General features: G+C 37.7%; 4 protein-coding genes, 1 long non-coding RNA gene and 1 pseudogene across 5 annotated transcripts; 4 read left to right on the forward strand and 2 right to left on the reverse strand.

The window, feature by feature from the left end:
* Positions 1-11,087: 11,087 nt before the first annotated feature.
* Positions 11,088-40,425, forward strand: LOC100377515 (cleavage and polyadenylation specificity factor subunit 5-like). The gene is made up of 7 exons (XM_002732964.4): positions 11,088-11,230; positions 17,650-17,850; positions 23,973-24,036; positions 24,154-24,243; positions 27,298-27,373; positions 28,336-28,450; positions 40,239-40,425. Exons 1-7 carry the CDS (start codon positions 11,118-11,120, stop codon positions 40,258-40,260), a joined length of 681 nt encoding a protein of 226 aa, XP_002733010.3. The 5' UTR covers positions 11,088-11,117; the 3' UTR covers positions 40,261-40,425.
* A 19,652-nt stretch (positions 40,426-60,077) lies between these two features.
* On the forward strand, positions 60,078-63,851 carry LOC100313726 (scratch-like transcription factor). Its single transcript, NM_001168180.1, is given in 2 exon segments — positions 60,078-60,258; positions 60,527-63,851. Coding segments are annotated over 2 exon segments (897 nt in total). The 5' UTR covers positions 60,078-60,125; the 3' UTR covers positions 61,291-63,851.
* A 26,848-nt stretch (positions 63,852-90,699) lies between these two features.
* Positions 90,700-105,772, reverse strand: LOC102804623 (cathepsin Z-like). Its single transcript, XM_085500805.1, has 7 exons — positions 105,532-105,772; positions 103,238-103,401; positions 102,423-102,602; positions 101,842-101,992; positions 95,186-95,261; positions 92,729-92,818; positions 90,700-91,857 (listed from the first exon to the last, which is right to left on the reverse strand). Exons 1-7 carry the CDS (start codon positions 105,696-105,698, stop codon positions 91,744-91,746), a joined length of 942 nt encoding a protein of 313 aa, XP_085356931.1. The 5' UTR covers positions 105,699-105,772; the 3' UTR covers positions 90,700-91,743.
* Positions 105,773-111,017: 5,245 nt separating this feature from the next.
* LOC146742162 (uncharacterized) lies at positions 111,018-113,402 on the forward strand. The gene is made up of 2 exons (XR_014929814.1): positions 111,018-111,063; positions 113,273-113,402. It is a non-coding gene; the product is annotated as an uncharacterized LOC146742162 (long non-coding RNA).
* A 9,065-nt stretch (positions 113,403-122,467) lies between these two features.
* LOC100377368 (solute carrier family 52, riboflavin transporter, member 3-B-like) lies at positions 122,468-127,785 on the forward strand. Its single transcript, XM_078007750.2, has 3 exons — positions 122,468-122,674; positions 125,377-126,562; positions 127,050-127,785. Exons 2-3 carry the CDS (start codon positions 125,405-125,407, stop codon positions 127,257-127,259), a joined length of 1,368 nt encoding a protein of 455 aa, XP_077863876.2. The 5' UTR covers positions 122,468-122,674; positions 125,377-125,404; the 3' UTR covers positions 127,260-127,785.
* Positions 127,664-134,298, reverse strand: LOC100377221 (solute carrier family 52, riboflavin transporter, member 3-A pseudogene; annotated as a pseudogene).
* Between the last annotated feature and the right edge of the window lie 3,811 nt (positions 134,299-138,109).

The following is a 138,109-nucleotide window of genomic DNA, read 5'->3' on the forward strand; positions in this document are numbered from 1 at the left end:
TTAAAAAATATGTTAATGACCTGAAATGAGATCTTTACGCGATCTTCTATATTCGTACCCATTTTCATTCCATCGATAACTTTTCTCTCATTCCCCTTCCCTGTTAAAATAATTACTTCGGAATTTCCCATTCCACAAAGCAATAGCATCAACATACATCAAGCGACGGACGCCCATCCTTCTCTGCTGGCGCAGTGCGTCGACATGGCAACGCGGCTCACTCTGATTGGATGACGCTGATAACTTGACAGGAAGGCGAAGACATACCACAGTGACACTATCAATTAACCAACCAACGAATCATGCAGTAAATAACCTGTTGCTCGTCACATTCCATACCGAAAAAGGAGAAAGCATCTGCCCCATCCTACCAGCCACCGCTGTGATTGTGCCTCTGTTTTGTTTTCCGTTTGCTCGCTGGTTCTTCCCAGCCGAACGTTGGCAGATGTATATACGTCGGGTCCAAGAGAATAAAATTGGCTCACATCTCTCTTTGTAACTTTCTTGTGAATATCAATACTATGTTTTGGGGGAAGTGGGGCCACCGTGGCTGAGAGGTAATCTTTCCTGGCATAATTGTTGCCCTATGATTATCAGTATGAACATACTTCCGGCGTGACCTTTGACTTCATTAAATGTCTCGAGAAGTATCGAATAACAGTTGACCTCCGTGGAGTATGATAAATACGCCATATGTCTCTAATTCATAAAATACCAACACTTTATTATGAAATACGTCATTTTGAGTGAAGATGATGGCTGGTCAAGCATCAGGTGGTTGCCCGGCAACAGGTGATGTTGGCATCATTGGTAAAAAAAAAGTGTGTTAGAACTGATTTCGGAAGTTTGAAATGTAGGTTTCCCCGTTGACCGTATTCCCACGGGCAACTAGCAAAATGTGGAATAAACCGAAGATGGACATTATACGAGCTGTGCTTTGAAAACCGTGTGTTTATTATTAGACATGGATATCGTGTTTCGATCTTTTTTTTTTTTTTTTAGACTCTGGGCCTCAGCGTAAAATATTGATATGAAGTGGAGTATATGAAGACGATATTGTACTATGGGTTGTTCCGGGGTATAGTTGGGTAAAAGATGGAGCTCTATTTTCATCTCCATGTGAATAACAATGAGATAGGAAGTGGGTACACACACATGTCATGTTAAATAAATCGTATTCGCCGAATTGAAATGGTGTACAATTCCCACAATTGTTCCTTGAAGTACCGGGGGAAAAACAACAACACTGAGAAAGTATAGTACTGACTTATTCCAGACACTGGAATATGGAACGGGAAATCCCGGTTAGTTTATATTAAAAGACTATCGTGAATATCTCCGTAGCTATGCGAGAAAGTGTTGACAGTGTGCTCGTGGTAGGAATAAAGTGGTGGAGCGACCGTCCTCCGCGTTATCGGGCATGAAACATCACTTCCAACACCCCATATTGGAGTCGCAGGGCGATACCCGTATTAAACCGGCGTGTAATGCATTCTTTCGTTTTTTTCAATCAGAAGGCGAGCGTTGGCACGGCATGTGGTAAATAATTATGTTTGGAAATAAAACTCGCAAATCTGAATGATGAGAAGCGGAGGTCCCCCGTGGTCGGGGTACATGTTACTGTCCAGGTGTTTGCAGGGGACGCCGGAAGCCGACTATCTTGGCGTGAAACAACACGAATGCCATCTGGAGAAACACACCACCCCACTGGTGATTTAGAGAGATTTCAAATTATTCTTTGTTATTCCTTAGTCGCGTCGACTTTTTGTGGGGAAAAAAAGACAAAACAAAACGTACCCCCTTCCTCTTCCAAATAAACATACTAGTTAGCTTATAGTTCCGTGGTTTCATTTAGTGGATCGCAATCGGATAAAGGAGCAACTCTATAACCGACACAATCACCCAACTTTCTCGAATAAAATAAAATAAAATAAAATAGAATAGAATTGCTATATCGTAAGCAGTATAGAAAATCGACATTGTTGATGGTTCAGTGAAGCTAAAACTCAATATATAGCCACACATATTTAACATAAGAAAGAAAAAACAAATGTGCAGCAACATTATTCTGGAAACTAGTCCCACTCAAAAGTAAGCGAATCAAATCATTAATTTGCCCATTTTTTGTTATTCCTATAACTTTTTCTCTCATGGGTTATAATGGTCATGACCCCTTAATATGGGTTGTCTCAACTACTTGTGACTGTGTGATTAAAAGGATTGTCTGTCCTGAAGAGACTTGTCAGACCCACACCCTTAATACCAGATTAAACGCGGACACACAATGTGTGAAAAACTAGCTACTTACCGCTCATCTGAGCCGTATAACCTACTTCCTGTCTGTATGATTGACAGACGACCAGCTAACTGGTGTCATTGTTATTGTTGCCGAGACTTTGTAAGACTGAGAATGTTGACGCTAAAAAAAATACATTCTACGTGCATGGCAGATTTTAACTTTACCGACCGCGACTACGAGTACTCTAACCACTAAACTTATGATCTTAGATGAGTAGTAGGCCTGACATTTTCCCTTTTATTACTACTTTACAGCATGGATCGTGCTAAAAAAAGTTTAATACATGGTCGTGACATTTATTCTTAAAATTACTTTAGTATAACTCATAACAGAAATACGTGGAACTTTCATGAGAACATCTGAGTAGGCTAAACTAAAAAAACCGGGCTAGTCAAGGTCATGGCCAGTGTCCACATGTCCACCCAAACAAGTACACCATATGGAACTTGTCTTTGTCACTATCTAATAGGATTTCCGCCTGGTGCAGTCAAGCCCTTCAGATTGTCCACGTATGTTTTGTATTTATTGTTACAGTGTTTGTCTGTAAACATTGGCTGTTTGTATTGATGTAATCACTAAAGCGGACCAAGAGGTGTGTTTACACACTGAAGGCAATCCAAGTTCCCTCTTTTCTTTCGTCCCTACTCTTTATTTACATGGTCAATAATTCAACCTGGAGCCGACACACACTGTTTTGATTGTCTTGTTTTTAGCGAAATACAAGTTGCACATGGGATTTAATTTATCCAATAAAAAACAAACATAACTACTCCAATATCAAACAACACTTGTAGTATTAATAAGCGAATTTAATTCATCATCGCCGTAGAGTACAAACGAATATTTCTGATCGGGTAACGAGACTGTAGAATTCGAGTGATCTCGGGCGTTGTCGAAACCGGCTTTGTTTGCCATATGTCCATCACCGCGCCCGTAAACTAGAGTCGGTACTCGGGAATACACGTATGTCATCGTAAAACAACTACACGCTCACTTATTTACTCTAACAGTGAATCAAATCGTATACTAATATTTCCTTCCGATGACGGGTTACTGTCCATATGCGAGAATTTTCCGTTAGAGGTGTTTGGTTAGAACGGTGCTGAGAAGCAGCTGTAGCAAATTGAATGTGCGTTCTTTTAAAGAAATTACGTAATAGGTCTGTAAAAATGTTATGGGCGTACATAATATAAATATTTTGGTATATGATGTTTATTATTAAAATATGCAAGAAATAATTTTACGCAGAGGTTTGTTTACAGTTATGTATTGAAACTTGCGTATTTTATTAATGCGTCATAATTATGTTCAGAGTTAAATGTTGTTTTTTTCAATTCTGGGTTTGGTAATTGTTTAAAAATTGTTTGGAATAACTCAAATAGTTCCATTTTTTATTTTCAAGCTATTATATTGTCAGTATTTTATTTTGTATTTGCGTTCCATGTATCTATTGTTTTTAATGTTTCTGGCAATGACTTAAATTTTATTTATTAATTTTAAATTAAAATTTTATTTTATTTATAATTTTTTTTTCGCCAGATCTCCTGTATATTTCAATAAATTTCTGAATTACAATGTGCATGTTGTGGTTGAAGAGCATTTGGTAAATGTCACTTCTGTATTTGCCAAAACATTAGATACAAAATAAATACATCTGGTGGTCTTCTCTGACTAGCATAGAGATCAGTCGGAAAAATAACATGTCGGCTCCCGCTAGGTTTCTATCCTGTACATATTTATTATATATATATTTTAGTCTGATGTTACATTTTAGACGCTTTCTGGGTGAATTCAATATTTGGGTTTTTGCATAGATCCTGACCGCAAAAGAACTTGTAACCCCACTGGGCCCCACTTAAAGCGCCCTCAGCGACGGGTGAACAATTTACAATTTCTACTGTACTAGTATATGATCCTTATACCACAGTCCCTCAAGTGTGGAGGGACTGTGCTTATTCTCGGGGCGGACATCCGGGCATTTTCTACCGCCTGGCAACCCTCGCGGTGAAAACAAAGACCAAAAACTCGCAGAAAACGGTACTTTGCGATGGTTGTTGAGAGTCCCCTGAACAGTGTAACAAGATTAGCCCTACGTGTGTAACATATATGAATTTGGTTGTTCAGAATTACTTCAAAGTTGAGTTTGTGTTGTTTTCTCGAGTTTTCACCGGCTCCACCGGCGTTCCACAGCAGCGCGCACAAAGCCCATAGGAATACGTGGTACAGTGGTGCGCGTCTTAGCAACGTAGAACGTCCGTGACGTAGCTCCGCCCCGAGGATACCCACAGTAGAGTGTAACAAGTTGTATCTAACACCGTTCAAATTTGCTTAATGTCCCGAGTTTCGACCACATCAGAAAATTGCCAGCTGGTACAGCTATGTCAGTGGTTATGAGAAGTTCAGTTTATGCTAATGAGTGCACGCCTTACGTCACCAGTTCAGATCGCAGAGTCCGGACGACTTTAGCAGCCATATTAGAATCACTAGCACAGCTTTGCGAGAAAACGGTTACTAAAACTCACCGCAGTCAGCCTGAGACAAATTTATGAACAAGACACATACCCCGAAATATCATTCAGGTTAATGCACAACTAATAAATCTTCAAGTTTATCCAGGATAACAAATCCCGGATAACAAAATATAAACAAGAATGACAAAAAATGCTGCTCAAATATTCATTTAAATTGTTAAAGACCACTAGTAGCCACGAGGACCACTGGTGTAAGTATTTGCATGTGGTCGCCCCTGAAATCGAACTGAAACCTTTTGTCACCAGCAAAATGTGCCCCTCAAAATGCAGGAAATAGCGTTAAAGAGAGTCTAGATTAAAACAAATTTTAAGGGGGCATGCCCTCGGACCCCCTAGTGAGGAGACCATGTCTCGCCCCCCAACATTTCGTTCCGCGGCTTCTGTCAACTAAAATCGTGACGTTTCCCATGCAGATCACAGTTTTGACAGGAGCAGGTGTCGCCGTCTGTGCACTACTAAATACGGCACGTCAACTTTAAATCGGTCTGTCGTACTTTCTTGTCAAGACTACTTACCCACAGGGACACTATTGTGATATTAAAAGCAACCCTCAACGTCAAGTGTACTTCAACAGAGTCACCTTGCACTTGACCCGATGTATAGCGTCTTTGTTGTCTTATGGGGGAATTATTCAATCAGTTGCCAATTAAAATGCCATCCATAGCGCACTGGACTGATACTACCAATAGTAGTCGAGCGTGACGCCCTCTGAGTGATTCAATTCTTAGACTAGCTCTTACACTTAAATTATTCAATGTTTTCATTATTTAACGCATTTTTTTAATAAGCACCCTCTCCATTTGACTATGCAGGAAATGTACTCACTGATACTTCAATGTCCCCTTTCACAATATTTTGCGGGAAAACGTATATCCCATAACAGGCTGGTGTCGTTGGTTAAGTGTAACACCTTTTCTTTGTTGAAATATCAATTTTTGAAGCTCGAACAATTGTTTTTGGTGGTTGTTAATACTGTTACAAGTAATGACGGATGGCGAATTTAAACCCAAGTCAATACTGGATGCTGACGGTGTATTCATTTTAAGACCACGTGACTCAAAATGGATTCCACTCACTTTTCCACACATTCATAATTTATCAGGTTTAATATGAGTACCCCTTCCCGATGGTCTTTTCAAGTAACGGTGCGGTTTACACGCACAAGTCAACCTGCCGCTACCAAAACGTATAGACTCAACAGGATTATGTACCTATGGCAACGAAGTAAGATAACTTTCGGCCAGGCCAACAAATAAGCGGATTTGCCGCTTATCAAATTTTTAAATGATTCTTGGGGTGACACTTGTATGGTGGATGGTCCCGCTGTCAAAATTTCTTGTTTTTATTAATTAGCCAAGTGACGATAAACGGAAACACAAACATACATCAAAGTACTCATCCAAGTCTCCTGAAAATGTAGCTCTAGTGTTACTTGATAACAAGATTGAACAAGAAAACTACTTAACAATTATGAAAAACAATGAACTTCGCAAATCCTTAACAAAATTTAGACTTGGCAACCACTGTCTGAAAATTGAAACAGGCCGGCATATAGGTTTGGATTTTAAAGACAGAGTCTGCAATATGTGCGACAATGACCATGTTGAAGATGAACAACATTTTGTCATAAATTGTCCTCATTACAACGAAATAAGATCAACACTTTACATTGTAGCTAATAAATGTATACCAAATTTTGACAAATTTAGTAATGAAAATAAATTCATATCATTACTAAGTAACGAGAAAATGTCAATTCCTTTAGCACAATATTTAAAAAACTGTTTTAATACAAGACAGCAGCATCTAAATAAACTAAGTCAGTAACACATTCCTCGTATACAAATTTATCTTTCTTTTTTTAATGCTTTTTTGTTCCCTTACTTTTTATATAGTTATTTTTCTTTTACTAATATTTGATTTGTAACCCTTTTTATCCCCTCCGGGGGATGTTGTGTGTTAATAAATAAATAAATAAACTCGAAACCGAATCCCAATCCGACGCCAATTTCGGCTTACATACATACAATGTATAAGAGGTCAACATGCCTGACCGTGTCAGTGAGTTCAACACCACGAGGGTGTACGTTGAAAACGCTCGCATTATATGAAAATTTATTAAAAAACGAATTGATAATGACGACATTCAAAGCGTGATATGAATTTTGATCAAATGTAGCAATTATTATAGCCAACCGAATAAATACTAGTAATCAGGTAAAAAAAAACGACGATCTTATGACCCATGTTGAATTTGTTTTTGACAATTCTCATGCATAATTTAATGTTATACTATTTAACTTTGAAAATCTTTTCTTGGTGAAGAGATGTAACACCAGACCTCGTCTATTTTATATAACTATAATTAATTGCGTCAGCGGTCTAGTAATGTCAAAACACGGTTTCAAATCGAAACACGTTATGCTTCATTAAAGCGGGGGAGTAGTCACCTGCGCATGCGTCAGATGGCCATAGCGTGTCATTGTTTAAAAAAACAAGCGTCTACCCATGAGCCTTTGCGTTTTTATTCCTCAGCTCCTGAGAGCGAGGTTATTTGTAGATATGTTGGCGATCGCCGCTGTGTCTGCGGAAGTACTATGGGAGATTGCATGATGGGAGTGAAAAGTCCTTTGATCAGTAAAATAATTTTAGAAAAGTGAAAACAAAAGTGACTGTGAAATAAAGGTTTGTTTTAAATATTAAATATCATGACATTTGGATGTAATAATGAAAGGAAATTGAACTGGTATGAAAGGGCAGTACATGTAGCCAGAACGCAAGGTCAGAATCCGGGTCAAAATACGTCACAATACATCCATCAAGGCGGTTGCAAAGTGTCAACAACTATGGATTAGGTAAAAGACTTCGTTTGCAGTTTGCGTGAATGGCCGGGAGAAAAATTCATGCAAATTCTGTGCTTCAGTATCAGTATTTACTTCTTCTTTTTTGTGTGCAATGGAAATTAATACAAGAAATGCTGTCAATAAACATGTCCTTCTAGTACACAAAACAACCCTGGGACGTTTATCTTGAGAAATTGAGAAGACGAAAATCCCCTGGGACATTCGTTGTGAAACAATAGACATGCTTCGCCAGGGTATCAAGTTTATTTTGAAGGGTGACTCGCTAGAAGTATTCGCCGTGACTCCAGACTTCTCATTTGGGTTCTGTCACCAAACTGTACGTTTTGACGACTCGTATGCACTTCTGGGACTTGTAATAATTTTCTGGAAACTGCATAGCAAATCACATATTTTCCTTATTAACTGTTTATAGTTTTTATTTTCAGTATTATTGTTCATAATTATTTACAGTAATAACATATTTTTCTGATTGTGTGCATGACAGCTTTGCCCACACACAATAAGACAGGATGATATGTACGGATATGTGTGAGTATGTTTCATGGATTAATAGGTTACTCCTTTGCTTCAATTCCAACTACATCTCTGGAAATATCACTTGCTGTTTATCATCCATAGTTTGCTATCTCACAATGTGTCGATTGCGTATCTGGAAATTCTAACTACTATTTCGCAGAATTTGACCAGCCTTGCTTTTACCAGTCATTTAAGTCAACTCCCATATTTTCCTTCACAGTGAAGGTTAATGCAGATATATTGTAAATTACACAGAGGTAACATTACAATACATTTCCCTTCACATTCCCTTGTATTACATAACAATCTTTGAGCTGAGGCAGTTATGGTTCTACAACCATTACCAGTTCTCTTGTATGTTGTTATCGTCGCTTCACAGGGAGCCCAGGAACTATGATCAACTGTACGCACTCCCTATGAGCGTCACCGATATCTACAGAATAAATCAAGAAAACTACAGAAATTGACTCCATTTAGGAATTCCTAACGGTTTGCCCGACGGCACAGTTGGAGGCGTGGCCTGTTCAGCATTTGTCAACAACCAATCACAAGACTGGTTACGAACCACATCGAGGTCACGACTCGGTTAGCCTTGCTCAACTGGTTCGGTAAAATGTAGGTAAGGCTTTGCCGAAATTCGAAGGAGCAACTAATATTCTTCAACCTAGTATTTTTTTTAGATTTTATTTTTTATTTTTTTCGTCTGTTTTTTCGAGTTTAAAAAATGTGAGCTGGCTGGAGCCTTCATCCCTTGTCTATTTCTTACACTAGATACCAGCCGATACCCCCCCCCCCCCTGCTCACAGAGACTGTGTATTACAGTTGATTATAGTTCCTGGGTTCCCTGTGGTCGCTTGGGACTCCCGTGCATGCTTTATCCAGCAAATTATCGTGATAAATCAGCGTCAGCGGTCCAGTAATGTCAAAACACGGTTTCAAATCGAAACATGTTGTACTTAAAGCGGGCGGGTCGTCACCTGCGAAGAGGGAAATTCTCTGTTACATTTTAAAATTCCTCATTCAGTCAGATATTTATAGATGTTATTTAATAAAAATATACAATCCTCTGTACCCCTTTAATATAATTGACTACCATTGAAACAAATGATCAAATTTCATTGACTTTTACAAGATAATATGCTTTTATTTTAGCTGAAAAATAAAATAATATTTTTTTATCCATACAGTCGCACACTAGAAATTTGTTTTCATGATTCAACATTTTTGTTGTCAGGTAAACAAAATAGACTGATAAAATTACTTTTTGCTCTTGACAACCTATCTAATGAAGAACCCAAACACATTAATATTAAATTCCAAAGTAGTCTTTGGTCTGTGGACCACTTTTAAAAATGCAGTCTATGTTTATAGGGCAGTTCATTTGTTTACCTATTATTTGAGGGTATTCACATGCTTCAAAATTGTGAACGTGCCTGGCAATGCATTAATTAATCATCAGAACCACGGTAGATTTCAATGATATGATATGATGATATGATACTCATTGGTTATGTAAAATATAGTACAATAACTGATTATGTGTATTACATTTAATAATGGAACCAACATGGAAAGTTTTCAAAAGGGATTATTCTTGGCATTCAATTTACAGTTCTTTTTTTCTAAAACACAATTTTTTTTTCTTCACCTATTTTTCCCAGCAAATGTTTTTGCAAATTTGTTTTTTCCCAAAATGTTAATTTTGATTTTCTAATGGTCCATCTTTCAAAATCATGAAAGTATAGTGTAATTCAACATACAGTGTCAATTAAACACAAATAAACACTGACAAGTCCTCGTCCATTTTTGCATTTGTATCTTATGTGATTCCAGAACTGGATGTGTAACCTTCTCAATTTCAGCACAGTTACTAACCGTGATTTCAGCAAAGGGTAAATAACGCATTGACCTCGTTAGCGGGTGTGAGATCAAGACCCAAAAGACACCAATGCGTTGTGTCGTCACCGGAAGCGCTGTCCCAGCACAAACCTCGTTGTGTCGTCACCGGAAGCGCTGTCCCAGCACAAATCTGTGTCATATCGTCATATTACTACCTTACTAGCCGATTTTGACTAAAATTCCGCTCCGCCGCCTCTTTACAACAGTGTTTATAACGCGGAACTTGATATTGCTTTTTACAATTTGGGTTGCCTTTGAATCACATATTTTAGTGAAATATTGTTTATAGAGTGAAATATTATTGTCATACATAATTCAATCTTTTGAAACAACAGAAACTAACACATAATAACGATAAACAAATTTGTGTTTGAAGTTCAAAAGTAGTTGCGTATTTTTCCGGTTTCAACTAGCTCGAAAATAGAACGTCCTTGAGCGCAATAAAATCACGCGTAGAATTCCATCCGAACCAGACTCTAGCAGCGTAAACTTATTGCAATTTGCGCAATTTGGGCCCAGTTTGTTCTTACAAGTTTTCTAAGTTTCATTTATCATTATTTAGTAAACAGGTCTCTGAAACGATTTAATATATCTGTAAAATACGTGGCAATCGACTTCGAAACGTTCGAAATTTCGAACAAACTCCCGGCACACCTAGCGCGATATGCGTCAGATCGGTGTAGAAGACGCCGAACTGCAGCGTCAATGTAGAAGACGCCGAACTGCAGCGTCAATGACACCGATGGTCATGGGGAGTCGGAAGGCCAGTCGAACGTTACTATGGCAGCCTTTGTTAACAATTTTTACTTACAATTCAGACTCCCATAATATAACCTGATTTACTCTAAGCTCATATTGAATCTATTAATTAATTAATCAATTAATTAATTAATTAAACACATTGATTTAATTTTATAAATGAAATTAGGACGCAATTACCCAGAAATCAAAATGAATATCAGAAGTGTCACTAGAAGGTAACCTATGGAGTCATCTTAACAAGACAAAATGGCGACTACCGGAAGACCACAGGGCGGCGCTGGCTGGCCAAAAGGGGTCACCTATAACCAAAGATACGCAACTGCGGGGAGCACAATGAATGCTGAAAGGGCGATAAGCCTGTGAGTATTACGTAGAACGCGAAATATACGTCGATCTTACTCTGCTGATTGAGTAAAACGGGTAGCGTCTCTTTGGTACTCGCGACATGTGTCACCGCGCGATCGGCGTGGTGTATGCTTTTGTTTTGCTCGCGCTTGAAAATCCCGTTGAAAATCCACCTTCCAAATAACGTTTTTGTTTGTGTGTTCATTATTAACGGGTATAAAGTATTCGAACACAGGCGTTGCTATACACTGACCCCGAGACTTCGTGTGTTATGAATATTTTGCCCAACACAACAACAAGAACCTGAGCTTAGCTTTGTCATGTACCGGTCATTTGCAATCCAGGTCAAGGTACCCCCAAATATTATAACTCGTGGGTTTTCTAGAAAAAAAAAAAACTGCAAGAGGGAGCACTGCAATTTAACGGCGCCACCAAGTAGGGGAGATAGGGTTCTCCCTACCAGGGTGTGGAGTTTTTGATAATTCTAATTTAAAATAGAGCATTCTATATCTTCCGTGGGGCCAAAATTACTATCAGACAGGTTAAAGTTGAAGACTGTGGTCACATGTGATCCCTGGTCAATCAGAATTTTATGGTTGCCAGAGGATCTACTCTCCAGGGTAAGGGGGCGCATGGCCATGGCATGAGTGCTGTGCTCCTGTTTCCTTGTTTAAAAAAATCACAGATAACTTATACTTTGTATTGCAACAGTGTGTTCCCATTGGTCAACAGTACCACATGCTGCCAGTTATCAGACGTTAACTGGATAGTGCTGCAACATAATTAAAATATTTTCAACATTTTGGGGCATTATAATTGAATTAAAGCACTCTGCCCTCCCATTATTTTGTGAGACACAGTCCCTATCAGTGTGCCCTCTAACTAAGCCATTTTGACAAAGCACTGACACAATCTCAGAAAAAAAAATTTACTTTCTCTAAAAAAAAAGGTTTGGTAACATTATGAATTTATTGATTCACTTGTACATAAATGGCACCAATTAAGGTAGAGATGCATGTTTGTGGGCACTTGGGAGTGAAATTTTTTTTTGGGCTTTTTATTATCCAAACAGTCTTCGCTATAGACTGTTAAAATTTTGTTGAATTGTGATTACTGGAACATACTCAAAAAAACGATTTTAAAATATAGATAACAGGTGCAAACATTCTCTCTTTTGAATTTTTAGCAAGATTTAGCAAGGCTGTAAATAAATAATAAAAAAGAAATATGTTGAAAAAAAGAAATGATGGGATCTCCATATTATGCACTATATTTAACTTTTAACAAAACGATAATACATTTAAATTTGAAACTGTTACAGCCATTTTAATTATGAGCATTAGCAAACTTCTTACTGAGTGAATTGTTATGCAAATTAGCAATTATCTCCGCTTCTTTTTAGTGCACATCCCAGAACTTTAAAAAAAACAAAACTCCTAGACGCTTTGACCTTTTGTTTTGAAATTTTCACAGATGATTGACAATGTGTTTATCTTCAAAACGCCGTCGGGGCATTGTTTTTGGTTGAACAGTGTTACAACAATCGTACAGACAACTACCCTGAGTGTTAATTTATGCATAAACTTGAAGTAGTGAAATTTGAGCTGCTCCCCTGCAAAATTGACAACTGGTAGACAGTTTTCAAGACGGCGCTTTCTTCATAGTAAACAGATGTACCCACAAACCAATTTTGACAGGAAACAGAAGCATGGTTTAGGAGCTATTTTTTTTTAAATCACTTTTGACCAAAAAAGCACATTTTTGTGCATATTTCAAACTACAGTGTCCATAAAAAAAAATACTAAAAAAAATTTAAAATTCATACAATAAGTTTTCCGAAAGTATATAGTTTTGTGGACAAGGGAGGTCATCTTGGTTTCCTAATTAACTAATTAAAATACCTGTCAGGTAAACTGCATCTCTACCTTAAAGTGCCTGTGAAATGGCTTCTATTTTCACGCCTAAAATTATCAATTGATACATAAATATTATTAATTTTTATGTTTCTAAGCATGAATTATTATTTTTTAAGTGAAAAAATGTATTTTAAATTCAGTCTACCGCAACTTTATGTTTGTGTATTTTAAAACGAGGCTCCTCATTAGCTTCTCATTTGCATACAGACGTCAGAAGGGGAAGTCGCATGGCAGCTTGCATTGCCGATACGTGTAAATAAGGCAAATTTCTTGTGCAGTTTTCTCGTCTTTGACTATATTGTCACTTATGTACTTGTTCGTCGAGGAAGAATGGACCATAATGAACACATAGTATCAATTTTTGTTGCATGGGGTTGAGTTAGATGCGAAATATGTCCGTTCTGGTGTAGCTGGTCACCGGGATCGTCACCGACACCGGCGCACGTTTGTACACTGTTGCTGGACAAAATAGAATTTGACGTCGGAATTATCTCGTTATTTAGCAGGTTACTAGGCATGTCACCACACTGTTTTATTTCATCGATCGTCTGAGTAAAACTTTCAAAATCAAAATAAAAGAGAACATATTTTGACATTCTAAACATTAGACTATAGTGATCACTATAAAATAATTAAAAAAAACGACAAATCACAGTTACTAAATAAATGACAGCCGCGTGGAAATAAATCGACATTTTGTTGAAATAGATGAACGCGTCGCGGGCAAGTGCGTTAAAAGCGGCGTTTAATTGGATAACAAAAATAATCGAGATCGACACACATACAGAAAAATTGAGTGGATTCGAGTTAGCTTGATCCATGGCGTGATTGTCATAATTATAACATCGTATTAAAACTTTATTTGGTGGAAACACATTGACCAAGCCCGGATTCTTATTTCATAAATTATTACGCAGATCAAGCTGCAAGCATGGAGGTAAAAAAGAACAGAGGTGTGAATTCGACATTCAACACCAATCACCAAACAATTCAGAAACTTTTAGCCTTCGAAAATGAAAACAGTTAGCAGTGTGTAAGGGCTGTGTAATTTCCTGTTTGTCCGACGCTTCGTTTTCGTGTCACTGTCAAAATTATTGCTATCTTTTACTTAACAGGGGCTAAATGGTCTCTATAAAACGATTATCAGGATCGCAAAAAATTCAACTGATTTGAAACACTTGCCGGACGTCTCTCTCTCTTCTGAAATCCGCCTCGGTGATCATGGGCTGGTCCGGAATCTATTTCTTTCAAAAGTGTTGCGCCAGGTTCACGTTGTCGGCGTTTCTCTTTAAACCTAGTCGTTTTTTTGTTTTTTATGGACGGGGACAGTTGAATGAATCTAAGGTTAAGTGATGTCGCACCTTCGGATCGATTAGAAACGTGTGAATACATACACTATGGCTATATGTTTCACTGCAACTGCCCACAACACAACATCTAAAAACTCTCTCTCTCAAAAAAAAAAAAAATAGACAAAAAAAAAGAAAAAACACCGACCGAAAAATGTATATCGTTTAAAAGTATACTGAACGACCAGTGTTATTACGGCTCAGGGGGATGACTTCCTCTCACATTTTGTCATTTGGTGGCGCACTTTCGGCGAGAGTCGGAAATCCGGAAACAGTCGACCGTTTCACGATAGGTGGGCGTGGCTACAACACGAGAAATATCCCAAATTTACTTGGATACGAGTAATCATTTTCAGCAAAAAAATCAATAACTACCCTTTTCAGTGGGACACAGATCTAAAATGGAAACGTGAGGGTGGGCATTGCACAGGCACTTTAATTGGTAACTGACGAAAACGGTGACCCTCAACTATTGTTCTCTTCTTCCACGCTCGGCAAATCAAATGCGGTATGTTGCAGCAATGTGTAAGGCTGTTTTTTTTTTGTGTGTTTTTTAATTTTTAAAAAATCATCAAAATCATTCATTTCTTCCATTCAATTTCACAATACATTCTGTTCTTTCGCCATTTTTATGATATTCTTGGCTGATTGCAATCACATTTTACAGCGACATTGCACTTCATCTGATACTTCTTATTTACTATGCATTTGTTTCAAGTTCTGATTCGAAATGGCCAACTGGTGGCCATTTTGTTTGAATTAATGCTGTTTCAGTCAGAGCAATATCTCCCAATATGGACAAGTACTCGTTTAATGATCAGATACAAGATGATTGAATGTCAATCATTTTAATGTTAAAAAAAATCATAATAATCAAGCATTAGCTTCTGGACTTGTATCTCTGACATGTTATATTCACAGTGTTCTCACCAGATTCTGTTTTTGTGGGGCCATAAAGGCCCATCGTTTGAAAAAAGCAGAGCCATAAATTATAAAATAGGGCCGGGGGTAAATGTGTTTAGGGAAATGTCCACCTACCTCTCAAAGGATGAAAATTTCCATGATGTAACCATTAATTGGTAAATAAAATTGGATCAAGGTAAAATTGCAGCCCTTATTGAGTTAACATTTATAAATAATCATAAAGTCATCACACACATTAGTTTAACATATGTTTATTCCATTACTATTAGTTTTTAAATTATTACTTCCCCGTGTCATAGCAGTATTATTTTTTGAGAATACACACCAACTACAGTACATCAAATTTTCATCATCCGAGTATTTCAGCCGTGGATGAGTTCAGTGTTCTCCACAATCCAAAATAGCTGGTGGGTGGCCTTATTAGCATAAATTTGCATATTAATTTGCATGTCATTTACATACATCTTTCTAGCATTTATGTCATGAAATGCAATACACACTAAGTTATTTACTATTCTCTTTTTAATTTAATTGAAACATGTTACAATTTTTTGAAATACAAACAGTTTGGTCACTATTAATATTTACGAAATGCAAAAAGTTTGAAATCGGTGATTTATACGTTCGCAAATTATTCTGCGTTCAAGAAATGCAATTCGAGTAACCAAGAGCAAGTACGAGTTATAATGTAGAAAATATACGAGGTGATTTGTTCCCGACGCCAAAACGGACGATTTGTCAAAATAAAACTCATAACATTTTTTATTTGTGGCATCAGTACTCACCCGTGCCGACGGACGGTAAGATGCATTTACGCATGTACGGTCACGATACGTTGCGTTTTCACACGTTGTTTTGGGATTCAAAAAAAATGCTAGCAATCGGCAAAATAAAAGAATCTGCTATGTTCTCGAAAGATTAGACATAAAAAATGGATAAATGAAAAAAAGTACGTGGTAAACTAATCTGGCAGCCATGTTTGATGTTTATTACCGCTTTCCGAATTCAGTACACGAACACCCAGAATGCGCTGCTCCCCTATGCAACTTAGATACTAAATCGTTACAGCGCCAACACTGGTGAATGGCTGACGGTCGTTGAATGGGGTAGGCCAAAAGGTCACCAGTTTGCCTTCTCCATGCTGTTTTCACGATTAAAATCGAGCGAACGTTGTAAATACAGCTAGAATTTTAATTTTTGTTCGAGTTTACATGCAATATGCTAATATATTTGTTTATTTTCTGTGCATATACATTTTGTTCGTATTTAATTCTTTCTTTCGTGATTGGAAGACGATTATTAAAAATACAGCTGTAAATTGAAACCACTGTAGTTGCGTATCGTGAGCAATAAGTGGCAACAATGTCGGGCAACGATGAATTCAGGCGATTGACACATTGCCATGAATACACTTGATAACTGCTTGCAGACTTCCAGTGGTCATTGTTTATGTTTGGACTCATGAAACAATAGCAAAATAAAGGGTTGGGCAACTACTCTTTTGTTTAGGCTTGGGAAGAACAATGCAAGCTTTTTACAAATAATTTCAGCTGGATGTACGTTGGTGGACGCGTGTTGAGTGTTACTAGGCGGCCGTAAAACTTGATGGGCGGGCCGCCCACCTAAAACCCCTTGTGGAGAACACTGGAGTTGTTAATCAACTTCGCTGAAATCGTCGATGTTCCTTGGCTTCATTATTAGTGACACTCCCCACAGTCACCGCTATGCTACCAGACTCAATACCATCGGCATTTTGCGTGTCTGCTGGAACATTTTCTAAAGGTACTGATTCTGTCGCTGGGGTTTTCAGTCCATCGCTGATACTTTGAGCATCATGTACCGAATCAGGGTTTCGGCAAATTCCAAAATTCAATAAAGTCTGTGGCGTTTGGCTTGCTCATGGCGCCCATTCCATGAGGCTTGAAATGAGTTGCGTATATTGCAAGACATTGCTCAATTGTGGGACCCCCTCTAGGGAATAAATTACTACGTTGATAGCGCCACCATACTCAAAATGGGAAAGCCGTTTGAACGCATTTTTTTTTCTGCGCCAAATGTGGCCCGATTTAATTGAAATTTTGCGCCAAATTTTGAAATATTTCACAAATGGCGCAAGGGCGCAGCCTGGTGAGAACACTGTATTCAAACTATATTATTGTATATCTTAAATTTGATAACTAACAAGGACTCGCTGCGTTGAGAACATGATTTAACAATAAGAGTTTATCATTTTAATTCTTGTAGGTATCCTCTTACAAACTACACATTTGGTACGAAGGATCCTCTTTATGAGAAAGATGCATCAGTGGCCGCACGGTTTCAACGAATGAGAGAAGAGTTTGATAAGATGGGCACTCGCCGTACTGTTGAAGGCGTTCTCATTGTGCATGAGCATGGACTTCCTCATGTCTTATTACTGCAACTTGGAACTACTTTTTTCAAATTGTAAGTATATGGGTATATCCTACCTTGATTAAACACCAATAAAAGGGTTTACCCCTATCCTGGGTGAGTGTGCCACAGACTTGGATCAGAGCAGATCCACTGGCCAAGATTCATTTGCTAATGAATGTGACTTTGGGGGAACTTTGGTTAAGGTGTCTGTTTGCCATGGCTGGTGGACACTATGGTAGTGCATTATACCGCTATACCACTTCACTAGGAACATCATGTACAGTGACTTGTCTAGGTTATTTCACTTTGGATATCTGGATCACTTTTCAAAGTGTGCCACATGTGTTTTCCCCATATTCTATAGTACCACTATACAAGAAACAACAGGGACTATGTCATCATCATGTGCAGTAACTTCTCTAGCTTATTTTACCTCAGATAACTGATCAAGGTGTTCTGCTGTTATGTAAATGTCATATCAAATCTGTATTATGTCTGTTATCAGGTCCATGCGCTTATGTAAATGTCATAGCTCAGTATTAGATCAAATGTAGCATGCGTTCAGTTGCCCACTAACCCACTGTTTTTTTTTCGTATCTCAATTGTATTTATCTGAAAATGGCAGATCAAATCTTCATACAATAACCTAGGCCAGGAAAAAAAAAATGTCTTTTTTTAGTTCTGTCTATCAGTCATAAAAACATGCACCTGTGGAAAATTGTCTAGGTAAAAATACCAAATTAGTGTCAGTTTATGGGTCGTCACCAATGGCAACAAGTTAAGCATAATCTAGAGTGAAAATACCTCTCATTTCAGTATTCGTCTTAATTTCATTGTCTTACTCAAGCAATATAAAAAACAAAACAAACAAAAAACACCTTACTAATTCATTCCAATGTTACAAGGAAGGAAATGATTTTGTTGCTAGGGTTACATATTCATACTTTTTTTAGTACCAAAATGTACAACATGAGTCAATTTTAAAATGACCATAGTGCTACAAAATTACATTGGGTTTGTAAAAAGAAATTTGCTACTGAGCTTGGAAAGACTTTTGCATGTCAAAACACATTTAGTGGTACCGAACCTGATAGCAAGCAAATGTTCGATAATTGAAAGGTAGTGGTACATAAAAATGTTTTCAATTTTACGGTCATATCTGGATATGTGTACATAGCTTAGCTGAATTCTGCTCAAATTTTGTCATAATAATTAGGGACAACATCAAAAGTTCCATGTTGAAAAAAAATAAATTAAAAAAATGATTATCTTCACAGTTATGATGATTTAAATATGAGAAACCATAAACCTGCAAAGGACTTCTGTTTGCGCCATCTTGCCATAAAAAACGTCAGGTCAACAGGTAAGGTAACAAAGCATGATGACGAAATAGTATCTGATTAAATATAAACAACTTAGGGAGCCATAGTTGGCTGGACTAGTTCGTAGGTGGAAACATTTTCGTCCATGTATTCACGGGGCTGCACTGGCAAATCATGGGACAATTGTCACAGGTACACCAAGCAGATTGTTCACAGACTTCCGTGTAATTTGAAATAAAACTATCATTCGAGCAAGGGGCATCGTCAATGATATACTCTCATCACTCACACTGGACTGACCTGAATCTTCACAGTATACCGTACTTCACGATTATAAGCCCGGAGGCATGAACACGTGTGACAATTGTCCCATGATTTGCCAGTGCAGCCCTGTGAATACATGGACGAAAATGTTTCCACCTACGAACTAGTCGAGCCAACTATGGCTCCCTAAGTTGTTTATATTTAATCAGATACCATTTCGTCATCATGCTTTGTTACCTTTCCTGTTTATACCTCATGAGGGCGTTTTTTTACGACAAGATGGCGCAAACGGAAGTCCTTCGCAGGTTTATGGTTTCTCATATTTAAATCATCATAACTCTGAAGATAATCATTTTTTTAAATTTTTTTTTCAAATTTATAATTAAATACAAACACCAAATTGGGCTCTATTTAGTTCCCCTTTAATTGATAAATACTGATCATGGCATCAGACTACATTCACCATTAAATACAAATTGATAATCAGACAGTAGTATGGCATAGCAGTTGGTTGTCGGATGGGCGTAAACTAGGTCCATGCCCTGAAATTGACCTCATTTGATGCACATATTTAACACTCGGACCAAACCATTTTTTCGTCTTGAATTTTTATTTTTTTCATTTTCTGTTATTTTTGTCCATGATTGGATAGAAAAAAAAAACGAACTACAAATACTCCAAGATTTTTTTGACTTCATTAAAAAATAAAATCGTTTTTGTAGGATTGAAACTTTTTGAGGTCAAAAACCCCCACCCCCAAACTAAAGCAAATAAGTTTTTTATCTGACATTATAATCTTTTGACGTCGTCCTATAGGTGATTTCACATTGATTTTCATAAAAAGTCAATCGAATTTTTAGTATTGGCATTTGTCAACTTTAAAGATGATTCCATGTTCATGAAAATTTTTGTTCTACTGTACTTCCTGTTAGGGAATGAGACCATTGTTAGGAGAAAATGTTACTTCAGTGCTTTGACAAATGAGGACGTAATTTCGTCATATGCCAACTAGATTCCCTTCTTGATATAAACACAGTGTTATTAATCCCTACACAAGCATCGAAGATTACCTTTATCTCGATCCAAATTAAGTTTGCCAGTGAGAACACGGCTATGAAGGTCACACATCCTAATCAAATTTACCATGAAAAATAAAACGCTGAAATCACAATACTTTGATCACCTGATTTTACCTGAGAACATTTTTGACTCCCGTGTGCGAAGCACAAAAAGGGAGTCTTTGCAGTTAGTGTGTCTGTCTGTGTGTCTCTCTGTGTCTGTGTGTGTGTGTGTGTGTGTGTCTGTTCCATCGATATCTCAAGAACCAATATTCGGATTTCAATGAAACTTGGTATATAGCTTGTCTGGGGCAATGCGCAGATTTGATTAGTTTTGGGTTGACATGGGCATATTAATGAGCTCGTCTGCATAATAATGTGTGAATTTTAAGCTATTTCAGTTATATCTCAAGAAGCATTAAAACGATTTTTATGTAACTTGGTAAGAATGTTACTAATGATTGGCTGCTGCAATTCATTGTTGTATTTTACATTTTAATTAAAATTTAGCATTTTTATGTATTTTTTTATTATTTTTTTAAAAAGTTTTTCATGCCCAATTGCATGAATACAACTAATAGGAATCGATGAGTGGACTAATTTGCATAATGATGCGCATGCGTATTCTATTTTTTATGACCAGCAATTTATGATGGTGTCGGCCATTTTGTTATTTCCAGTGTGTTGTACAAAATCGAAGCAAGCGCTCGGGAGATGAAATGTATCAGTTTACATTATGAAAAGATCTAAAAAATTACATGTATGATTTTTTATTATTGTATAAGTAAATAAATAAGTAATTGAACAAATGTATAACCTCAATGACTGTGAAACGAATTACTGTGCAAGCTAGTTTACATTCACGTGTGGTGTACAATTACATTCAAGCCACAGAACATTGAACCCTGTGTGAGCCCAGTCAAGAAAATAATGAATGTGAGATTCATCATCGCCAAAACCATGGCAGTGTTGAAGATATGAAAATGGTTGGTAGGTTCGATAAAATGTTGTGTAAATTCATTGTACTTGTAAATCCTGATTTATCACCGTATTATTGAACGCGAGAACAAATATGGTGACCTCCAGCATCTATGTAGTTGTATCAAGTCGCTGCCGTAAGGAGATATTTCTTTTGTATCGCTTACCAACATTGTATTGTACTTCTTTCCTTTATTTTCCTTTACACATTTGGAAACTTGCATGGTGCACTTTCACCCCCACCTTCCCCCAAATTACGAAGCTATCAAGTCGATTAGTAGGTATAGGATGTCTATGTGTGTTGATGACTACTGCGTTGTGTAAGGGCTTCTCGTACGTAAAATGGGGCACATTCCCAGTAAAAATATCTATTTACACAGAGCTGATAAAATTCGCCTACATGTGTAAATACATGTTGGGATTTGGAGAGAAAAAACTCGTAAAACATATCGAATTTACTGTGACAGGAGTTATCAATTTTGGTGCCGATTGTTGGTGGGCTGATCAGCATGTCGGATTATTTCTGAGAACGTTCTTCGTGTGGGGAATCACAAAATCATTAGTACTAAGTAAGCTGGTTTACCTTATTTTTGTGTCAGAGTACCCTGTACAAATGACATGAATCGACATGCGATGATTACCAAAACAATTTGACAATCTGTGTCTCATTTGTTCACCACCCCCTCAACACGGTGATTTGTTATGAGGGGTATTTTTTCCCGGCTCTTTTCGCCGGAAATTACGAATTCATTGGCTCTAATATATTTTAGTTTACTTTAGTTGTTTCATCCGATTATTCTGTACATTGATTTTACCTAGCAAAGGAAACAATCGGTGTCTGGCTTTGTTATATTTACACTATTGCAACACCTTATGTGGGCCCCCAGCGTGAGCCTCGTGTTTCACTATTTTTTTCATTGAATCACAGTCACTCTACTAGTAGAGTGACTGTGATTGAATATTACACGGCACGATATCCCTCAAATCGGAAGGCATATTTATTGCTAGAAAATATGGTTAAGCTGAATACCATGCTTCATGTGGAATGTATAGACCGTGATGTCGGCATTAACTACTGGATGCACAGTGGAAACCACTGGGGCAACGCCACGCTGACCGGCGTCTCCTGCCTGGTAAAAAAAAACATGCGGGGCGGGCTGCAGGGTTTTAAGCCGTCGTAGATGTTTTCGAAACGAAAATTAGCGAATAGGTTTTGTTTCGAGCCACTTAAAATGTCCTGTGTGTATTTTTGGTTGGTACTCATCGCGTGCGACGTGCCCCAGATAGTGTAAATTTATACGCAGTAACAAATGAGACGCGTTGGGGATTACTTTAAATTTTACGTACCGAGAAGTACGTCTGCCGTAAATTATTAGTATTTGTTATGGTACTGAGCTGTACGATGGTTGTAATTTTACCATGTCGATTTTCGGGATTTACAAACCAATCTAAAAGATTGGTGATGCCTTCCTTATTAATATACGTAACTGAAAATTAATAAATATAATATTTATTGACACACATATTGATAATAAGATAGTGGTTTGAATTTTAGATATTTAGATTGTGATTGTTTGTCAGAAATTTATATAGTTGTTCTTGCTACTTTACGTTTTCCGTGTTAACTAAATTTCTAAAATATTTTATTTTGGGCATTTATTTGTTTACTATTTTCGTTGCATTTCATTTTCCCTAATGTTTTATGAATTATTTCAGTTTTCTTTTTAATGTTTCAATTTTGTGTAAACTTTTTATGCATATTTTTAAGTAGGCTTATTGTAGGTATACGATGTCTATGTGTGTAGATGACTACTGGTGGCTCCTTATTTAATAGATTATTCATAATTTGTCTATCATTTTCAAATATTCCCGAATATTACATCATGATCCCTATTCCCTCAGCACACGGGAGTTCTTTCTAAGCTTTCTTTGATTTACAATTGTTTGAAAGGTTGCTAAAAATGGGATCCTTTTCCATATCTTGATGTGTTTGTATGGGTAGCGAGTTCAGATCCAATCTGTCATGGTAACTGTCTGTGATCAGCTGATTTTAGGGGGGGGGGTTATGTTGCATTTCGTGCTTGATGAAGGAGCTGAGTGCGTTTTCTGAAAAATCTCACTTGATACTGTGACCTGTTTCTGAAAAATATACACAGCGTTAATATTAAACAATGATTGCTGAAAGAATAATGAGACTTCTGTGTTAAGGGAAACAAACATTGAATGTTGCTTCATCAAAATGAAACTTGATTTGTTTATTACTTGTTTGTTTTGATGGAGACTAATGTGTGCGTGAGTGAATCATATTTGTTGCTATGTATCGAACACGTGTGGGGTAGCTGTAACTCTTCATCTGTACTCTCGCTTAGGCCTTAGACCGAAATGTTCAGGAGCAAACTGCAATAATTGGAGACATGTGATTATCTGTCGTCAATCTCATCTGTCATCAATGTATGACGAATTAGTATCATATTATTAGTGTCTATTAATCTGTAAAATATGCTGAAATGAAGTGTTCATAATTTGCATTTCTTTCTCTTTTTCTTTCCAGGCCAGGCGGAGAACTAGCTCCTGGTGAGGATGAAGTAGATGGTCTTAAAAGACTCTTAACAGAGGTTTGTCTGATATCGTCTGTGATCTCAGTGAGAGATTCTCTTCATATTCAAAAGATTATTCAAAAGTTTTTGTCTTCCTTTTTTTTTTCGACTAAAAAAGATTTTGTTTGTTTCTAGATTTTAGGGAGACAAGATGGAATCCAACAAGACTGGATGACGGAGGATGTAATCGGTAATTGGTACAGACCAAATTTTGAACCACCACAGGTTAACAACATTAATTTGTTCACAACAGTAAATTAGAAATGTTCATACTTCCCTTGGTACATGCATAGAATAAATCCAACAATGTGCTGGCTAGAAAAACAATACCGTTTTTAGTACGAAAACAAAGCTGACAAGATCATCAATATATGTAAAATGACATTGATGTGCTTAGTGAAATATTTAAATGCTTGGGTAATGTACATGGATGAGAAAAATAATCATCCATTGGAATAATCATATGTAACGCTTTCAACGGCAACTTCAATTATTGTCGCCTTTCACGAAATACACCCATGATTTTTTCAACAATTTTGATCAAGGGTTGTAACCAATGAGAAAGCTTGTCCTTTTTCTTCTTCTTTATGAATGTGAGGATGCATCTGACCATATGTATGGTAGTGTGATTTGCATACTCAAATCTAGTTGCCATCTTTCTTTTCATACACCGAAAGCTGCCGTTTTAGTAGTGTTCAGCATACATATCGCTTCTGTTATCAATTGGTTCATAAAAACGCACCATCAGCATTATTGTTGTCAAAGACATTGCAGTGTTTATTCGCAAGTTGTTAAAAAATGCAACACCTCTTCTTATTTCCAGTCTGAAACAAATGCAATCGTCCATTATGTTTTTCTTTAAGTTGGTCCAAATACAAAATAGAATGCCAATAACGTTGTGTATAATCTAATTTTGATGTCAGAGTGGGAACATAGTCATTCAGTTCTAAAATGAACATCACAAAATAGTTTTACGTCCTCCAAAAATGAATTACGGTAAACAGTATTTACATGCGATAAATAAAAAAAAAAGCTCTGCAATTAAATGAAATAATGATCTTTAATGAGTGTAAACACACGTTACCTAGTACTAGATCTGGTCAGTATCAAATAACTAACTTACAAAATGGCAACAGGAAAGATTGATATGTTTCACTATTCTTGGCCATAAACTACTTTACAATTTTTGTCCAGGTGTCCCTCTACACATCATACAGTACAATTGAACTACAATAAAAAATGCATTTAGTTTATTTATTTTGAAATGAACGGTTACACAATGTAGACATTATTTAATATTACCGTATTTATCCGGGTATAAGCCCAGGGTCTTGAACATGGAAAATTGCCAAAGAGAAGGGGTGGGCGTTTGCCAGAAGATCCCCGGCAAAAAAACAAAATTCACGAAAATTGGCAACACGCAGTTCGATCAAACTGTGGCAGGGAATAGAACGGCAAATGAAAACATGCAACGGAAATAAATGAACAATATGCAAAACTAGAAGTAGAACAAAAATAATGTATTGCTTATAATGTGACAAAAAACCAGAAATAATAAAAATCGACAGTGAGGAATTATTTGAATTAGGATTTTCCCGCCGACAAACACGCGTGAACTCAAAATTAATTAAAATGTCAGGGGTTAAACTGCGTAAAATGATTTCCGGTCTCGACAAATTACGAATCAACCGTCATACAAGATCAATAATAATTTACAAATTTACACAGTAAAAATTATAAAAATTCATAGCTGTTTGAAAAAAACTTTTCAGATCTTTATTTGTACGTTCATTGCCATCTTCGTCAAACTCAAAACCCTCAAATGTCCAAGTCGGCGTCACTGTAGCCGTCGAACAAAATCCCTACAACTTATTCCTGAAGTTCGTCGATATCGTCCCACACAATTTGGACCTAGCACTTTTAATCCACGGATTTCGCAGTCTGTCAGCTTGGCACTTTTCATTCATGTCTAATCATAATAAAGAGACAAGAAAAATGGGGTCGCTCTGCTGCGATGGCACACGATGCTTTTGTTTACAGTCTAGCAATCATCTTTGACCTTTATGCATCTGCTTTACTGATTGGCTAATAATAACATCACTACTCGTATTTCATCATAAAGGTCAAATCGTGACATTGCTTTTTTATCAGACTCAACGCTTATTAATCACGGTGAAAGTTATCATTCAGCAAGTTCCGGCGGTTGGAATGTCTCACTATATGGATATCGCGGTGGACTTGAAATAGGAAGGTTTTTTTTATCGACAGAAGAATGTTACTAAGGAAGCACAAACCAAACGACCGGCCATTTTTAGGGCCACGACATATTTTAAAAGAGAACTATCGTTTCTGCTTTAATATATATTTTTATAGACTTGCTGACTGTTATGATTCAGAACGCGCTGCCCTGAAGGCAGAAAGCTGTCACAGCTATTTTGCGTTCACCCCTTGTTTTACGCAATTAACATTTTTTATAAGTATCACAACAGTCTTCAAGAAAGTCAACTGTTAATACAACCACAGTCAACGAATAGAAAATAGTTTTTTTTTGTGTAGAAAAAGACCCCCTGGGCGTGTGCCCCGGATATGACCTCAACTCCTTTATTGTGTCAAAAGTGGGGGGTGGGCGTTTGCCCAGGCATGGGCTCTTACCCAGATAAGTACGGTAATATATATATACGTAGATAGCAGCAAGTTATGCAACATAGGGTGGCGGCTGCTTCTACCCAATTTACGGTCACATTTTAATGTGGCTTATCTATTAATAGATTTACAGTTGACAATACCTTTGTCTATTTATCCTCGTTGTTACCTTAAATATGTAAACTAAGCCTGTGTCAGAGATACTGTAGAATACTTTATTTTCGCTTGTAATTTATTTTCGCTATTTTCGCTGAAGGGATGTTTCCGTGAAAATAAAATCCAGTGAATATCGTTTTTTCCTATATTTCACAATAAACTCATCAAAAATCAGTGAAAATAAATTCCACACAAAACGCCCAAAAAGCCTTTTTAAGCGAAATTAATTCCAGCGAAAATAAAGTATTCCACAGTTTTTGCAGCATGAATGTAACACCAGTCATATCTGTACCTGTGTGTTCAGGAGCTCTAGAAATGCATGCAATTCAGTTTGCCTAGACATTATGTAATTCGGGAGATTAACTCTTGTCACTTTCCCGACTTGCTTGTAGTAATCCATGCCATAGACTGTGGCATAGACAGTGATTACAATATGTACTACTATATTTATCATAATTATCATTATCTTTTCTTTGTTAGTACCCGTATGTTCCAGCACACATAACTAAACCAAAAGAACATAAAAGACTTTATTTAGTACAGCTTGGGGAAAAAGGTAGGAATTTATAGTGTTAATAATATTCACTGTGAACTCACTGTTTTCAAGACCCAAGTAAATGTGATTCCCCCAGTAAAATATTCTATATTTTTTTCTGAATTGCAAATTTTACAAAAGAATCGGAAGTTCAAAGTTAGCAGTAGCGGAAGACACACAGACTAACAACTCCTGTCCTAGGACTACCGTATTATAAACATGCTATTCCTCCTGCACTACTAGGAATTTACAAAATCATGGCGATGAATTTTTACATTCACCATTTTTTTTCTCAAAGTTTGGTGTTCTGTATACTGAGCAATATGTGCCTACCGTACCTGATCCGACTGCCCAACCTAGCAATGATACAAACAACTCTCAGAACTTCCAAGGCTTCCAAGAAACCTTGTTAGTTTTAAACCCCGTATGTATGGATTTGCTGAACGTTTGGTAGAAATGTTGATGTTTGTGGATTTTATATAAATTATTGTAATTTTCATATTAGTTGAGTGATAAGCTGATTTTAAATGTGTTTTCGTAGCTGTCATCAAGATTTCATATCATAAGTAACATCAATTGATCCACTATCTTCAATTACATATGAACTGCAAGGGGTTTTCTAGAAAAAGAAACTGCAAGAGGGTGCACTGCAATTCAGCGGCGCCACCTAGTGGGGGAGATAGAGTTCTCCCTACCAGGGTGTAGAGTTTTTGATAATTCTAAGTTAGAATGGAGCATTCTATGGCTTCCTTGGGGCCAAAATTACTATCAGACAGGTCACAGTTGAAGACTGTGGCCACAGGAAGTACAGAATTTTATGGTAGCCAGAGAATCTGCTCTCGAGGGTAATGGGGCGCATGGCCATGGCATGAGCGCGCTGCGCCCTTGTTCTCTTGTTTAAAAAAAATCCCTGAACTGCATTTACTCTTTATTGCTAGTATTAAATTAACTGATTCATCCTTGTTTTTATTTATTTTGATTAGCATTGTTTGCAGTACCGAGGAATTATAAATTAGTAGCGGCCCCTTTGTTTGAATTGTACGACAATGCACCAGGATATGGACCAATCATATCAAGTTTACCTCAGTTACTCAGCAGGTAGGTCAAAATTCAAATTTGTTTGGGAATAAATATATTTACATTTTCCGTGACTTCATAAATTGTAAGAACTTGACCAAGTGACGAGTCCCCCCCCCCCTCATTTCAACATCAGTTTTATTTTGCATCGCTATGAGTTTTGTTATAGCGTCCTCATCATCATATTACATATATGATGATGAGGGCGCTATAACAAAACTCTTAATACTGTTGTTAGTATGCCCTCAAGTGGTGAATATTGGTTCATATTCAGAATCTTGTTTAGTAGTTGATATTTTCACAGAGTCATCTCTTCCATAAATGAAAGTACAAAAACTAAATTCTATAGAGTTGTCATGTCAATAAAATTACAGTGGAAATTATTAAAAACAAAAACAAAACTGATGTGCAAAAACTTCTTTTAACATTTTTATTCACAAACATTGAAATGTAACATATTGGTCAGTAGTAAACACCCCCAGCCTTCCCACACCCTGGGCGAATGCCCCACAGACTCAATCTCAATGGGGAGACCAAAGCCACAGTACTCTGGGTGAGTGTACCATACACTGTAAAATCTGTATTAGGAGCCACATCACTAATAGAAGTCATACTTATTCTTTTTGAACAATTGAGAACCAACAATGCATCATTTCTCATATGTGTAGATGCTCTAATAGAAGCGCATTCCTTCTGTTGCGTTGTACTATTTAAATAGAATCTGTGGCTGCTAATACAGATACAGGGCAAAACCACAGTACCCTAGATGAGTGTGCCACAGGCGCAATGGGGAGGTCATAACCACTGTATCCAGGGTCGGTGTGCTGGTGATCATTACTGGTTCATGATGGAGAGCATCCAGTACTGGACCAGAATGATTATGCTTAGTACTTGATCGATAAAATCCGTCTCCAGTAGCAATCCAAAATATGGTCTAGTACTGAACTGTTATTTCAAGAATAAGTGTTATTAATTTTCCCTTCAATAACTTTTACTAAACAGCTGTGACATTATTAAATCCATCTATAACTTAACTTTTGCATTGTGGGTTATGGCGCTATTGTGTTAATTCTGGTCCAGAGCTGGTCCAGTACTGCACTGGATCTTAGCAGATGCTTTCCAGTGACAGTGACGGACCAGTTAACGATGGTCGACTATGGAGAGGAGCCTGATTTTTATCCATAACTGGTCCAGTATTGAAGAATTCATGCGTATGAAATGTGGTGTTCAGTACATTTGCAACTAAAATACGGTAATTTAAGAAACCACTGAGTCAAATACAATATCAGCATTGTCGTTAAGTTGCTTTATAAAATACCAGTAATAAACTGAACACCTTTTTTGTCCCTGTTCAAACGTAGTCTGAAAACGGATATTTATAATTTCACCTCTGTGTGCTCATCCGTCCACACCTGTATCTCAGACATGCGTAGGTTGATTTTATTCAAACTTCACACACACATCATATCATACATATGCATGTGTTTCATGATCCAATTCAAGATGACCTATTGATGGCCATTTTAGTGCTTATAATTCAAGCATTTTTGCCGTTCCGGAACCAGATCTCAGTCATGTATTGACATATACTTCATTCAAACTTGGTATGTCCATTGAACATAATGGGTTCTTGATGCACATCAGTTTTTTAGCTCCGCTGTCGAGCGGTGCTTATCATATTCTTGTCAACTTTTCACTTTTTCGACTTCTTCTTGAAAACTACAAGCCTGAATGCTTTGATACTTGGTGTACATGTTCCTTGGGTGGACCTCTCTTAGATTTGTTCATTTCATGATTATCTCTTCAATTCTCTAATTTTGGTGAATATTTTTGTCATTTTTGGTAAAAAGTGATATTTTCGACCTCTTGTAAAAAAACACAAGTTTGATTGCTTTGATTTTACATATATAGGTACTACATGTGGACCTCTCTCAGATTTGTTTATTTCGTTATGATATCTTTAATTCTCTAATTTTGGTAAATATTTTTGTCATTTTTGGTAAAAAGTGATATTTTCGACTTCTTGTTAAAAACGACAGGTCCAATTGCTTTGATATTACATATATAGATACTACATATGGACCACTCTCAAATTTGTTCATTTCATGATGATATCTTCAATTCTCTAATTTTGATGAATATTTTTGTCATTTTTTGGTAAAAAGTGATATTTTCTTCTTGTTAAAAACCACAATCATTTATGGTTAAAAATTATAATTTTGAATTCTTGTTGAAAACAGCAAGTCCCATTGCATTGATGCTATGCATATTGTTCATTTTCTAATGATATCTTCTGTTCTTTAATTGAAATATGCATTGCTAGCAGCGGAGCAATCTCAGCCGAGAGGCTGCTTGTTTTTTTTAGATCAGATTGAAAATGGCTGACTGGTGGCCATTTTGTTTTCAACAAATACTGTTTTTGGAGCCATTTTACTAATATGGCTGTACTGACACATTTGCACATGCATTTGTTTCAGAATCTGATTCAAAATGGCGATCGTCATTTTCATGTTAGAAATGCATTATGAATGTTATGGACCTAAAAAAGCTGCCTCCACTTTGTCACACAAGTGTAAATAATTATTTGTCTTTTATATTGACAGTCACTGAAAACTGAACTGGGACATGTCGCTGACAATGACTTGTTTCTCAATAAACGGAACACTTTCTCAATAAACAGAATAATGTTGTCAATATTCTCTATAGTTTTAATTTTTTAACAAAAAATATTGCTATCATTCGGAAATGTTTATCTGTAAATAGCATTGCATGTTATGTGTCTGTACTGTTATTCCCTTACCTAATCATGCCTCCAGAGGGCAGTGTATTCATCTACCAGTCATAGAAAAAAAAATCTATGCTTGGAACAGTTGAGCACCTGATGCGTCAGGCTTGATAAGCAGCGCCCTCAAACAACCAATATCAGAAAAATGATCAGCACTGTCAATCAATGTAATTGAAATTGACATGGTTCTTTGAAACTATCTGAAATGTTAATGAACTGAATTTAATCTATTAGGGGTTTCCACGTTAGATAATAGATTCGAAAGCTGAGCAAATCGCCTTTACAATTATGTCAATAGAGTATGTCATATCCCAACACTGCCAGAATTGCGCACTATAATTCAACCTCACATGAAAGTATAAATGCCAGTGTCAAAATTTTATTAGAATTAGTGTGTGACCACCTGTCTATAGTTTAAACTTGTAAATAGTCGACTATTATGCACAAATTTTGCGTGATATTGATCAGTTTAAGAGCGTGGCCCTGTATTTTAATTATTAAGAAGTGGATGAGGAAAAATAATTAATGGCCTATTGTCTTAATGTAAAGGGAATGCTGTAAAATAAAATCAATGTCCATTAGTGTGTCTGATTTTATTAATCTATTAAAGGGAGTTTATTAATTTTAACTGTTGGCCACATGTGGTCTAGTTTCCATGGTCTAATGTGCTGTTGTGTTGCTTGTGTGTGTGTGTGTGCGTGTGTATGAACGGTTGATTGAATGGCATCTGATTTGCTCTGTGTGTGTTTTTCTCCCAATGATTTTGTTACTCAATAAGGATTGTATCCAGCCAATTAAGTGACAAAATATAAGCAGTGTTTATTTTTTTTTTTTTGTATGGAAGTAAAGATCTGAAGAATGATGGTACTTTGAAAGTCATTTTGAAGTCAGTATTGTCTGGTTTGTGGGTTTTCAAAAGGAACATGGAAATTACTTCTGGTTTGGTTATTAGGTTTTAGCGTCATTAATGACATAATATATTGCTGATGAAAAAAAAAAATGCGTCAGTGCCTTACTTGTTTTCAGACTCGTTTTCTTGAGTATTGAATTGATTCATAAAATTGACTCATATTTTTTTTTAAGATTTCTATATATTAATATATATTTTTAGACAATAACAATAAAGTTGGTTTTCCAAAGTATAATCTTCTCGTATTAACCTACTATTGAATGGAGAGCCACGTGATAGTAAAATATTTGATGGGTTTTTTTTTCTGCTACGCATTCATTTCCTTAATCATGCTTAAACTCCACACTGGGGGCATGTCCGTATCCTCACTTAACTCATTCCTTGGGAATAGGGAACATTGTAACAATAGCGCGCATTATCTGCAATGTAAACGTACATTCCGGCATGTCATATCGTGGCGTAGATTGCTGCCATTGTTGGCAGTCCCTGAAAGCGCACTAAATGGAAACATTTGATTCATCCAGGAATTACTGTGGACATGTTGCTCGCTACTCTCGTGACTCATTATGTCAACTCTAGTTGCACCTGCTCTTGCCGAGGAGGGGAAGCCGTCCATCGTTAGAAAATTAGCGTGTAATTCACACTTAAGTCGTCAAGAAAAAAAAAAAGCTTCACGTGTTTAGTTGTAGAAAGCATAAATTGAGTTCAAAGTTTGCTTACGTTTCAGAATCTCAGAAAAACAAATTACCTAGTTCGGTTTTGAGTGCAGGTGTTATTGTGCTATAGAGTATCTTTTCTTTTTTCAAATTTATTTTCCTACTTACTAACCACTCTGATTATTTACCGTTTACCGGCAACAGTGTCTTTCCTACGTTTTGGCTTTTAGCTTTTCATCAGCTACCTAACGTACATTTCATAGATTATTTTTCACCCGATTTCAGCAGAAACAAATTTAATATTTTCAATATCCCATGTGTCTTATAATGACTAATGCGGTATAATTGTTTCCTTGCGAAATTATCCATCTATCGTACAGTGAGTGCCCCGAGCCAGTGATTGACAGCTGTTGTCTCTTTCAGCTGACTAAAATAATAAGTGTACTCCTCTTTCAGCTTATCCTTTTCTATCGCGCTTCCTGACATAGAAGCGATCTGCAGGCCAATGGACCACTTTGATCAACTGTTCTCGTTTGATTATATTTATGAAATAAACATGTTCAACTTTGATGATACGAGCCGTTCTTGTGCATGACGTACTGTCTAGGAATGTGCTGCGTTATTGTAGCGAGAGGAACAGTTGAGGATGTTTATTTAGGGGAGAGGGGATGAGGGTTAAATCAAAATCTCTAAATCAAACTAGCGCTAAACTGAATTTTTCATTGAGGTCTAACTCACTCCACCTTCTGTCAAAGTATGCCAAATCTAGCTTAACCTTTGACCCTCAGGATATCGCGTAAGTGGATCATGATTTTTAAGAATGTTAGATTTGTTAGCTTTGTAAGCTTTGTATGTGTACTATACGAGAGTGATTTTCTATGCGTCTATTCTCGCATATACCGCCCTACTGATTTGTACTGTGACCTATGCAAATGTTTTCTCTTTATGCCAATCAAAATCAGTTTGTATTTTTTTGTAACAATTTTGTAAATTTCGCAAGTAGTCCACTTAGTTAGTAAATTATAGTGGTGGGAGAAGAGATTGTTAGGGCTTGAATCAAATGAAAATTGTCGATATAAAAGAATCAATTGTGTGAAATTTTTATTTTTTTTTTTTTTATTTATAATTTTTTGTTGGCATGCAATTCAAAGATTATTCACTGGATTCTCATTATTAATTAATAAAAGAATAGTTTACTGTGAGAAGAAGGGGAAATCCCCGTAGGATGCACACAAATTGAGAAGACACTAAATTTTACACCACTTATTTTTCAGCCCCTTCGGGAAATTGACATTGATTACTGGACCAAGTGCAAGTGTAAATGTGGAAGGATTTCCTTTTCTCTCGGCCTTTCCTAATTAGTGTAGGGTACATCACCATAATGTGCTTGCAGTGTTTTGTTTGTATGATTGGGTTAAAATTTCATTAAGCTGATTGGCTGGTTTGACTGGAGATAACAACAGTCAGTTGACATCCAAATGCACGCTGATGTGAGATTTGCGATTGGAATCAATTACTCAAATTGTAAGCCATTTATTGACAGTTTTTTTTTTTTTTTTTTTTTTTTTTATTGAAAAAAAAAAATGAAATTAATTTACTTGATGGAGTTTGTGTATAATTGTCACATTGGGGTGTGATAGAATACCCTTAATTTTGTGTATTGTTTTTTTTATTGAAAAGGGCTCCCAATTAACTCTTGCTTAATATATGCAATTGAGATGCAAAACTGAAAAATAAAATAAACAATTGTTCATTTCCTATTCGAAATTGACAACAGTTTTGGCAAGTAGTCTCCATTTATTAAATTAGTCATGCAAATCCAGGGGGAGGTGTAAGGGGTGACGTGTGATTCGACTAATCCAAGTGGCTGTTGCTTCTAATCCTGTCTAATTATAGTGCGTCTGAGAGTAAAGCCAATTTGATTACGACCCAATCATGACGAATCGATGTCATTTTTTTCATATCAGTAATTTAGGAGTTTTAGTTTAGACCGGTAAATCCTCCTATCAAATCTCAATACCATTACTGTCGTGTCCCGTAGGAATTCACGCTAAAAGCTGTTGCGTTCTGTGTCCCATATCAAGCATGATCACTAGGTGGTGTTCCTCATGCGTTAAATTCTGTAATCAAACTATATTCCCTAATAAAATCGAAACTGTTTTTTTATGCTTCATATTTGGAGTGGGGGGGGGGGGATTTCTCCCCAAAGAGTGAAACTAGCGGTTATGCTAGTTTTAGTTTTATTTTCAGAAATGAGTCCCCAGTATAAAAGGTTTAGAGGTATTGAAAAATACGTCTCAGTTTGTTTATCACCAAAGGGAGCACAGACTTATCCTCGCAAATGACGGCCCCTCAATTAAAACATCACGGCCGTGGCCCTGCATCATGTCAGTAAAATACATTGTTTGTTTACACTAAATTCGAACACGTGCTCAGCGGCGACTGTTGCGTTTTAATAACCAGTATGCAGAGTGACGGTTAACGCGGGTCCTAATTATACGTACAGATATACGTCGTAAATTTATTTGCAAATGCTCCGGCTTACTCACAGTTACTATGCACTTAGGAACTGTATTTATGTTGTATTTAAATTAATACAATCTTGTAAAATATGAGTCACCCATGAGAAGGGAAGCCTGATGGTATGTTACGAGTCAAGAAAGGGAGATTATTAGATTTTTTCGTCTCACTGTAGGGAAAATAGAAATAAAATGAAAATGTTTTGAAGAATGCTTCACTTGCGTCATAAATCATCCCGATTTCTCAACGGCGCGTCTGTGCGAGTGCGTAAAATTAAATTCATTTTTTTCCCGTTATGATTTATTTATTGTTGAGTATTTTCATACTGTTATAAATATGTGAATATTTTGAATATAGATTTCTTGCCACATCTACACAAGGGACTTTCCTCAAATTTCCATAAATTATTCGATTTTAAATATTGGCTGAAATCTCCATGTTGAATTATTCATTTTCTGATTTGTTTAAAAAACAGAAAATATATATTCCTGCATTATTTCTTCTCTCATTAAGCCTTCTACCCCCCCTACTTTTCTCCCTCTCCCATCATTCTGCGATATATTCTCAACGTCTGTTCCACCGCAATGATATATGTATTTCAGTTCCGTAAGATTAAAACCGCTCCACGGTGAGTGATTTACCTTACATGTTGCAAACAATAAAAGCATAAAAGTTCCCCGCCGAAACAATAAAACTTTATTTTAGAACTGTTAACCATAATTCTGTAATCCCTTCTTCTCTCTATCGTATCATTTAATTTTCGCCGCATCCTCGTCGCCGTGCCAACACATCAAGTAAAAACGCAATACCAGTCTTTTTGCATAACGTTGAATAGCCTAAAAAAAAAAAAGTGGTAAAATCAATTTTCCGAAGTTATAGGACAGAAGTAGGGTGTTGTCAGAAAACAAAGCAAACATCTGCGGTGGAAACAGCATGGATCCACACACACAGAGAAATACCCTCTTGCAGTTATTCTCTTATCGCACTATGTGATGCTTGTGGTCCCTCCTTAAAGGGCATTTCTTTACCAGTGTACAATCACATTTGTCATCGGAACCCAAGTGTATTGAAAAGTGTTCATTCAAAATTGGCACAACAAACACTACATGAAGTACAAGGTGTTTTGTATCACAAGAGCACTTCAGAATATCAAGCTAATCAAAGGATTTTCCTTTCTTCAAATTTTGTTGTTTGTTTCTTTATTCACGTTTGTACCTCACATTAATTCTTTTTTATATTAATACATACAATTTTATTTTCGTACTAAAAAATTTTGGTAAAAAAAAAAATTCTGAAAATAAGATCTTTCGATAATTGCATAAAAACTACTTCTGAAATGCGCTGTTTAGTGTGCAGGACGTATTTTTTTAATGGCAAATATTCAAATTTGTAAAAAAAACAAAAAAAAAAAAACTGCATCTTTCTCTCCCATATAATAACCCATATATAATAAACCCTTTCAATTTTCAATATTTGTGCAATATTTTTTCATGTATTTTTTTTCTGTAATAAGTTTGTCCCACGTAAATTCCTATTGTCTACCAGGTCTTCCTAGATCCAAATTTTCCATAAAAAAAATTCTTGTTTGTTTACAACTTTGAAAGGTCACTGTCGAATTGAGAGACATGCGCAGGCAACTGTTAACCTCAAAGAAAAGATTTTTTTGTCTAGAGTGTTACTTTACAATTAATTGTCCCTCATTGTGGTAGGATTGATTTCAGTACTTCAATGTCTGCTTTATTCATTAAAAATCATCGAATAGTTTAGAAATATCCTTATAAATGTGTGTGTGTGTGTGCGCGGGTGGCTTTGGAGAGTATTTCTGTACAGAGTGTATTACAAACATTTATCTATGATGTGTGCTAACTTGTATCCTTTTTCAGCCATATGTATCTCTGTAGTACATGCTGTATCATTGTTCCATCTCCCTTTGTGCTGACCATCTCATCCTTGTATAATCCACCCTGCTCACTCTCCATAATTGTTTGCAGTACACGCGCATCTGAAACAATGGCCTGTCGTTGTACAATCAATGCTGGTACTAGACTACGCTACGCTATGGCTGGTATCGTTGCTAAAAAGCCATATATTTTTTTTTTTATTGATGGTAAAATTTAAAGTGATACTTCCATCAAAATCATGTGACTTGGGTTCATAGGTCAACACAAGTCTGAGCAATTCACCAGGAAACAGTGTGTAATTTTCACACCTCACTTCCCTGATGCTTACATTGATTTTCCTTCCCAGGTATATTTTCAAGGTTTTTTGCCTCAAAACTGTTAATTCCCTCGTTTCTTTCCTCCCCCTTCTCCTTGAGGGTGTTTGCCAATGTCACAGAGCATCGTTGTCCTATATTCAAAAAAATAAAATATTGAAAAGGATTTTAGTCCCCCAGGTGGCAGAACCTCATTCTGACAGGGGCCGAAATGCCATGAATTGCCCAATGCTATTCCGGTGGGGCGAGTGGAAATAACAGCATCTTTGTACAAACTCCTTTGGGACTCAGCTAGCAGATAAAAGTGCAATTCCAGAGGGATAGATAGCACTGGTTCCACGGTGTAAAAGTCCACATGGCAGAAACATCAACATGACAGATAGGAGCGTTTGCATCGGCAATATGAATCATACCGATGCTGTTGATTTCTGCAAAATGAACACAAAATTGTTCTATTGAGCATGAAATCTGACATGCGATGCTCATGTTAGGAAATCAACTCAAAACTTCTGATCCTTGCGCTGTGCGAGGAAATGCATCCCTTTTTAGGCATCGCACCGATTACTCGCACACCGACTTCCTGTACTTCTCACTGACTTTTATTGATTGTTTTTCCTCTCATTTCGTGTAAGGTTCACTGTTTTTTATGATTCATCGTGATTATTTCCTGTGACTGCTATATAAACCAAGGATCACTCTAAAATGAAAGTTTTTTTTTTTTAGCTGAGCTGATGCTAGTTGTAACTACTAATTATAAAACTGGAGTCTCTCATCAAAGGTTATTGTACGCATTTACACTGATGCTACTATGAGTGACTAGAAATTCACACATGGTAAAACAAAGAGAGCTGATATAACAGTGTTTCTGATTGGGTTGTTCTTCAACCAAATTAATTTTACAACCATTGGGATTGATTGTAACAGAAAATTACATAATCAATGTTTATTTTAATAGTATCAACTCAATAATATATCCCAAATGATTGACTGCCAATTTTTAATCAGTCGGCAAGCAGAGTTTTGTATTGCCACAGCCAATTTTTTTTTTTTTTTTTTTTTTTTGAGAATTATGGAATATTGAGATATCGCCATCAAAAGGAACTTTCCTTTCAACTTCACAAATAAATAGAGCAATAAATAATCTGTCAAATGCAGTTTTTTTTGTTGTTTTTTTATTTACACTACTGTATAAAGTTTGCATTGACAATGGTCTTACGAGACAATAAAATATTTTTTTTTTCGTTAAAAGAAATCTATATGTGAGAGATTTTGTCAGTATTGATTAATATTCCAGTGTACTACTACTGATTGGTTCCCTGATAATGTATCCATGGAAAAGACGAGAAACGGAGATTGAGTCAGTGGAACAGATGTCTTTGGCAATTTCCGCTGCAAATCAACTTTCTGTTGCTTCCAAACCTATCTTTTTCATCTCTGTTTTGGTATCAATGTGAATTATACAGATAAAGTTATTGTTAATGTAAAAATGCCATTTTATTTCTCATTATTATTAACCATCCAAAAATTTTAAAATATCGTATTTTTGAATATGGAATTAAGCGATGAAAAAGATTAGTGGGTTGATATTGTGCTGTTATTGAATTAGCTTCATCACCAGACCCCCACCTCACCCCTCCAACACCAGACCCCCACCTCACCCCTCCAACACCAGACCCCCACCTCACCCCTCCAACGCCAGACCCCCACCTCACCCCTCCAACACCAGACCCCCACCTCACCCCTCCAACACCAGACCCCCACCTCACCCCTCCAACACCAGACCCCCACCTCACCCCTCCAACACCAGACCCCCACCTTACCCCTCCAACACCAGACCCCCACCTTACCCCTCCAACACCAGACCCCCACCTTACCCCTCCAACAGCTAACTCAGTGTCAATGCAAATATATTTTATTTTTCTCAAGTTTGTTCATAATTTGTGAACAAAATGGACAAAATTGGTCATTTTTTATTCATAATTTTTGAAAAAAGAAAGGTGAAACATAGGTGAGAAAAGTCAACATGTCTGAATCATGTACTTTTGAAATCAACGACTCAATGTTGACATTCTTGGTTCATTTCAACGTAATTTATAAATTTATCACGCTTGTACCAAACAACAATTTTATGATTCAAACTACAAGTGTAAGGGGTTGGAGGGACAGGGACTTTCTTATAACACTGCTCAATAGTTATTCAACTATTCTGTTACCGTGTGATGATAATTATTTCATGCGATACACTTCTGGTCCCCCAAGAAGTTCAACAGTGTGCGAAGTTTGAAGTAACCGTTATGTAAATTACATATCGTTGGTTGGGTACTGGCTTGCATAATAAATGAATCAATATCTGTAAACTTAATAAAAAAAAAAAAAAGACTTCTCATGTACAAGGAAAGCTATTTATTTGTATCTTAGGTGTGCCAGGAAAAGCTGTTGCAAACGTGATTAGAATGAAAAAAACAAACAAACTTACTACAAAAAATGTACACAGAAAGTTGGGTGGTTTCATTCCATCTGCAGCAGCCGTTTTAATGATTATGACACTAATTTGTAACGTTGCTAGGGCCAGATATCATAAGATTATGCTGTTCTTGTGCGTTAAAGGATTACCAAACATTCTTCGTCATGACAGGAAGTGACTCCTTCCTTCAACGACGATTCACTAATATAATTATAACATTTAAAGAATAATCTTCTTTCCTGGTATTATTTCATTACAGATTCAATTTCATCTACAATTGAACTTCAGTAATTAATGCATCTGTCCATTTTTGTTGGCTGAAGATTGCCATAGCGATGAATGGTGACATCATCAACGTCAAAGTCAAGTACATCAGTGAGACAGTAAATCTGATCAGCTGTCTGTTTTATAAGAATAAACTTTCTGAAAATGAAAAAAAAAAAAAATAGGAATTAGTAATTTTAGAAACATCTTATTTCTGTTTTATGTTCTCTCTTTCTTTGTTTCTTCTTATTTAGATGTTCTTTTGTTTTTTTATAACGTAAATTGATCTTTGACCTTGTTATTTGTTAATGGTATGGTCTCTTTAAGTCACGGTTAATTTAATTCTTACTTTGTAATTTAATTGTACCAGTCGCACTCCTTTGGGGACCGAGACTCATTTTGTATCAAATATATTTAAAAAAAAATCAATTTTTGTTTACATTCCCTCAAGAAAATTACACTGCTCTTGTATATTTCAAGTGAGTTTTGTGCTCATTTCAAAATGACATTTTTGAAGATTCTAATTTGTTCTTTTGATCATGACAGTTGTTCTTTTATACTATCGGGGTAATGACGCATTAAGTAATTATAGGTGACTTTTATAGCAGATAACGACCAGCCCACTGCGATTAATGTCGTTTCATCTTGTCTCTCTATTAGAGTGTCGGTAGCGAGGGGAAGCGCTTCCTTCGAATTGCCATGTGGGTTATGTTGCTTGTGGACTTTTTAATAGCTAGTTGCTGTTATATTAGCCAGTCATCGGTTTTGACTTTGTGTCAATTTCGCCACCGATTTGCCTATGAAGGCCGCTCATTATTACGGCTACAAGACTTTAGTCCATTAAAACAAAGCATTATGGGTAATGTGTTGTACAACCAATCTGTTGGAACGAATGCTTTCCTTTGCTCACATGCGCTGAATTATAATCATTTTTTATTGGACGTAATCGATTTCTCATTTTGCTCTTCATTACTCAGTCTGCTTGTCACATCTTGGCGGTTGTCGCGTTTCTGCGTCATTCGTGATACGTTTGTAACAGTTGCTAAATATCTCTACTTGCCGAAAGTTAACCTTTACTTGAACTTGAAAAAAAATAATTCATAAAAATACTAGATTAATTGTGAAAGGAAATCTTTTGTATTGAATTTCCATGCAAACATAAGTGTTATGCATGACAAATCCATATTATAGCGACACTGATATGACATCACCTGTCTTTCTTTTTTTTTTATGATTAATGACTGAATCACAGTTATCGTGTACTTCTCAGCAAACAACCGATTATTCATCAATCCTTGCTGGGTCTGTATTATTAGTTGTAAATCTATACATATTGAATCTTGTTTATCATAGTGGTGCACCACCATGTTTTATTGACAGGCTCAGTTATTGTGGATATTTGTCATAAACCTATGTGCTGATAATGAAATTGCAATCAGCAAGGGTAGGAGGTGGCGAGGACTCAGGTTTACTGTATTGTTTTCACCATCTGCTATTATTCATCAATATATTGTTTTTTTGTTGTTGTCGTCGTATTTTTTTTTAGAAAAGTTATTAAATATTTAACACCTGTGCCACAGGGCTGTGTGTTTCTCAACTTAGAACTCACAGGGTAACATTTGTGTGGTGTCCAATGCGTTAAATATACCTCTATAAGTTCACTTATGTAAAGGTCGGGGAGAATTTGTGTCAGTTGCCAGATATAATAACCATGTGACCATTGTCATTTTCGGTTTGAAAACAAAACAAGACGTTTTAAACGAAGAGTGATAATCGATATTGATTTCCAATATCACATGATTGACTATAGCTTGATTAGCGTCAAAGTTCCCACACTGCAGTGTATTCAATTGTTATGTGTTGTGTCCAAATTGTATAAAAAAAACGTTTACACAATATTTAAATGTACTGTGTGTGACGAATGAGGCACTTTTATCCAATAGTCAACTTGCATGCATTTGTTATTCTGACTTAAAGGGCAGTGGTCGTCGCACCCTGTTCAAAGCGAAGTAGGCAATGCATGTGAATTGCATTGTTTGTTTACACAACCACCGCTCTTTAAGATGTTACAGAGAAGCCCTGTTTCTTATTTCATTTTTCAATCGTTACTCGTTGCATCTACTTGGAGTCTATGAAAGGTGTCATCTTTTTTTCTTTTTTTTAAATAAAAACATTTATGTAGTCTGTTATTATTTTTTTTTTGCTTAATAAAAGTTTAATGAGATTACGTAGGTGTTAATGGTTTAATGTATTGAGTATTTGATTAATAGATGGGTAATTTGCATAACATGCTTTTGTTGTTTGTGCAAGAAACAAAGAATTCCTTCTTTTTTACCGTAATCCTTGAGCGAGTACATTGGGCCATAGTTTAATGCAAAAGTCCTCTTCAAACCAGACGCGCAAGTACACAAAAATTAATTATTCAACAAAATGAAGATATAAAAACTGATAAGAAGAAAAGACAATGGCGGTTTTACAATTCTTGTAATTTCAGTTCAACTTCAATTATAATATAATGAACTTGTTTTTAAATGACATTAACTTTTTCAACAAAAAACGCATTTCCGCCAAACCTACTATGCATACAATACATGACTTCGCAGCCAGCCAGCCACCAAATCAGCGCGACGGTGTTAAGTTCTCCAGGTGTTCGTAATTGTTTCCGATCACAACTATAGTGTTAATCACGACGACTGTGGTTGTATTCAAATAATTCGTGCTTACTTCAGGGGGATCGTTCCTTATAATCAATGAGTGGGTCGATATAACCTCAAGTAAAATGCAAGGATCTTTACGAAAAGTTCAATTGAAGTGACTATGAGAAAATCTATAGGCAACAAACGCTAGGAAGTTGTTTACACACGCGCTTCATTGGATGAAAAATATATACACTAATCTACACCTCAGACAACTAATATTAGAGTTGTCTGCGTCTACACGTAGGACGACTACTTGCAATAATCAAAAGGAGTTTCCTAAATAAATATCACTCGAAGTAAAAATAGAGGAGAATGAATTGCAAATATTTATGAAAATAACATTGACTGCGATCATAATCCAATATTAAATGCGTTAAATATACCTCTATAAGTTTACGTGAAGTTCAATGCCGAGAGTAAAATACCATCTTGGTTGTAAGATATTTGCGTAGATATATCATGTAATTGTATCTGTGAAAACAAATGTGTAATCACATTGTTAACGAAATGACTTAACAGTTACGAGTACCAAGGGCATTCCTTGAAATTTCATAGTATTTTCAATTTGATCGACTAATTATGTTTCTTGTTCTTTGTGTAAAGTACCAATAACTTAGAATGAGCCAAAGAAAACAATGGGACACCGAACTCGTTTTCATGAAAATTATATTTATTTACTGGTCTGTATAACCTTGTAGCTTCATAAAGCCTATAAATGGCGGCCATTTTGAATAAAAATTGGCAAAATCGAATTTGTAGAACTCCAGTTATTAATTACCACCCTTTACTTAATTATGTTTGGAATTTTTCAAAACATTGTCAAAGTGTAAATCTGCTAATTTTTGTACAAACTCCACAACTTGAAATCAAGATTATGGAACACCTGTGACAAGTAACCACAAAGTGGTGTTATCGCCAGGCTTGGCGATAAGCACTGTCAGAGATTATATACTACGACATTATTCAATCAGCGTCAGCAACATTAATTATACAAAATATTCAAATACAGTATATTCCGTTATTTAGCGAACGGACGCATGATTTCGCCGCGAGTGAAGAACATAATACTGCCATTGAGATTACTAGCAGAGATACACTATCCAACAGTTGTGATAGATGAAAGATCAGGCGAAAAATAAACATGTGCAATTTAATCTGCTCCTCAACTGCAAGTAGAACATAACCGTGATTGATTTCAGTATGGCCGTAAGCATTCAAAATAACCCCCTCTCCTCCTTCCTCTTCCTCCCACGCACGCGTATCTCATCACAAAGACCAAAAGGCATCCACTTCAGTCGTCCATATTTTCTCTCTTTTTATTCCGCGCAACAGACTGACTTTGAGTTATTCAATTATAATTCAGACAATAAAGTAGGGTTTGTCAAACGTACTTACATTCCAAACTAGAACGATAAAAGCCGATAGGCGTCATGATTTGACATGATTCACTCTACTTCAACTTCGTTATCTAGTTAGTAACGTAGTCTGCTCTGTTGAGAGGTGTTTTTTTTCTCTTAAATACAGTATTGTGCAAAGCAATGAATAAGAAATAGGCTGGAACAAAGCTCTTTGCTAAGATCCAATATAAGAAATCTAACGCTATCATAGTTAGTGGGATTTATAATAAAATGTTACAACTTCCGCTCCCTTGTTTTCTCTCTCCGCTCTTAGCACGTCTATATTTTCCGATTGTAATTTTATCTAAAATTGTTATAGATCTATTTACGCAGCGCCTAATAGAATTGCATTCATTTCCCGTGAGAATTAAATACGAATCACGATTAAAATAGAATAACGCTGTGTTTTTGATCACAGTATCACCGTTTCTCTGTCTATTGTTGTTTGGGCAAACTGTTCTTTGTATGTTCTTCTCGAAAACGTTTAGAGTCATAATTTAAACCAACGTCGCAGCGCATTTCGTTGTATGCGTAATTCACACTGATTTATCCTAAACCCAGTAGTAACCATGGCAACCCAACCACGCCCAATTCATGCACTCTGTATGTTAATAACACGTTTTTGTTTTTTCTCCTCGCAAAAAAACTGTTGAACGTGAGCCTTTTTTTATGTGTTCATTATACTTTGACAATTTGAGGCAAGTTTTGTGATGTATATAAAGTGTATATTGTTAACTATGGCCGATGATATTTCAGAATTGTTGTCATGACGAAACATTCACGCATTACGTAATCGATACGAACGTGGTTAATATTGGCAGTATGTGATGATAAGGCAGAACGTGACTCGCTTTACTGAAAAAATGAACGAGGTCATATTAAGTGGAGACGCCATGCCTTGAGTGAGTCTGTATAAACAATAAATAAATACAGAATGTTGGAAAATTAACTTATTTTCGGGCGTCTGTCGTGACACGACGCGACACCTAGTGTCGAATCTTAATAGGCCCTTCGTCGCAATTACCAGCCGTGTTAAAATAACAACAAAAAACCCTTAATAAAAAAATGAAATGCTATTGTGGAGTTATAATTGCGGTTTGGTTTTTATCATGTTTTGAACAGGGGGCATGCTTTCATACTCTGTACTGCTCACTTACGCAATGAAAAGAAACCCAGAAAAATACGAGTAACATTTTTAGTAACGATGATAGTGTAACAACCATACAAATTAAAGCAAAAAGGCAATTTGATTAGACATTCCGTGCAAAATCTAACTCATTAGTCAAAAATTGTACACGACAAGGCATTCCATCATAATATCGGTGAAATCTTTTGATTTTTTTTTAGTTCAAAAAGTAATTGTAACGGACAAGAGTCGTATAGATCAGGCACACGTTTGTATTATCCCGTGCAATATACTTAACACCATTGTGGTTCATTCAATTGGGTTTATTTTCCTTTGATCACATTCAGTTCAGAAAATGCGAGTATTTGAAAAGTGGGTGTAATTCCATAAAAAAGATGCATCATAAGAAATTACATTAAATGGCGATTTTTTTTCTCTCCCTCTCTCACTATTCGCAAGTCGGATTTCGTTTTGATTTCGGATTAAATCATGCGACGTTGAAATCCCCTATAAATATAGTCTTGGTAGTTGGTAGTAATCCCTCGTTGTGAACACATCCCAGCCTCATCATAAATTCTTTACTCAGCAAACACTAATGGCTAACGACGACGATGCACGCATCCATACAACTTTTCTGCATCGATTCGTTTTGAGACGCTGATTTAATATGTGTACTGGAGAATAAAAAACACACACACACATACAGTCGCCTGTAAGCAATACGCACATGCGTGTGCTTATACACAAACACGTTGAATTATTCTTATACGGTTTCTTGGATCAACGACGCGCTGTCATGTCTTATCCACAAAACAATACTTGTATATCTTTTTTCCTCGCGGTGTCTAGGTTATTTCTATTAGATATTAATAATTTCGCTAACTATTTTTTCGCTGGGTCCAGGTGCGTCGGGTTGACAGGGTTAATTACATCATAATGGAAACGCGCTAGAAATGTCTTTTGGCAAGAAAGCGTCCAAATTCAGTTTGCACTGCAGATGGAAATATGCTTCCGCTGTTGCCGCACTGATTTAGTTAAAGGCGAATAAATGACAGTGGAATAACGCCTCCAGATACATCCTGGAATTTGAATAAATTTTCTACTGATTCATCCCGGTGTTTATTTCATACCAGAATAGTACATTTCAGTTAATAAGTGTATGATTTTTATTGTTGGTCCAAGTTTCGTTTTTTACGTGCGAACATTAATCAAAAGACGGTTAGCTTGTTCAAACCTAATCCGCGCCTAGCTCCTTTAAGTGTATTGGTCGGTTCCGCGTGGCTGCATCAGATATTGCAATATCATAAACCCCATTGCAAATTGCGCTTCTGGGACAACGTGTGCATTAACTACAGTAACACCTAAAAGCCGGGTAAATAAAGCAGACATCGCCTTATATGTGCACTCTAACGGCTAGTCCGCTCCCAAGATAGATGTAATTGGCTAAATTGTATATGCTTTGCCTGCTATTACCACATGGATACTGTTACCGAACGTGCCTGAAAACGCTACCATTATACAGTTAGTGTTCGCTACATCCCTGTCCACCATTGGAAACGTACAATCGGTTGTGCATTTCACACTCTCGCGCGACCCACGCACGCTGTTGCAGGCGGGAGTTGAGATAATACTCGATTCCGTTCCTCTCTCTCCCCATCCCCGATGAAGAAATCAACGTGTGTAATAATGAAATAAACAGCGATGTTTCTTTCAGAGTTAATGGGCTCCGTTTGTTTGTGATAAAATACCGCCTTTATAACAGGAATATGATAATTCATGTTTCGCTTTCCGAAATATTGATTTTGGATATATTCGACATCGGCGTAAACAGAAAAAAAATGAAGAGAAAATTAACCTTGCAATTTTGTTTTGTGAATCCGAATGCCCTACAACTCTCAACCGATCCAATTAGATTTTGCCGCGAATTCATTAATTGGTCGAACATCTGTTGTGGAATTTAGATCCCCATCTCGCGATCGGCTTTCTTCGATCCACTTATCTGGCGACCCACGCATGCGCCGATGACGTCACGCTGTTGGCCATCTCTTTGTTTGCCGCAACAGGAGACTACCTGTAGGAAACAAAGGCAACACGGGGAGGACAAAGGAACTGGGGGGAAAAAAACGAAAGATGAAGATATGGTTATTTGTATCAGTATCAGAGAGATAGCTGATGAAGTTAGACGAACGAAAAGATAAAAAAAAACGATAAACTATCGCAGGTTTCATCTGGAGCATAAATAAATGAAAGTTTTTTTTTTATCGAACGCCTAGCTTGTACCTAGTTTATACAGTGTCGCCGTAAATCGCCGTATACAGTGTTGACTTTGAATAGTATATAGGCAATTTTAAGATTTTTTCATATGTTTTTAAAGATATATATTTTATGTTTGTATTTATCGTCCTATTATCACGGCTGTCTTTAAAAAAAATATTGTGTTTTCATGGCGCGTGCTCATAGCAGTGCCGATGGCGTGCTACAAAAACAGGAAAATTCCGACACTTAAATGAAGAAGAAAAAAACAACGACGCATGCTTTTATCCAGCAAACACACCGATATTTCTAGTGATTTGAAATTGGTTAAAATGAGGTCAAAAAATTCGTACTTGCAAATCACTGTAATCATGCTGCCAAATGAGGTAAATGGTAGTGACGTGGTGAATATTAAAGATTCATAGCAGTCGAAATCACGTCAATACGTATTACATCACTTTCGTGTCTCGGATTTCACCCCGGAATGACCTGAGCAAGTCACGCGGCTTTCGAAGCATTCTTCTCTGAGCGATGATAACGAAAACAAAACAAAACCGTTCGAGTCGGTGGCTTGGTTTCAGTACTCGCCCTAATGAATCAGATGAACGTGACTGTCGTTTGTTTTGCGCTTTATTAAATCAGATTATTCCTTGAGTTTTGACAAAAAATATTAGAAATAAAGCTAAGTGGCAAACGATGTAATCCCACTTCAAGTTCGGAGTTTATCGCTAAAAGTTGGCTCAGCGCGGATTTGTCTTCCATTGAATTTGCTATAATTAGGAACTTTTAGTGATTGTTTAAAATAAATGTTAGATTTTTTGTGTTAGTTTCTCTAAATTCACTAAGTATGACATCACTGCTATTCTAATTCTTGGACGTAATCATCATCCTCTCCGTCGGTCGGTACTTGAGAGAAGTCATATATAGGTCTGTACTGCGGCCCAGGGGGTTAGAAACAAACACATAGGAAATCCATACGTGGTCTGTACCTTACACGCACAGGGCAAACTTTGGTTGTATGGAACCTACTGTCGCTCTTTAGTGTTGGAATGACATCGCGTGCCAATGTCATTATGTTTGTATAATCTCTGTGTAAAATATCATTGTTTCATATTTCAAAAAAGTCGCGTGGCGTGATTTACATTCATTTAACGATCCATCCATCCATCCATCCATCCATCCATCCATCCATTCTTTCATTTAATACATCCATCCCTCCCTCCATCCATCCTTTCATTCATTCATTCATTCATTCATTCATTCATTCATTCATTCATTCATTCATTCATTCATTCATTCGTTTATCTTAAAACCCCGGGCGCCACGTCGCCCCAGCGATAACATCGATATTCATCTTCATCAAAGTTTACCCGTCGCAGCCAGTCAATGTATCACTAGCATCTGAAATACTGGCCCGCTTAATATACAAATATTCCTCGGTGTTATTTTAATTTCGGACGATCTCCTTCAAAAATGCTTACAATTTGCCAGAATGAGAACAAGTATCTTTTTATTTGGCGAGAATAAAGGCACTTACTCTTTGACGACTATTGTCGATTTCACGTATTTTCTAATGCACGTGGAGAGTACGACGTGGTTATTTTCGTCCTTGAATTTGACTTTTAAATTGGGCTCGGGAAAGATAACCCATCATCCACATTTTGATTCATCCAACGCACGTTTGCATGACAAGTACTGTTCTACTCCAACCTCGTCATTCATTTGTCGATTAAAATTGCTCATCAAGACGGGTCACCATGGCAACAGAAGTAGACTTGAAATCCCCCATTCTGTGATATGAAAAGGATCTTAACGGCGTTGGTTTTTGGTGATGGAATTAAGAGAATGGTGCGTGTCTGACTATGAGAGGGATGTCGGGTCTGTGCGTTTTTATTTGTGTGTATTTTTTTTAAATAAATCGAGAGATGACCGTGACGAGAATGATGGCGATAAGTAATTGAAAACTGATTCAGGGGTTGTGTAATTTTGCAGCGAAGGCAGTGACAGGAACTCCGCAAGATACGTGTACTGAGATATCATAGACAACAAAAGAAACAAGCCAATATACGGTGAATGAACGACTCTTAGTGAATGTAATTTTTTTTTAAAAAAACGTTAACATTTTGTGAGTATATAATGAGTTGAACTGTGCTGGTTAATGGCACAGTGCTTCGAGTCATCGTCGATAATATCACGTCACGACAAAAACAAAAGATAACATGACAACTTTGTGACATCACGCGCGCACTGTCTTTTATGCATTCAATAATGAATGTCGAATTTTTGGAAGAGTTTTCAATTTTTAATTCTGCGGAGATGTGCTACACTACATCCCAACACCAAGCACATTGTGATTATAGAGAAATAAACACAAAAATCTTTGTCCACAATTCGTGCTTAAATCGCGGCTTGGTCATCATGTATATTTCATGATGGCATCCACGACAACGCTCCGCCGAATATCCGTGCTGGAGAACGCTCCTATTTGCGATGCAAAGCAGCGTTATTCCCCTGGGGCGAGTGGCGCATCGCCATGGAAGTCAAATACACTAAAACTACACACGTGAATGATGTGCGTAAGTACATACGGGGAATTTCAGACTCTGAAGCCACAGATGGCTGCAGTTGTTGCATATCCCCAATTTAGTAGTCATTAAAATTCACAAATGGTAGCGAACTGAATCTGTTTAATACGAGGAAATGTCTCGACATTCAGTCAAAAACCCTTCACAGAGCGTAGAATAATATTCAGTCAACGGGAAATAAAAAAAAATCGTTATACATATGTACATTGAAATCAGTGTTACCAGAAAATATATATAAATATAACTGGGAAAAAATGTTTCAAATTCCTCGAAATTGAGTGATGTGGAGAAGCATTTGTACGTGTTGGGAAGGCCCGCGCGTGCTTCCACGCAGAAATAAAATAACGGTAGTTACATTGTTTGATGGGCTTGGCACTGCTGAAACTGACATCACCATGGTGACGAAGACACTTGAGGGACCCGCCATGTCACAATTATCCCCAAATCATTAAGTCGACTTGTCTTGAAACAACATGAAACAGGAAATACGACGATTTTTATCCGATATAGGACTTGAAAAAGACAATGGATTTGTAGATTTACTTATCCAGTACCGATATGTTGTTTTCGATGATGGATGTTTATCTGATAATTCAGAAGCACACGTAATATTTTTCGATTTCAGCGCTAATATTACTTGTATATAATATATTTTGTTCTAGTTATTGGAAACAGCGGTTTGCATGGCAACACTAGCGGGGATACAAGATGTTACTCGTGGTTTCAGTTAATACATATTCCGCGCACTTTCATTTACAATGTATCTGATTTGTTTGTAATATCTGCGCAAATAAATGATTTTATTTTCCAAAGACCCTTTCATTCATTCGAGAAAGGCACCGTCAAATAGCAAGCTGCGTCATCATGTGTTCGATCGCAACATTGCCGATATTGCTCAGGCAATCGACGGAACCCCCTAACTCGTCAATTAAAAAAAAAAAAAACAGCTTTCGTTAGCTGCTTCAGATTCTCATTCACCTTAACCCGGCGGAAAATAATCACTTGATTTTTTATGCAGGTTTTCCATTTTAAACTAAACATTTACTTCCATTGAAAGCAGATGATGAATTTCTCTGTTACAGTTGGACAACTACAGACGCCCATACTTGTTTGCTATAGCGTTACTCGTTATATACGAGATATGTGTGTGTATAACATTCCTGTCATCCACTGTGCGCCCTGGGGCAGCGCGGCGTTGTTAGTATTTCAAAACTTATGAGTACTACTTGTGACGGACTCGAATCAGGATCTCTGACGCTAATCCAGAACTGCCTCAAATCAAACAAGAATATTCGTGATTTATCCTAGGCAAAGATATGTTATTCAACAAACCTGACAGTGTCAATATGTGACAATGTCTACGTTTTTCTAAAGAACTATACAGTGTCTCAATATTTCTATTTTCTATTTTTTTCTCTTATCCTATTTTTGCGTGATTGTAATTGAAATGGACATGCCATCATACAGTAACGTGACACAGCCCACCGCTGTGTCGATTTTCATCATTCCGGGCTAAAGAAAAAAGAAAATGAAATTTTACTGCGAGCTTGTCTTATTAAAATTTATGCGATTTGTTCGGAGGTAAACAAAAGGGAATGATGTTCTTCGGGATTTGATTTGCAAGGCATGACATCATCCCACGGGGGAAACGTGTATAGCTTTTGAAAGATTTATGTCGGGCTCACGTGTCAATGAGATATTACAGTCTCCCCTTTATATACAACTTGTGGTGTTTCCTCGTGAGAGCTAAGACCTGTACTGACCCGTTAAAATGCCGACGTGTAAAATGCCAGATTCACTATTTTTTGGTCACTTCAGTTTAAGGTTTTCCCCCCCAGTTCGCGAGATTTGTTCTCGTCTCGTCAGTGCATGCGTCGATGTATAATAAGCAAACCAGTTTGTTTCCAAGCAATGTACCGCTAACAACTGCGACAGAAACCGGGATAGAAGCTAATCTTTCCATAATGCATGCGCACGCGAAGTAGAAATTGTTTAGGAACGCAAGAATCTTAAAGCACGATCTCAAAAATACGGGATTTAGGCATGCACGCAAAAAAAAAAAAAAAAAAAAAAGCGATGGCAATAAGAACAATACAAGAACACAGACAAAGGCAGTTATAACACATCATCGTACGTTAAACAAATGGCTGAATATCCCGGGGTCACGGGGTCACGAGGTTGAGACAAGCTTGTGGTGGATGACGGATTCTGGGACTCTACAAAATAACAGTTTTGATACCAATTACTGATCACAAACTCTGGATTTGTTTTCCATCACCAGAGGTGTGGATAAACAAGACAGTATTAGGTTAAATAATGACCACATTTACGGAAATAATAATAATAATGATGTTGATGATGATGATGATACAAACACGGATTTGTTGAGAGCAACAAGAATTATATCCTTCGCTGATATGAAATACGGTGTTTTTTAGCCTGGAACTGTCGTGCATTTCACTAAGTGGACGCCACAGATAGTACTCGTTTGATGGTTCGTTTGGGAAAATTCGATTTATGACAGGTGGTTCTTGTTAAAATTCGCCAGAGTTATAGGAAATTCTCTTAATCTTACAATTTGTCCGTTCGATATATCGATTTATCTTGCAACCTCTGAATTTAGGGTTCTCTTATATTTTGGGTTCCTTGAGAAGGTGGCTAAGGATTCTCCGTGAAGATACCATGGCTGTGATCTGGTGTTCTCTAAGTGGAGATACCATAGCTGTGACCTGGTGTTCTCTAAGTGGAGAAACCATGGCTGTGGCTTTATGCAGACTGGGCCAATGTGGTGTGTGGCTAAGCATTCTCTAAGTGGAGATACCATGGCTGTGGCCTGGTGTTCTCCAAGTGGGGAAACCGTGGCTATGGCTTTATGCAGGCTGGGCTAATGTGGTGTGTGGCTAAGCATTCTCCAAGTGGGGAAACCATGGCTGTTGCTTTATGTAAACTTGACCAGTGTGGTGTGTGGCGAAGCCTTCTCCAAGTGGAGATACCATGAATGTGGCCTTATGCAGATTGGACCAGTGTGGTATGTGGCTAAGCATTCTCTAAGTGGAGATACCATGGCTGTGACCTGGTGTTCTCCAAGTGGGGAAACCATGGCTATGGCTTTATGCAGGCTGGGCTAATGTGGTGTGTGGCTAAGCATTCTCCAAGTGAGGAAACCATGGCTGTTGCTTTATGTAAACTTGACCAGTGTGGTGTGTGGCGAAGCCTTCTCCAAGTGGAGATACCATGAATGTGGCCTTATGCAGATTGGACCAGTGTGGTATGTGGCTAAGCATTCTCTAAGTGGAGATACCATGGCTGTGACCTGGTGTTTCCCAAGTGGAGAAACCATGGCTGTGGCTTTATGTAGACTTGACCAGTGTGGTGTGTGGCTAAGCATTCTCCAAATGGTGTGACCTGGTGTTCTCCAAGTGGAGAAACCATGGCTGTGGCTTTATGTAGATTTGCCAGTGTGGTGTGTGGCTAGGCATTCTCAAAGTGGAGATACCATGGTTGTGGCCTGGTGTTCTCTAAGTGGAGAAACCATGGCTGTAGCTTTATGTAGACTTGACCAGTGTAGTGTGTGGCTAAGCATTCTCTAAGTGGAGATACCATAGCTGTGACCTGGTGTTCTCTAAGTGGGGAAACCATGGCTGTAGCTTTATGTGGACTTGACCAGTGTAGTGTGTGGCTAAGCGTTCTCTAAGTGGAGATACCATGGCTGTGATCTGGTGTTCTCTAAGTGGAGATACCATAGCTGTGACCTGGTGTTCTCTAAGTGGAGAAACCATGGCTGTGGCTTTATGCAGACTGGGCCAATGTGGTGTGTGGCTAAGCATTCTCTAAGTGGAGATACCATGGCTGTGGCCTGGTGTTCTCCAAGTGGGGAAACCATGGCTATGGCTTTATGCAGGCTGGGCTAATGTGGTGTGTGGCTAAGCATTCTCCAAGTGGGGAAACCATGGCTGTTGCTTTATGTAAACTTGACCAGTGTGGTGTGTGGCGAAGCCTTCTCCAAGTGGAGATACCATGAATGTGGCCTTATGCAGATTGGACCAGTGTGGTATGTGGCTAAGCATTCTCTAAGTGGAGATACCATGGCTGTGACCTGGTGTTCTCCAAGTGGGGAAACCATGGCTATGGCTTTATGCAGGCTGGGCTAATGTGGTGTGTGGCTAAGCATTCTCCAAGTGAGGAAACCATGGCTGTTGCTTTATGTAAACTTGACCAGTGTGGTGTGTGGCGAAGCCTTCTCCAAGTGGAGATACCATGAATGTGGCCTTATGCAGATTGGACCAGTGTGGTATGTGGCTAAGCATTCTCTAAGTGGAGATACCATGGCTGTGACCTGGTGTTTCCCAAGTGGAGAAACCATGGCTGTGGCTTTATGTAGACTTGACCAGTGTGGTGTGTGGCTAAGCATTCTCCAAATGGTGTGACCTGGTGTTCTCCAAGTGGAGAAACCATGGCTGTGGCTTTATGTAGATTTGCCAGTGTGGTGTGTGGCTAGGCATTCTCAAAGTGGAGATACCATGGTTGTGGCCTGGTGTTCTCTAAGTGGAGAAACCATGGCTGTAGCTTTATGTAGACTTGACCAGTGTAGTGTGTGGCTAAGCATTCTCTAAGTGGAGATACCATAGCTGTGACCTGGTGTTCTCTAAGTGGGGAAACCATGGCTGTAGCTTTATGTGGACTTGACCAGTGTAGTGTGTGGCTAAGCGTTCTCTAAGTGGAGATACCATAGCTGTGACCTGGTGTTCTCTAAGTGGGGAAACCATGGCTGTAGCTTTATGTAGACTTGACCAGTGTGGTGTGTGGCTAAGCATTCTTCAAGTGCAGATACCATAGTTGTGACCTGGTGTTCCCCATGTGGAGAATGTGGAGAAACCATGGCTGTGGCTTCATGTAGACTAGTACAGTGTGGTGTGTGGCTAAGCATTTAAAAGGTTAAAATACCATGGCCACGACTAGTGTAATACATACTAAACATTAACAGCACCATATGATCCCGGTCATAACCTGTTGGCTGGGCCAGTGTGGTACATACTAAACATTGTTAGGACGGGGTTGCTATTCCCAGACTGACAAGGTGTCAAATGGACCAGTGGTGGCGCATACAAATCGTCGATAGGGTAGGGATGTTATGCCTGGGACCTGGTATATAACTGTTTCACACATCCGATGCATGTATATGTTCAATTAATTTAATCTGTAATCGTATGGGCGAGATGAACACGTGTCTTTGTTTGGGGTGAACTAAATGTCCTACGCGTATATAACGGGCGCAAATCCATGTTGAGGTTTGGCATCGACCAATGGACCACTGCGAACAAGCGATACTCCAGCATTAGTTATACATGTAATATCAAAGTTCGATTCGGTATCAGCAGACTCGGTTGTTGGCTTTCGGGTGTATAATATATTTAGTGTAATATATTTTAACGAATGCTGAAAGGTGTGCGTGTGTTTTGAAAAAGACGATATTATTATATATTATAGCCACGCGCCATCGCAATTAAGTACTATTACAATCCATTAGCATGCAGAAACGGCATTGTCTTATCGTGCCACCATCTCTATGTTAAGTCCTTCGGACATGTTTCAATGTAGTTAATGTATTTGTAACGAATTGTGTTTAACGTAATTATTAGTTACAAAATTCGACTAGAATATAATATAATATAATATAAAATAATTTCTAATATAATATAATATAATATAATATAAAATAATTTAATATAATATAAAATAATTTCTAATATAATATAATATAATATAATATAATATAATATAATATAATATAATATAATATAATATAATATAATATAATATAATATAATATAATATAATATAATATAATATAACCAACGAAATACTAGTACGTCACTCACTGGAAGGAAAAAAAACAATTGTCGTAAGGTGACGGAAATTTACAACTGGGCTACTCGGGGTCAGTAGTGACCTCAAGCGTTTCTGAAATTGACATGCTTTGATTAATAAAAACGCATGCTGGCGTGCTTTGAGAAGCTTCTTTCTTTCCATCACAGATCCAGGAAAAAAAATCCCACCCAATGCCATCGAGGGAAGCTTCCATTAATAATTGTTCATCTGAATATGAACGAATTGAAGATTGTTCATCTGAATATAAATGGTATTTGGACTTTCCTCTCTTGATAGTTGCACCGGGACAGGTTGCCTATTGTTTCCTTTGTCAGCATTGATTAATGGTATACATATACGTGTATTGTATGGCTTTGTTTTCTCAGGGTAACCTTGGCTTTTCTTTTTATAACATCTATTCATACAACTGTGCCCTTTGTGGAAAAACAAAACAAAAAAGCGATTTCATCTTCACTTCAATTTGCCTCCACCTTTTTGGCTGTCATTGTTACTTAGGCGGTTCCGATGTTTGTGTCTTTTACTTGTTTTGTTGTAAGCCTCTCAAAGCGGTACTAATGTACACAAAGTGTCGCGTGCGGTATTCTTTTAACGTGAACTTCGCCGCTGTCTGTCAATTAAGGAAGGTGATATGGGACAGAGGAGGGTGCGTGCGTAAACCGGTATTGTGTCCGCTAGTTTTCTTTTTTAGTACGTATCCCAAAGGCGTAATACTGAAGATGGCACGTCCATGGGGGGGGGGGCTCTTCCCTGGACCGATATCGATATTTTTTAAAGCTTTTCATATTATTTATTCGCATTTCCTCTATCTGTCTGATAGATTGACCGTGGTATAATCATCGTCACAGGTAAAACATGTACGCGGCTAGTATTACGATGTACAAAGCGACATTTGAGAAATCTGAAAAATAACCAAACTGTTCATTTCATAGTTTAACATCATGTACATGTATTTTGTTGATGTTGTTCAAATAATATGATTTGTAAAAGCGCAGTTGACATTATACTTCAAAAATAAAACAAAACCATAACAATCTAAAAAAAAAAAAATCACGAAGAGCGGCATTTATAAAAAAAAAATGGCATTATAGTGTGCCTTTGTGCATTTACACTAAGATTTGTTAACCAAACTGTCACCGTACCACTGTAATTCATTGCTCTCGTAAAAAGTTGTCGCCTGCATCGATCATATATTGGGCTTAGAGCGGCGTGCTGTTTAGTTCACTTGCGGCGTAATGAACAAACCGTTACCATTCCGTCAACATCCTGATTAGGGAAACCAGAAAAAAAGAAATTGATTAGATATTTGTCCACAGAGTATTATGTAAGTGAGCCATTCCGGAAACGCGACAAAGTGGCCGCCCATTGTTTACGTAATTGTGCGCTGCGCTTAGGATGTTCGCCGGTGAATTGAAGAAATGAGCATCGATAAATTGGGCGCAAAGTCAAAACAACAGAAAATGAAGCCGCGTGTATGATAATCGACAATGAACAATTTAAACATAGAAGCGACATGGGACAGGAAACGCGAAATGTGGTTGAATTTTATTACGGTTGCGATCATGAACAATCTTTTGGAAATTTTCTTTTTCTATTACAAACTACTTCGTGGGGGGGGGGGGGTAATAGATCCGAAAACCGAGCCAGCTGGCAAAAACAACATTGCGCAAAATGAAGCAAATCCTTGAAGTTTCGGGAAAACCACCCTTTGTTCGTTTGAAACCAAATAAATGTTACAATTCCCTGAAAGTTAGTTAATCGGTACGTGGTCTGCAGTGCAGTGGCACGAAACATACCATTTCTATAATATCCACAGGCAAATCAATCATTGGCGACGGGTGAAAAAAAAAATTGGGATACGCGTAATGGTGTATGTTATCTTTGTCTGACCCCAACCGATGTACCTCATGCGTTGTTTTATCGCGTCGCAGTTGACTCGGTGGGACCCATACCATTAACATCATATTGTATCATGTTTACCCCATGCAGTCTTCAGTGAATCGATTATAATGACGGAGAGACTCCAAACCAATGTACGACTGACAGTTCGATTCGTCATCTCTAGTCAGCTCACCTCCTACCATGCAAAAAAAAGTGGGATAGGGAAACAGTAAGGAAGAGAGCATGAGAATTGAGACAGGCAGCGTAAGAGGGGCGAATATCGAACGGAAACTGAAGAAGCCGTGATACACGATAACTGTAAATGGGTTTACATCGATGCGGTACACGTATTGTCACAATGCGTCTATTGAGAAAAAAAATGTCACGCACACATACCAGTTAATGTACATTACAAAATACATGTACATTATTGAGAGTCTATTGAATATCGTAAAGACATTCTATGACTCAGAGTGGATTTCTGATATCTCGGGTTGCGCGCCTCATCACCATCAGTGTGAATCACTCTATTCTGCTACAAGTCGATGCATTCAGTATATTTTGAGTGAAGCTTACGGTATATATAAGATATACTAAACGAGAGAAGAAAAAAAAACGCCTCCTTACCAAACATTAGCGAAAAGAAAAACAAACTTCAAATCCCTAATCCGATCGGGCGAGCGATGACATAGAAAGAAAACTGACACAGACACATACGTCAAAATATTAATTTCCCGGGCGTTTACACAGTGATATGTAATTTGTAATTTTACTCCATTTGGATATTAGTAGGCATTTGTACAGAACATTGGTTTATGTACGCTGCAATTTTATTTTTAGTGCCGACCAACAGGTGTTCGAGTCTAATTCAACTGGTTGATACACGAGTGCTAACGAGAAAACCCAGACATAGAACGGGAAACGAAGCTGAATGAAAAGGAAGAAATTTCGAATTATTGCATGTCAAACCAGTCTGTTTAGAAATGAATAACACCTGAGCGTTTTCCTGTTAAACTCGCTTACAGTAAAATATTTAATATTCCATATTAGAGAGAAAGCTGCAGGAAGTCATGTAAATGGGCAACACAAAGCCAGGCCTCAGAGTCAGCCAAACACAGCGGATTTCACTAGCGACTGGCAACTCGGTGTGCGCCCGGATAAAAACAAAATAACGACACCAGTAGCAGTATGAACGTGTAAACTGCGTAATTTTATTTATCTGTTTGCTTAAGCAGCTGTAGTCAGTGTGCTAGATGCAGTTAGGATTGTTTTTTATACTCACGAATCAATGTGCATGCAGGCGATTCCATCCTATATCGATCGAGGGGAGAGTAATGCACAGATCGACCTAATTAGAATACTGTGATTCAGTTGTAAATGAATGTGTACTACTACGTGGGCACCAACAATACGGAACAAAAGAAGACAGGGAAAGTGATTGTTATCTCGGGTAACTATAAAGAGGAGAGACGTCTCTTGCTCCTCAGTCTCTGTCGAGTCTATCCATCGAACGTCACCGCGCTGTCATTCTGCGTAACCATTCGGCATACACACCGTGTCACGCGTGTTCCCTGAATACCGTGCACTCCGAGTTGCATCTTTCAACCTCACCTCGGAAAGTCAGAACACCATACGTCCGATTCGAATGACTTAGGCTCACCGCACGCACGCACACACGCACTCAAACAACGAGTCGGGCCGCATCTACTAATTTCACCGCTGTTTGCCGAAGCATCTACGTGTAATCATTTGGCTTGCTTAACCTCTCCGTGAATAACAGTCGCTGACAGCTACCGTTACCTGGGGTTTTAATTCGACTTGAAATTCGTATTAGAGCGTGCAAACTCTGCGTTTTTGTTCGCTAATTTCCATGAAGATCTCGTGGGGCCACTGATGGATTAGGCTTAAGTATTTCCATTTACCAACACCACCTGATCACAGTTACTCCACTTCGACTATAAAACAAACAACCAACAAACCTACATCGACACTCGGTAACGAATCACTGTGTTGCTTACACTCGCGTCCACGTTGTTCTCCAAGCACTCACTAACCATGCCGCGATCGTTTCTTGTGAAGATAACCAAATCGGAAGATGCGTCGTCGCACGTCGAATCCAGGACACAGACTCAGCCATTAGCGATGAGCAACCGATACCTGAACAGTATTAGTGTCCGTCTAAACAACGGTAAGTTTTTTCCCCGTTTTTTTTTTTTTTTTTTTTTTTTTTTTTTTTTTACGTCAAATCTATGTACGAATATATGAAAGAAGGCCCGGCGATTCACTGAACACGTTTATGCTGTTGCTTCCCGCCGTATAACTCTTTTCCATAGCTATTTGTTTTTACCGTTTATTCGAGGATGTAAGCTCTTCACATGTAAGTGCTCATCGCTTCGTTGTTGACACTGCTCTTAGTATTTCTCTTTTTTTTTCTTCATAATTTTTTATACAAACAGGATATATTCACGACCTGATACCCGTCAGTGATATACAGAACAATAACGATGTATCCGACCTGAGCATCAAGGGGGAATCTGACGATAAAATAGAAGAATTTAAAAAGAATAATTTCAATGGAGAGCAGACGGTGGTTGCGTACGATGCGCTTCTCATAACTGACGGTCGTTCACGGAAAGGTCTTAGAGCAGCTCTTGTCGGCAGCGACGAGCAGAACCGACAACGGTATAAATGCAACGAATGTGGCAAGCACTATGCGACGTCGTCGAATTTATCAAGGCATAAGCAAACGCACAGAAGTTTGGACAGTAAACTGGCTAAGAAGTGCCCAACGTGCGACAAAGTGTACGTCAGTATGCCTGCCCTGGCAATGCACGTGCTCACACACAACCTGAAGCATCGGTGCAGCATTTGCACGAAGTCGTTCAGCCGGCCATGGCTTCTACAAGGACACATGCGTTCGCACACAGGTGAGAAGCCGTTCGGTTGTGCACATTGTGGAAAGGCGTTCGCCGATAGATCCAACCTGCGGGCACACATGCAAACACACTCGGCGTACAAAAACTACGAATGCAAGAGATGTAACAAGTCGTTTGCTCTAAAATCATACCTGAACAAACATTACGAATCTGCGTGTTTCAAAGGTATGCAACCCCCGTTGTCGCCATCATCGTCCACTTCTTCATTGGACGGTGATTCCGGACCTTTCTCACCAATGGAACTCACCCCCATCAAAGAAGAAATAGCGACGTATGCGATATAGTTAATGATAACGTACAATATATATATATATATATACTAAAAAGGCTTTCGAAGATTTTGTCGGTTCTGAGCAGACACTGTAGTCTACGCTACACTCATTACAACTGACGTTAGCCGGATCACGATATCGTACCTATGCACTGCCCAGCCACTAGGATGAAGATTGCGTTGGATTATCATTCATTGTGGCTGATTTGAAATGAAAAATAATAATAATAACAATTTTAACGATGTGAAAACCCATATTAATAAGCTGTGACAAGACTGTTGTCGTTAAACGGAAATGCGACTTGAGACTAGCGCATGTGTGCGTGGAAATACGAAGCCTATGCATATATGAAAAACAGCACACATACAAAGCACCTTTGAACTAAGGAAGACTGCTACAGAAAACCGCGTCTCCGTCACCTTAAAATGATGTACGCATTCATTCGAGTAAGTCTACCTCGGACATCATTATCATTTTGACTCTCGGTAATGAAGGCAACTGAGCGGTGAAGTCGAGCGAGAGAAAGCTAGTGATTCCGCAGACTAGATTGTCTCACTTTCTCTTCACGCAATAATCTACTCGTTCTTACGTAAAGCGCAGCCTGACTCCTTATAACCAAGCACATTGAAAACCCGGAAGAATTGACGTGGAAGACATGGTGTAAACATCCCAATATGCCGAAACGAATGCTCCATTTTTTTCACTTACAACGCGAAAGAAAGAGAAAATACTGAACGCTGCCTCAATTAGTAATAATATTCTTTCAACTCAAACGTTTAGGTTTTGATAGTCGGGTAACGGAAAAGGAAGACGAAAATTTGGTGCAATTTGATGCAATTTGTGAACGACGAGAGCATTATGCGTCCCACCCCTGACTGTGACGGGAAAGACGTGAAATAGGGGGGATAAAGGGGCGAGTCATTTTCATTATTAAGAAGCAAACACATTACCTCTCATATGTATTGTGTTCACTAATGGGACAGAGTTTCCGATAACTAAGACCAATCCACACAGACCTCCATTTAATAACATTTGCAATAACTTCAATTATTTGAACCCCAACTGTTGTCTTTTATTCGTAGATAACGTGTGATATTTCTCAATTTCAGAAACAACAAAAATCATTAATATAACTAAGACGAGAACTAGTTTAGATTCATCACGATTTGTTATTATAACAGCGCAGTGGCGGCGAAGCCTTGAGTAGGGTTGTATACCGCCGCACTACCATGAAGCAACAGATATGAAGTCAGCCATTTGTAAGCACCGAGTTAAATGTTGACATTTGACACGCGAAAAAAAATATGAAAACCCCCACGAAAAGCTTTGTTACTGTGTTTCATTGTGTGCGTCAAAGAATTAAACTCACGACGGATCTATAAGTAAGGCTTGGTGTAATTTGAATCTAACACAGTGCCGCCGCATAATTTTCGCCAGTGCAGAACGTCGACGTACAACAACAACAACGTTACAATGAAATCAACAACTAGTTGCTTCAATGGATGTTGCAATATCTTCTTTGAATGAACGTACTAATTATTAGGAAACGACAAGTAATGTGATGTCAGAAACATTGTTTTTGTTATTTTAATTTTAACTGATGCAATTATATCCGTTTGGCGATGGAGAGACGAATACGAAAACGAAAAGCCGTGACAGACGGGCAGGGAAGGCGCATATTGGCATGCGTACAGTTGACGTTGATATTTTTAAAAGAAGTAGCCTAAGTTGTGAAACCGCCTCCGTCTCATTTAACCGATCGGCAGTATTATGGGTGACGCGTGCCGATTACAATGCGCTAACAATATCTATGAACAGTCAATCCATTATAAAACGGAGGGGAGAAAGCGATGCGACAGAGAGGGGCGTTCAAACGACAAAAAAAGCAATACTCCGCATTTTAGCATGTCTTTCAATGCAGGTGTCTGACTCTTATTATGCACGGGAAAATAGTACTATATTTTTGTAAAAATTACTATAAACAAACGGGTTGGGTGGTTTCCAGAAGCTTGGTTTTCGATGCAACTTTTACGCCCCTCCGTGGTGAGAGAGCTTCTCCTTTGTAGTGTTCTGTGATGGTGCGGATACCGAGTACTAATAAACCACGTAATTTGTATATACATATGATTTATGTGGTTCAAGTTCAACTGTAATTTTTGTTGTCTTATTACATATACAAACGATGGTGTTTTTGTTCATTTGTTTGTTACTTGCAATTTTCCATGTAGAAGTGTTGTAATATTTTTTGAATGTAAATAGTGTTTATTTATATACAACAAATTAATTTATTAACACGATAACATATATATATATCCTGCCTGAATATAACCTAAACCACCATTCCCCTCACAATGAGGCTCATTTCCCAGGATGGCTGACAAACTCGGGGAAAAAATGACAATAAATTAATCAACGGTGATTTCCAGTTTCGGTCGTGGTCATAATTTGGCAGGATATATTATTTTACGTCGAAGACATTAACCTTAAGTTATGTAACTTGTTTTAAAAATACAAAAGACTTATTATAATGAATTACAGAGAAACACGACTTTGTAAAAAAAAAAAAAAAAAAACCTCTTATGTGCAATAAAAACCCACGGTGATTATAAAGAATAACAATTCTCCATGGTACAGAGTTGAAATACCTTATCTTATCTCACGGTGCTTGGTTGCAACTGTCGTTTGAAATACAAATGAGATCGCCGTGATCGAGAGAAGAATTTATGATGATGTCGCTTACGTTTATGACCCCAGCAGACGAGGCCTTTTAATAATACTTCTCCCCAAAACGGATAGACTTCTATTTTTTATTACAAATATTATTTTTTAAAGAATCATTTCTCACAGCTGTTTATTGAAATCTTCCCCTTTTTTCTTCTTATTTGCCAAACCAACCGAAATCGTGAATAATACATGGTGTTTATTTGCAAACGGTGTATACGTATTTATCGCCACAGCCCCTAGTTGAATTATCTAATTGTGGATGCGATGGACCCTGGGGGCCTGGATTCATCAATAAACCTATTGCAGGGTCGTGTTCGATTGATTATGTTAAGACCAACCAATCGCTTCGGTCGTTCTGCCTTATTTTCAATGAAAACATGCTGCCGTCTTTCTCCGAGAAGGCAGCCATGGCCAACTCGTTTTTTGGTTCACTTAATCTACATCAGCAGAGCACTAAATTCAAAAGCTTTTTATACATATTTATACGAATTTCAATAAAATTAATCATCACAAGTGACGTCCTGGCATATGTAATAGAAGCTGACGGCGTTTTGAAATAGTAGAAAATACCCCCAATGAAAGATGGCGTCTGGCAGAAGTAACAAGTTGGAAATGAACACAACAGATTGTGTTGTCAGCATAGCTACGTCACTAAATTGATATGTTAGCGTCAATCCGCGGCAGCCAGCCAAAACTAAGACTATATGACGTACGTGCGGACAGGGAAAGCGCCATGTGCCCAGCTTCTTCCATTACGTACTTAATGATACTTGCATGCCGTATTACACCGATAGCGAATAGAGCATTTATGATCTGATGGTACTTTTACGTGGAATGCACGGGCGTGCGACTGCCATTAGTGGAAGGGGGGTGTACACCGGCTATAATTACGCCTTGTTTAATAAGCTCGCAATTTATTTATCGAACTGTGTCGACCGACGATACTAATATTCTTCGTCCGATATATCGATTTCAGACGAGACCAGCGCGTTTATTTGGGAAAGTCGCATTCGTCAAATTTCCGGCTACAAGTCTTCGTTAAAAAGATACTGAACTTGAATTGACGTTTTCCATCCTATATTTTATTTTTTTTTGTTTAAAACCCTAATATTAGCGATACATGTACTGACCACGTCATGTAAATAGTGGCTGTGTATTATACTAATCGCCGTACAAACGATAATTTCGGGAAAGACTAGTGAACCAAGCCCTTTTTACTTTTAAGTGGTTTGCCGTATTAATTGCAAGCAATCAGACAGCAATAGATACACGTTCGAGTTTTACCGTGACGTCGATGTAGAAGCAACTCAAAATAACCGCACGGCTGTCACTTCATGGCAGTCGGAATTTCAAGACGGTTTAAGACATTTTGGAGTTTATAAGCGAAAAATTACCATTGTTAAAATATTGAATTTACGACGAGCAAGGTCAGTATCACGATGCAATGAATGGTACTATCTTATATTCTAAAAGAGGGTCAAACATTTCCAAATTCTATTTCTATCTAAATGAGCCTAACACCAAATTGTCTTTTCTATTGACTCCACTCTGACTGACAGGGAAATTAACCGGTGACAAATTTCACCAATTTCCCACTGACAGTTTTACCCATTTTCTCGCTTTCCCTTCTGTATATGCCCGGTAACGACGCATCATGGTACAGCGTAATCGCTCACAATAAACCAGTTTTCATGAGCACTGTTATTTCGCCTGGGAGAACGCTTTATTTGATTGGAAATCTGACTCATAACACTAAATTGTATTTTCTTGTAATTAATTGCCGCGCCGAGAAGCAAAATACTTTGAGGGGGGACGATAAGAATAGCCGGAGACTTTAGAAAATGTGTGAGCTAAAACTTTAACCTCCCTGTACGGAAGTGAACTTCATGAGTGGGCCTAAATCCCATCTTAACTCGCCGTGTCACCCAGATTGAACTATACTCAGACCACATTACCTCAGTCCCTATATACGAAAATGCGGATTACGAACGATTTAAATCAGATCTATAGTGTCGAGGCGGTAAAGACACAGGAAAAATTGCCGTGCCTGGACACATCGTCGCACCACAATTACAATCAAATGATTTTTACCACCATCATCATCATCATCATGGAAATGCCAAGATTTCCCTTGGAGTAGTAACAGTATACGATGAATTAGCACGAACAAAGAAAGGCGATTACGATAAATTCCGTTAATAATATGTAGCTTGATTAGAAACCCTAAATCTGGGATTAATCCGACAACGCTGCGAGTGAATTACGTGACAAACATCTACATTTCACCCGGTCTATTTACAAACGTCACCTTCCAACTTGCTCCGTCGTCATCATCCCCGACCAACGACGACGCTTGAAATGCGTACAGAGAACCGCTATCAGTTGGCGCATCTACTAAGCTTAGCCCGCAGTTGACATCGTAACGGCAAATCGCCAATTCGTCATGCCGTCAAAGTAAGTTGCTACGTGCACGCAAGCTCATCGGTCTACGCGAGACTTGATGCCTTGGAACGTCATTAGCAAATGACGACTACGTCACACCATGGAAGACACATAAACGTTACGTCAAGACTTACAATGAAACAGGCGCACACGGAGATAGAAAGAATCAAAAGCATACCCCACTGTTACATTTCCAATTTCTAATGCATGTTAATAGCCACTGTGGCCAATTCCTCGATTCGCTGGGGATGAATTCCGCTTAACAAATATTTATGAAACTTACAAAACCGGGTATTCTCTGAAAGCAATACATTTTTAAGCAGTGTCGAGGAAATTGACAATTTAGACATGTTTATTTCTAGTACGTCGACTGAGGGTACGATACCTCGATAGCTCAAATGCCCAATCCTCAGTAAGCCAGGAGGGCAGATTATATTAAAAATAAAATAGCGTTGAAGAACTTGATGGGTTGATTGCACTGCGAGTAACAAGTTTCAACAATCACGATCAAATTAAATGTCAACGAATAGCATCTAGTATTAATCATGCGCACTAGTAGTTCGAAGTCGAAACTCGGATGTAGACGAAGGTAAACAAACGCCGCGTCAATCAAATCAACGATTAAATACGGATTCAATGCTTGGCCAAATCTAGGTCATATAATGTTCTCCCAGTTGCCAGTCAAAAGAACTCGATTCGTTTTAGTTAATTCACCTAAGCACTTTTTAAAATGTTCAAAAAAAAAGAGATAAAAAAATCGAATCGGCAATATATCTTGTTGCCTTAGATTATTATTTGACTTCTATTTATAGCTCAGCGGATTGAATATGATTTCTACTCATTACGTATTTGAATATCTATACATTAAAAAAACGTGAATTTACCCATTGGAGTATAAAGAGAAAAGTAGCTTGATTTTGCTTTATCATATTTTTAAAGTGTGCTTATCTTGCCGCTGTACACTGCGTTATGGACTCCAATTACCGAGTCTCAAAGCATGGCGTTCGCGAGTTTTAATAGTGCAGCCTCTGGGATTTTTAGAAGATGCCTCGTGAAATATTTGTTAAAACAAAAATGCGTGAGGGAGGACTGATAAAATGTTTACTGAAATCGCATTGCTCAATTTTTTGCCTTATTCCATCTTCGAGACTCTCTGGCGAACCAATGAATACATTTATATATCGTTTTTTTTTTATTTGATGAAGTAGTGAATCATATTGTGTACGACAGACGCGAGAATACCCGGATGTTGTGTTTGGATGGGTATATTTGTGCGCAAATATGATAACACTGCGTATGAAGGTGATGTTCTATCAACGTTATGATATTGAACATGTGCGCTAATAACTACAAGGGATGTTGTATTAATGTCGATTTCGCACGCGTCTTCACATGATACGGGGACTGCGACACAGTAGAATCCGACCTGTGTACCACCAATTCAAAACAATATTTGTTTCAAACCAAATATTTTACGAAGCTATTGTAAACCAGAAAGGGGTCATTTTGATAGTTATCTGGCAACATGCAGGGGGGAAACGAGGATTAGACCGCGAATGTGTTGCCACGAGCAAAAATTGAAAACGGCTCGATACAAAATTACATCTCACCTTCTGCTTATCGGATAGCAATCGCCAATTTCTTGCGTAAACCGCTACGCATGCAGTGGAAGACAATCTCAAATTATTTATCGGAGCATTAGTCATTCCTATCAAAAGCTTTCAACTTTTGCAATTGGGAGATAACACACTAGCACACCGAATACCACCCACAATTATATGAATTATATATATAGTCATGACACGTTCGGTAAATTTTCACCAGTTTTACTCAGCATTTTAGCGACAAATTACCAAAGACCCAGCCGACCGCGCAGACGACAATATGGGACCAACATTTACATATCCCATAATCGTAACAGGAATACAACACGTCGCCTAGTCGCTCGGGGGAAAAAGTCGCAAAATTCGCGGGAAAAAAAAATCATCATATTTTTTAACGTTGCCGGAAGGGGTGATGTACTTTTTTTTTTTTGTCGCTCATTATCAAATGAGAGGTAGTAAAACAAAGTATAAAACGACTGAATTCGACATAATAATGGTATTTGTTCGGATTCCCAGTTAGGTGAAAAAATATAGAAACGAATGAGTTCTATAGAAGTGTTTATCAATATCAGGACAGCCAAAATTACGTGCTACCCCTTTCCTCGCGCCCGTCAAACGCCGAATTCTTTCTGCCCCTGTGCACGTGACAAACTGAAGCAACAATGAAATGACGCTTTCCCCTTGTTGAACGGAGAGTAGCATGGTGGTTTATAGCCTCAGTGATATATAGTGAATACGGTGTACTGATACCCCTGACTACGCGCGGGCTCTCTATACCCCTCCTTCATGATATTCTAACTTGAAACAGTAAAGGTTTGTGTCCAATTGTTTTTTTTACAAGCTTTACATTTGACTGATAATGAGACGCGGTGGAAGTTTTGGCGATTCGGAAGACCACCTCGGTCGCTCATCAATCTGTTACCTGACAGGAGGCACAGCTCCATTCCAAATGCTAATTTGACAACCGCTCATTTGGACACACTCGCTGCGATTTCGAGAATTACACACCCTACCATTTCCCTCGTCACGATTTTCCAAACGAAAAGCCGCTATGGGGATCGAAGAAGTTCATTCGCAGTCAACGTGCGTCTGAGGCGCAGCGTGAAACAATCACAGGAAAAAATTAAGGAAAATGAACAAGTACTGGAATATATTAGTTTAGGAGCTTGGGCGGGGGAATTACTGGCTTGTTGACTGTAAATGGCGCGGGATTTATTTCATCAGTGTGAATCGACCGAAGATACGTTCCATATTAGGAGATATTTTCCATACTAGAAGACACGTTTGTATATAAACACAGCCTGTTCAGAGACCATGTTTTGACACCACGCAGTAACGTATCCCGGCTACTATTTCATTGTACATATCATCGTATTTGTGGATTTCACGGTTTTCAAATAATGTAATACCCAATGAAAGTAAAATATAAACTTCGCTTTGTGGATGGGGTGATTTGAGGCGGACCCGAGCCTTGGGCACTCGCCTTTCTACTAAGATCCCCTCTTAGTAGATTGGTAATGATTAATGATAAAATTAAACACGTTTTCTTGTTTTTAAGATCAACATTAATAAAAAGGCAACAGCATGTATATTATCGGGCTAGAATATTCCTTTGTTCCTTTTCAACACAAACTGACAATCAACACCAAGACAAAATAAAGCTATCTTGATTAGATATATAATAGAACGGCTTTGTTTTGAAAAAAAAATGTACTATTTGTTTAAAAAAAAGGAAACATCTGCCCGGCGGGAACTTTTGGCACTGTATCCCAATCGAACAACAGGAGAGTATTCTGTAGTAAAAACAAAATAATATAAAAACGATGATAAACCGTGATGACTCTGTTGCTCTTTTGTCGCTCTGGTCTACAGTTTTTCTTCTTGTTTTGTCCTAAGAGCTCCGATCGTCTCTAGAGCCCAAGAGAGTGAAAGTACGCAGGTGCCGTAGCGGTTGTGAAATCATACATGATTCATTGCAATTCATTTCACTTACTATGTAATGCAATATTTGACGATCGTGGTCTCTCGGAGCACTGAAGCCCAACTGGCAATCTGGTCTCTCGGCCACCTGAGGCTTCTCTCACATTATACCATGTGACTGAGACAGACACACGCGCGCCGTCGTGTTACACATTCACTCGCGACATCATCATCGTGGCAGTTTGTGTTTTCGAATTCCCCGTTGGCCATGCAACAATCTTTCTATACATTTGTATAACGGAGTTAAGAAATGCATAATTAGACAATTGTCTTTGATACGCTAATTAAGATTAAAGGCTATATATAAGCAGGATACAGCAGACGCTATACAGGTATTCCCAGGCGGGTTTTAAAACGCCGGTTTAGACTAGAGATGTCAAGACAAGTTTTGTTCATCATATACCCTATACACAGAGAGACTGCCCCGTCTGTCGCGCTCAGTCTATCATATTTTCGATTTTGATTGAATTCAATACGCCAAAAAATAATTCCCGAATCATGTACTCGTATAAAGGGAATATAAGAATGAAATATGAGTTGAAACACTTCTGTCTCTGCACGTAGCTTTTAACTCATGGAATTTTATCTGAATAATTCTGCTTCCCTATTATTTTAGTCGTGTTCTATATATAGTCTGATTTCCTCCTCATCAGTTGGCTCTCTCGTTTGTAGTTGAGTTGACTTACGAGCTTTTGACCCAATCTGTACCCGATGAACTTAATAGAATCAACGAGAGACAACTTGCCTATCTTTTAATTTTCCGCCCTACTCGTAAAATCCGTAAACATAACTGGCACAGTGAGTTGTGTGAACCCGTAAATTTAAAGATACAAGCCGAGATCGCACGTACACGGTAACAGACTCGTCTCAGAACTTGAAGGCTACAGGTAGCGGCGTATCGGGAGGGAGAGGGGTCTGCGCAGTCGCAGTCGCTGGTACAGACCACGATAATTTCCATAAATCAATGACCTCCGTATCCCCATCTGTACAAATTCACGCCCGGAAACTTTACGCTTTGCAAGAAAAAATCGTGTAAGTTTTAGGTGCCACCACTTGATACTGAAGGTTGATTTGTTTTTCACTCTAAAAAGACGTGATCTTTATTCCAGTTGGTGTATTTATTAAACCTAATGGCAAGGCACCGTAGCAAAACGAAAACACAATGCAACATTAATTGAATATAGCGTTTCCAAAAATCAGCAGTGCGTCTGACACGGATTGGGGGCTTCTAATCTCTACAGCCGGAATACTATTAGCCTGAGGGGGATTATCAAGGAAACTCAACTTTAAAAAGCTCGCGCAAGCGCAGATAACAGCGTTGAATAGCCGGCCCATCTGCTGGTTCATTTTTATCTCAACCTAATTGAACACATTTCTTTTCAACTGGTGTGAGTGTGTATGTGCGTGTGTTTTATACAAAATTCTTCCTATATCTGCCCGTAGATACGCAATACCATTTCCTCCGCACGATTCAAAGCGTTGACTTGGCGATAACTGACTTGGATTTTTTGCGACCGTTATTCAGCGCATTGCGGCGTGTTTGGCTTTTGTTCCAGAAACTCTTATCTGTTGCGCCCGTCTATTGTATATTTAAGCCCCCCTCCCAGATAATCCGGAGCAGGGATTCTCATTTTATGTGCGCAGATAAGATAGTGGGCCATCTGACCCAATCAACTCGACTAATTTTCCAATACCCCCCGAGTCGCCCGAAGGTATCCTTAATATTACATTTCAAATCTCAGAAGCGTGTGTGAGATTTGAGGGAACAAGTGCGAAGTCATGCTTGAACTTCGTCATCGTCTAGATGTTTAACCCGAAATATCTGTATATTTATAACAGACGCACTTTCTCCCTAGAAATATTTCTACAGAAGCGTATATATATGTATATAACTAATAAAGCCTAAAACATGATTGCAATCAATTATTTTAATCAGAAATGAAAAGTCAACTTTGTCGTCTGCAGCAGATTTTTGGCGCCAGAAATCGACAAACGAGTGAATGAATCGAAGAAGACTTAAAGATGACATCACGTTAAAGGTGCAGTGTAATTGACCTGTCAATTACGGAGTAAAAGGCCATCTCATTTAATTTTAGTGTTTCAATAGAAACCTGTAAACTGTGGCACGCTCTTTGGATTGTTTAGTTGTTTGTTAATTATTGTTAACATGACTGTTAATTGGAGGTATCCGTCACTGACAGCTGGTTTCCCTAGCAATATATAGTAGAACGACTGCACAGTTTTGTCTCTTTCATATATTGTTCGTCGACATGTCGATCGATATGTTCTTGTACTTGTCACACCAAAGTTTACACTGCGCAGACGCGGCGATTTTGTGAACCACGGGAACAAAAGGCACACTAATTTTGACACGAACAAATAAGTGACACAAAAATGAATGAATATGTAAATAACTAAATATTATCTTTCTTGTTGACCTTACTGACCGTTGACCTCGCTGACAAAACAGGAGATAAATAAAATATTACCATTCGCGAAATCAAGAATATATCACACATATATATATATATATATATATATATATATATATATATATATATATATATATATATATATATATATATATATATATATATATATATATATATATATATATATATATATATATATATATATATATATATATATATATATGTAAAATGTATATGTAAAAGAGACTTATTATACGAGTGGGCAAGTAACTTGTCTAAAATATGACGTAACCAACTCTATGTTTTCGTAACATCGAAGCCCATTTTCTTTTTGATTAACAAAAAAAAAAAAAACACACACACAAAAAAAAAAAAAAAAAAAAAAAAAAACGGAAGCGCTTATCAAAGTTTAATGCGTAATTCCTTTTCCAATATTCTAAGTGGTGAAATACATGGTATGTATGAGAAATACAAACGTGGGTAACTGTTGCTGCGCGGCAAAAGTAATATTGTGTTCAATTGTTAATGATTTGTACACAACTCATCTTTCCCGCATAGTGTTGGACGCATTCATTCAGAAAATCCCGAACTCATAAAATCAGAGTTCGGATACTGTTGTGAGTACTGCGAGCGTGCGAAGTAATTGATACAGTTGTTATAGGTTAGCGTTTTTACCAAAAAAAAAAAAAAAAAAAAAAAAAAAACAGCGCGTAATTTTGAGGCTTTTATAGTGCATACAACAATCAAGACTGATCTTTGTTGTTTTTATTCGTGATACTATCAGAGATTGTGAACGCCGCCATGATTGTTGGAAGTCCGCGCGATAATTCGTGACAATTCTCGCGTGAACCAACAAACTCGCGGTACTGTAGGATTCGATTTCATTTTTTACCCCACTTTTCCAACATGCATTTTATGATTACATGTACTCTTAATTAAATGTGTCGGTTGTCACGTGGTAATATTTTAGGGCAATTCCGGGAATTGATTGGACATGTGATTGTTATTCTAGTCAAAAAAGGGTGACAGAAATTAAACGCGCGCGAGATATAATCTCGCGGAGGTCGAGTTTTCAAGGTAATTTGCGAGCGAATTGAAGGCGATACGCCCAGCACGTGCGAGTAATAGAGAGAATTGTTAGTTTGTCCCATAGGTATTGATCAAGACCAGTCAGAACACACAGACCAACGTTTACTTAGCTCAGCCGAGTTCAAACCAATGCCAACATAACGCCGGCTCGTAATAAAAAATTACTGCCTGGTTCGACAACAAGCTGTCAGATGCAGACGTAGAGCAAATATCGACCAATGGCCAGTGTATTATTAGGTTTTACTTTGCGGAAGAAATTAAGCACAGAAAAACAGAGAAAAAAAATCAAGGACTTATTTGACGTGTGTTATACAATTTACTAGCCGTTCCGTATGTGTGAATTATGTCCTTTGAGACAGACTGTGTCTACCTCAGAGTAGCTTTACCACACATCGGTAAACTCGCCAGTAATTAGATATATCTTTATTATCGCCTGCATTAAACAAGGAAGCATTGCCGTATAGATCAATACGATATCAGAGAAAACACACACACACATATATGACAAAGTCTGTTGAATTTTTAATTTTATATTGGTGGTAAAAAAAAAAAAAATCGTAAAAAATAAGCGCAGCTGTAAAAACCTAAAACTCGTTATTATGAAACGACTAAACGAACTTATGCAAAGCAAATTAAAAAAAAAGACGAAAGTAAAGCATACACACGTAATGAAAGGGGTTTGGCATTTTCACAGTTCCGCACAACTGATCAAATACGTGACTGGTTTGAATGAACGTAGTGGGCTCAGTGCTATAAACGCACACACCACGAACAAGCTGGTTAAATATCCATCGCGCTTTCCCTGATCAGCTCGACTTTAATGTTATTATTGCGCACTTTGAAGGTAGCAGACACCGAGTCCAGAGAGTCATCACTTTGCACTAGCTTGCACCTGTAGCCCCAATAACTTAATTTATCAATCGAGTTCCCGTTCTATTTCATTAAATATTAAATTAATTTATGCAAATTACAAAATTCGCTCACGTTATACACTGCCAGTTGTGCGAACCCGTCCTGTCATGGATTTGATTGGATTAATTTGTGTGTAAGAGCGCGCTTTCCTTATGTCTAAAAAAAAATGAACGAATATATCGTTCTTATTACCATATTCCATGTAAATTCTCTGTGCTCACCATCTATGTTGACAGTGATCCACACGACGCTTAATGTTCATATATACGAGTGCATTTGTATATATATATCGATATATCTGTTTTCATGGTGGCTCCATGACGACAATATTTATTTCATACAAATTATACTGCGTGAAACGAAACGAAATGACATGAATTGCTTCACCGTCAGCGTGCTCGCAACAAGTCGGACGAAATCTTCAATGAGCTGGGTCACACACACACACACACCCACATACACACACACACAAACATCTATCATATCCATAGTCCATCCATCCATAGTTCGCCATCCATCCATACTTGCGATCCACTCGCCCATTCGTCCGTCCTTTCATAGTTTGCCGACCCACTTTTCCGTCTGTCGATCCACCCATCCACAGCTAGTTGTTGGCACTCTTCCAGTCGTGGATTTGTGTCTGAGCGATTAACATTCGATGGTATTTTCTATATAGATTCTCTGCGCAAATCAACTACGGTGACAATGATCGTCACATATTATTAATGTTATTTTTGTGTGTGTATCTGTATTGATATACATTGCTAGGTCTGTATTCATTATTTGTATTTTTTCTATAATGAAAATAAATTAACAGCTTCACTGTACAGCAACAAGTCAGAAGAAGTCTTAGCGTTCATCATTCAGTTAGACCACACGAAAACACCCATGTAGTCACCCGTCCTATTCGTCATAGTCCGCCAATCCACTTTTCTGATTCACAGTCAGGGAGTGGATACGTGTTGGCGGGTGAGAGTACAGTCCACACTCAGGAAGCGGACGGCTGGCGTCACACTCCAAAGATAGGAACTGGGCAAGTGGGTGGTAGTTGAGGGACACGTTCCACTGTCAGGGAATAAATGGGGTGAGGGGGATCATATTCTAAGGTCAGAGGGAAAATAGGTGGGAGTCACACTCCAATGTCAAGAAGTGAAAGGCTGAGCACTGATCACAGTCAGGGTATGAGCATAGGGGTCGCACTCCGCAGACAGAAAATTGATGGGAGACAATTCACACACATTCACGGAGTGTACAGAATGGGGCCAAATTCTACTGTCTGGAAATGAATGAGATGGGATACAATCCATAGTCACGGTGTGTACAAAGTGGGGATCATACTCCACATTTAGGAAATGTATAGGATGTGGAAATCCCCGGGTTGCACGCAGTCCCAGTTCATGGTTAGACAGCAGAGAGAAATGCAGCGAGTCCACATTCAAATGCTAGGGGGCGAGTGTGCATATTTTTGATATTGTTGGATTTGCCGCAAACAGGAGACTGATTCTGATTCAAAAGTAACCATAGCTCGCTCGTAAGGTGAATCATCGTCGTCGCAACTATCCAGATCATGAGGGGAAGCCACTAGCACACTAGCGAGCGTATAAAAACATGGTTAATAATAGGGTATCGACAATCGACAGAAACAATTACCAAAGTAACGATATTAACTTTCCGTTACACTATACTCCATCTATTCGCATTATTACAGAGTTCCTGAAAACTGTGATTGAGTTTTTATTCATCAGCTTCGTCTGATTGGTGTAGAGTTTCTACTTACAGCAGCACATGTCCAGGTGGGGCTGGTGGATGGCGCGGTTTACGATCTCCGCTCTTGATCGGTAGTCGTTTCATCGTGACTACATCGCAAATATATGCTCCACCCGCTGGCGATTTTAATACTTGGAGACAATTTTTTTTTTATATTGGAAATTTAAATTTACTATCTAGATACATCTGAAACGGGAGAATATTACATAGTGAGTGTGCGTAATGTTGATGGTTGTCTGATGTGTGTTCGTACACGCACTTGTTTAATGGACCTTCCAGGATTTGCACTGACGATGATCTTGTTTCGCCCGCCCGGCAAAACATCGTTATTACTATCATTTGTTATACTTGGGTATCTTTCGCCCGAGATTTAAATGACGAATACCTTTCTGCACTTTGTCCGAGCTACAAATCCACGCCCCATCACACCACCGTCTCGTGACAATCACACAAAATATACAACAGGTGAAAACTTGGGAGGAAACAAATCACTGCCGAAAGAATCGGGACAATTGCTACAAATACAGATTTTCGTACCTCAGGGCTAAGTACATTAAAAAATTAACAGGGAGAGCATTTATGAAATTAACAAGCTAAGCAGGTGAATTGTGAGAGTGTATTTGTGAAGGTACAACTGAATATACAAAATAGCCAATAGGGACCGCGCGAGAGATTCTATAGTACGGCAATACGACGGAGGTAAGGGAAAGTGCCAAGATTAGAAGTTCGTGAGATTCCTACAGGTTGATGGCGTACTGAATCCCCCACCGCTTTACGTGGCTGAATTTGATTGGTTAAACACTGTATCTACAACGTATGCTGTGGCTACACACAGGACGAACAGCAAATCGGCGTCAAACACAACTAGTTAACTGAAAAGATACAAAAAAAAAAAACCTCATCAAACAAAGCCTCATGTGAAAATTGCAATTTGCAACAGTTGCATTGATTGAAGTGCTGCCGCCATGCTGGGTTGACCTCACGCTACGGGGCCATCTCCCTCAAGTCATCAATATAATTGTGCGGAGATTCTTAACTAAACTCCATACAGCGGGCACCGCATTCAAACATCAATGTTTTACATCACAAGACGGGAATCAAACAAACATATTACCAATCCTGTAGTGATATTATGCGCCAGGACGATGAATAATGGACTACTTTTTTTTCTCATTCTGGATTTCACAGATTTATAGGCAAAACTCATAAGTTTCTACTTCCCGCTGTGCTTTTTCATAACCTTACACGGAGTAGCGTGAATTCGACGGCTGGTGCACAACCGAGTTTAACCGCAGTCGATATTAAGCGCACTAATTAAGTATTCCTATTTATAACACTGCTTTCAAAACATAAATCCGTTTCATATTTCATTCAACATTATTCGTGCGTCTGAATATCTGCGCGCATTTCGTGATTTTCACCGCGCCCCGGGAAATGTCACTCGAGGTCCCCCCCCCCACACAACCCGCCACATTTCGACACCGCGCCACAGAAAACGAACGTGAACATTCAATTATTTAGTCAAGCGGAAGAGAGTACTAGTAACACGTCTCTGTTATTATTTAACATATGTGTGAACACCATCCGGTGTTGTCAGGATGTGAGATTTCTCCTAAGTGATCTCACTAATATACCCCCAGTTCTTCCTGAAACGATATAAACTAAACATTCAGGAAAATTAGAGAAAAATGTTTCAAACTGTGTACTAAAAATTTTGCGGGAAACATTGAGTTCAATTTTGAGACTCGTTTTACTTCTATTTTCGCACACATTGAACAAATCACATCAACATCACTTTTCAACCCGTTACTAAACGAATTAGTGTTTGGACACAATATTTCAACTAACATCAACTTAAATCCACTCACACCCCACCTTAACCATACATTCGTGTACTGTGCATGCTATATAAACGTGCCGGTAAATCTGTTGGTTGAGATTACGGTTCTCTGTGGAGCGCTGTCTGACAACACAAAAACATGCCTACTGTCATGGGTCTCGTATGACAGTGATCGTTGCTATTTTCGGATGAAAGAAAAAAAAAAGCAATCTACTTCAAGCACTCGTTTTTTTTTTTGCTAAATCCCCCCAGATACCAAGTTTCGCCGACTTCTCCTGGCATTGTTGCATGTTCAAGCCCTGTCTATTTATGGTGATTCAGCGCCAAGCTAGTATTCCATGAACCATCAATTTCCTTTATTCGCCGTGCTAGGAAACACTTGTTATAGTTTTAATCCCAGATTGTACCATGTTTTCGCTATAATACAATTATACTAATTTTATCCTGGGTTGTTTTCCGAATAAACGTAGCGAAAGATGTTTTAATTCAAGTTCAATCAATGGGTTGCACCCCGAAAAAAAAAAAAAAACTAAAAAAAAAAAAAAAATCGCCGGATGTCATAGCCGTAAACTGAAATCTCGTATACCTGAAAAGTTCGTCCAAACATCGCTTATCAATACTGAGCTGTTATTCACTCGCCTAGGGGGCCAGAAAGTGAGTTGAAATAGACTCCATTTATGTAAATGGTGGCATTAACAATATAGCGATTTCCCTTGACGGCGCAGTGCCTCGTGAAGATATAGGGGCTCTTACGCATTTTACTCTGGTTTCGTCTTCTGCTGCAACGTCAACAAAAGATACAAAGATTCCCCTGATAAAAATTCAGGAAAGATAAAGGCACATTTGTCAGGTGTTTCTGTCTATTTCTTTAGCAGGCGATCGCTCCACGATTGCAATTCTTTCGCTTGTTAGCGCATCTTCACTAGCTGTCGTCGCACTATTTGTACAGTTCTCGATGAAATGTGTTTTCAATTTCCACCTATTCACTACCTCATCTGTTAAATCGTACTCACTTTCACCTGTTTTTGTCTTGGCGCCCTGTATCTGTGAAACACGTGAATACTAGCCAGGAGGTGAGTACCATTATTCACGTGAACGAAAAAAAACACATACCATAGTCGCTGCTGGAGATTTATTTGTCCTTAGCTATAAGCCAAAAAAAGAACGCTTAATAAAAAATGTTTCATGACTTGTTCAGCACTTAATGGCACGATTTGTGGTTCTAATTTCGAAGATCGCATATATTCATGAATGGGTATGCGTAAATGAGAACCAAGTGGATGGAATCGCGTGCTTTACGGACGCCAGGCACATTTTACATACGTGTGCATTCACCTTGCTTCATGGTTCGGGATGTAGCAAACACAGCAACGTTAGGAAATCAACAGGCAGTAGGAACTAACTGTTGTCAATTGCGTATGGAATCCATCACTTGCATCCATTAAATATTAAACATCGCTGTGACAGTTGAGACGAAATTGATGAGCAAAATGCAATTAATGCGACGCAGTGCGCATGCGCATACATTGATCTCACCGACGTCATCTAAACATCTTCATCTGCCGACCGCGTCTGGTTTGAATACATAACAAAATTGAGCGGTTTTAATGAACGTCGCCGACCACGAGAACTTATCCACATCGTAAACCTGTCATGCGATGGATAAGTGAGGAATTCTCGGGAATTTGGTATAAAGTTGTTCTAACAGTTGTATCAACGTAGTGAACGCGGGAAATGAGAGAAGAGGTTAGCACACTATACATGGAAACTGTCAGTTATTTTTGGCAAGATTAGGGACTCGTCGACACATTTATTGTCGACCGTGACCGATCATAGAATCAATTGAAATGCTGCAAAAAGAAATCTGCAGAAATCTCTTAAGTCGGGATGATAATTATTTTTTTTGTTTTTCCGTAACTAATCGAAAATAGGAGATTTTTTTCGAAATTGGTGACGTAATTTCAAAATGTCACAATAGCTGTGGCGAATTAATTAAAAAAAAAGAGGTTGTTACTAGTACCCCGGACCAATATATGATTACTAATTCCCGGATTGTTTTTATTGTCAGTGGCATTTTATAAATCTTTAGGAATAATTTCATGTTGTTGCAATATTTTATAAAAATAAATTATTGATATATATTTTTTAATTTTACGCAGGGGATACAAATAAATGTGGTCACCACGGATCTCATCTACGCCCTGCCATGTATGATGACGTCACAGTTCCGAAAAGGTCAGAATGTCTTGACGCTAGTTACGAATACCAACGCTGATATTACGGGTCAATCCCCCACAGATTAAAACATGGAGTTACCTTGCACTTGGGAAATTGGCGCGACTTTCCGATGACTTGAGATGTGTTTGTTTAGCGACATCTGCTGGTATTATTCATGAGCTTGAGCTCAGAACCTTTCTATATACATTTTAAACACAAAATAACAAATGTCTATAAATGTACGTGTTTTTAAATTATTGGATATAATTCCGACAAACAGTACTACACAGTACACCACGGTGATACATAGACTACATTTTTACTTCATCATGTTACGATAGTATAGTATATTCCCGGTTCAATTGCTCTGAATAAAAGTAATTCTATGATCGTTCCGCATGGACCTACAACACAAATCAATCAGTCTGCTTAAACAGTTTTTTTTTTTAAATAAAATTCAATACACGTTATCGAGCAAGTGAGTGCAAAAAAAAAATAAAATTACCCCTAGGACTTGACTAAATTACGGACTTTGAAGAAAAGTGTCAATCATGGAATATCCTGAATATCTCGAGCACAGTGGCAATGCTCAACGTAAGCATCCACAAACGAGGACAACAACAACAACAACAACAACAAGAACTACAACAACGACGACGACAACGACAACGGCGAGACCACGACAATAACAACAACAACGCCAATAATTATAACAATGGTAATAATAGTGATAATTATCAAACCGAATTATTAGAAATCAATTTAAAATATCCCATCCGATCGTTAATTATATTTTTAATCATTGGATTCTTTTTTAGGAAACATGAAATCTTAATTATTCTTTTTAGCTTCTTCGTTGAGTGAACATGAAATTTAGGTCGCCCGATAATTGGTTTGAAAAATCACAAAGAGACTTTAGAAATTATGATGTTGAGAAATTGTTGCACACGTCAGTGGGTCTCGGGCAAGCCAATCAGCGTACGGGTTGATCGAAGGTTGTGGTCTCCGTCTCGGTTCATCATGCCCGTCACTGCCATCTGGCTTTCGTGATTATAAAATTGTATGTAAGGAGGGACCCCTGAATTGTCGTAGAGGTATTTTCCTTTTTATTCACACGTCACCGGGAAATGGGACTTGATTCGTACATATTAATGTCACAATGACGGACCGATTACTACTTGGTTGGTCGGACTTTATAACCACCTCCCCTTAAAACCGATGGATTTATTATGAAATTATTTTGCCACGGCTTACTCCGTAATTAACTAGAAAGTGTGATTAGGTTTACTTCAACTGTACTAGCGAAAAAAGTGTGAATTTCCGCCTATATCGTAAAACTATTATTACAAGTTTACGATGGGGCTTAGTTTATACGAAGGACGCCAAGCGACACACTGTTGAATATTCATTGCAGCCTGTTGCGAAATTTGGGATGGAAGAGAGAGAGAGAGAATAGACCTTACATAAACGCAGCCGATCTTCTAGTAATGATAATGAATAATAACGACGAGACAACGCCATGCGACGCCGAAATTGACAAGACAATTGCTGAATTATACTGATTGCCCAAATGTAATTGCAACGGATTCTCAGGGTCGCTGTCGTCGTCTCCTTTTCTACGCAAAGCAAGCTCACACGTTCTTGCGGGCAATACGAATATTTACTGTTATCACAAACGACACACAAGTTAGGCAATAAAAAAGAGAGATCCCACGCATGCGTGGATTCCGAAGTATTTATCATGGGATGATAACAAACTTAATTCGATGACCGTCAAAATGTCTATAAACAATAAAATAACATAACAAAAATGATTTGAAAACCGTTTCTGAGATTTTGAATTAAAGGCCATTCAATTTTCAGTTGTTACGATCAATTCCGTAATGGATGTGTATCGATGATGTTATACTCAGAATAATCTCTGTATGTGAGTCTTAGTATTATTGGAAGTGTAAATCCAATCCATACACGCGATCAATTGAACCTCGATCAAAGGAGAACATCAATAAATATAGGGAGAATACAACATTATCTCTGCTTTCGAAGATTTGTTTTTAAATAATTAATTATTAAGAATAAATAATTATTAATTATTATTAAATCTACGCGAGTCCCCGTCGTGGACATGATTACTGATACACCGACACGTTCTGTTCTTATTGAAGATGCCGTGGTAATATCAGTTTCCATCGTTCGTCAACTCAACGTGTGACATTTTCTGTATATTTTAATAGTAGTTTTTCAGTATATCTGATATGGCTATTCATATTCTGGATTCGCGGGCTCCAGAATATCATGAACGCAATCGATCAACATTGATAATATTCACAATGCGCCGAGAGAGATTTAAAGGCAGTGCTAAGAAATACGCCGAAGTTACTAAAATTCAATATGTTTTTCACTGAGCCAATGTACGTATTGTTGATCTAAAAGTAAGATCAGCGTTTTTTTAATGGAAATAAATTGGCAATTTTATTTTTTTACAATTTGTATCGCTAGTTCGTTTCTATGGTAAATGTATTTTACCATGCCCTAAATGTATATGCATACTACATTGCAAAATCGTTTACAGTTGTAGTAGACCGGTGTTTGTTGTTTGAAATGTTTACCGTTATTTATAACAGTTGTTATTCCGCGACTATTTTGACAGCGTCAACGTTGTCATAGCAACACAGCGAAAACTGTTGACAAAGCAAGTAAAGTTGAATGTAGCGCCCTCACAATTTCAAACTGCTGACTACCTGTGATTGATGCCGCAGTCGAGTTATATGTTACTTATACTTGCGCACGCGCAATATTTTACGGTACGTACCACTACCGGTAAGTGTGCTGCATACACATTTTTCTTCCTGTCAACGATTAATTGTACTACGAGTAATTTATAAATTTACGGCGACACAATACCAGCAATTGCATTGAAGTAATGCGTAAACGCTGTAAACAAATATAACTTAACCAATCGTGTCAGGTTATGTCCTATTCTAGGAGTTAAATTGGCTGCCTGGTCTTTAACATAACCGACAGGCCAATCAGTAAACACCTTACTTGTTTACTTGATCAGGCGGCCAATCATCTTGTGATTTTGCAAAGGTAGTATTAAGAAGCAATATAAACAAGCAAACGCTCTTGAAGTAAAATATAATATATTAATAACAAAATCCTGCTGGCGTTTTACTCCGATTGTTGGATTTCTTTGAGATATTCACGTGCATACGGCGAATAAACTCATTACTATTGTGTGCGTTTACATCGATTTTCTCTTTCTGAATCTAAAGGCGCTTTTCGATCAAATCGACGAGCTGACACCTTCAACGACGACACTCGTGGTACTCACGTATTCCACAGTCGCGTCTGACAATACAAGTCTATGCTTTCAACAACATCTCAACACTTTGCAGATATCGACTCCATTACGGGGGTTAATTAGTCAGCCAAGGAGTTAATTGAACACCTTCCGATCATTGATATTCATTCTAGTTCTCCAAGATAACCTAATTATGAAGCACCTTAGAGGACAAAACCGCCTTTAATTGAGACATAATTAAGTGTTAAAAGGAAAAGATTTCGGTTCGAAGAAAAACGAAGTGGGCACAGGATTGATAGGTATCTAGTTTGAAGAGCTTGTTAACGAGAGCTGGATGGTAATGATGACGTGGTGTCGTATCTTGCTTGAACGAAACACAAAGAGAAAGCTCGATATTTATGATTGTGAAGAAACACGATGTACACTCCAGTGCATATTATAACATAATTTGAATAATATTTATTTATTTATTTATTTATTTATTTATTTATTTATTTATTTATTTATTTATTTATTTATTTATTTATTTATTTATTTATTTATTTATTTATTTATTTATTTATTTATTTATTTATTTATTTATTTATTATGTACTATATTCATTGCTGATTTCAACTTGAAAACTCTGTTTTGAAAATTGTTTATTTTGAGGTAATTTGAACTTTTTAGGTCTGGTTAATGCACCTATTGAGAAATATATGTTTTTGGAATAATTAATAATATTTCCCGAAAAAGGGATACACACATGAGCTTGACGGGCTACTATCACCACGACTTGTCAGAGATGGACATTCCATTATGTCCTACCACATAACACATCCGCCGCTCAATGTCATTTCTCACGACTCATGACTAAACATATAACCATAGAAATCATAAAAAAAAAAAATGATAAAAGCTCGTCAATAATTTATGACATCTGTGTAGATATTGGGTGGAATATCCTGATTTACGTCACAATCCTGGGTAGGCATATCATGAATAGTTGAGAGTGTTGTTCGATCATTCCCTCCGCTTTTCTACATTTTCATAGTACGAATATGAGGAGTTCTGTTCCACGCTTGTTCTGCATGGATATACGATGTTATCCCAGAGGTGTAGAGGTTCCGTAGAGTGGTTTAGTTAAACACGAATTTTAAACCAAATATGTTATGTTTGGAGATGGTGTTAAGTCGCCTTAGCTCCAACATTTTTTGAAGATCTACTACCGTACTCACATTTACGAATGTTAACAGCTTTCATCATCCCAAATAAACCTAAACACAATTCATAACCATTGAACAGTTCGCTATTAATTGAGAATAAGAGAAATGCCCAGGAAAATGGCAAATAAAACATATGTGCATTTTTTCAGTATGTCACTCTAAAATAGAATAAGTCCTCCGAAATCTAATTCAGCCGCTTAAGCATTGAATCACGCAAAAACAAAACCGATCAGATCAAAATGACCAGTTTTCGGGAGTTTACGTAGGAGCATGTGCTGAACCCCCGGACGTGAAATTGTTATTTATTTACTTAATTTGCACGAGATTTGAAATGTACCTGCACGGTAGCGCTATAATACCCCTCGTGATATCATGTAAATAGTTGTGCTTTATATATATTTTTACATTTAATATTTTTTCGATAGTAAAAATAATGGAAAACAAATTTGTAGATAGGAAATTCAGAGAGCCATAGAAAGACACTGTAGTTATATACAATATATTTAGTATATTACTGTTTAACGAGTCCTCATACAAGATTGAAATGGCATCTGTTCGCAATTTCATTCCAAATTGGTTTGTGGCCATTTCGAAGCGCAGAGCGCGTTCGAATTTTGCGTACACAAATATTGTCTTGCGTTGTACGCGTTGCATGGGACTCACACCGAGCACGACGCAAAGCGCCATCAGCGGTGTCAGTGTGTGGAAGTTATTTTTTCAGTGTTTGTGCGTGTTTAGTCGAACGCACATTAGTGTTCGTTTTTCGATACTTGATGTTTTTCCTTCCAATTGTTGATAAATTCGCTATTTCGTGTTAACAAATAACATACCGCCGCCTCGCATCGCCAATCACTCACCCGCCGGAGAACAGGGTGGTAGCAAATAAAAGAACATCATTTTTACGAGTAAAACCATCTATAAAACATTACAAGTGGTGTCTTGCGACTCTGAATGAGCTAACCCTGCGACCTTTTCTATTACGTCGAGTTACCCGGTAGACAAGCGAGCTCGTTGACCCCTGGATTGATTACACCGAAACGCCGCACTGCCGCTTCAATCGTTGTCAATGCAAAGAGCAAAAAAAAAAGTTATTGGATTTTTTGAGTTGGGCAATTACGGGTATAGGAAGGACAACTCCCTCAATCACTGCGAACAACTCATTACTTTGCAGCAAGACGGATTTATTGATATTTAGCTGCAAGATATTAGAACGTATAACAACCTCCCCGTCGACCTAACCACCGCTTAGGGTTTAATTGAACGCTTAAGGTAAGACGGGTGTCAAAGAACAAATGATGTCGGCAAATGAATTCCGCCGTTCTGTTTTGTAAGACTCCCCCCGATTGAGTTAGAATAAGTACCAGGCCCATCAGCGTGTTGCACATATTGTCTCGGTTTCGTGGTTTCGCGCGGTTAATGCGAGCGTGAACATCTGCGCAAATAACTGCTGTTCAGAACATTTCAGATGGACTTTTGTTTTTCTCTTATTGTTTTACATGGAGACACAGTACGAGACAATGCGAGAAAGCGATGTCCACGATTTTTTTCAATTGACATCACGTGAGATAATGACTTTTCAAGTTGATGTTCACGTTTCAAATTTGATTTAATCGAGTTGGTCTTCGACGCGGTGACACGACATAAAACGCACTGCCATCGTGACTTATTCATAAGTCTGCTTGACACCCTTCAAACGAGTGTGTTCGACTGATAGAAGAGCTGATAGACCAATCATATCTTTCGCTCTATATCCGTGCTCCATTTCAGTTATCCAATTCATGACAAACGCATCCTTCGAAAGTCTGCCGTATTCATCATTTTCCTAGCCTCTAATCACGTCTAGGTTAGATTTCAGGCAAGCAGCGACGGTAGGATATCCGCTAATAATCCAATAATGCCGCCTCCATGAAAGTGAATTTCCAATTGGCCGCCAATCAATTAAAACGGATACATTTCCCATTAATCCACAGTTACTGTCTAAACTTTCCTTCAATTGATGACCTACGACCCCTGATTAACATCGCCATTCTTTCGAGAGTGTCTTTCGGGCTACCTATGACGTCACACATAAGGCCTCCCCTGGGGATGAAGTAATGGTGATGTCACGACCCGCGGAACGTTCCATAAATTGCAAGAAGGGGTGACGACAATGAAGAGAAATGAGAGTGATTTGTTCGCGATTTGTTTTATTATTCCTGTAAATAATATGTTGATGGAATCTCGTCTTAATGCTGACCCAGCTTTTATTGTCGTTGTTAAATTTATTTCTCTTAAAATACGAAGGTTTGATTTACATCGATAACATTATTAATCTACGTTGACCTTAAATGAACAAGATCGAAGCTATAATGCTAAGGAGTTTTTTTCCAAGAAATTACCCAAATAATAAAATTAATAAAACAGAGATGATTTCATTTTTATTCAAAATATTGCGCCCTGTTATTCGCACATAACCAAAATGATAAAATCATTTCTGACAGGCGGCATTCTTTTGTTACATTTCTCCAGAGTTCACGCTGCTTTGTTTCAGCCCACGTCCCGATGATAGCATGACTGTTTGTATGTATGATACCCGGAAATACTCATTGCGATTGTTACTGTTGGCGCGAGAACCGCGACGGGAGAAGAGAAGAAAACACGTTCGATAAAGTAGAAGCTGAACGGCAGTATCGTTGAAACCCGCGTCGATGCATCAATTGATCAGTAAAAAAAAGAAGCATTATCTGCAATACCCAACTGAACGTTGCGTGTTCTTGTCTCTTAGCAACGGGAGTCTGATCGCAGATAAACTGTTGAATAGATGAATGGCAGCTGAAGATGATAGGATGGAGATTATTATGCAAATTAACATCGAAAATAGATAGATCTTTTGAAAGGGTGAAAGGCCAGTAAATATTGTACTGTGTCCTCGGATTAAAAATAACAACAACGCAAGACCTCCACCCCACCCCACCCAAATGATGGAAACATCTCTGAAAGTTCGAATAACACCCCAATCCGGTACACGACGTCCCACAATGGTATTCATATTTGTTACTTCTTCGTCTGCAAACAATGTCGCGGAAATATGATTTGTTTCCATTAATCGACTCCGCGCCTGACATGACCATGTTTCCTGTTTGGCAGTTATAGAACATCATTTAGTTACGTGGTAACAAAGAAAGGAACATGTTTCTAACGATTATGATGAATGGAAACAGGAAATAGTGCATTTCAGAGCTCAATACTCTGACTAGACCACAGCGCACATTTAAGTAGATTCCAATTCTTGGCCATATCATACGTTTTTACGTTTCGCGTACCGAGACAACTAAAATCGGCGGCATGCCACTCACTCACAGAAAGACACGAATCGTTATATGGAAATCTACTTACAGACTAAATTGGTTACTTCCAAGTCGATTTAATTATTTTGACTACTAAGACGAGATTTACAACATACCTTCCCTTTAAATCATCGTCAACTTGGCGGACTCCTTCGGCAGAATCACAATTTTGAAATGGAATTACAGTCAGTGGGAAATTACGCTCTAAATAGAAAAAAGAGGATCAGGAACCCAAACGGTTACGAGGGCTATTCAAAATATTGTTTTCTTGTTTAATAAAGATTTCAATGCGTGAAACAGCTGTCTGTCGCTCGCGAAGTATATCGATTAAAAATAAAAGGTATATTTCCTGTGAACGAAGACCAAAGATATGACGGTGATCTAAATTGAAAGTGGTCTGCCCATCGGATACACCTGCTGATGGGATGTGAATCGAAAGTCTATGCCACGTGTAGACACCGTGGCTAAATGCAGTATGCATGATTTCAATTGAAGTAAAACCCAGTGCTACTCGCTAGTGTCCGAATATCAGTGGCACCGCATTAAAATTGTTGCATCTCCCATAGCGCGTCAAGTATAGCGCCACCAGTCTATAGTATGCGAACATTTTTTTTTTTACAGTGACGTAATGGCACCACAGACGTTCCACCGTGTTGGTCATTGGTTTAGTAGATCATTTCTCCGGTAACATCGCAAATACGCTGTGATTGCCAGTTAGCAGCACCGGTCTGAACACGCACACGTTTGAATGAGGAAAGCAGCAAAGTTAAACAAGAACAGCGTCCTAAACAAATGTAGCCCCAAAAGGCTAAATAAATGAAAACAATAATTTGTAGTTTTTCTATCATCTCTCCTCCCAGATTTTATAATGGTTAACCCCATTGCACGTTTCAACAAAGCCAGGTTAACCCGAAGCCAACTGGTGTTGTAAGTAAAATGGTTTGAGTCATTCCGAGTGTATCTGATTGCGATTGTTAATACCGATAAGGAGTGTGAGTATCATTTGCCGGGGAAAACCAGCTGCAACGATGATCAAGCAACTGAGCGCAGTAATCAAAATAGAAACGTGGGGTTAACATTGATTTGATTTTTGTTTCATTTACGGACTGGATGGGCCACATCAATAACCCCAGAACACATTCAGTTTTTTTTTTGGTTACCGAGACGGGGGGTTGAATGTGCCTTTACAATGACGTCGCATTGCATCATGGAATATTCGTTTTTGCGTACCAGTTTTTGCGGATTCGTGTATTTAAAATCTGCCACTGAAAACGTCAAGCTTAAATATAAGGCACTTTGTACTGAATCTTTCCCCCAAATGTTCTGCACACACCATGCCAGATGACGAAACCTGCCACGTGCTTTTATGACAAGAATACTGATTTGAAACCGAAATTAGGAAGTTCAACTGCCAATCAACGGATCCCAAGTGACTTTTGGGAAATCCCCGGTGTCCCGACCTCCGCGCAGACTCGCACGATGCTGTAGCCACAGGGGCAGCGCTCACAAGATTTCAAACGATACGAGGTTAACAGCAAAACAGCCTTGCCGTTGCACTTTCTTCCACTAGCTAATGTAAGGGCATCCTTAAGAGTACAGCATTTAATGCATAATAAATATAACACCACATATAACAAGCCATGCATGGCACAGTCCCCGTTATCAAATTTAAAATATATAGTTTTTTATTTAGAGTAATATAGTTGGAACATAAACATGTCAGAAGTTGTGATCCAGAAGATGATGCTTGATTATGATGATTTTTTTAACATTAAAATGATTGACATCTTGTATCTGATCGTCAAACGAGTACTTGTCCATATTAAGAAATATTGCTCTGGAATAAGATTAATTAATTAAAACAAAATGGCCACCAGTTGGCCGTTTTGAATACATCTATATATCTATAACATGATGTAAAACGAATATATAAAATTTGAACATAATCAATCAAAGCATATCAGATATATGGCTCTAGAAGCGCATTCATTTAAACAAAAGGTAAAAACTGTGTACTGTGTTTGGTGGGGGAAGATCGTGTTTTATGGAAAAAACAATGTATTGAACATGAGCGACCTCAAAGACATTATTACATCCCAGCATGCTTTGCAAAGTATGCATTTGACTGGTGAACAATTAACTGCATACAAGTTTTTACTACTACAAGATCAGGAATATACCTCCCTCCTCTCCCTCCCCCTCCCCCTCCCCCTCACCTGATACATATACTGATGTCTGTGTAATTCGTACAGTAAGCTATTTTAGTGGTTGTTTACCGATAGCTTCTTAGAGGGAAATAAGAGAAAATTGATGACTATGTATATCCAGTTAAAAAAAAAATGTGATGTAACCATTATGCTAAACGACCATATGCATAAACTCCAAAGAAACACGCAATGTTTTAATGGAACATCATACTTGAAAATGATGAAAATCAGACACTGTTGTGTAGCCACTCACGAAGTGCACACTTCTGAATCAGTTGCGCTAATACCGGATAAGTAATGTTTGATCAACAATTATCTATCAAGTGTTGTGTTAATACGAAGCATTATTAATATTTCAAGGTAAAACTCAAATACGCTGAATAAATATTATTTTTATTGCATATATTTCACAAATCGACATATACGTTAATTGAATCCAACATTTCGATAACAATATTTTTTGTCAAGATATTTTTGAGAATAAAACTCAATAAATTAATTAATCAATTCCGACAAAAAGCGGTAACATTATATTCTCTTTGAACTATTGGATTTACAAATACACACATTATTCATTCAGACATAACAGACAATTATAATTATCAAGTTTTTGAGCAAAAAATTAATGACATTGGCAAGAATTTATAAATTTTTTAAATTCAAACATGTGTGCCTGGCAATAAACCTTTAAACCCCATGGATAGGTTGGTCAATAGTTCCTTTTAAGGATAGTGTCACATTTGTCCAAACTGTTCTATCAGAAAAAATAATCTGTAATTTGTGGGCAAAGTCACACAAGTAATAGCAAAAATGTTCAACTTTGCTCCAAAGAACCCCTGTAACATTTTAGGATAGCACAGTTTGGCATAATCAGACAATATCCTACAAATGGCTTATTTGTTATTATTTGTTATAAATAAATACACATGATGAAACACATGTAACAGATAAATTGTAAAGGTACACCCCTACCCCGACCAAAACAACTGAATTTCTACACAATCAGGTCCATGTAGGTAAACCTAGAACACCTAGAAAGCTGGAGAAATGCGTTTTGTCAGAATGATAGTAACACAAGTAAATGTCATGAGACCTAGCATGATTTCACCAATTATATATATATTATGTAAATTAAATGAATTTATGAATGTAAAAAGCATCTCTCCCTTTTAATTTTAAAATTGGTTTCAGAAAAAATGGCGTAACTTAATAGGCAAATATTGCAATTAAACTCAGAAAGGCACTAGTGTATCAAACTCAATCATGCCCAGTGACTATGTCATAAAATTTAAGAAGCGCCCCCACTGGCAAGAAATCACAGAGAGTATATTTTCCACCACTAGAGGGCGCCATTTATGTCGTTCGCTTGAATACAGTGGTAAAAATATCTTCGAGTTGCAGACATAGTGACCAGACCTACTGCACAATAGGGTCTCCATAGGCACACTGTTTTTCAATGCCAAGGTTGTACTCATCACCTTGGCCATCTTTGTATTTACTAGTCACAATACGAAGCCAACCTTGTTCACCCTGTAGACAAAATAATCAAAATAAATTTGAACATAAAATACATTAGACACATTAGAGAACATGACACAATCAAAAATATGGGATACGCTAGAAATGTAATAGGATAAATAGAACAAGCGACCTGACTGTCAAAATAGCTCTGTTGTCCTACAAGAACACTGTGGTAGCCAAGTCGAGCATAAATAAATTGTTCACAAAAATAACTGGCAGTGTACAAGAAGGATTCAAAAATTACAAAAATATTTGCCAAAAATAGAGAATAAATGATATAGGCACAAAATGAATAAATCAGACAGAGATCCACCCAATGTACCCACATACCAAGTATCAAAGCAATTGACCTGGTAGTTTTCAAGTCGAAAATAGCTTTTTTTTAACCAAAAATTCCAAAAATACAGAATTGAAGACATCATCACAAATGAACAAATCTGACATACCAAGTATCAAAGCGATTTAGCTAGTACATGTAGTTTTTAAAAAACTAAAATAGCATTTTTTACGAAAAATGCCAAAAATAGAAAATATCGTCACAAAATGAACAAATCTGACACACCAAGTATCAAAGCAATTGACTCTTTGTGCTCCTAGTTTTCAAAAAGTCAAAAATGTAATTGTTGACGAACAATGGATGGACAACAGTGGTGCTAAATATAGAATACATTGGAAAACATGTTGGATATATCATTTTCATTCACAAATACTTGCTCAGAATCAAACAAGAGTACCCTCCTGGAATCAAAAATACATTCAATTTTCAATATTTTTAGAGAGTGCAACAAAAACTAGTTTCTATTACCCATATTTGAATGGCATGTCCATTGAATAATTCCAATATTTATCAAATAAAATCACTTGAAATTCAATAACATACCCACGGTTCTCCCCATGAGTTTCTCACAATCCAGTACTCTGTGTTATTGGCATCAACACCCCAGCCAGCGACTGATATAATGTGGTTGATCTGTTGGTTACGAAAAAAAAAATGACTAATTTCAATCTTAGAAATGATGTTGTTACATTTATTTGCATGTATGGTCTGACTCAATGTGCCTGGAAAATGGAAGACTGCATTGTATACCGAGTGAGCACACTAAAAGCAAGATGTCAGATCATCGGAGTTATTTGGTGAGGGGCAACTTGATGAGAGAGGGAAGCTAAATTTTGGTAATCAGGATGTCGGTATCAGAATGTCACAACTGTTGACTGGCCATTAGGAGTGATCCAACCTCTGGATGAAAGTTCGTGGCACTGTCAAACAATGAAGAGCAAGAAATGATGAAATGAGATCGGTTCAAATCCATCAGTGAATACATCCATCCATGAGAAACCTCAATGATGAAATGAGATCGGTTCAATCCATCAGTGAATCCATCCATGAGAAATCTCAATGATGAAATGAGATCGGTTCAATCCATCAGTGAATCTATCCATGAGAAATCTCAATGATGAAATGAGATCGGTTGAATCCATCAGTGAATCCATCCATGAGAAATCTCAATGATGAAATGAGATCGGTTCAATCCATCAGTGAATCCATCCATGAGAAATCTCAATAATGGAATGAGATCGATTCAATCCATCAGTGAATCCATCCATGAGAAATCTCAATGATGAAATGAGATCGATTCAATCCATCAGTGAATCCATTCATGAGAAATCTCAATGATGGAATGAGATCGGTTCAATCCATCAGTGAATCCATCCATGAGAAATCTCAATGATGGAATGAGATCGGTTCAATCCATCAGTGAATCCATCCATGAGAAATCTCAATGATGGAATGAGATCGGTTCAATCCGTCAGTGAATCCATCCATGAGAAATCTCAATGATGAAATGAGATCGGTTCAATCCATCAGTGAATCCATCCATGAGAAATCTTAATGATGAAATGAGATCGGTTCAGTCCATCAGTGAATCAATCCATGAGAAATCTTAATGATGAAATGAGATCGGTTCAATCCATCAGTGAATCAATCCATGAGAAATCTTAATGATGAAATGAGATTGGTTCAATCCATCAGTGAATCCATCCATGAGAAATCTTAATGATGAAATGAGATCAGGTCAAATCCATCAGTGAATCCATCCATGAGAAATCTCAATGATGAAATGAGATCGGTTCAATCCATCAGTGAATCCATCCATGAGAAATCTTAATGATGAAATGAGATTGGTTCAATCCATCAGTGAATCAATCCATGAGAAATCTTAATGATGAAATGAGATCAGATCAAATCCATCAGTGAATCCATCCATGAGAAATCTCAATGATGAAATGAGATCGGTTCAATCCATCAGTGAATCCATCCATGAGAAATCTTAATGATGAAATGAGATCGGTTCAATCCATCAGTGAATCAATCCATGAGAAATCTTAATGATGAAATGAGATCGGTTCAATCCATCAGTGAATCCATCCATGAGAAATCTTAATGATGAAATGAGATCAGGTCAAATCCATCAGTGAATCCATCCATGAGAAATCTCAATGATGAAATGAGATCGGTTCAATCCATCAGTGAATCCATCCATGAGAAATCTTAATGATGAAATGAGATCGGTTCAATCCATCAGTGAATCAATCCATGAGAAATCTTAATGATGAAATGAGATCGGTTCAATCCATCAGTGAATCCATCAATGAGAAATCTTAATGATGAAATGAGATCGGTTCAATCCATCAGTGAATCCATCCATGAGAAATCTTAATGATGAAATGAGATCGGTTCAATCCATCAGTGAATCCATCCATGAGAAATCTTAATGATGAAATGAGATCAGGTCAAATCCATCAGTGAATCCATCCATGAGAAATCTTAATGATGAAATGAGATCAGGTCAAATCCATCAGTGAATCCATCCATGAGAAATCTCAATGATGAAATGAGATCAGTTCAATCCATCAGTGAACCCATCCATGAGAAATTTCAATGATGGAATGAGATCGGTTCAATCCGTCAGTGAATCCATCTATGAGAAATCTTAATGATGAAATGAGATCGGTTCAATCCGTCAGTGAATCCATCCATGAGAAATCTTAATGATGAAATGAGATCGGTTCAATCCGTCAGTGAATCCATCTATGAGAAATCTTAATGATGAAATGAGATCGGTTCAATCCATCAGTGAATCCATCCATGAGAAATCTCAATAATTAAATGGTTGGATGGTAAGGGAAATGATACAAGTCTTGATTGGTTTTGGGAGAGAAAATATCTCCCACAAGCCAAATTGATACATCTGGTCAATAGACAAGACACTGTCTAATCAAATCATTCACTATTTCACTGTCAGACCAGGATGAATAAGTGACAGAGTGTACTCACCCCCGCGGCCATGTGATATTCTGTATAAACACCGCCAGTATACGCCTCCAAGGCTTTTGTAGCATCAATACCACAACTAAACAAAAATACACATTGAGACAGTCAAAAGATGTTAATAGTTATGATATAGACACAACTACTGAGATGTGTAGCTTAATAATGAGGGTACAATCAGTATTTGCTGTATGACCAGAAACTTGAGGAATGTGTTAATAAAGTTAGCACTATATTGTACTGAGGTGTGGGTTTCATATACCGGTATCAGTTTGAAGTGATTTTTGGAGAAATAGCTCATAATAAGCATATATTCAACAAAAATTTTGTCTCATCTGATTGATTGGTTAAATAACTTGATTGGTTCATACATTCTGAAAATTATCTCACCTGATTGGTTCATACATTCTGAGCATTATCTCACCTGATTAATCCATACATTCTGAGCATTATCTCACCTGATTGATCCATACATTTTGAGCATTATCTCACCTGATTGGTCCATACATTCTGAGCATTATCTCATCTGATTGGTTCATACATTCTGAAAATTATCTCACCTGATTGGTCCATACATTCTTAGCATTATCTCACCTGATTGGTCCATACATTCTGAGCATTATCTCATCTGATTGGTTCATACATTCTGAAAATTATCTCACCTGATTGGTTCATACATTCAGAAAATTATCTCACCTGATTGGTTCATACATTCTGAGCATTATCTCACCTGATTGGTTCATACATTCTGAGCATTATCTCACCTGATTGGTTCATACATTCTGCGCATTATCTCACCTGATTGGTCCATACATTCTACAAAATTATCTCACCTGATTGGTTCATACATTCTGAAAATTATCTCACCTGATTGGTTCATACATTCTGAGCATTATCTCACCTGATTAATCCATACATTCTGAGCATTATCTCACCTGATTGGTCCATACATTCTGAGCATTTTCTCATCTGATTGGTTCATACATTCTGAAAATTATCTCACCTGATTGGTCCATACATTCTTAGCATTATCTCACCTGATTGGTCCATACATTCTGAGCATTATCTCATCTGATTGGTTCATACATTCTGAGCATTATCTCACCTGATTGGTTCATACATTCTGAGACATTCTACAAAATTATCTCACCAGATTGGTTCATACATTCTGAGCATTATCTCACCTGATTGGTCCATACATTCTGAGCATTATCTCACCTGATTGGTTTATACATTCTGAGCATTATCTCACCTGATTGATCCATACATTCTGAAAATTATCTCACTTGATTAGTTCATACATTCTGAGCATTATCTCACCTGATTGGTCCATATATTCTGAAAATTATCTCACTTGATTGGTTCATACATTCTGAGCATTATCTCACCTGATTGGTCCATACATTCTGAAAATTATCTCACTGGATTGGTTCATACATTCAGAGCATTATCTCACCTGATTGGTCCATACACTCTGAAAATTATCTCACTTGATTGGTTCATAAATTCTGAGCATTATCTCACCTGATTGGTCCATACATTCTGAAAATTATCTCACTTGATTGGTTCATACATTCTGAGCATTATCTCACCTGATAGGTCCATACATTCTGAAAATTATCTCACTTGATTGGTTCATACATTCTGAGCATTATCTCACCTGATCGGTCCATACATTCTGAAAATTATCTCACTTGATTGGTTCATACATTCTGAGCATTATCTCACCTGATTGGTTCATACATTCTGAGCATTATCTCACCTGATTGGTTCATACATTCTGCGCATTATCTCACCTGATTGGTCCATACATTCTACAAAATTATCTCACCTGATTGGTTCATACATTCTGAGCATTATCTCACCTGATTGGTCCATACATTCTGAGCATTATCTCACCTGATTGGTCCATACATTCTACAAAATTATCTCACCTGATTGGTTCATACATTCTGAGCATTATCTCACCTGATTGGTCCATACATTCTGAGCATTATCTCACCTGATTGGTTTATACATTCTGAGCATTATCTCACCTGATTGATCCATACATTCTGAAAATTATCTCACTTGATTAGTTCATACATTCTGAGCATTATCTCACCTGATTGGTCCATACATTCTGAAAATTATCTCACTGGATTGGTTCATACATTCTGAGCATTATCTCACCTGATTGGTCCATACACTCTGAAAATTATCTCACTTGATTGGTTCATAAATTCTGAGCATTATCTCACCTGATTGGTCCATACATTCTGAAAATTATCTCACTTGATTGGTTCATACATTCTGAGCATTATCTCACCTGATAGGTCCATACATTCTGAAAATTATCTCACTTGATTGGTTCATACATTCTGAGCATTATCTCACCTGATCGGTCCATACATTCTGAAAATTATCTCACTTGATTGGTTCATACATTCTGAGCATTATCTCACCTGATTGGTCCATACATTCTTAAAATTATCTCACCTGATTGGTCCATACATTCTGAGCATTATCTCACCTGATTGGTCCATACATTCTACAAAATTATCTCACCGGATTGGTCCATACATTCTGAGCATTATCTCACCCGATTGGTCCATACATTCTGAGCATTATCTCACCTGATTGGTCCATACATTCTGAGCATTATCTCATCTGATTGGTCCATACATTCTGAAAATTATCTCACCTGATTGGTTCATACATTCAGAAAATTATCTCACCTGATTGGTTCATACATTCTGAGCATTATCTCACCTGATTGGTTCATAAATTCTGAGCATTATCTCACCTGATTGGTTCATACATTCTGCGCATTATCTCACCTGATTGGTCCATACATTCTACAAAATTATCTCACCTGATTGGTTCATACATTCTGAGCATTATCTCACCTGATTGGTCCATACATTCTGAGCATTATCTCACCTGATTGGTTTATACATTCTGAGCATTATCTCACCTGATTGATCCATACATTCTGAAAATTATCTCACTTGATTAGTTCATACATTCTGTGCATTATCTCACCTGATTGGTCCATACATTCTGAAAATTATCTCACTTGATTGGTTCATACATTCTGAGCATTATCTCACCTGATTGGTCCATACATTCTGAAAATTATCTCACTGGATTGGTTCATACATTCTGAGCATTATCTCACCTGATTGGTCCATACACTCTAAAAATTATCTCACTTGATTGGTTCATAAATTCTGAGCATTATCTCACCTGATTGGTCCATACATTCTGAAAATTATCTCACTTGATTGGTTCATACATTCTGAGCATTATCTCACCTGATTGGTCCATACATTCTGAGCATTATCTCACCTGATTGGTCCATACATTCTGAAAATTATCTCACCTGATTGGTCCATACATTCTTAAAATTATCTCACCAGATTGGTCCATACATTCTTAAAATTATCTCACCAGATTGGTCCATACATTCTGAGCATTATCTCACCTGATTGGTCCATACATTCTGAGCATTATCTCACCTGATTGGTCCATACATTCTGAGCATTATTTCACCTGATTGGTCCATACATTCTTAAAATTATCTCACCAGATTGGTCCATACATTCTGAGCATTATCTCACCTGATTGGTCCATACATTCTTAAAATTATCTCACTTGATTGGTTCATACATTCTGAGCATTATCTCACCTGATTGGTCCATACATTCTGAGCATTATTTCACCTGATTGGTCCATACATTCTTAAAATTATCTCACCAGATTGGTCCATACATTCTGAGCATTATCTCACCTGATTGGTCCATACATTCTTAAAATTATCTCACCGGATTGGTCCATACATTTTTAAAATTATCTCACCTGATTGATTCATACATTCTGAAAATTATCTCACCTGATTTGTCCATACATTCTGAAAATTATCTCACTTGATTGGTTCATACATTCTGAGCATTATCTCACCTGATTGGTCCATACATTCTGAGCATTATCTCACCTGATTGGTCCATACATTCTTAAAATTATCTCACCTGATTGGTCCATACATTCTGAGCATTATCTCACCTGATTGGTCCATACATTCTTAAAATTATCTCATCGGATTGGTCCATACATTCTGAGCATTATCTCACCTGATTGGTCCATACATTTTTAAAATTATCTCACCTGATTGATTCATACATTCTGAAAATTATCTCACCTGATTGGTCCATACATTCTGAAAATTATCTTACCTGATTGGTTCATACATTCTGAGCATTATCTCACCTGATTGGTCCATACATTCTGAGCATTATCTCACCTGATTGGTCCATACATTCTTAAAATTATCTCACCGGATTGGTCCATACATTCTGAGCATTATCTCACCTGATTGGTCCATACATTTTTAAAATTATCTCACCTGATTGATTCATACATTCTGAAAATTATCTCACCTGATTTGTCCATACATTCTGAAAATTATCTCACTTGATTGGTTCATACATTCTGAGCATTATCTCACCTGATTGGTCCATACATTCTGAGCATTATCTCACCTGATTGGTCCATACATTCTTAAAATTATCTCACCTGATTGGTCCATACATTCTGAGCATTATCTCACCTGATTGGTCCATACATTCTTAAAATTATCTCACCGGATTGGTCCATACATTCTGAGCATTATCTCACCTGATTGGTCCATACATTTTTAAAATTATCTCACCTGATTGATTCATACATTCTGAAAATTATCTCACCTGATTGGTCCATACATTCTGAAAATTATCTTACCTGATTGGTTCATACATTCTGAGCATTATCTCACCTGATTGGTCCATACATTCTGAGCATTATCTCACCTGATTGGTCCATACATTCTTAAAATTATCTCACCGGATTGGTCCATACATTCTGAGCATTATCTCACCTGATTGGTCCATACATTTTTAAAATTATCTCACCTGATTGATTCATACATTCTGAAAATTATCTCACCTGATTTGTCCATACATTCTGAAAATTATCTCACTTGATTGGTTCATACATTCTGAGCATTATCTCACCTGATTGGTCCATACATTCTGAGCATTATCTCACCTGATTGGTCCATACATTCTTAAAATTATCTCACCTGATTGGTCCATACATTCTGAGCATTATCTCACCTGATTGGTCCATACATTCTTAAAATTATCTCACCGGATTGGTCCATACATTCTGAGCATTATCTCACCTGATTGGTCCATACATTTTTAAAATTATCTCACCTGATTGATTCATACATTCTGAAAATTATCTCACCTGATTGGTCCATACATTCTGAAAATTATCTTACCTGATTGGTTCATACATTCTGAGCATTATCTCACCTGATTGGTCCATACATTCTGAGCATTATCTCACCTGATTGGTCCATACATTCTGAGCATTATCTCACCTGATTGGTTCATACATTCTCAGCATTATCTCACCTGATTGGTTCACACATTCTGAGCATTATCTCACCTGATTGATCCATACATTCTGAAAATTATCTCACCTGATTGGTCCATACATTCTGAGCATTATCTCACCTGATTGGTCCATACATTCTGAGCATTATCTCACCTGATTGGTCCATACATTCTGAGCATTATCTCACCTGATTGGTCCATACATTCTGAGCATTATCTCCTCTGATTGGTTCACACATTCTGAGCATTATCTCACCTGATTGGTCCATACATTCTGAAAATTATCTCACCTGATTGGTCCATACATTCTGAAAATTATCTCACCTGATTGATCCATACATTCTAAAAATTATCTCACCTGATTGATCCATACATTCTGAAAATTATCTCCCCTGATTGGTTCATACATTCTGAGCATTATCTCACCTGATTGGTTCACACATTCTGAACATTATCTCACCTGATTGATCCACACATTCTGAAAATTATCTCACCTGATTGGTTCATACATTCTGAGCATTATCTCACCTGATTGGTTCACACATTCTGAACATTATCTCACCTGATTGATCCATACATTCTGAAAATTATCTCACCTGATTGATCCATACATTCTGAAAATTATCTCACCCGATTGATCCATACATTCTGAGCATTATCTCACCTGATTGGTCCATACATTCTGAGCATTTTCTCACCTGATTGGTCCATACATTCTGAGCATTATCTCCTCTGATTGGTTCACACATTCTGAGCATTATCTCACCTGATTGGTTCATACATTCTGAAAATTATCTCACCTGATTGGTCCATACATTCTGAAAATTATCTCACCTGATTGATCCATACATTCTAAAAATTATCTCACCTGATTGATCCATACATTCTGAAAATTATCTCCCCTGATTGGTTCATACATTCTGAGCATTATCTCACCTGATTGGTTCACACATTCTGAACATTATCTCACCTGATTGATCCATACATTCTGAAAATTATCTCACCTGATTGGTTCATACATTCTGAGCATTATCTCACCTGATTGGTTCACACATTCTGAACATTATCTCACCTGATTGATCCATACATTCTGAAAATTATCTCACCTGATTGATCCATACATTCTGAAAATTATCTCACCCGATTGATCCATACATTCTGAGCATTATCTCATCTGATTGATCCATACATTCTGAAAATTATCTCACCTGATTGGTTCACACATTCTGAACATTATCTCACCTGATTGGTCCATTAGCATAGATCTCTGCCATCATTTTTTCACGACCATTCACACTCCCATAGTCACCAACTTTCCACTTCTTATAATCAGTTACATTATAACATTGACCAAATGCGTGGCAGGAACCGCACTGGTTGAACAGGTCACAATCTGTAACGAAAAAAAAAAGTGTTAGCATACAGTCATGAACAGAACGGTGAAGGCAATCATGCTTACTACTTAATTTGACATGATTTGAAAAAAACAAAAAACTTTTGTTGCATCAGTTTTCCAGAATCAATGAATAGAATAAATCAGTGATATATCTTGCAAGGAAACAGTCAATTTTCTCCACAGGATTTTCGTACAAAATGGCGACTCAATTTGAACATTATTTGCCCAATAATTTGCATAATTTAACCACATGATTTGCATACAGATATGCATTCTAATTTTCAGCATTCCCTTACAAGCATAAAGCATACTTGGGTCAAATGATTTCTAATTGAATTACAAAAAATACATTAAAAGGTATAGTTATCGGATACTGTGTGGAATCCTACTAGCCATCCAGCCAATGTTATTATGAAGTTACACTTACCCTGGTTCTTGGCCTGGTAATTGTTACAAGTCTCGTCAGGAATTCCTTTCTCATGAGCATATTGCCAGACGCCAAGATCACCACCGCCGTTACAGGATCCAGCATTACCACAGTCTATTACGTTCTGTACTGAGAGGTATGCAGATGGCCAGGCACCACCACGTTTGATGTTTATACGATCTAGAAAAAAAAGTATAGTTTTTTTTTTTTATCTGACTTAACTTGGTATTCATCACTTTGAACTTTCAGATTTCTGAATCGCAAACATTGCATTTTGTCTTAAATTTTATCTCAGATGTACAACTAAAAAAAATAAAACTTAAATTAAAATTGGGATAACTAAGAACCTAAAATTGTGTTTTGACAATGTAAAACCCAATGTGACTATAAATGCACTTAATGTATTGGCTAGCATGGGAAATTGGAGCCTGGTTCAGAAATTGTTCGTCACATGTATGGCCATCGGTCTAATGGTCATTACAGCATTTTTGTTTTGTTTTTTGAAATGTAATATGTACAAGCCATGTATATAGTGATGTGACAGACAGATACTTGAAGGACATTTTTCCTATGGATAGAATGTTTTAAAGCGGGGGAGTCGTCATCTGCGCATGTGTCAGATGGCCATAGCACGTCACTGTTTACAAACAAGCGTCTACCCATGAGCCTTTGCGTTTTTAGCGCGTGTTGTTATCGTCGCTTGATACTCAATTCCTGTGCATGTGCAGGTATGACTCTCCTGCTTTAAACTGAGTATTTATTCCTAACGGTTACAATCACCCAGGTATTAACAAATCAAAAAGTGAACTTTTCACCTGCCATAGCACTAGTTGATCCCATCGCCCAACATGAACCGCAGTACTGCGGGATGTGTTGATTTCGTGTTGTAGATGCATAATTAGTGCCGTTAACGTTGCGCCAATCCCACGACTTAGGCAAGTCTTGAATGTTTAGGATCTCATGTGGTCTGGGATAGGTTCTGTCAAATAAACAAATCAAGTATTTCAATGTGGCCACCCACTATCTAGAGTTTGTGATCAACATCTAATCACATAACTTTTATGTGAAGTATTATCAACATTCTGTCAAAATGTCCATTACTGATTTCATATTATTGATTTTCTGACAAAGTAAGACCATTCCAGTTATCAAATTTCAAACTCCTGGTATACCAATGACTTGCTATCAACTGTCTTCAAAACAGATTGTTAGCTGCTTAGTTGAAATTCCTAACCCCCACCAACCACACTATTTAAAACAGAGGAGGGGAGGGGAGGGGAGGGGGGAGGGGCTAACTCAGAGTTGATATGATATGATACTAGAAAGCCTTAACAACAAAACAGTTCATGAAAACTGTCCTTCTTTCTTTCAAGACGGTACAATGTACACAAACAGATTACAGTAGAACCTTGCTACGAGTATGGAATATTTTATTTTGGGACCATCAACACATAGGTCTTCCAAGTCCGCCCACATACAGTGTAATATACAAATGTTAATTGTTATTGGTGTAGTTAGTTTCATACAACAAATACCGAAAATACCTCTCGATTAGTGTGAAATATTATGATTTTTGGTCTGTTTTGAATTTGAAATAACATTTAAAAAAATAGATTTGGCATTGTATAATTTTTTATTCTGCTAGATGACTGTGATATAGCTTATTGATTACTATGCCTAGCATAGTGAGCCGGCATGCGTGGCAAAAACAAAAAGGTAGTTGTGAAACAAACTTTTCAACTTTTTCATTTACATCAAATCTAAGCCAAAACTTCACAGTTTTTGAATGGTGATTACAAAAATCAACAGATTCCAACACATATTAAGGAAAGAACAACTAAACATGATTTGAGGGGCCTGACGATCTATTCGTGCGGTTGGTTGCTGAATTCAATACATTGACGTATATGGGGCAAACTACTACTTGTATGTCCCAGTACAGTGTTGTTGTATAATACAAAATATAGAATTGAAACTTTTTGGTAATGTAATTCAAGCATATACCACAAAATGTAATCATCAGAACTTTGAACCCCCCCCCCCCAAATTACTAATGCTTGTTTAAACGTGCACGAGACAAGGAAGGAAACAATACATGAACACATTTTATTTGCTGTCGAAAATGAAATCTCAACATACAAAATATATTGTCCAACCCAGTTACGAATGCTGATAAAATACTGCTCCTTTGAAAAGTATTAACGGATTACATATAAATCAGATATTTAATGATGAAATATGGCCATTTCTATTCATCGTGATACCAATTACCTCAGTTCATGTCAATTTGCCGACAGCATTTGCAATCCTGCCGATTGAGGGCGCCCGCGCATACGCAGATTGACGTAACTGGAAGTCTGGTATCACGATGAATAGATATAGTCATATTTCTTTATAAATGAGTGGAAATTTGGAAAAAAATATCTGATTTATATGTAATCCGTCGACATTTTCCAATAGCCCAGTGTCTTAACAGGACTCATAATTGGGTTGGATAAGATATTTTGTATTTTGAGGTATTATTTTCGGCAGCAAAAAATGTGTGGATGTTTTGTTTCCTTCCTTGGGAACAGTATAGTGCAGGCTGATCAGCCAGAAATTAGTGATTTGGAGTGTTTCGAAGCATGGATAGTCAAATGTAATGATATACGAGTTCATTACATTACCAAGCTCTTTCAATGCTATAGTTTCTATCATTTTGAGCAAGAATAAAGTCCTGTGACGGGACATAGTCGTCCCTTCCTACTACAGACGTCCATGTATTGACGTCAGCAATCAAACACAAGAATAGAACATCAGGCCCCTGCAGATTTGAAAGTATTGGAAATTACCATTGAAATCATAAATAAACAAACTTCAATATTTGAAAAAATCACTGGAAACAAACCCACCACCCTACCCAAACACAAGCACAGTGCTGAAGATAAGACAGTGGTCTGAAAGGGAAATCAAATTGTGGTAAATCGCTAGAAGTGCGGTCTTCCCGGGGTAATCTTCAGAATTATCACGACCTTGACGAGCTTCTATGTAAATAGCACAACACAGAGAAAATGAAACCCAAATGAACCCAAAACTACAGCTACCAAAAAAATAAAAAAAAATAACTTACTTGACCCCCACGATTCCCTTGTCGTATTTGGCATCGTAACAACCATATTTTCTACCGGTAAACGTCAGTGTGTCTCCGTATACAGTGGACAACAACGCCACGAGAACCAATATAAACTGCATTTCGTAAGACCAGACAACACAGCCCTCAGAATAATACTGGTACATACAAGGGGCGTGATAAACAAAGCCGCCTTTAGTTCGTATGGTTATACACTCGCTCGCAATGCTTGTCGACCAGCTGAGAATCATGTGACATCGTAGTCATATGCGCCCTCGCCGACGAATTCTCTTGGACGCAAAATGTTTTATTTTTGTCATGGCTGTGTGTTTAGTCACCATATATAAACAGTTCCAGGCGGTAACAGTGCCCAGGTGTAATAACTACCTATCATTTTCAGACGTTATCACACCCAGATTGTTCTCCAGTTTGCAAACTATGCAATTCACAATTGTCAGTGAAATTTAAATCAGAGGCTAACCTCACCGAGGAATCTGGTACTAGTATTAGTATTTAGATTTGTTTTCATGTCGATGGTTTGCAGTGAAAATCAAATTTACGATATTGTTATTTCGTGGATGCAGTAAATATATTTATAATTTGAAGTAGTGAACATATTCAAGCACTGATAGCATTATCTCTCGAAACCGGATGTGTAATAGAATAATTCGCATAGTACTAGGGAGTCATTATGTCACGTTGCAGACATACACAAAAGCTACAGTCATAAACGAAACCGTAACATAATGCTAGAACAATATTAATGTAAACATAATCAGAACAACGTAATCAGTAAACACTGTAAAAATAATAACATGTAACATGTTGAAATATGATAACGTTCAAATAATGAAATAATATTATAAAAAAATAATAATGTAATAATGAAATAAATTCAATAATTGATAAAATGCATGTGCAGATACAAGTGTATAACAGATATAGATAATCGCCTACCGCGTACCAACTGTTTTCTGATAAGAGTCAAATTAATGACTTCACTAGATGAAGCTAATGTGGTACAATGATTAATTAAGAGATAATGTTATGTAATAAGGAGTTTTTAACAGATAAAAGAGGCAGAGACGTCTTGCAAGTTAAAGAATAACCATTATCCGAGAGAACTTCTAAATTGCTAAGGCATTAGTCTGACAAGTTGGCGTAGGTGGCGCCCTGGACTGCTGCGATCCCCACCAAGGGCGCCACCTACGCCAACTTGTCAGGCTACTGAGGCATGTACTTGAAAAAAGTCGAAACCATGTCACATATTAATAAATTAGTCATTTTTTAAAGTTCAAATCTGACTAAATAAATAAAATGCATATATAAATCTATCTGAGATGTTGACAAAGATGTTATTTAACATAGCGGCCTATCAACGAGCGGCCGGCTTCGGCCGAGATACACGAATCTCAAATCACGCGGTTTCTGAGAAAACAAATCGGGAAAGAAACTTTCTGAAATTTTCGTTTGTGTTTATTTAATTAATTTGGAAAGGTGACAAAACAAAATAAAAAATATCACTTTTAGTTCAAAGAAACACTGACAACTCCACACTTATTACCAAACGCTTCAGCGTGGTATTATCAGGGAGAAAATTCTTTCCTACTCTCGGGTTCTCCACACTTGCCAGGGGGGAAACCCGTCTCGTCTCTCTATTGCGTCCCCTTGAGGTACGGGATCAGGGAAGTCACTTATACTTTACAGTCAAATAAGACACACACAACGAAATACGTTTCAACTCTCGTCTTAGTCGATCTGTGGAGCACTCTATAAGACACAGCGCCCTGGGGAAAAGTCCCCAAGACTCTCACAAGGCTGAACCAAGACTCGCCCAAGACTGGACTGCCTCAAGGCTCTCCAGGACTGGACCACGACTCTGACTGCGTCTATCGTGCTGTGCTCCCCAAGACCAACTCAAACTCTCTTTATTCATTTTCACAACTCTAACCAATTACAAAGCAGTAAAAAGACTTTAGGGCGTAACCTTCAATCATAAAGCCAATCACACTAAGTACTGAATACGTCATATCTTTTGATTAATCGTTCACTACATTAATAACTATGGAAACCAACTGTCAAAATCGCGCCGGTTATCTGGTAATTAGTTCCAAATCACTGAGCCAAGTTCCGTCCAAAACTTCAAATAGGCCTAAACGATGACAGACATAACACAGCAATTCAGCTAATAATCAGCTAATTAAGTCGGTCAACAGATACGCGAAAACCAATTCATGACACATCCCTTCACCCAAACTGAGATTGTGCCTCCTGGCATAACACGTTCATAAATCAAAGATACCGTCAGCCACTCATCGTCATAGGGTTAAATACAATACTAATAAAAGGAATAAATCAAAAAAGAGCAAAAACACACTAATTAATAAACTGATTATAAAGTCTAAATACAATGGTTATAAAGTCTCAAATATCAACGATTATGAATCAAAAAACAAGGGAAAGGCTACCAATCGACTCACTTTTCTCAAACAGTTTGCTGAGGTAACCCGTCGCTGCACTTTCTCCGTTACTAAGGTTACAAACTCTATATCAAAAGGTCAAAAAAAACTAAGGCATGGCGGTGGAACCAAGCGATCAGCCAATCGCTGCAGTCGACAGCATGATCACGTGATTACCAGGGATGCGTCTCTCGGTTAAAGCATTGCAAAGCGGTAACTAATAAACAATGAATAAAAAGCTATTAATCAAACTCCTGTCACTGTCATGTACGCTTATAAACTTCAACTGAACTCACAAATCGTTAATCTAAACACAAGTCATACAGCGTGGAAACGGAATGCAAAGACAAATTCGCTTTCATAATACATTACTTCTCTGACAAAAAAGACGGGAAAAAGACTAAAACGATAGAAACTACTGAATTACATATAATCCTGTCAATCATGAACAAAAGCTTGCCTTATCAAACAATACATATATGGGCGCACCAAACTCTCATCCCAAAAAGATATTAAAAAAACCGTTACAAAGGTGCTCTCAACTCAAAAAGCGTCAGAAGTATTCCGGAACAACACGTAAACAAAAACAACTCTTAAAACGTCGGTATCTCTGTACTCGACAAATCTCAAAACTCTGAAAAACTCATTGGGGCATTACTTTCCCCATCATAATCCGTACTCATAAACTCATTAAAACTCCATAAAACATCACAAAACTCAAAACACTGTGTTGCAAATACTTGTCCACTGAGGCGCGCTTAAATCATTATAAAGGACCTCGAACGTCCCTAAATATCATTTCAAAACAAAGATCTGGGCGCTTACATACATACAATTCAACATCACTAAAAAAACGGTAAAAACAATAGAAAAAAACAGCAATACATTACATTACTGAGCAATAGTGTTGGGATTGTGAAAAGAGTTCAACGTCCTTGAGTTACAGCGTCCGTTACAGTGTCCAATGAGCGGTTCTCTAAGCAATAGACAGATAGCTAAAGTTCTAATCAAAGTCTATAAGCGTCTCCTCTTGTCGTCGCGTTAGTCCGGGTCGTTCTTTTTCTTCATCTTGTCTTTAATGTCGCTCAATTCTTAATTATTCAGTCCTATACGATACTCATCCTTCATAAGGGGTTCAGAAGTCTTCATCTCTTCAGCGTTGTACATCGGGGTCATTCGGGTAAAGTCGTTAGTCGTCAAGCGCAGTTTCTGAGTCGTCGAGCTGTTAGTTCGGTTCACAAGAAAGACACACCTTCGCCATTTCACTTTCCTTCACAGGATGTCAATGTGTGTTAAACACCTGCCCGGGATCATCCAAAACGTATCACGGGGTAAATTCTTTTCTCTCTGGGTTCTCCACACTTGCCAGGGGGGAAACTCGTCTCGTCTCTTTATCGCGTCCCCTTGAGGTACGGGATCTGGGAAGTCACTTATACTTTACAGTCAAATAAGACACACACAACGAAATACGTTTCAACTCTCGTCTTAGTCGATCTGTGGAGCACTCTATAAGACACAGCGCCCTGGGGAAAAGTCCCCAAGACTCTCACAAGGCTGAACCAAGACTCGCCCAAGACTGGACTGCCTCAAGGCTCTCCAGGACTGGACCACGACTCTGACTGCGTCTATCGTGCTGTGCTCCCCAAGACCAACTCAAACTCTCTTTATTCATTTTCACAACTCTAACCAATTACAAAGCAGTAAAAAGACTCTAGGGCGTAACCTTCAATCATAAAGCCAATCACACTAAGTACTGAATACGTCATATCTTTTGATTAATCGTTCACTACATTAATAACTATGGAAACCAACTGTCAAAATCGCGACGGTTATCTGGTAATTAGTTCCAAATCACTGAGCCAAGTTCCGTCCAAAACTTCAAATAGGCCTAAACGATGACAGACATAACGCAGCAATTCAGCTAATAATCAGCTAATTAAGTCGGTCAACAGATACGCGAAAACAAATTCATGACAGTATTAAGAGTTTGTTTTCAGGGGTGGGTGATACCAAGGTGGGAAATGGATGCACATATGGGGTTAATTCCTTGAATTGCAATATAGAGGGTTCAGGCTGAAACGCAATATATAGTGTTTTCATGTTTCGTCTGACATTTCTGTGGTATTCTGCTGCTGTAAGTAATGCACGATTTGTTCCGAAATTCAATATGTTGTGTGCATTCCAGGGTTATTAGTTTTTTGCTGAAAACACCCCGATTTTTTAGTGGCAGAGTCGAATAGTTTCACTCCCACTGGGAAATCTGCATTGTTGCTTGAATGAGAGCTAATTAAACACATTTTCCAGACCGGCGAAAGAGTATGCAACAGCCAATTTTAACAGCCTGTCACATGATTTTACTCTGAATGTCAACATGAAAAGAGGCTAGTCCATTTTACGCAGGAGTAATTGGGAGTAGAATATGTGAGGGATAGTATCAACAGAGATGTGTATAGTGAAAAGTAATATCTATCCTTCTTTTGCATCTCTGAGCATTTCTGTTTTAGTATATTGGTTTGAAAATGTTGAACTTGCATGATTTGCAATGTGTTTTTTTTTACTGGAACTCCCCTATTGATCGAATCCCGGGTTTGAACGAGAACGGCACACCACATGATTCGTTTGAATACAATGCTAATGGCAAACATGCCGTGCTACTGCGGTACTCCACTGACTGGACGCAATGATCCTGGGGCCCGCCGTAGGCGGCAGTATTTTCATTCGAGGTCAATTTTGGATCACCAGGTCATTCCTAAACGCGTAATTAGGACTGAGTCGAGAATCAATTTTGGGTGCCAGAAATCATCGTAAGACGTTTATTTGGGTATAATTTGCGCTGTCAAGACAAAGTTCAGGCTAATAAAATAAGATTGACGACGTTTTCCCATGAGAAAAAGTGAATTACTAGTATTTGTTGAAAAAGGCGGAGAAAAATTGATACGCAGAAATCGTGACGTTGACTCTACGCATGCAATGCAGTGTCATGGAAATTGTCTACAGTTCACGTACACGCATCTTTCGATGACGTAATTATTTTGCCAGCCAGCCCAGGACGCCGTACAGACATTGTACTAAGGTAAGAGCCTTTGCCCTTTTCCACAAATTTTAATATATTCTTAACAATTGCTTTACCTCTAAAAAATCTGCACACCATGCTATGATCATTCAGTGTTCTGTACTAAACGACTCATCGCTTAGTAAAGCCAATTTTCAGGATTTATTGGCACATGATGTCACGAATCAGAGAAACTAATGACCAAAAATAAATATTGCATCGTAGTATATAAATGATGACGGCGATTTACTAGGCCTATGGCCTGTGAACTCATATGATGTGTGTGCACGATGCGACTAGTAACAATTACTTAACCGACCGGTCCTTCACGGCCACAGTTGTCACGATGCATCTCAATAAAATAGCATCTAAAACCAATTAAGGCCGATATGTGTAAATACTTGTACATTAATAGTCTAGTCTATGCAACCAGCAATAATGACATGCAAGAATGGCATTGGCAAAATGATGACCTCGGATGTAGTCATGTCTAGGGGCATGGATATGATTTATAGTCTTTGCCCATTAATGTAATGTTATAGTGTATATGAAGTATGTGATCATGATTAATCTTTATGATCCATTTGTGACCACACCATTGATTATTCGGCATAGGCTATATATTATACACACTATAATATTGAGCAGAAAGTCATGCAAGAAATTGCATTTTATTTACCACATTGACATGGCTGGCTGTATTCATTCTTACTTTTTCATGATCATTGTTTGGCTCACTACAAGTTTCTTGTGATTTAGGCGGATTTTTGTCACATGCAAGAAACAGCAAGAGCTGCAATGTGTACATCAGGGGGCTTTTATCATGCTTGTGATGTTGCTATTGTAGGTAAATGGCCACAGCAGGAATGTACATAACTGTCATTTATTAGGCAGAAACTGATAGGGGCCAATTCCTTGTGCTCACTACATACACATGTACATCAGTGAAGATTTTTCTGTCGCCAGCTGCCATTTTTGAAATGGTGCCACCGAACAACAGTTCATGCCACTCACCTCAACGTTAAACAATGACATGTGTTGTCATTTGTTATTAATTTTATTTTTATGGAAATGAGTTACCTTTTTCTAAAATAAACAAAATTTGATAGTAATATCATCATGTAAAAAAAAATTGTTTAAAATGATTGTATTTGATATAGACTGAACATGTTGGGGAAAAAATAAATCTAAAATAATAAAATCCCTGCCTAACTACCCAATATTTTTTACTCTAATACTGGAAACACCAAATTTGTTTTTCATTGGCCTCATAATGGTTTGAGATCTTTTTAACATGATCCACATAAATAATGAGGGATGAAATGGGATTCTGTACAAACAGGTCCATGCATTTACATTCTATGTTTCTGGTTTGATGTTGACTCATTTACAGCCCTGTCATTGGTGATACAAAAAGTTTACTCCTTATAGCATGTGTGTGGGCTGTCTTATGCAAACCAACAATGCTGTTTTTGCACATGGTCAGTTCACTCCGGTTATATGTCAGACGACACATTACCATTGCCATGCGATAAATTCATTACTTTTAGCGGTTCTATCAGTCTGATGGAATTGATATCATCATTGATAAATCTATGAAGTACAATTACCTTCCATATAGTCTCTTTGCACCTACTTTATTTCTTATTCACTCTGAATGGACAGTTGGATGAACATACAATAGCCTAAAAGTTAGGGGGTATATTTGTACAACACCCTGTAACTTTGCATGATATGGGTCTATAATACTGTCTTGTAAACAGTTAACTACTGGTTTTGTACAGTTTATTGTTGCTGCACATATACTTATTGAAAACAACAAGATATAGTATTTTCGGCAATATGACTACTACCAAATTGGTTGGTGGTGATATTATCGTTTGGGTCTTCCGTCAACACTTATCTGCTTTTGCACCATGAGTCGTTCCATGCACATCATACCAGATTTAATCATGACACTCCGTTTACAACACTAATTTACCTCATTATAATGTAAATGTGCATAACCTGTGTTTTCATTGAGAGGATGCGTGAATGCACGGTAGTGCTTTCAGCATCCTCTCACTAGTTATTTACAATGTGCCTCAAGATTTAATTTATGGAAAGTCCAATCATTTCCAAAGCATTTCAACAATGTTCTTCCTATTGAACATTCCTCTACTCAACACCTTACTCAAATCATTCATTACAATATATAATCCTTACCACTTGTTTTTTTATTTTCTTCCAGGCGAGATAATTCAACCATCACCTGTATCTTGGTTCAACTTTTTATTTTATTCTTACTCGAATTTTTTTGTAAACTTGTTGTATATTGATGGTTAAGATAAAAAATAAAAACTTTATTTTTTCCTTGTTCATTACAGACGTTTATTCTATTCACACTATTTTTACATGGTTGTCTTCCAACTAGTCATGCTGAGTGATGTCTAATAGCAGCTGGCCAAATTACAATCAAGTGGTGGGTGGGTTACAGTCAAGTACAAATAAGCCATTCACTGCCAAAGAACAAATATAATCATTCTTTCCAATCAAGTACTTTAACCTCCCCCTCTTGATTCAAATGACATAACCAAAAGACTTAAGACATCACCTACTTCCTATAACACACAACACCATATTCACATAATTGTTCATACATGTATACATTGTCACAGCATAATCAATTACATAAATTTACCAATGGCTCCAGCAAATCATCTGCCCATATTAACTATAGCCTCTTTTGTAATCCCTCTAATACTTATATTTTGTGTTTCAATTACATAATGTTAGTCCAAAAATGTCAGCTTCTATTATTTGAACACAATCCTATTATCAAGATCACGTTTGTATTGTGCTGGTCCCACTAACTCTGGATGACTTACTAGTACTGCATGCTACAACTTCGCTTGTGATGTTGCTTGTTAGCCGTGGATTAAATGAATCTTGATTACCAGTCAAATGTTGCTCATTTGACGTTGGTAATCTTTATTTGGAACTAAGTAACCTCCTGGTACTTCGCACTATGATAAAAATCAGTCAACATACATCATGTTCTCTCAATCGTAGTATTCCATGTGATGTACACCTAATATGCCAAAAATGTATACTAGACAAAAATTTGTTTACAAAATAAAAATACTTCGGTTGTCAATGAAAACAAGCCGGTAAAAAACAAGCAATACTAAAACCGGGCACCTTATACGAGGTTCCCAAAATAACATGGCAGTCATTAGAAGTCACTTTATTTTATTGTTAGGACTAGGACGTATTCAGTCGTTAAATGTATTATTTCCAACCGTTTTGCGATAGTATTTTCTAGATTGGAGGCAGCATTTACATTTTATTCAAAGTTCAAAGCTGCGTTGGGATTACGTTGACAGTGGTAACAATGTCGGCGCCGGTGATCTCTTACCAGTGCGTGAATAAAAGACATGATCATTTAGACACTGCTATTACAAGACTGGTAGGAGGTAATACATTTGGGGCGAAAGTATTCAAAAAACAGATTTTGGCTGTTGCCATGGTAGCAGTAGGTCAGAATTGTTTTTCCAATTAGTGATGGTACCTGCCTGTCAAGTATGAACAGAATCAGCCATGCCAAAAAAAATCACAGAAGAGTTAAAAAGCCATTCCTGCTGAACAGTTACTCTAACTTCGGGGTCAACTTTCTTATTAATGAAAAAAGATATCAAAAATTCAAATAGTAAATTTTTGCCCACACTCAAGCCGAGTACAATGAGTTATGTCTGAGGTGTTGTATCACAGGGAGTTGGACAAACTTATGTATTTTAATAAATTATTGAATAATAAAATGTTATATAACTTTTCTTTTACCCCCTCCCCTTCCTGGTATCTATTTCAAGAAATCGCTATTTTGTAAACACATTTCCGTCTGCTATTTTTGTCGGGTTCAATATGATCCGAGTCGTTCACCAGCATTGTTGGCATGTTAGACGGATGTACATCACATAGAATACTAGGATTGGGAGAACTTAATGTTTGTTGACCACCTGGAAACTGGGTTTTATAAATCTTGAAGGGCTCTCGGAAGATTCACCCGCAGCCTGGACCCGCAGTAAAATCTCCGGTTAATATGCAGCCGCAACCATCAACATCGATATACTATGAGGTTTCTGCTGGCGACTTTGCGGCGTTACTCGGATCCAAATAAAGATTACCAACGCCAAATGAGCAACATTTAACCGGTAACCAAGACTCTGTCTATCCACGACCAGCAAGCAACATCACAAACGAAGTTGTAAGGTGCAGCTCACGAGTCCGATGTCAACGAAAGTCATTCCGTCAGTGGAGTACCGCAGTTGCACGGCATGTTTGCCAATGCACAGATCTGTGGAGGAACTTTTAACTTCAACATAAACCGTGTATCGTAGTCGCCCAGTTTAAGTTCTGGTTCTGTCGTGGTCCCAACTAAAGGGCGACAGTCGTCGTGTCGCGTCCTGTTCGATATGGGACTCATAGCGACGTATGTAACGCGTGTAAAATACATTGTTTATTTACATGAAATTCGAACACGCGCTGCGCTACGACCACCGCGCTTAAACATCCACGAGTTATTTATTCGGACAATGACTCAAATTAGACGTCTGATTATTTTATTTTCACACGTACAGCGACACGCGTTCTACATTGACAAGCGTTGCTAGGTCGCAGCACTGTTTTGGAGCATATTAATGGGCAATTGGGTTCCCCGACCTAAATTTCTATCCCGGTTTGTTGCACGTTCTTTTTTTAATATGGAATAATCAAATATGGGACCTATGTATAATAACAAAACCCCACACCCTCCCCGTGGCTTCACTCGTGAAAGTACGGCAGCAGTATACACCGCATCACTCGTGAAAATAACTTCCATACGCAATGAAAGCCACGGGGAGGGTATCTGTCATAATACTTCATTATCACTGAAAACATTTTTCCCATGATAAATAAATTCCAGTGAAAATGCCATTTCCCCTCATACTCTATTGAGACACAGCGCAGTGAAAATTAGATTCACATGTAATGCTTGAAAACATGCCAGCAAAAATAAATTAAGTGAAATTCTACGTGTCTTCATAATAGTTGGAAATGAACAAATTACACCCAACCCTACCACTCCATATACAATGTAAACTACACCCCAAAACATCCTTTCACCCACAGTTACTACCGTGTTTCACCAGTGTATTCTATTTGACGTCAGGAGAAATTGAAATAAACAAATTAATTATAATTTCCGCCTCTAGTTGAGCACTGATTAAATAAACTACCTCGTCTTTATGTCAACTTGCAGTTATTCGTTGCCTACATCAGTGACTTCAAAATATATGTTTCAATCCCAGGAATTTCACTCGCTGTTAATTGCATGGAAGTGCCAGTCTTTAATGAATTTCTATTGTCATGTCAATTTCTTGCGATTACTCGAACATTAAGCTGTAACCTAGGTGCTGTAACTAAATCCTTGTGTAAGCACCGGTTAGACAGGCTTGAACTATGCATCTGAAGCCAGCTGTGGGGTATATTCAATCCTGTAGATTTCTCATTGTTTGGTAACTATTTGCTGCAAATGCAACAAAAATCAATATAAAAAAATATTACCCACACAGCATTCTACAGGTTACTTGTTGTCTACAGTATTCAAATGAAACGTCACAGTCAGTACAAGAGAACTGGTGATGGTTGTAGAACCACAACTGCCTCAGCTCAAAAATTGTTATGTAATACAGTGGAATGTGAAGAGAAATGTATTGTAATGTTACCTCTGTGTAATTTACAATATATCTGCATTAACCTTCACTGCGAAGAAAAATATGGGAGTTGACTTAAATGACTGGTAAAAGCAAGGCTGGTCAAATTCTGCGAAATAGTAGTTAGAATTTCCAGATACGCAATCGACACATTGTGAGATATCAAAATATGGATGATAAACAGCAAGTGATATTCCAGAGATGTAGTTGGAATTGAAGCAAAGGAGTGACCTATTAATCCATGAAACATACTCACACATATTGGTACATATTGTCTTATTGTGTGTGGGCAAAGCTGTCATGCACACAATCGGAAAAATATGTTATTACTGTAAATAATTATGAACAATAAAACTGAAAATAAAAACTATGAACAATTAATAAGGAAAATATGTGATTTGCTATGCAGTTTCCAGAAAATTATTACAAGTCCCAGAAGTGCATACGAGTCGTCAAAATGTACAGTTTGGTGACAGAACCCAAATGAGAAGTCTGGAGTCACGGCGAATACTTCTAGCGAGTCACCCCACTAAAAACGTCATTACTGTGCCAATGACATTGAACTTTGCTCTTCCATAAAGCAGCAGTTTCCATCTTCAAATAATCAAAATAAACTTGATACCCTGGCGAAGCATGTCTATTGCTTCACAACGACTGTTCCAGGGGATTTTTGTCTTCCTAATTTCTCAAGATAAACGTCCCAGGGTTGTTTTGTGTACTAGAATTACATGTTTATTGGCAGCATTTCTTGTATTGCACAAAAAAAAGAAGAAGCAAATACTGTTACTGAAGCACAGAATTTGCATGAATTTTTCTCCCCGGCCATTCACGCAAACTGCAAACGAAGTCTTTTACCTCATCCATAGTTGTTGACACTTTGCAACCGCCTTGATGGATGTATTGTGACGTATTTCGACCCCGGATTCTGACCTTGCGTTTAAAACCAACCTTTATTTCACAGTCACTTTAGTTTTCACTTTTCCAAAATTAATTTAATGATCAAAAGACTTTCCACTCCCATCATGCAATCCCCCATAGTACTTCCGGAAACACAGAGGCGATCGCCAGCATATCTACAAATAACCTCGCTCTCAGGAGCTGAGGAATAAAGGAATAATGTAAACGGCACACTTAGTTCGAAGGAATACACTAAACGCCATACTCAGTCAAAATGAATACAGTAAACGCCATACTCAGTACAAATGAATACAATAAACGCCATACTCAGTACAAATGAATACAATAAACGCCATAATCAGTACAAATGAATACAGTAAACGCCATAATCAGTACAATGAATACAGTAAACGCCATACTCAGTACAAATGAACACAGTAAACGCCATACTCAGTACAAATGAACACAGTAAACGCCATACTCAGTCAAAATGAACACAGTAAACGCCATACTCAGTACAAATGAACACAGTAAACGCCATACTCAGTCAAAATGAACACAGTAAACGCCATACTCAGTACAAATGAATACAGTTAATGCCATAATCAGTACAAATGAAACAGTAAACGCCATAATCAGTACAAATGAATACAGTAAACGCCATACTCAGTACAAATGAATACAGTAAACGCCATACTCAGTCAAAATGAACACAGTAAACGCCATACTCAGTACAAATGAATACAGTTAACGCCATAATCAGTACAAATGAACACAGTAAACGCCATACTCAGTCAAAATGAACACAGTAAACGCCATACTCAGTCAAAATGAACACAGTAAACGCCATACTCAGTACAAATGAATACAGTTAACGCCATAATCAGTACAAATGAATACAGTAAACGCCATAATCAGTACAAATGAATACAGTAAACGCCATACTCAGTACAAATGAATACAGTAAACGCCATAATCAGTACAAATGAATACAGTAAACGCCATAAACAGTACAAATGAACACAGTAAACGCCATACTCAGTACAAATGAACACAGTGAACGCCATACTCAGTACAAATGAACACAGTAAACGCCATACTCAGTACAAATGAAACAGTAAACGCCATAATCAGCACAAATGAATACAGTAAACGCCATAATCAGTACAAATGAATACAGTAAACGCCATAATCAGTACAAATGAATACAATAAACGCCATACTCAGTACAAATGAATACAGTAAACGCCATAATCAGTACAAATGAACACAGTAAACGCCATAATCAGTACAAATGAACACAGTAAACGCCATAATCAGTACAAATGAACACAGTAAACGCCATACTCAGTACAAATGAACACAGTAAACGCCATACTCAGTCAAAATGAACACAGTAAACGCCATATTCAGTACAAATGAATACAGTAAACGCCATAATCAGTACAAATGAATACAGTAAACGCCATACTCAGTACAAATGAATACAATAAACGCCATACTCAGTACAAATGAATACAATAAACGCCATAATCAGTACAAATGAATACAGTAAACGCCATAATCAGTACAATGAATACAGTAAACGCCATACTCAGTACAAATGAACACAGTAAACGCCATACTCAGTCAAAATGAACACAGTAAACGCCATACTCAGTACAAATGAATACAGTTAATGCCATAATCAGTACAAATGAAACAGTAAACGCCATAATCAGTACAAATGAATACAGTAAACGCCATACTCAGTACAAATGAATACAGTAAACGCCATACTCAGTCAAAATGAACACAGTAAACGCCATACTCAGTACAAATGAATACAGTTAACGCCATAATCAGTACAAATGAACACAGTAAACGCCATACTCAGTCAAAATGAACACAGTAAACGCCATACTCAGTCAAAATGAACACAGTAAACGCCATACTCAGTACAAATGAATACAGTTAACGCCATAATCAGTACAAATGAAACAGTAAACGCCATAATCAGTACAAATGAATACAGTAAACGCCATACTCAGTACAAATGAATACAGTAAACGCCATAATCAGTACAAATGAATACAGTAAACGCCATAAACAGTACAAATGAACACAGTAAACGCCATACTCAGTACAAATGAACACAGTGAACGCCATACTCAGTACAAATGAACACAGTAAACGCCATACTCAGTACAAATGAACACAGTAAACGCCATATTCAGCACAAATGAATACAGTAAACGCCATAATCAGTACAAATGAATACAGTAAACGCCATAATCAGTACAAATGAATACAGTAAACGCCATACTCAGTACAAATGAATACAATAAACGCCATACTCAGTACAAATGAATACAATAAACGCCATAATCAGTACAAATGAATACAGTAAACGCCATAATCAGTACAATGAATACAGTAAACGCCATACTCAGTACAAATGAACACAGTAAACGCCATACTCAGTACAAATGAACACAGTAAACGCCATACTCAGTCAAAATGAACACAGTAAACGCCATACTCAGTACAAATGAACACAGTAAACGCCATACTCAGTCAAAATGAACACAGTAAACGCCATACTCAGTACAAATGAATACAGTAAACGCCATAATCAGTACAAATGAATACAGTAGACGCCATAATCAGTACAAATGAATACAGTAAACGCCATAATCAGTACAAATGAATACAGTAAACGCCATAATCAGTACAAATGAATCCAGTAAACGCCATACTCAGTACAAATGAATACAGTAAACGCCATAATCAGTACAAATGAATACAGTAAACGCCATACTCAGTACAAATGAATACAGTAAACGCCATAATCAGTACAAATGAATACAGTAAACGCCATAATCAGTACAAATGAATACAGTAAACGCCATACTCAGTACAAATGAATACAGTAAACGCCATAATCAGTACAAATGAATACAGTAAACGCCATAATCAGTACAAATGAATACAGTAAACGCCATAATCAGTACAAATGAATACAGTAAACGCCATACTCAGTACAAATGAATACAGTAAACGCCATAATCAGTACAAATGAATACAGTAAACGCCATACTCAGTACAAATGAATACAGTAAACGCCATACTCAGTACAAATGAATACAGTAAACGCCATAATCAGTACAAATGAATACAGTAAACGCCATACTCAGTACAAATGAACACAGTAAACGCCATACTCAGTACAAATGAATACAGTAAACGCCATAATCAGTACAAATGAATACAGTAAACGCCATAATCAGTACAAACTATGCGTGAACTGGTCGTGCCAGTTCGTGTCAATGTGGGCACTGATGCGCACACATTCGTGAACTGGTCGTGAACTATACGCGAACTGGTGGTGAACTATCAGGGGGAAAATCTTCTTTTAGGGGTTCTCCACACTTGCCAGGGGGGAAACTCGTCTCGTCTCTCTATCTCGTCCCCTTGAGGTACGAGATCGGGAAAGTCACTTTAACTTTACAGTCAAATAAGACACACACAACGAAATACGTTTCAGCTCTCGTCTTAGTCGATCTTTTGGAGCACTCTATAAGACACAGCGCCCTGGGGAAAAGTCCCCAAGACTCTCACAAGGCTGAACCAAGACTAGCCCAAGACTGGACTGCCTCAAGGCTCGCCCCTGGACTCTCTCGGACTGTGTCTGTCGTGGAGTATTCGCCGAGACCAACTCAAACTCTCTTTATTCATTTTCAAAACTCTAACCAATTACAAAACAGTAAAAGACTCTAGGACGTAACCTTCAATCATAAAGCCAATCACACTAAGTACTGAATACGTCATATCTTTTGATTAATCGTTCACTACATTAATAACTATGAATATAAACTGTCAAAATGGCGACGATTATCTCGTAATTAGTTCCAAATCACTGAGCCAAGTTCCGTCCAAAACTTCAAATAGACCTAAACGATGACGGACATAACACAGCAATTCGCTCGTAATCAACTAATTAAGTCGGTTAACAGATACGCAAAAACAAATTCATGACAGAACAGTGCGGGAGCCCCCCCCCCCCCCAGTTCGTGTCCCAAAGTGGCAAAGTGTTCCAAAGTCGTGCAAGTGTTAGCGATATACGATGAACTTAATGCATATTTGTGAAATTGACTTCATTCATTGATAATAAGCCAACACAGCAACCCGTGGTGACACGTGGACGCAGAATATAGAACATTTTAAGTGACTTCTACCTATATGTTTCACCTTCACCCCAACCTGAACAATAAGCTCAATTTTCAATTTGGCAACACCTTCTGTGTACGCTGTTTTCAGTTGGACGGGAGAAATATTTTGTTGGTCAGTTCCACGAGGTCGGCTTCTTTAAGTTACAGCAAATTCACAATATTTAAGAAATATCATACGCTATAAAGTGTGTCTTATTTCAGTGTCCTTCTCGTTACCTACCCTCTTGTTTACTTTACACTGTCTTGATATCGCATGACCCACCCGTACGGCAACGTATGAACACTTCCAGTAGCATTGGCATGGACGCCGCCAACGTGCGTTTACAAATAATTATACTATATTAAATGTACACAAAAAGCAATAAAAGACGTGCCCTTGAAACCATCTGACTAGAAAATTAAATAATTTAAGTAAAATCATATAACGATAAAAATGACAAAACTACACGTGAACAAAACTCCGGGATACAGCACCAATGGGAAACCTAATTGCATTTGAAAATATGCATAGATTTTCTGTTATAATCACTTATGAACGAAACCAGTGTGTGTATTCAGATGCGGGTCAGCATGATAAATAATCCGCCATCTTGACATACATTCGCTAACTGTGCTACACACTGCCGGTAGCGCCAGGCAAACCCTTAGTTCTCCACACCAACTAGTTATTATCATGGAGTAAGGTTGTGATTATATTGACAGTACAGATCTAAATTATTCGAAGAGAAATCCGGACACAACTACACCTGAAGACAGAGAGCCAGAGAGTCGATTGGAATTTTCACTGCAATAGTAAGTACACAGTTCTACGCCCGTTTATCCATGGCGATCATATGAACATATTAACATACACAACTGAAATATAAATAATATCGGTCTCAGGCGGCCATGTTTTCTCGTAATTCCGGGTCACAATTCACGCCTCTGATCCATAATTCAAGTTGAAAAAACAAGAAATGTGACGACCTGTTCGACTCAGATTTGAATGTTGCTAAATCGCGGACAACACAACACAATACAATACAATACACTCGATTTCGACACGCATTGACGATTGAAACCTATCTACATACAATGGTCTTTGCATGAATTTGAACCACACACGGTTCTATGGAAAAATTATTAACTCGATTTTAGTGAACATTTTCGGTATTTAGATCGACATTTTAATGAGATATAGGAATTCAGTCTTTAACCATTTATACAAAATAAAAACAAAAACGTCAGCGCCGATTAATTTAATAGCCAGGCCACAGTGCTTTCAATTAACCCCGTTGGTTCTAATTTGGTCAGATATTGTTCTAGGGTGCGGGTGGACAACAATACATGAAAGGGACATCGAGGTAGCGTTAATTGTACCATCATGATTGTACACAATGTGCCTGTACCGAATAGAGTTCTGTTGCATTTGAACAGAGTGTTACCATCTCATATGAACTACCTGATTCATACAGTGGCGTTGGTATAGGAAAGCGCACGAGTGTTTGACACACAAGTGTATTATTTGAATCACAGTCCCTGTGATAGAGGGACTGTGTTTGAATTTAGCATTGTTAACTGTAAGCATGGGGGTAGCTGGTACAGGTTACAGGAAAGAAAAACAGCATTTTACGTTTTTACAGGAAGTAAAATGAAAATTCCATTTACAGTAAAACATTGGTTTTTACACTTTACAAATAAAGCAAATTCCTAATTACATTTTACATTTTTGATAATTTAAGTTTAAGAATTAAAATTGAAAATTACACACGAATTATGACATTTAATTTGAAAAGTGCTTTTTATACGCTTACAAAAAATAATATGTTTGTTCAAATTATGGACGAATAAAATACAGCTTGCCCATGTCTACGAATTTACGTTTTTTATTTATTTAAATTGCATTATTACGGAAATAATAACAATTGATTACAGCTTACGAAAATACCCCTTGCCGACCCTCTACTATGATTATACCAATATTATGACTGTATGTCGCATTTTGTGAATTATGTTTGGAACTGAATTCATTAAAAGTAGTTCTACTAGGCGACATGAGCGGTCAAAACATATGTGTTAAAATAGACAAATAAACCTAATTAGAATCCTACTATTAACTATTATCGACTTTGTTAGGTAATGAACTACTCGAGTTAAAATTGTACCCGTGGCTTCAGATCGCCACTGTGTCACGGACAAAAACAAAAACAGCGAAACGACTGCACAGTGTAGGATTGTTTCCCCCGATAAGCACTGCGTGATGTTTACTATCGTGCACATTTTTGCATTTAAATTTTAAAACACCGTCCGAATCGCGCGGTTTTGCGAGCTCAATGTAAACATTCTGTATCAATGTAAACAACATGAAATCGGTTGAAGTGATCATAGTCAAGATAAATAGTTCCACCAACTGTAGTTTTTGTTCAGTACTAGGCCAGGTACCGAAAACAATCTTAGCAAGTGGGAACGGTGGAAAGACCGCCAAAATATGCATTGGCGATTCATTCGCGATCGGCAACACAAGGTTACGTTTTGTTTATGACCAGTTGTCACATGTTACGCCAACTCTGATTGGGCACATGTTTTAGAGGCGCATCCAATCAGATCTATGCAATTTACCGAGGTAAAATACACGACTTCTCAGTGCAATTCCGCACGGGTTCGTGGGCGAGCATGTTTACATTGAGCTCCCGAAAGCGCGCGATTCGGACGATGGTATTTCACCTGCATTTCTACAATTTGGTTTGCACTGATTCTGCATGGAAAGTAACGGGAAAACACACATAATATTCTTACTTTACATTCACTGTATACAATTCTGACTACGCCAAGTGGAATAGTTCAATAACGAAGAATACGCTGAATTTCTTATTTGTTTTTTTGTAGGCTTTGTGTCGATTTAATATCGATTCTCCCGCATGTTATCTCGTTATTACTGGGATATCAGGAAATGTTATAAAATTCAGCGTAACCCCCCGGGGGTCCGACTTGTGGAAATACCTGGAACCCATGTCTGTGAAAGGGGTTTTCAAAATGACCCTAAACACGTTTTAAAAGGTCAAAATTTCGTAACCTTTTCACTGTTAGAAAGCTAAAAGATCACGCACCTTGAACTTGTGCCTGATCTCGCGATATTTGAGCTTTCTAGTAACCCTTCAGTCTAAGCACGGGTTGGTCATCTGCCGTGATCGCCCGTGATCGAGGGTCGTTAACCAGGGGTCCGGACGTTTTTGCGATCATTGAATTCCTTAAATCAATAAAAAAAAAACGATAACCACATTTAAAAAATAACCACCCTTATCGCGTTGGCAGTACTGGAAAAGACACCCTTTTTGTCTATTTTGACTGGAATGGTAACCCTAAACGCGTAACGCGCGTTAACGTGCTTCTCTTAAAAAAACACCCTTTTAAAGCGTTTTCTTTCACAGACATGCGTACCAGATCATTCTTTAAGTCAGACCCCGGGAGTAATCCCTCCCATAGTAATTATTCACAGATTATATGTTTTTTTCCAGGTAACTACTAGCATTAACAGACAGAACAATGGGAAGGGATTGGTCAACGATTCTGGCAAAATGTCTCGTTGGTATGTTTGCCGTCTCCGCCTGGATTGACATAAGTGGTGTCTTTGTCGAACTGCCGCTGATGGTGGATGTGTTACCTGAAGGATGGCGTCTGCCCTCTATCATCACATTCATCAACCAAATAGCCAACATCGCGACGCTTGCGTTTTTCTTGTTCACTCGATATAGTAAAAGACACGTGGAGATACCCGTCAATTTTATCATAATATTCACCGGCATTGCATCGCTGACATGCATGATATTTTTCTGGGACCACACAACAACTATACACGGGAGGGAGCACAGCGTGTTTTTTCTGTTGTTGATTGGCTTATTATCGATAGTAGATTGTACCTCGACATTATCATTTCTCGCTTTTATCTCACTTTACCCGGAGACGTTCGTCGCCCCGTACTTTGCCGGTGATGGATTAAGTGGACTGTTGCCAGGAGTAGCTGCTCTCATACAGGGCGTAGGTGGCGATATTCAATGCACTAATATATCGCTGTTTAACAACACTATAATGGACAACTCAACAGGTTACGACATATCACATTCGACCACGCTACCGCTTTTCCCAGTGGAAACATTTCTAGGTTTTCTTATATGCATGATGTGTTGTAGCCTTGTAGCGTATACATTACTCAACACTTTGCCATCGCTACTGAGACTACGGGTGCGTAACCCCAAATACTCAATAGTGGAGGACACGAAGGATTTGATAGTTAATACAATCACGGACTCGGAATCTTGCAGTGAAACGGACAACAGCGAATCTGCTGAAACGCCGCCAGTGGCAACACGGCGACTAGACCCGGGAGCCATTTGCCAACCATCAGTTGTGTATTGGTGCTTCCTGCAATTCTGGACATCGTTGTGTCAATATGGTATCCTGTTGTCCGTGGTTTCATACTCGGCTCTCCCGTACGGCAGTTACGTTTTCCATTTAACGTTAACACTGCCTCAAATTACTATCCCGTTTACGTGTCTATTGGCAAGTTATCACCCATGCTCTCGGGTGTCCGTCACTGGAGGGCTCACCTTACTAGGAACATTTGGGATGTCGTATGTGATGTGGTTGGCACTTCAGAGCCCTACACCATTCTTATGTGGCAGTGTATGGGGCGGTTTCATCGAGGTGAGTCACAGTCACTTGGGGGCTGAAAATCAATAAATACTAATTTTTTGAAAAAAAAAATCATCCGCTATACGTATATAAATAAACAAGTTGTGAAACATGACACCTAGTAAATCGACACCCTGTCGGTTTCAAATTTCAATTCCTTACCTTAAAATGCGAAACAAATTTTTTAGAGGGGATCAGGTGTTACGTTAATAACCATTGTTCATAATCGCTAACTTGGTTTTATTTAAAACTGTGAGGTGAGTATAAGTAGTGTTCTCATCGAGAGAGAAAAGAGTGTAAGTTTTACGAGGCGTCCCAAATGAGGGCATATGCATTACGAAACTACGAGTTGCAACGCCGTGCCAGTTAGACGATTTATAACAAATTATTAATCAAACTAACAAAAACAAACTAGCATAACTTTGTATAACAAAGGAGGCCAAATAGTTAACAAATATGGCTAAGCCTTTAATTCTATCTTTATTTCTTTTGCACACAGATAACCGTCGTCGTCATTATCTATATCTCGTTCACTTATGTCAGAGTAATGGCGGCGTACTACACCCACCTGAGAGGGCGCAATCACCTAGTGCTGAACAGTTTCATGATACAGATTGGTTCGATGATCGGTACATTCATCATTTTTCCAATCATCAACTATACCGGGTTATTTGTTGAAAGCGACCCGTGCGGTTCTTTGTGTTATTAATGTCAACCTGGTGCAACCTACATTCGAATTTAAGAAAAGTTTCATGTGTGATCGGCTGATCAAATAAATGTCGGAACTTATCGCCATTTTTTCTATAACTTTACTACTGAATTTGTTATAATACGATGTATTTTTCCCTTTATTGAGGAGATTTTATGTACTAATCACACCATACCTCTCTCGGTGGGGGTGATTTTCTTTTCTGTAATTTGATGGGTTTCGACAACAACATTTACAATGAGAGGGACGTTTCCTGTCACGACATTTACTATTTATTTATATTTACATACAACAATGTATGCAGTAAATGCATGCATATCTCTGCTTGGATTGTCGATAAAATTGTCTGAAATGACAATTCCCACGGCACAGTATTTTCTCAGTGAACCAAAGTAATGAGTACAGTATCAATATCTTCCTTGGTAGAAGTTGTTGCTTCAATCCACGTGGTTGCGACTGGCACAAACTCACACTTCTTATTTACATGAAATATAAATAAAGAGATCATAGTGTTAACAAAAGTGAATTTCTTGTTATTAATCACACTTATACCTAAAATCTGCCAAATGTTTCTCGAATCATAATGCTTTGTTGCAGAATGTCATATACAGAATTAGTTTTTGAGTCCATCTAGATGGTTAAAACTAGGACCAAGAAAAGATTTTGTTCTCTTAAATTGTCTTATCGCTAAATTGTACTAAAATGAAACTGCCAATGCAGCAACCGAAAGTCGGTCATTGGTTAATTTGTTACAGAGTTGAAATTAAGCATGAATATTCATAAGTTCATTACTATATGATCCTTGGGTATAACGTTCATCTGCCACAATTTCATTGTACGAGAAACAGAGATAAATAACTACGAATTCCGAAAGGCTTACCAGATAAATGTACTAGAATGTTTGTAGTGTTTATCATTTGAAAATAGTTCCATTTCCCAGTAGGGAGTTTATGCAGGATTCTGGAAAAAGTGGGATACTTTACCCAGAATATATATATATCCATAGATGACACATCGACATACTATACTATTATATATTCATAGTAGTTACTACAAGAGCAAGATCTATGTAACTTAGTTTGGATGCAGTGAACACAGAGTATTTCATAAATCGCATTGAAATATAGGTTTTTAACAATTCTTTTTAATTGGTATATTTTTACTTCTTTTTCTTTAATTTATCTGCATCTATTTGCCGTTTTCTGACATATGGTACAGAAAGAAAATGAATAAAATGAATGTTGATATCAATTAGAAATATCTACATTATATTCTAGTTCCAGCATGTGTCGCCACAGGGGTCGTTTGGTGTAAACAAGTACAACACATTGACCAATGGAAATATGACGATAGAACCAGCCAACGACCCAACCTGCATCGCGGCGCCGCACCACATCAAGGCTTTGCGTCCGTTGTCACGACAGATTACTCCAATCATAACTTTCACGTAAGTAAGAAGCCCGATCATGAAGATCCACGCTAGTACCTATATGGGGACAAACAAATCAAAGTTCAAAGACGTGATAAACTACGAGTATACACGGTTGAAATTCACTAGTTTGTGTGTGTATGAGGTGAACTATTGGGAAGAAGTACGTGAATTCCAATGTTCCACATAGTCGGGTAAAACTCCCAGAAACACCTCACCCATCGTTTCGTTGTGTTTGAAAAAATAAAGTATGCCTAAAATTGACAAATGAAGCCGACAGATAATTCAATTGAGTATTGTATGTGTCTCGCCAAAGACAGTCCTCAGTATCGCGTTTTAGTACCGACATGCAAGTCACATGATAAGCCAATGTCTTTCCCTCTTTTTCCATGCAATGTGATGTCAGCTGTGAGACCGGAGTGTGTAGGTTTGTTTATTGGCGTTGTAATTTGCAAATGTCTGGGCAAATGTCTATTATACACTAAATGGATATTTTTTTCCGATATATATCTTCATTTTTGTTTTCGTTCATTTTGTTGTTGGTTAACGTGTGTTTTCGGATAAGTGTTTGTATTAAACACATTCGTGGTTCTAGAATGCAAATTAGAACACTATTTTCATATCCATGTAAACAGAAAAAAGTAGAAAGCTGTTCCTTAACATAATTGTTACAATTTTAAATACAGATCGACAGCTTTCATTCAAATATTCAATGGTGCTTGTCTCAAGAGCTCAACATACATAATGAAACACTTTGATAAATTTGAACTAACGAAGATGTCACAATACCTTTTTTGAAATGGTTAATTTGAATTCTAACAGCCATTTTGATTTTAATTATACAATGTTACATTGATAACGTCCCCAGATTTCTACTCACCACTGTAGACTGCTGAACGCTATAAATGATTGTCGTTTATAGTAATTTAATTGATGATCTGTAATGTAAGACTTACCACAAGAATCTCTCCCCATATACTACCACACAGCACGGGATACGGACTCTCCAGTGCCGTCCACATGATGTAGGCACCGATACAGCTGCCCAGAAAAGATATAAATCCAATCACAGTATTGTTTTTTATTGGTAAAAAATGAACAAATAAACAGGCGGTTGGGTTAGCCATCAGTCCTAACTTGACGGCTAGATGGTAGGCGACGTTGCCGTACGGTAATGTAGAGTAAGTCTGGATCGAATTCATGACGGTGTTCATGTAGACTGGGGGCCAATAACCGAAACCATCCCCCCGCTTAGGGATTTTTGCACATCATGTTTTTTAGTTAGATGGAACCCTCAGCAAATGAAATCTGCCTGTTTGCCATAATATTAATGGTGGGTGTGGGCGCCAGATTGTATCCATGGCAACGCAGTGATGAAATATGAGAATTTTAGAAAATGTCATATCTCTAAAACTAAGCAACAAAAAAACACAAACTTAGTGTCTAGGTATATAGTTCTGGTGAGGCCCGATTGATTGTAACCATGACCTTGGTCATACAAGGTCAAGGTCACAAAGAACAATAGAAAAAAAACAGGATTTTGGTCTAAAATTTGAGATTTTGTCCCAAAATTCATTTCCTTTCTTGAACTATTTCGTTATTATTCAAGAAAATATTACAAATGCTTGATTATTCAACATTGTAGTTATTATACTTCATTATTAAGGTGAAAAACATAGCATGTGTCAAACATACAGTTTTGCTATACTTCTACTATTATACTTTTCCTTTGTAATCTCTATAATAGCACTTTTCATTTATCTTAACAATCATATAGGGATGAGTATTAACACTTTTAAAGTTTTCTTCCTTTATTATCAGTGGATTATCACTGAAATGTTATCCTTTTTTCGAGTAAATATATACACATTTACATATTGTCAGAAAAGTCATATGTAATCATCGCCATCATCACTTCCTCCATCAACAACATATTCATCATCGTCATCAAATGTATCATCTTGTATGTTGTAGTAATCATTTCCAGTATCCTCTTCTTCATCACCATGCTTATAGAATCACAGCCAGTGAATGCGTGAAATGAAAGCAATGTATTGCATAGCTCATTGCCAATTGCCTGGACTGCTGAGCTGATGTTGATCAACCTTTGCTTGTCTGCAACACCAGTGTCCACGATTAGTGGTATTCTGATATTCTGTGAAAACTTCATCAGCAAGAGAAAAACATTTGTATCAGGAGATCGGACTATGATGGCACTTGAATCTATGCAGTGTATTGCAATATGACAGCAGTAGAGAATGATTCCGGTGTTGGCTTTCTCCTGAAAAATAATATCGAGGCATTGTCTAGAATCAATAGCATATCAAATGTAAATTGGTAAAATAGGTGTAGTAGTGGCCTACTTGACTATATGTGCTAAAATAATGTGTATTTAATGTGTACTTTCTAATTTTGGGAATGTGGATGTAATGTGTCATGGCGTTCCCTCTCTATATTCTTGATACTCTGAGTCTGGTATGTATCTCTGATAAAGTCAACACAGGTAATATTTGAGAGCTTCGCAAATATACGCCGAGCCAACTCTTCAAAGGTTTGTGGGATTTGTGTTAGTGATTGGAACATTGCATTTCCATCAATAATATGAACCACAGGATCTGGCCTGCTTGTCACAGTATGTCCCTCTTCCAGTTTGCACTGGGTATGCCATCACATTTTCCATGCATAGATCATGATTCATTGCAAGTAGTATGAGCTGCCCAAATACATTTCTGCCACCAGTTCCTTTGTCTTCTTTGTTGAACTTGTTACAAACTGTTTCACTGCCATCGATGCAAACTACTTCAACTTCAGTCTCTTGATTGGTGCATTAAAAGTCTTCTGCACTAGTCTCTTTTATATGAATCTCTTGTATGCGTTGGTGCCATGTATGTCAACTGCAAGTAAATCAATGGATATTTCGTCTGAAACTGGTGTCCCTGATTATATGCAATACAGATTGTGCACATCAGGTATCATGAAGGAATTGATAAAATTTTGAAATGCAGTGATCTTCTTCTGCACTGCAGATTCTCCAGGGTGTGTGTGTGAAAGTTTAAGGAGTACATTCAAGTACAGTGATGTATAAATTGCATAGTTTGGATTTTCTTGACTAAAGAAGAGAGGGAACTATTCATTCAGACAGGCCATATGAAAGGTGATGTCATTGACGTTCAGCCCTAAGGAAACTCATAAGGAGCCATGCCTTATCCATCTACCCTATCCATAACTGTGGTGCTTTGCCTTTTTTTCCAGCACGCAACTTGTCCTTGTACTCATCATACTTCTGTATCCATTCTTTCCATATTGGGTTTTCCACAAGTTCTCTGAGTTTGGCTTGTTTGCTAAGTTGGACATTAACTTCATATCTACTTCGTCAATGACTTCACCTACATCGTCATGGAATAAAGTCAACAACAGTCGACCTAGAGCGTCCAATGATGTTCTGATAACAAGCCTGGCCCTATTGTAATGTTACCCATTCATGACTTTGTCTATCGACCCACTTGCACATACTGTGAATTCAACCACAACTTCCTCCAATCCACTACCTTTCATATATTTCCCCAATGCATCTATATATGCACACGCCATGTGGAATGCCCCATGTTAAATGATGACATTCTTGAGTCGATCTGGATACGTCCATACAATTCCATATGCAGCAGCTAGATCGAATGTAACAATCGTGTAGGGCTGACTAACAGCAGCAGATGCCTCCTGGGAAATCGTTAGCACATTCATCACAGTCATGTTTTCAGTGATTGGGGCATTTACTGGAGGCATGTATTCTACTATTGATTCTCATTCTTCTCTTCTCTCTCCAGTAAGAGAAATCCAACCTCATATCATGTCAGATACTTTGACGTCTGAAATATATTCTCTTGTTTGTTGAGGCTCAGTAATCTGAACACTAAGGCTGGGTTCAACATGTTTTTTTGACAAAAAAATTGCTCTATTATTTTAACTTCATCTGTCACTGATCGCATCTTTGCCCTGGCCATGACAGGTAATTCATAATTGTCATCATTTGATTGGTCATTGACTGTCTCGTGAATCACTAGATGTTGTCTCTTCATTGACATCAAAATTGTCCCAACAGAGGTGCAGCACTTCATTACCTTGTGTTTTGGAATGGACTATCATGTGGAATTGGACTATCATGGGATTTTATAACCATGTGGATAGCAGTCAGGATTTCTAGTATAACTGATTATGACACACAGTGCCCAAATCTGTTCACCAACTTCACGATGTCTGCTCTTCCTGTCAAATGCCATAATGACATTCCAAGGAGTATATGCTTAGGTGTCATCCATCTAAAATGTTGGAAAATTAATTCTGGCCTCAAATTCCAAGCATATTTTTTTTTCAAAATGTCTTTTGTTTACACAATGACCCTGACCTTGAATGACCAAGGTCATGGTCATGGTCATCAACTGGGCTTTATCAAAATTATATACATAGACATTTATTTTGAGTTTGTATGTTGTTTACTTACAGAGATATGTCATTTTCTTCATTTCCCTTATTTTATAAATACGTTGCCATGGCAACAGCCGTGGCTCTCACACCCACCACCAATTTTATGGTAAACAACCTGATTAAGATAGCTGAGGGTCCTGGCTAACGAAAAATTATGGTCAATGAAAATCCCTAAGGGAGGGGAGGGGGGTCTACAGTAGCCCATAGACTAATGAGGGCGTTGACCCACGCCTCCAACAGCAGCATGTACACCCAGCTACAGGTATTCATGGAACTATTTGCTTTGGATTTACCGGTAGCAGGTATCTCGAAATCTGATTCAATGGTCTTTGTTGATCGATCATAATAATGGATATCATCCATCACCACTTGGTCCCCATTATCAGCACATTTTCGGTAGATTAGTCGAAGGTTCTTATCGATGCCGGCTCTCTTTACTTGTTCACGTTTACACACCGGAAGGTAGTTCAGCATAGTGAACGCCACGAAGCTACACGAGAGCATCGCAGCAAGGAAAAAGAAGTAGGTGCCGATGGAGAAACGTGGCGGCGGTTTGTAATAGGACAGCTCGTAAGTGGTAATGTTTGAAGTCTCGTTTAAAACTGACGAATTTCTGCACTCTGGATTCCCTCCTCCTCCTTGCATCAACCCGACTAGTGCTGGCACGAACGCGCTGAGTCCTTCGCCGATAAAATAAGGTGTCATGTATTTTATGGGAAACACGTGCATGAAGGCCAGGAACGAAACAGACGACGTGCAGTCAACTAAAGCCAGTAAGAAGGAGAGAGTGAGTAGTGCAGTACTGTGCTCGACACCGTTGACGTAAGAAGTGTGATCCCAGAAGAAAGCAAGCAGTAAACACGATATGGCGCCAATACCGATGATGATGTAATTAGTGGGTACTTCAAGGTGATACTTGGTGAACTTGCTAAGCACTACGAATATTAACGGTCCAATGTTAGCAACTTGACTTATGATGACGACATAGGACGCTAAATTCCATCCCTCGGGTAGAAAGTGGACCATTAGTGGTAATTGGACCCACAGTCCATAGACGTCGATCCATGAAGACATTCCTAGTAAACAAACCAATGTTCCGATGATAACTGACACTGTTTTCTGCCCCATCTTGTGTTTGATGAGTGGATATATCTGTCGAAGAAACACAAAAATAATGCAAGTATATTATATCAATAAAATACCATAGAACGTTTGTAGGTACAACGTCGCTATACTAGAGCTCGAGCCTCTACTTGACATAATGTACATATCTTCAGTCATTTTAACTTTGATAACTCAGTATTACGTACCAGGAAAGTATATATGTTAGTTCTACGGTTATAAAACAATAACAATGCAAATTCATGAAGTTCAGATTACAGAAAAAGGAAGTTCTCATTGTTTTTTATTTTACGAGAATAATGTCTCAGAATGTGCTAGCGTTCAATTTGATTGTCATGTCAGGATTAGCATACCATTATGACACCAAAAAAGTTCGTTTTGAATATAATAGTAAATCTTTGAATTGGACATTGAATACAATGGCGTTTTGAGTGCTTAACCCGAGGTAAGCGTTCGTACACACTTGTTAGTTCGTACTAAGAGTCTGGACCAGGTCTTCTTAAAACGGGTCAGATTTAGCTTAGTTTTCTCAGCACGGGCTAAAGTTATTTGCCTCTTAGCTAGTGTTGTGATAATTACAATATACCATAACATTGTAAGTTCTATTAGACGCATCTCCATCTCTTCGTCCCAGGTTTTGTCTTGTTCATATTTTATTTGGTATTCGATATTATAATAATTAGTTTGTGCTTTTAGCCAAGTTCAATTGTTGGTGTTCATGTGGCTACAATTTTTATCTGATCATCTCCAAATTTAGGAATCGTATGAACCTCTTAAAAAATGTTGTGCAAGTTAAATTTTGGTGTAGCTAGCAAGAGCAACTTTTAAGAAATAGGGTAAAAATTTAGCTGAAATAAAACATTTTTAGACGTGGAAATAAGTGTAAAAATTACTAACTACAATATTATTTGGAAACTTATACACAATTCAAGCCTTATTAAGTTACTTTTATTTTTGCTTGGAGATTGCTGTTACAGTACTGTTGTTTTTAGGAACTTTTATATAAGTCTTGTTATACTATTCTATGAGAGACATTGAGATTAATATAATACATTTGACGAACATGAATATTAATTAATTTGTTATGTGATTATGATGACTTCATTGCTCTTTTCTATTTTTGTTAAGGATTGCTCCCACTTAAACTTTAGCCAGTATTTTTCCCGCAAAATTTAAAAATAAATTATTGCGACTTTTATACGGATTTTTGCCATACAAAGTAAAAGATATCGCATCGTTTGTATACATACATCCATTCATTTGTTAATCTAGCTTACAGCGTTGTCATAGTTACTCTTACGTATGTTATTTTATTTCCATGTGTTTTGACAAATTAGAATTGCAAACAAACGGTCATTTTATAAGACGATGTCATAAAATCCTTAAGTTCACTATTATTAAGAACGTATAGCCAATGTATCTCTGGATTCAGGACGTTATTTATATTCGGTTGGCGACTACCCACTCAACATCGCCATGAATCCTGCTATAGCAAAATCGGTGGATGCACAGCAAATTGATGCGCACTGTATTGAGTTAAGCATATGAACCAAATACAAAATAATAACTGCCAGAACTTCGATTTATCCGTGAAAATCTCAATTACCTATCGAATTTGGCGCAATTCATTAAAATATCGTGTAAGAGGAACCGAGATTAGATTATTGTTGGTGTGCGCTTGCGCAGTCCTTGTATTGCAAAATCCATGGGCGGTGATGAGTGGGCAGTAGACGATCGAATATAAATAACGCCCACTCTGACAACGCCCTGGATCCAAGAAGGGTATACAACTCGTATAAGGGCATGTTCGAAGAGACTGTGACTGTAGTAACTGTAGTGCATGTGTGGTGGGGAGGCAAATGTATTGGTGCAGTACTTTCAATACAGATAACATTATTGTTCTATGAGTTCTCAAATAACTACTGATTTACAGTAACTGGAAGAGAAGTGCAGTGGTCTGTGTTCATTTAAAATGGCTACAGTTGATCACTGAGACTAACCGCAGCATAATGTACACCAATCGCCATTACTGGTGACACAAGGTGGATCTCGTGCTTTTCTGTTTGTATATTAATAGGTTCACATTAATATATTAGAATACACGTCAAAATAATGTTAATAATCTGAGTTAGTATTAATGATATGTTCCTGGAGAATCCACAGAACAGTAAAGAACAATATTGTGTTACATAAAAACCAACTTAAATGCGATATATTGCGACAAATACTTGATCAATGATAGATAAAATTAGACTATGTTATATAACTCTCTCTAAAATTGCCGAATTCAGTTGGTAACATCACATATGGTGGATATATGTGGGTTACGTCACATGATTTACATATCATTAGCATAATACGAAATATATAACAACGGAGGCCGTAAAATATCTTTCAGTATTAACAGAAATGTTCACCATCGTTACGATTTGAAAACATTTTCCTTTTACTTACGGATATTTCAGCCCTGATCACTGTCGTATTTCCAGGCGTAACATATATCAGTCGACCACCCCCTCGTCCAACACACGTGATATGCCAGGAACCTCGTCCAGTGATTTAATATTATGCCAGTCATAATTAAAGGAAATAACGTTGATTATTTATTTAATTATTTGCGAACATTTATAAGATTAAAACGAATAAATCACGTGAGTATCGATCGTTTACAAAATCATCAAACTAGGGAGTCGGTTGTATCGATTTGATTCGTCTCGTCTCATCTCGGCCCAGGGTTTTACATTCTGTCATGTCAAAATATTTCAATACGCATTCTATTTTGAGTTCTGTATTCCTCATTAAAATATGCTGTTTTAAAATGCAACTCAATATGATGTTCATAATTTTCAAAACTGCTGAGTAAAAAAGCGTTTTTGATTTTTTTGTTGAAAAAAATAACGATTTTTGTCATCAAAATCTAAATGAAACATTGCCTATCGACGAATCAGTAACATAGTGTATATTATCCAATGGCCACCATATTTACGCCTTTTGTATAAATTGCTGGCATTAATGTAAGAATATGAGACACGGTATTTGATTGGCCATTTGCAATGGGGGTTGACAGTCAGTAACCAATCACCAGAAATCTTTGTGTCGTGACTGTACTATTAGATCGGCAGTATTTAGTCATGTTGGTCCCGGGTACTTCAAAACTATTTCTCTCTACGGAAGAAAACATCACGCAATTCGCTCTATAGTTTATTTTTTTCTGCGCTCATATATAAAACATTTCTAGGTTTTCTTATATGCATGATGATTTGCAGCCTTGCAGCGTATACATTGCTCAACACTACTGAGACTACGTGTGCGTAACCCCAAATACTCAACAGTAGACGACACGAAGGATTTGTTAGTTAATACAATCATGGATTCAGAATCGAACAACAGTCACACGACTCTGCTGAAACGCCGCCAGTGGCAACACGGCGACTAGACTCAGTGACTTTATTCCAATCATTAGTTATGTATTCCTGCAATTCTGGACATCGTTGAGTCTCGTCTTGTATCCTGTATTCCGGGATTTCATACTCGGCTCTTCCGTGCGGCATATTTACATTTAACATTATTACTTACTCAAATCAATTCCGTTCAAGCGTCCATTACTCGGTATATTAGGGACATTTGGGATGTCGTATGTAATGTGGTTAGCACTTCAGAGCCCCAGATCATTTCTATGTGGCAGTGTATGGGCGAGGTGAGTATATTTAATTTACTTTTTATTCTCTCGATATTGCATGCAGATAGCAGTCGTCACTATTTTAATGTGCTTACTTATGTTAGAGTAAATGCGGCGTATTAGAACAGTTTCTATGAT

The sequence above is a fragment of the Saccoglossus kowalevskii genome, chromosome 6 (assembly GCF_978046115.1).
Source record: "Saccoglossus kowalevskii chromosome 6, keSacKowa6.1, whole genome shotgun sequence".
Taxonomy (NCBI): domain Eukaryota; kingdom Metazoa; phylum Hemichordata; class Enteropneusta; family Harrimaniidae; genus Saccoglossus; species Saccoglossus kowalevskii.

Bases quoted from the DNA above. Each gene is read 5' to 3' on its own strand.
- LOC100377368 (XM_078007750.2), top strand. From the start codon at position 125,405: ATGGGAAGGGATTGGTCAACGATTCTGGCAAAATGTCTCGTTGGTATG. The intron at 126,563-127,049 runs GTGAGTCACAGT...TTTTGCACACAG, and splicing joins TATGGGGCGGTTTCATCGAG to ATAACCGTCGTCGTCATTAT.
- LOC100377515 (XM_002732964.4), top strand. From the start codon at position 11,118: ATGGCGACTACCGGAAGACCACAGGGCGGCGCTGGCTGGCCAAAAGGG. The intron at 17,851-23,972 runs GTAAGTATATGG...TTTTCTTTCCAG, and splicing joins GGAACTACTTTTTTCAAATT to GCCAGGCGGAGAACTAGCTC. The intron at 28,451-40,238 runs GTAGGTCAAAAT...ATTTCATTACAG, and splicing joins TTACCTCAGTTACTCAGCAG to ATTCAATTTCATCTACAATT.
- LOC102804623 (XM_085500805.1), bottom strand. From the start codon at position 105,698: ATGTACCAGTATTATTCTGAGGGCTGTGTTGTCTGGTCTTACGAAATG. The intron at 102,603-103,237 runs GTGAAAAGTTCA...TTTTTTTTCTAG, and splicing joins ATCAACTAGTGCTATGGCAG to ATCGTATAAACATCAAACGT. The intron at 91,858-92,728 runs GTATGTTATTGA...TTTTGTCTACAG, and splicing joins ACTCATGGGGAGAACCGTGG to GGTGAACAAGGTTGGCTTCG.